Below are 141,233 nucleotides of genomic sequence, written 5' to 3'. Positions count from 1 at the left end.
GGAAAGGGGACTGCCACATTGCTCTGTCTTATACTGAAACATTGAAAAAACTTCTTTGAACCTCCACCTCCCAGTTGTCCACCCTACTGAATGCGGCACAGGTCTGGCTTGGCCTGGCTAGCACTGGTCCAGAGGAGTCCCAGGCATGGTTTGAGGGTTATCACAGGCCAGGGACCATTCCCAACAGCCATTCTGAATGTGACGATCTTTTCCTGAAGGGGATGAGAGCTTGAAAGCATGGATCCCATCCACGCTGATCTTCAAGACCAGAGAGCAAACGTACTCCCTGTGTTCCCATTCACTTCCACCTGGGAAGAAACTGAAGTGTGAAGGCAGAAGAAATCAATGGGCTCCCCGGCCAAAATCCCCTCCTTTCCTTTTCCTCTAGCAAAGCAGTGAGGTGAAGGCCGTGGGACAGAGCCCAGCTGTGCCTGGTTATTTCCAATGCAGTTTCCCATGCAATCCTTGCTGACGGCCCCATTCCCCCTCCTCCTCCTCCTCCTCCTCCTCCTCCTCCTCCCCTTGCTTCAAGCAGGGCTGCAAAACAAGCCAACCGTATCCCTGCTCGCTCCAGAGCTGTTCCTCAGACCTCAAGGTAACAGTCGGTGCACATCTGTGCCCTGGCCCCCCCTGCACACCCATCTCCTCCCCACCGGAATGTTCTGTACCCGGGCACAGGAGCGTCACGGGGGGGTTGCTGCCTGCGTCAGGCTCTCCTGCCACAGGGACCTTGACTTGTGTCTGGGAGCGGGAAGGACAGGACAGAGCTGCGCTTGCAGAGAAGTGTGCAATAATCACAGAATCATAGAACCATAGAATCATTTGCGTTGGAAGAAACCCTCACGATCATCAACTCCAACCATTAACTCAAATCTGACGCTAAATGATGTCCCTAAGAACCTCATCTATGCATCTTTCAAACCCCTCCAGGGATGGTGACTCCAGCACTGCCCTGGGCAGCCTGTTCCAATGCCCCACAGCCCTTTGGGGAAGAAATTGTTCCCCACATCCAACCTCAACCTCCCCTGGCGCAACTTGAGGCCATTTCATCCCATCACTTGTTCCTGGGGAGCAGAGCCCAACCCACCCTGGCTCCAAGCTCCTTTCAGGCAGTTCAGAGATCAGAAGGTCTCCCCTCAGCTCCTGTTCTCCAGGCTAAACACCCCCAGTTCTCTAGGAATTGCTGCCTATCTCCTGCATTTATTAAAAGGTCATTTCTGCCTTGCATCGCTGCCTTTCTTGGTTCTTTTCCCCAGTGCAACCAAGGCTATTTTGTCTTCAAAAGTCTTCTTTCATATGTTTATAAACATCATACATATAAACATTATATGCTTATAAACATCTATAGATACTGATCCACAGAGGTGAAACAGTGGAAAAAAACAGTGCATGAGGTCACTGATAATATGCAGATTAAATAAATGTAGGTGAACTGTTTTACTGAAGAAGTATTGGTGGGGGGAAAAAAGAACATTTTTCCATCCTGAGGAGAAAGCCAGTTCTTAGCCAGAGAAAGGCCTCTCCATTCCTGGTCATCCACTGACCACAGCCCAGAGGAGACCATGTCACCGTCTTCTGCCTCTTCTCCTTTGGCCTTTTCTCTGGGATACAACATCAGCAAGGGCCTGGGGGCTCATCAGGGCAGTCACCTCCTTCCTCCTCCCTACACGACCAGGAGACTCAGAGCTGCTGGGACCTCCACCATGCATGAGCAGAGCAGCCACTTTGACCCACGTCCTTGAGAAGAAAACTCGAGGCACCACGAACCAATGCAACATCTCAGAGATAAAGTAGGACCTTGGTGGATCACCAAGACACATCTGAGCACCTAAAAACACCTCACTGACCTGTGGCTTTCCAGACAAACTTGTTTCCACCTAAGTCCCATGCCCTGTGGTCCTCACCAACGGTCTTCAGGTAGCTCCCACCTCACCAAGTCCCCTCAGAAGCACCCTGGACAAGGCTAAATTTTAGGGTTCCCTATATCCACCTACCACATCCCCAGCACCGTGAAGCCCCAAACTCACCTAGAGCCCCCAGGTATACTTCAACTCAGTCCTCTAAAGCTCTTAACACTAAGCGAGGCAAAAAACAACAACATTTTGAGGTGAAATACAATGTCTGGTTTGCCCAGCAATGCCTCTATTTGCTCACACCTCCTCCTCTTGTTCCAGGGGATGTCTACATATCTGTCTGGCTTGTGAGCTGCCTTTTCTCAGCACAAGTCAAGAGCACAAGAGGTTGGCCGCCACGTTGCTGAACGGATATGGGTAGGCAAGAGAAGGTTTGGCAGGGAGAGCTGACATTAACTGCTCGGGCTATTTAAAAAGGGTGATTTAATCAGCCGAGGTATTTCTGCCCAGCTCCATGCACGGTACATTTGGCAGTTTGCTGGAATCGGACCAAGGTCTTTTATCAAGGGGAGCGAGAAAGGGAAGGAAAGGGCAAAGCAGATGCGGGTGTAGATGAAAAATAAAATAAAAGGAGGGCTTCCAAGGCTCTTCCATAAAGAAAAGCAAGGAAGAGAAAACAGAGTTAAAAATAATATCATGGCATGTTCTGGGCAGAGATACCAGCGTCCTACAAAAAATATACACGTTTATTTTTTGCCAAGAGGGAAATAAAAGGGAGGATGAGGGAGGATGCTGAGGCTGTTCTTTGATTTGAAAATGAAGCAAGGCCAAAGAACCGAGCTGGTCGCTGGGATTTTTCAGCAGAATGTGCATTTTATAGCGAAAGAAATCTGGGCTTGAAACCTGCCAAGCCCAGAAATTTGCTCCTAGGGAGAAGGGCCAGATCTGTTAACATTGGGTGGTGAGCTACCAAAGGCTGCTCAAATAGTAGTGCAAAGAAAACTGTGACAATCCTTGGATGGGGGTAAATGGAGGTGGTGTGAACTCTGCTTTTTGCTCTCAGTGGTCGGTGATTCAATCCCTGTTACTGTCAAAAACAGTCGTCACCATATAAGCATGAACAGCCAATGTCATCCAAGAATTCAGTACTAACTGTCTGTCATTTGAGAGGGAGTTAGGTAAATGCATTCCTTTAAGAAGTTAACCATAAAGGCTTGTCTGGGAAGACTTTTGCACCATTTTAACTTTATCTCTTCAAAACAGCTCTGGGTTTTGTCTGAGCTGGCTGAGATTTTTCATGACAATCATTAATTCACTAAAAAACACAAGTTTTGGCAGATCAAGTCTCTCTGTAAGTTCAGGTCAAATTTGGCAAGTTGTTTCAGCCAAAAAAAAGAAAAAAAAAAAAGGAGAAAACTTTGAAGCATTTTTTCTCTGAGTTTCCAAATGAAATTTCTTGCCTTTTCTTTCTTGTGCAATGGTTCTGCCTCAAAACGAAACTGTGATCTCAATATTCAGCTTCCTGTGAGATGAAGTTATAAAACAACACAAAATGAAAAATTTGTTATAATTTCTCTTTCACTGGCAGAGAATGATCTGGATTCTTTGGGGGATGAGGAAAGGATTGGTCCCCTAAACCAGAAGCCCTTTCCTGCCTCACCATGACACCATCCAGTTTACCTGGATGGGGATGACAGGACACGATGCTCGGAAGCAGCAGGTAAAGCTACATCCCCATATCCTACTCCTATATAGACAACATAAAACTGTGCATTCCTCTCTCCATTGGTTAGGCACCTCTTTTGTACAGGTAGTTCTTTGGAAGAGGGATGTCTCTTTCTGGTGCCTTTCCTAGACAGAATTTGTTCATTGTGGCTTTGTAAACAAGGAGTGAGTGCATGCACAGACTGAATAGCTTGGCTGGCAGAAACTGAACATCGCAGAAGATTTGTGGGACAAACGAGCAGAACAGGCCTGCAAAGTCATTTCTGGTTTGGCCCAAAATAGGAAGTAAAGAATGTGGTTGCGGCACAATTAAAGGTAACCTTCTAATATCCCTAGTGTAAAAGCAGTACTTATTTCCCCAGTCAATTTAATTATTAAGCTCAGTGCACTGATAAAACATCAGCTTCCACTGTAAAATCTGAAGGTGGAAAGTGTTGAACTGCTAGTGTCTGCAGGAACTACTGGTTGTCTTTCAAGAAAACTTACAGACCCTGAGGTCCTAAATACCTCTAGAGGTGAGGAAGAGCATAGTAGATGGGCTTCCACAGGGACTTCTGGTTTGTTTTCAGCCTAGGATGGCTTTACTGGAAACCCTGGCATCACCTCTTTGGTACATTAAGGTTGATTCTGATCCATTCTCAATAATTTCTTGATGTTGAGACACAAAAGCTGCTACATCAACTCATAGTGCTACAGGTATTTTGGGGTGATCCTGCAAAAGATGGTCAGACAGACAGGCTGGGTTGTATGCATAGGTTTGTGAGACCCAACTTCTTCAAATATCACCGTGTATCTTCTCTTCTTCCTGGATAAATGACACCAACAGGATGTAACTCTCAGCATTAGATCCAAAGAATCCTGCAAAATGTTAAACTCCTGTGTTTAGGCATCTGAATTCATCATGGAAATGGTTGTCAGGTGTTGTAACAGGCTGCCCAGGGCAGTGGTGGAGTCACCATCCCTGGAGGGGTTTAAAAGATGGGGAGGCCAGGTTCTTAGGGACATGGGTTAGTGCCAGTGTGAGGTTAACAGTTGGACTCGATCGTGAGGGTCTCTTCCAACACAAATGATTCTATGATTCTATCGTCAATAGTCAGTGCAGCCTTGAGAGCAATATAGCTGGATGCAGGTACCTGTTTTAACATGAACAGAATCCCTCCAGGATCTGCTGGCTGTCTGAAGGACACCTCCAGTGACTGTCATAGGACACAATAAACAGCCATCATAAGCAAACAGGAGTTGAAAAACTGCTTTGCAATAAATGCAATAAATGAGTAAAGCTTATCCTTAGTCCAGAGCCTGATCTGGACAAGGTGTTGAAATGTGTAGGAGGAGGCCCAATGTCTTAATATTTGGGAGGTTCCTTGTAGCACTGGGTTTTGCTTGAAGGAAGTGGAAAATCCCCATGGCTGCTGGAAGCTTCTGTGTTCTTTGCAATGTTGGGGCACAGAACAACTCGTGACAATGCTGGGACTAAAAGCCAGCCTTCCCATAGTGGACATTAGCTCCTGAATCACGGACCACACTGCTGCCTTTTCTCCTTAAGAACAAAAGTAGAAATCACAACATGATGTATCTCCCAGCTCGTTCCCCTACAAGCAAATTCTCGCATCGCCTGACTTGCTTTAGCAATTCCTAAACCCTGTGGTTTGAGAAGAAACTAGAACTACCTCATCACTTCCCCTGTTACAGTTTCAGCTAAGTCACACTTATGGTACTTTTTGTAATTGGACCACACAGCTTCTGGGGCATTTTGAGGAAGCCAGCAGCTTGTAGGAGATCCTGAAAGCACCATTTCTCCAACATGGTCTTCAGCATGAAGGTCTTGTTGCCTTCACCATGCACGTGTCTATCAGGAAAAGAACTTGTCCCATGACTCGGTGGCATTTTCTCTGATAGGAAAGCTGCTTTAAGGGGGGCATGTAGCAGTACATAGAAACCAGAGGGGAAGTGAAGGTTCACATCCTATTATCCTGAGATCAGATGTTACCCCTTTATTTTTCTTTTTATGTCAGTCCAAATTATCCCAATGACCTGGCACAGCACCAGAAATTTTGTCATGGGGCTAACTTCAGGTTTGACAGTCTGGGGCACACACTTGGAGGACATCCATAGGGGTTGGCAAACTTAAGCTGGCTTCACATCCACAGAGAGTAAAAACTGGACCTAGACCCTTACTGTCTGGATGGGTGGGCTCACAACCATCTGTAAAATGCTTCTGACATTGATCAAAAGAACATTTCAAAGTTCATCTCCACCTCCATTTTTCCAAATCATAGAATCATACAATCATAGAATAATTTTGGTTGGAAAAGAGCTTTAAGATCATTGAGTCCAACCATTAACCTCACACCACCAAGTCCAGCACTAAAGCATGTTCCTAAGAACCTCATCACCGCATCTTTTAAACCCTTCCAGGGATGGTGACACCACCACTGTCCTGGGCAGCCTGTTCCAATGCCTGACAATCCTTTCCGGGAAGAAATTTTTCCTAATATCCATCTAAATCTCCCCTGATACAACTTGAGGGCATTTCCTCTCATCCTGTCACTGCTACCTGGGAGAAGAGATTGCTTAGGCCAGCTCCAGGAAGCCATGGAGCAGTTTTTGTTCAAGTCACCAGTGCAATTCAGGTGGCACATCTGCAGTTCTTTCACCAATGACATGCAAAGTCAGTTTGTCTCAGATGTGCTAAGATATCCTGGGCTTGAACAGAAGCAGCCTGAGAGCACACAGACAAAGCCAGGCTTTGTGGCACCTTCCCATGTGCCATACCTCAACTCCCGTAAGAAGCTATCAGACTAGCATGAAAACCATAAGGCTTTAAAAACATCGCTGAATTTCAGGCATCATTTCCTCTGCTAGAGAATTTCACTTTTCCTCTACAAAAGTGAGGACTAACAGCTTTTGAAGTTTGTGCTGCAATCAGGAGACTTCCCAGAACAGCCGAACCAACAGTGGATTTGCAGCAACATCAGTGATGGACAACATCACTGCAGGGCAGATCCTGAGACTGCTGGGGAGGAGAAGCCCAAGCAATTTGGGATGTGACCATGTCTCTATCAGGAGCCAGACCGCAATCTCTTTCGTGGTGTCTTCACCTCTTGTTCCTTCCACCCAGAGAACTCCATTTCTAGTTCTCTCAGGTGCTTTTGGTGTATTTCTTGGTTCAGATGGATTTGTTTCTAGGAAGGTTAAAGGGACAATTAGCTCCTGTTTTGTTCGTGAGGAATAGCATTCATTGCAATCAACCCTCGGTCACAAGACACAGGAAGAGCAGTGAACGCTGGGGTAGATGAACAAAATCATGATGTTAAAAATGCAGAGGGATTGCCAGGAAACACTCGGAGGATATCTGAAATGCAGCAGGGGAAATGAGATGGAAACAAGGTCTAACTTAGGGATGAGCTTTCCTCGCACACACACACACTCCCTTGCCTTGCCTTCTCTTTGGCCATTTTTAGATCCAGAACCTTTTTTTAGGTTCTCTGATATTCAGGTTTGGTTTTCTATTTATTCCAGCCACCTACAGGAAAATGATCCTGCGTGATCTACTGCCCGGACAGAAACCAAAGGTGAATCACATCTGCAAAACAGAGACATACACAGCTTAACCCAGCAGTTGCTGTCATCTAGCTTGCTCAAAAAGCTGGTAGCAGCCCCATTGCTCCACGATCCATGTCCAGGGGCTCCCTCCAGCTGGGGGAAAGCTGACTTTCCCCTAGCAATTCAGATCTTTCCATGGAACGGATATCCAAAAGTAGGGGTGCTGCAAAACACACAGCTGAGCACCAAACTATAGTTTCCAAGATGTTCTTGCACATTAGGTTTTGCTCGTCCGTGTTTTATCACCTCGCATGAGAAGTGCAAATCACAGAAGACCATAGGGAGGGGCAGCTTGTGTCTATAAATCAGAAGTTCCAGTCTCCATCCCCACCATCTTACTGCGTTGATGCAAATGCACAGACAGCACAGTGCAAGAGAGTGCCCTAAAGATGAAATGCATGGCCAGCCTTCCCTCCCCTCGGTTACCTTCACCGTCTATGAATCACTTTTGGGTTTTTTTTAATATATAGTTGGCTAGCTTCAGAGAGAAGGCTGGATAGGAGATTGTGGCTTCTTCTTGGGAAATATATGATTTCAGTCTCAACTTTCTGAGCCTGAGAGGGACTATGAAACGGATTCTCCTCTCTCAACCACCTCAGACACAGGGCTCTCCTGCCTTCCCTGGTGCCACGGAGAGGTTATCCACTCTGGGACAGTATTTTGGAATATGGTGGGGATGGGGACCTAAACTCCCCTCACTAGGAAACCCCTCAGTAACCTTTCAAGAGGGAATTTGTCCATTTGCAGGCAAAATGTGAAAGCTTTACAATTTTCACCCATTCCTTCTGATGATAACAAAACAATTGCTACCGCAAAAGAAGGCAAAAGGACACCCAAAAAAAGGCATTAAGAAAAATTCTGAGTTATGTATCCCCTTTTCCCTTCCAAAAACATTACAAGTGAATAATTTCCGACTGCTGCCAGCTGCAGTGCCACTGGCAGAGTGAATGGAGGCAGCTGAGACCGGACAACTCAGTGCATGCAGGGCCAGGATTTGCAGCTGGGAGGAACCACTGGGCATCGAATCCCCTTTGCTTTGCTCTTAGATCACCGGTCACTCATCATCAGGCCCTGAAAAGGGATGCAAGTCACTGCAAAGAGTCTCACTGATTTGGGGGGGCAGGGGATGGGGCAAAATCAGTGTTTTCTCATAAATCCAGACAACGTGTATATCACTGTAATTGATGTCAAACTTTCAGCCTGACATGCTTTATAAACCCTGTGCAGCTTTGATCTCCTTGTCTATGCCTATAAATGCAAGGATTACAAAAACATTCCAAAAAATGGCACCAAAAAATGTCTTTCACCAAGGTACTTTGCTCCAGCAGATAAGGCTAATAAGCAAAGAAACCTCAGGTATTAGGAAATGAGGCTTTTCAGGAACATACACCAAGGCAGAGAGAGGGGGGCCGAAGCGTCTGAAGGATATTGATGCTTATGTTCCCCCTGTCATTATTCCACGATATTGTTTATATCCCCGGGATGTGGATAAAGGTAGCTGTCACTTCTGGCACCGCTCATCCCCCCCCAGGAGATTACAACGAACTGTGGCTGACACTGCCCAACATTGCGTTGACTGACAGCCCCCATGGCATGGTTACTGTCAGAGCCCTCGGACGGATGGGGGTGCCTGGGTTTGCGAAGGGGAGGGGGGTTTCCAGAAAGTGACGGGCTCTGCTCAGCCTCCAGCACATCCTTGTGCAGGAGGAGGCAGCTCCTCTCCATGCAGGGCTCGACATAGAATCATAGAATCATAGACTCATAGAATAGTTTGGGTTGGAAGGGACCTTCAAAGCTCATCCAGTGCCACCCCTGCCATGAGCAGGGACATCTTCACCAGCTCAGGTTGCTCAGAGCCCTGTCCAGCCTGGTCTGGGATGTCTCCAGGGATGGGGTATCCACCACCTCTCTGGCCAACCTGGGACAGTGTTTCACCACCATCAGTGTAAACAATTTCTTCTTCATGTCTGGCCTGAATCTTCCCCCTTTTAGTTTAAAACAATCATCCTTCGTCCTATCGCAACAGGCCCTGCTAAAAACTCTGTCCCCATCTTTCTTATTGGCCTTTTTTAAGTATGGAAAGGCCTCAATAAGGCCTCTCCAGAGCTTCTCTTCTCCAGCTGAACACCCCAACTCTCTCAGCCTGTCCTCCCAGCAGAGCTGTTCCAGCCTCGGATCATTTCTGGGGCTCCTCTGGCCCCTCTCCAGCAGATCCATGCCTGTCCTGTGCTGAGGAACCCAGAGCTGGACACTGAACTGCCGGGGGTCTCACCAAAGAAGACTAGAGGGAGTTCTAAGTTGAGTTGAGGGAAGGTGCTTTGCCATCCCTTTCATCTGTACAAGAGTCAAGTCCCAAATGTTGGGGTCCCTTTCAAGCATTTCAGTGCCCTGCACCCAGGGGCTGCTCAGGGCTGTAGATGGGATGGGGTCCTGCAATGCCTCCACCAAGTATGGCAAAGGGAGTCCCTTTCCACATGGGGAGAAGTGATGGAAATGGAGAAGGCAGACAGGAAAACAAAACAATGGAGTCTGCACAACATGACATCCCAAGTCTAGACTCAGTTGTGAATTAAGACCGAATTTCTCCAGTCCAGTGTCCTCCTGTGAGCTGGATGCCTAAATTCCCTTTATATTCCCTTTGTTCCCCCTGGTACTCTTAGACACCATTCAGTTGGACAAACAGCAGCACCAGAAATATCTGAAAGCACCTGAGACATCAACACAGGGTTAGAAGATATGGTACAAGACTCATACTCATCTGAATATCAGCAGGAACTCTGGTTGTGCCTGGAATTACCTTATACACCCATGTGGCAAACAAATCCTACCTCAGTATTGACTGGAGCCACCACAGTCGATTGACTACTACACTCAACAGAAGAGATCGAGGCTTGGCCAGTTGGATGACTGACCGGTGGACACTGAAATGCGGATGTCTTACGTCTGTGGACAGCCTTCCCAAGTCTCATTTCATAATGGGAATCACTCTTCCCAATAACTGGGAAGCTGGGAAGAGTTTGAGCCTTTGGGGAGCTCTGTGGAGTTATGGCATTACCTTTGAAGTTAGCTATGAAGTTATCTCCTTGGTGCTGGGAAGGTGCCAGCTGGAGTGCTGGACCCCCTCCTGGGCCCTGGGCTTCAAGGGGAAAAGGGGTCAGACTGCGGACGGCCCCAAAAAAATGCAAAGAGAATGACCAAACGAGTAGGAACGACAGATTAAGGAGTAAGCGCTGAAATTCGTTAGTCTGCAGAGACACTTGAGGACTGACATTCCTTCATGAAAGGTAAAAGAAGGGAGGAAAGAAGGGAGGGAAAGTACTTTTGATGGCAAGGACGAGGGAGATGAGGAGTGAAAAGTTGCCTCGAAAACTCAGCATCCTTCAGAACAGACTCTGGCCAGGATAAGTTAGGTAGATATAGCTGACCCTGCCTTGAGCAGGAGGTCGGGCGAGAGGCCCTCAAGGAGCCCCTTCCCATCCCACAGTGCTTTGACCCTTGTCGGACAGGGCTGTGGCAGCTGCCACATGATGTGATTTGCCCCAGGCGTCTCAGGACTTTTGGGGTGGAGCAGGGAGCGAGACCCATCTCTGCGGGCGCCCACACCAGCGTCTGGATGCAAGGCCACCCTCTGTATCTGCCGACGTCTGTCAAACAAGCTGATTAAGAAATCTGAGAAAAGCAAAACCCAGGGGCTGGGACTGTCTTTTGATGGTATTGCTTGGGTGAACTCTAACAGGCTTTGTCAATGAAAACAGGGGGCAGGGATTTCCAGCCCTGGCAAACAGCCCTGTCTGTACTATTCCAGGCTTTGCCATATTTCTCCAGGCCACAAAAATGATCAGGGGACTGGAACACCTCTCTTGTGAGGACAGGCTGAGATAGTTGGGGGTGTTCAGCTGGAGAAGAGAAGACTCTGGGGAGACCTTTTTGGCGGCCTTTCCATACTTAAAAGGGTCCGATAAGAAAGATGGGGATGGAGTTTTGAGCAGGGTCTGTTGCAATAGGACAAGGGGTGATGGTTTATAAACTAAAGGAGGGAGATTTAGGCCAGACATGAAGAATAAATTGTTTACGCTGATGGTGGTGAAACTCTGTCCCAGGTTGGGCAGAGAGGTGGTGGATGAACCATCCCTGGAGACATCCCAGGTCAGGTTGGACGGGGCTCTGAGCAACCTGAGCTGGTGAAGATGTCCCTGCTCATGGCAGGGGTGGCACTGGATGAGCTTTGAAAGTCCCTTCAAACCCAAACCATTCTATGATCCTATGATTTTCCTCTTTCTCACTTTGTAGGCTTTTATTTACACAAACAAAACCCCTGCAAACTAGATTCTGCATTCTCCAGAAGACAGAGGAACGCAACTAAACTGCCCACGTGATTGGTTTTGAAAGGAACATGGGTTTAAAAAAAATGAATCAGACATTCATATGAATTAAATGACATTGTTAATTAACATGATTTAAGATGGCAGAACATCTAGAAGGGACATTAACTCTCATGCTTCAGGGTTGAAAGCAAGCTCCAGTTTTTACAAATCCAGATAAGTCTTCTTTGAGAAATGGGAATTTGGCTTCTAAATCAACTAGGCCTGCCAGCTCTACAAAGGGAAATTATAACTGAGCACAGAATTAACCCCAGACCTTGCAAACTGTACGTCAAGCTGATGAGCGCTGCCTCTTGCCTCTTTGCCTACTAGAGGCACACGGCCTGAAGAGAGAAATTACTTTGCAGTAGTGCTGTCAGAGACCAAAGCAAATCTGATGCTCCCAGACATGTGGAGGGCACAGGCCTTGACCTGCGGCTGTAACCAGCTCCAAACAAAGGATCCACCCATCTGAGCATCAGAGGGAACCAAAGCGTGCGGCATCGCTGGTTTTCTGTTGATTGCCTCTTTGCTGGACCTGAGCTGGCTGTATGAGGAGCCCTGGCAAAGTCCAGGGTTGTTCTAAGACCCACCAGCATGGTCATAAACTCAGCTCTATACACGTCACCTGTCCCCATGAAAGACAGAGTTGGAGTGCTTCAAGGAGGCATGTTGGACCACGTTTGACAGACATCATGACCACAAAGACTGATGGACATACATGGTGCAGCTCATGCCTAAAAGATCTTATAAATAGGCCTGTGAGTCTGTTTTAAAGCATTTGATGATCTCTCTTTTATGAACCAATTGGTCATTCAACAGCCACTTCCAGCATGGAAACACAATCATGGATTGCTAACCTGACCTAAAGCTTGACTTGGAGTCACTTCTTCCCTGCTGTGTACACAAAACTTGGCCAGCTAGGGCCAGACATCCAGAGCCCAAATCATCTGCTTTGCCTTTAGCAACTTAATTCCGTTGCCTGTGAGCAGGCATCAAGTGACATTTTAAATGCCTCAGCGTCCAACTGCTCTTCAAGATCTGCACAGGCCTCCCACAGATCTGGTGTCGTATCTGTGTGACACCACCTAAATGTAAATGTCCCAGGAAACAAACAAACAAACAAACAAAAAACAAATACAAAAACCAACAAACCAAATAACAAAGTCTTGAGGTAGAAACGATATGGTCTTCAAGATCCCTTCCAAACCAAACCATTCTATGATAAAGCCTAGAGAATCCAAGAGGACAACAGGTACCTACATGTGTGCAGCTAAATGGATGTTCAAGCCAACAGCTCTAGGCTCCCTTTCCAGTCACTGCAGACCCTTGCAGACAAGCAGGCAGGAATCATTTGACCTCTTGGAGATGTTTGCCTTAGGCTGAGACAAACTGTGCCTTAGAAGTCTGTCTGTCTCTCTTTGCTGACTACAAAGGGAGCTTGGGGTGATTAGCTCGGCTCGGGATGTTTACAACGCATATGGCAAAATTTGACCAGAAGACTCTCACCCTTGGGCCTTTGCTATTATGCATGCCCCTGTGTCCCTTCCAAGGCTGGGTTTCTAGTAGAAAAATTGAAAAAAAGAAAGATGAAGAGGCCCTCCCACTCAGTCTCTGCTTACACCATCCTTACACTAAACGGAGAGTATCCTAATAGGATATTTAGAAGAGGTTAACTCTTCAGAAGCCTCCGTCTCTGCCCTGCATCCTGGATGCCTGCCAGAGCAAAGCCAAGGATAACAAACCAGCTTTCGTTCAAGTATTCTGAGCCAATTAAAAAAGACAAATTAGTTTGGCCTTATCTCTCCCTCCTCCTCCCCCTTCCCACCCGAGAGACAAGAGGGGATTCGCGGAGGAATGTTTCTCCTCTGTGATGGCTCTGCCTCGCTGAACTCTTCAAGGTCTATGATGGATGAAAGCTCTCTCTTCCATTATGCTTCCGACAGCCCACTGGGTCCTAATGGGACGGGGGGAAGGGGCAGTGGTGAGGGCACCGGAGTGGCAAAGCAGGGAGAAAGCTTTACGTGGGGAATGGAGGCAACGGAGCTGATGGGCATCTCTTCCACATCCAAGCTGAGCCCAAGGATCTCTGCAACCTTGCAAGCCCCAGTGAGAGATAAACAAGAACCACCCTGTGCTATCTGCCCTTGTTGTTCTTTCTTACCCTGCATTTTTTGACATGCAATTGCTGAATTTTCCAAGTGCTGCAAGCAGGAACTCCAGCATGGCCTGGGTATGCCAGAAGGGAAAAAAACATCACCAGGAAAGACTTTGGGAAATAACTATCTGGTTCAGTCCTGGGCTTTTTAAAGATATCACGTGCTGGTTTGACCTCTGCCATGGTCTGAGCTCGTCTGCGTGAAAAGCAGGGTAAAAACTTCTGAGCAGCCGCAATGAGTCAGAGCAGACCTCTATCTGCTTACACGCTCTTTCCCAACCCTGGCCACTAGCAAATGTTTATGTAAAGGGTTTAAGAAGCAGGGCAAGAGGAGCGATACATCAACAGGCTCAGCTGTGCTGTGGCCACATGCTCATTGCACCCATGGAGGGTTCAGATGGGGCATCCCAAAAGACTGAACCTCATCTGAGTGAAGCAGCATCCCTGCGCTTGGAGCACAAAGACACTGCCTTGTGTGGAGTTAGGATGGCTTAGGTTGGCACTGATTAGTTTGGTGTAAAACTGTGCCAAGCATAGTGCTAATGATACAGAAAATCAAGTTCCAGTATCTGTGCTTGGCACTGTTTAATTTAATAATAGAGCTGTGTCCTGGGACCAAAAAGATCATCTCATTCCCAAGATTAGAAACCCACTTGTTCTTGTTATTCAAGATAACGCTGAGCTCTTTTCATCCCTCTCTTACACCGTCTTTATTTCACAGCTGGGGAGACGCATGCCTTACCTGATGAGACACTGCAAGGAGGTGAGTTTAAATACCATCTCACTTCCCAAAATTAACACTCTACCCAGAGGATAACTAAATATGTCTCATTTGGCTAACTGGTTTTCTGGGGAAGGCAGGGACAGGACACAACACACACTGCAGATAACCCTAAGGTACTCTGTCCCCGCTCCATGGACCTTGGGCTGAAGGAAGCCAAAACACCCAGGCGGTTCAGGAGAACTAGGCTCCTTGGTTTCCATCCAGTCTTAGTCTCCTAGATTCTTTAGTGATTTACTCTGCTTCTGTAAGTCTAAGAGAAAGATTCCAGGATGTCTTCACAGTAAGATTGTGTCTTTACAGAAGGAGAATAAAAAACTTTGTAGAAAGGTTCTGGGGAAGTCTCCAGTCCCCTTTCTGTTGGAAAGGGGTTGCATACACTTGACTTCCTGCTGATGCTGTCCAATAGTGGGAAATGTGGAGAAACAGCAGCAGATGAGGAGGTATGAGGACAGCAAGAGAATGGGCATCCACCACCTCTCTGGGCAACCTGGGTCAGGGTCTCACCACCTTCAGTGTCAAAAAGTTCTTCCTCATGTCCAGCCTGAATCCCCTCCTTTTTTAATTTAAAACCATCACCCCTTGTCCTGTCACAACAGGCCCTGCTCAAAAGTCTGTCCCCATCTTTCTTATAGGTCTCTTCCTGCCTTATCCCATCACTTGTCTCTTTGCCACCTCCACCACTGCTTTGGAGGAAGATCATCACGGGGAGGTTAACTCCTGATCTGCATTCTTACATCTGCCCCGCAGGCAAGAGCGGTTGGGATGGTAGGGACACCCCTCGTGTATAACCTTGACTAAGGAAAATGTCTCACGAATTATTTAGGAAGCCATAGCCATGTAGAGCTCCTGGAGACAAGAGACATTCACAACTGGGGGGTCACACTGGCTCCTGAATAATGTCAATTTTTTAAGGATGTGGTCTCTGCAGAGTGTCTGCAGCAGCAAGGATTTTGCAGGCACACGGGCTAAAGCCTGGCACAGCCTTCCCAGGGCAGAGCCGTGACTGTACCCCATGGGCAAGGAGCCAGCAGGGTTTTCTAGGAACCGCTTGAAGGACCTGAGGGGCTTGAGGTCAAAGCTGCAGCACTTTCACGTCAGTCCCAGGGGCAGAGAGTGTAAAAGACTATCGGAGGCACAGGAGCGGTCCCTTGGAGGGGCTCCGGACAGGCTATAAAAGGAGCTGGTCTCTGCTAAATTCCACAGGGAGGGAACATGCTGTAATTACGCCGGTGCTGTCTCGATCGACAGTGGCACAAACCAGAACCTTCCAGTTCTGCAGTGGAGAACAACAGCCAAAAGAAAAAAAATAAAGAAGCCTTGTGCCCTTGAAACAGGGAGCATGCAAATTAAAGTTTAGTCTGAAGCTTCACTCCTCTGCAAGCTCAGCCCTGGAGTTGGAAAGGGGGTGTGCATGTGGGCTGCTGGGAGAGAGAAATAGTGAGAGAAAAAGCAGGAAAGGGAGAGGTGGAGGGGGGAGATGAGAAAAGGAGAAAGGAAAGATTTAGGATAAACATATCCTAGCTGATAAGCAATCAGGGTCGAGATGGGAGGGGCTGAAAAACCTGCTCAGATGGAATGACGGAGGAGCATTTTTCAGCCATGCAATATAAGGTGTTGTGGTCTCTGTGTATGTGAGAAACTACAGCCCCTCCCTGCCATGCTGAACGTGTGAACACGGGGCATGAAATATTCATAGAATCATAGAATATTTTGGGTTGGAAGGGACCTTCACAGCTCATTCAGTCCCACCCCTGCCATGAGCAGGGACATCTTCACCAGCTCAGGTTGCTCAGAGCCCCGTCCAGCCTGGCCTGGGATGTCTCCAGGGATGGTTCATCCACCACCTCTCTGGCCAACCTGGGACAGAGTTTCACCACCCTCACTGTAAACAATTTCTTTGATGTTCCCCAGTGTAAGTAGCCAACCTCCATCTCTATGGAGATGATTAGTCTGACTTCCAAATGGTCTGGGTCACCACTGGTTCTGTAAGTGTCAGAGAAACTTAGCAAGAAGAAAGCACAGTATTTCCATTGGCATCTCAGTGCAGAAACACTTTACTGGGAGGTGAGTACTTGTAAGAATACAGAGTAACCTCCATGGATCAATGGAGGTCATGGGAAAAAGGAGGATTTAGTAAAGAGATCCTGCAAGCAGTAAGCCAGGATGGGTGGAGGCCGACCACAAGGCAACAGATCAACAGGAGCAGAAGAGGATCTGCTTTGCAGATCAGAAGCTGAGCATGAGCCATCTGATCCAAAGGAGGTGAACTCCACACTGAGACATAAACTGGTGCACGACTTGGGATACGGGAGGTCCAGACAACTCAGTATTGAAGCACAGGATCCAGCCTCGGGCATCGCACGAAGTATGGGAGTGAGTGGAGGGAATGCAGAAGACAGCAACGGGGATGAGCAGGGGAGTGGAAAACACAGACACTGAGGAGTAGTTGAAGGACATGGAGTGTTCAGTTCAAAGATAAGACATAGGGTAAATGTGATACGTACCTCATTTGTCTCTCCAGGGAGAGAGGACAGAGGAAGAACAGTGTCTCCATCAGCAGTGGTTTACAAGAACAGGCTACATAAGGAGGAAAGGTTATGGAGGTCCAAGCCAGCTGAGGGAAGAATATTGTTGGACTGAGTTTTTCAAGGGCCCCTACCTGTTACAATATCTGTCAGCCCTGTTCTCTTTTTATTCCTTTGTTGCTGAAGATTTTCTCAAGTTGCCCTCCTGATGGTCACACCTTGCAGCCCACAGTTTAAATGGTGCTTTTTAAATCCTGTTCCCCAGTGAAGACTCATCAAGAGCTTTGCTCGGAATGGTGGGCAGAACTCAGGAAACGCATTTTCCAAGCAAAACATTTGGTGAAAGTCTGTCCTGCAAAACTTGCTCAGCGAGAAAACTGCACATTATTGATGAAGCTGCTGGGAGTGAAATATGCTTTGAAAAAATAAAAAATATAACATAAAAAATAAAAAAGGTAAAAAAAATTAATTAAGAAGAACAGATTGAGTGAGTGATAAAGAAAGGACAAGACCATTTTGAAGAGGAGGGTAAAGTACTAAATCACACAACCTTCCTGTTTGCCTATGACCTGCAAATGCAGCAGGACCAGTAGAATATCACCAGTATGAAAGCACAAGAAAACTTTTCCTGGATTAGTCCAAGTTTTCCTGGTGAAAATTCTTGCTCTGTTTTTCCCATCACCTTGATTTGCTGAGCTGTCAACCTTACCTTGTGCGGAAGCTCCACAACCATGAATAAACTCTTGTGAGCACCCAACTGGCCAATGAGTAGGTGCCAAGACTCCCTCAGCAGTCAGAAGCAAACCCAGCTGAATCCATCATCTGGGTAAGGATAAAAAATAATAATAATAAAAAAAATCTGCCCACATCTTCTTCCTAAATCCCCATTCACTTTTCATGAATCACAGCATTCAACACCCCCGTGGTCTCACCTCCCATATAGCTCGACCCATTATATTTCAGCACTGTAAGTTTGATATTCAGATGTAACTCCCGCCCATAACTCAACAGCTTGCGCTTGGCTAAAACATTGCTTCCAGAGAGGCATCTGCTCTTAATTTAAAGGTATCCAGGGATGAAGAAGCTGCATAGCCTATTGACTAATTACCCTTGGTGGTAACCACAAGCCTGGGTGGTTTGGCTCTGCGTTGCAGCCATGGGAAGGCCATTTTTTGCTAGATTAAAGAGACCTTTCGCATCAGACATTTTTCTCCCCAAGCAATTCTTCTCCAGTCACCTCTCCATCTCCTTTTCTGATAAACTGTCCAGAACAAGCTTTCTGAGCCTGTCATGCTAAGGCTTTCTCTTCACTCTTCAGATAATTTCTGTAGCCCTTTTTCCATGCCCTTTCTCATTTTTTAGTATCTTTAAAGCAGCAATGTGGCTTTCCCAGCGTCTATCTCTACCTTTCCAGAGAGAACACCTCTCTAGTTCAAGCTTTGTGGCCTGCATAGAAATGACAGAAAAAGAGCCAGGAGGTTTTATGAAGGTAAATATACTAGTATGTTTTCACCTTTCCTTTTAGACATTTGTATTTTTTTGCTTCCTGTTTCCAGTGAAAAATCATCATAAAAATTTGCATACAGAATCTGTATTTGGGGAAATTCATGTATCGGTGAGGGTGCTGCTTTTCACCTTCATTTTCTGAAAAGAGTGGAAAAGTTTCAGAAATTGAACTTTTCCTGTAGATTTCTTTCCACCTAGCTGTACCAACCAAGGAAATAGGGCCAAGAACACACATTGGCACCAACGCACAGTCACCCACATCATTGTTAGCAAGGTCTTTCCTGTGACCCTTGCCCTTGGCCACCCAGCAATTGAGCATGTCAGCAAGCAGTTGAGCTTACCAAGACCTAAGTCCTACAAGGAAGGCATGATCTGCATGAGTAGGGATTGCCTACCCACAGCAGTATTGACCTTGGACTGCAGGGATCTCCAGCCCTTCCTGGTTTCTGGTCCTCAAAAAAAGTTGGCTAATTAACAGAAGTACCAAAGATGGAGAGAGAGATATATTGCTCAAACAGGCACTGATGGATGTATTTGCACCTCAGATCCTGTGGTCAGTTTTGGGCCCCTAATGCCAAGAAAGCCCTTGAAGTGCTGGAGTGAGTTCAAAGAAGGGAACAGAGCTGGGGAAGGGGCTGAAGCACAAGTCTGATGGGGTCTGGGGAAGTTCAGCCTGGAGAAAAGGAGTCTGATAGAAGACCTTCTCACTCTCTACGACTACCTGAAAGGACTTTGTAGCATGGAGGTTGTTGGTCTCTTCTCCCAAGTAATAAGCAACAGGACAAGAGAAAACAGCCTCAAGTTGTGCCAAGGGAGGTTTAGATTGGATATTAGGAAAATTTTCTGTATGAAAAGGGTTGTCAGACATTGGAACAGGCTACCCAGGGCAGTGGTAGAGTTAACATCCCTGAGGGGTTTAGAAAGTGCACTGATAAGGTTCTTACGAACATGTAGTGGTGGACTTGACAGTGCGAGGTTAACAGTTGGACCTGAAAGGTCTTTTCCAACCAACCAAAATTATTCTATGATTCCATTATTCTATTTGGTGAACCACAATGCCTCACAAGCATTGTTTTCTTTCCAGGCCTTCAATACAGCTACCTTGACCAGGTCCAAGCCAGACCAGGAACACCCTGCCTTTAAAGCAATGCAAACCCCACAGAATATTAGAAATAGGACCCAACGTTGTTTTGGGACACAGAGAACATGAAACGTCACCAAAGGCTAAGGAATGTTGGATTTCACAGGCAGAGTTTTGCACCATCCTGTTCTGCAGCCAAAAAAAAAACCTCACAGTGCATAGAAGTGGGTGTCCCACATCTGAATGTTTGGTAGGTCCATGGCAGCAGCCATTGTCACCTGGACTTCTGCTCCATAATTTAATTCAACGTATTTATCATTCTCACTGTACTATTATCTAGTACAAAGCCAAGACCGAAAATCATACTGACTTCCTCAAAAACACCTTATTGGAAAGACCTCAAAAATAACTTCGATCAGGTGAATAGTCACACTGCCAAGTGGCAAGTGGGACAACTTAGAAGAACATGGTTACAGGCTGTCTTCAAGTATCTCAAACCCTGTGTTTTACATTTGGCCCACCCTAGGAATTATTTGAATTATTTTAAATTAGAAGAGGGAAAATTCAGACTAAATATAAGGAAGAATATTTTTTTCTATGAGGTACTGGTTTCCCAGGGAGGTGGTGGATGCCCCGTCCCTGGAGACATCCCAGGCCAGGCTGGACGGGGCTCTGAGCAACCTGAGCTGGTGAAGATGTCCCTGCTCATGGCGGGGGCACTGGACTAGATGAGCTCTGAAGGTCCCTTCCAAACCAAACCATTCTACAATTCCGTTATTCTCCAGAAACACCAATGACAGAATACAAAATCAGGGCAAGGATAGAGCAATGATTCCCCAGTGTCCCCTTCCAGCCTCTAGCAAGTCACATCCACGTGACATCCTGAGCTGGATGAAGCTGATCTCATGTTTAATGGCCCTTGTTAGACTGTTTTTCCTCCACCCAACTGTCCAGTTGCTTTTCTGAACCCACATGAACCTCTAGCTGGGCTGGAGTTCAGCTTGCCGGGTTTGATCCCTCGCCCTGGTGTCACCGGGCCAAGCTTCTTGCAGACATTCTTTTTGAGGATGCAGTGGGGGCCAGAGGAGCCCTATCAGCCTTACCGGGCGCTGAACTCCTGCTGACACCGAAAGGAGCCGGCCAGACTCCCCGGGATGCTGAGCACAGGGGAACTGCGCCCGTCACATCCCAAACAAACAGGAGGGAAAAGGCAGAAATTGGTCGTCGTAAAAAATGAGAGGGGGAAGTAAGGGGCAAAGTGAGAAGGGAAACGTCTGATTCATTATGCGCTTGTTTTGCTTTTGTCTTCTCCAAGGAGGAAGAGGATGGAGCGCCGTCGAAGACAGAGACAGAAGGATGTTTCCGGGCCCGGCCTGGGAGAGGATCAGATAATGGGCAGATAACAATAGAAATGATGACTGAGACAAAACCACAGCCACTCGCTGGGCAGAGAGATCAGCCAGCCCCATTGCGGGCAGCCAGAGGCTGAAGAGAAAGAGGTGAGAGCACAAACAGCTTCAGACCATGAGTTGGTTGGTCCAGGTAGGACCTCTGTGAGCTGAGACCCCCGCAGGACTGCTGCACAACATCGCATGAGTGCTTCCAACTTTTTATTTGGAGTCTGAGGACGCAACAGTAGATTCAAACCACAGATGTGGAAAGGGTCCTGTTGGAGAGGAGCCAGAGGAGCCACAGAAATGATCCAAAGCTGGAACAGCTCTGCTGAGAGGACAGGCTGAGAGAGTTGGGGTGTTCAACCTGGAGAAGAGAAGGCTCCAGGGAGAGTTTATGGAGGCTTTTCAGTACCTAAAAGGAGCCGATAAGAAAGATAGGGACCGACTTTTTTAGCAGGACCTGTTGTGATAGGACAAGGGGTGATGGTTTTAAACTAAAGGACAGGAAATTCAGTGCAGACATGAGAAAGAAATTGTTTACAGTGAGGGTGGTGAGAGCCTGTCCCAGGTTGGTCAGAGGGGTGGTGGATGAACCATCCCTGCAGACATCCCAGGCCAGGCTGGACGGGGCTCTGAGCAACCTGAGCTGGTGAAGATGTCCCTGCTCATGGCAGGGGTGGCACTGGGGGAGCTTTGAAGGTCCCTTTCAACACAAACTATTCTAATGATTCGTTCTGTGATTCTAAGGTTCATTGTGATTGGGGATGTGCAGTAACCGTCTACCATGAATGCTTCTGCTCACCATGATTCATGTTTCTTCTCTTGCTTTCCCTTTATTATACTTCGGAACTGCCACCTAAACACTCTATTGGAACCCAGGTCTGTCAAGCTTCCATCACAGTGGGTTTTCACTTAATAGGAGCAATAAATCAAACTAACTGTGAAGGTCTTCTCAGAAAGGTCTGTTTCGGTTTCTCCATTGCAAGTAAAACATGCTGTGGTCTTCACACATCTCCAGGGGTCAACATGCAAACACAGTCATCCAGGGTATGCAAACACAGATGCAAAACTACTGGTAGGCAAATTCCAAAGTCCCAGTCTGAAGCCTGTTGGGTATGGATGAAAAGTGCTGTTGTTCGTGTCTGAATGAGTGTCAGACAGGACACACTGCCATGTACGAGGCAATTTCCAACATCAGACCTCTATGGAAACTGCTGCAAGTTGCGTATATACATACCATTCATCTTCTCCAGGGAAAGCATGTTGTATGTGAGTCCTCTTGCAGCTGGAGAGCCATGTCCCTCACACTCTAGGCAATGGCCCAGAGGATGATGATCACAGGTGTGCACAGAGTTTACCTGGGGTTAGTATTTGCAATTCATTGCACGTTCCTTTTGTCTCAAGGACAAACTCTGAAGGGATGCAAACGTGTCCCAAGCAGCTTTTTGGAACTCCACAGACTCTTCCTAAGTACCACTGAAAAGCCTGAGTCTGACTGTAGCTATTAAATGGGAGTTTAGGGGTCTGTGGCAAGATACATGATTGCTTATCCTTCCACATCAAACAAGCCTGCTGACCTGACACCAAAGCTGCTGAGCCGCTGGGGTGATGGATGTGCAGCAGAGACCTATCTGGAGCCACACAACACAGCCTCGCACCCCAGGTGAGTCAGCTGGTGGTTGAACCCAAAGTCCAAAATCAATACTGTCCTCTGCTTGGTCACACTGTGAACCCGGCACTGGTGAAACAGTCAAAGTGTGAGTCATATCAGGTTCTTATAAATTACATATTAATTACTGTAGGGCTTCCACAAGCGGCTACTGGATATACGTACTTTATGAGGACATATCCCAGCTGCAGGTTCTTTAAGAGCCTACTGGGCTTGAGCGAAGCAAAATAGGAACAGAGCTATTTCATTATAAGCAGTAGAAATGCAAGCTGGCATGTGTATCTGCAAGTATCTTCTGATTCTAGCTTTGTTCATGGAGTCAAGGAGAAAGGATAGGTACGAAATCTCTCCAAGGAAGGAGGAAAAAGCACCTGAAGTGGCTCACCCCCCTCACATCAGAGACTGCTCCAAGAAGGACTTCCAGTGAGTGGTCTGGAACATACTGGTTCCGCTGACCTTGGCCAAAGGATGGTCACACAGCAGGGCTGCCACGTCGGCTGGGGTAGCTGCGTGAAACCAGACCGCAACATAGAATCATACAGAATCATATAGAATCATTTCAATTGCAAGAGACCCTCAAGATAATCGAGTCCAACGACTAATCTCACACTGACACTAAACCATGTCCCTAAGAACCTAATCTGCATGTCTTTCAAACCCCTCCAGGGATGGTGGCTCCAGCACTGCCCTGGGCAGCCTGTTCCAATGCCCCACAGCCCTTTGGGGAAGAAATTGTTCCCCAGATCCAACCTCAACCTCCCCTGGCGCAACTTGAGGCCATTTCTTCTTGTCCTATCACTTGTTACTTAGAAGAGACCAACACCCTCTATGCTCCAAGCTCCTTTCAGGCAGTTCAGAGATCAGAAGGTCTCCCCTCAGCTCTTGTTCTCCAGCTGAACCCCCCAGGTCCCTCAGCTGCTCCCATCACACTTGTGCTCCAGACTCTTCACCAGTTCTCAAGGATGATGCTCAGGTATGGTTCCAGATGGCTTGTGCCCTGAGTTGACAACCTCATTGCTGTTCCTGCTACCGATGAATAGGCTAAACCTAACACAATCCTAACTGGCCATACACCTCTTGTTGCTGTATTAACGTAAATTAAATGTGCTTCTCTGTTCCCATGTAGCAACTGAAGTGATTCTGTCCCGGTTGCTGTAATGGAGATGGATCCTGAGGGCTTAAACCTCAGGAAGCAAAACCTACGAGGCCACCTTGCAATGTTATTACTTCATGCAGGTAGCTTCACCTGTCTTTCCCATTCAAACCCAGAATTTTTGAAGCCATTGACCAGCTAAGGATGCCAATTTGCTGGCTGGATTTTGAGAATAGATGTCTAAAGACGTGAAAAAAAAACTGGGAGGAAACCCACAGTGGAACTCAACTAGTATATCAGTCAGTGAAAAAGTCACCAAGAAAGTGCTGTGAGGTATGGCCCACACAGTGGGACAACTCTGGGCTCCCCCACCACCACCAACTGGGCCAGTCCACCTGCAGAAAGCCAGGTCTGCACTTTCCGGGGCTCACAGAAGAAACCAGAGAACCATAGAATCACAAAATGGTTTGGGTTGAAGGGACTTCCAAAGCTCCCCCAGTGCCACCCCTGCCATGAGCAGGGACATCTTCACCAGCTCAGGTTGCTCAGAGCCCCGTCCAGCCTGGCCTGGGATGTCTCCAGGGATGGTTCATCCACCACCTCTCTGCCCAACCTGGGCCAGGTTCTCACCACCCTCAGTGTCAAAAATTTCTTCCTCACATCTGTCCTGAATCTCCCCTCTTTTAACTTGAAACCATTACCCCTTGTCCTATCGCAACAGGTCATCACGACAAGCGAGCACTTTGGTTAAAAATATTGTTTGGAGGGGGGTGTGAGATCAAAAATTATGTTTCTTAAATTGAAAATATTCTGCTCAGCTGGGTCTGGTATCCCCCCTCCACCGCCCTCCCTGCTCCGTGCAGAAGGTCTCCTATCTCCTGAGAATCCTGATAAATCCTCCTCTCGCGCCCTCCCCTTCCCCACCCCCCCCGCCGAAATAAAAGTGAGCTGTCTTAGTGCTAGGATGCAGAAACCACTTCCAAGCCAGCATTACATCAACATTGCAGCTGATAAAGGGATGCACAATGGAGTGTTAGACTAATAGAAAAACACAGCTTAGATAAGGCAGGCTCCTGATAGCCTGGGCTGATGTAAAATGCCATTGTCTCCCTTTCTGTCAGCTGAGTCACTGAGCGATAGGGAATTCCAGTGGCAACGGGCAAGTCAGGGGTCAGAAACCACAAACCATGGGTAATGCGATTCCCCCGGCGTGGGCACCGGTGGGCACAGGGAGCTGGGGTGGGAGGATGTGGCTGAGGGTGCAGGTGGTGGCAAATGCCCCGTGGCTGTAGGGATAGGGAGCAAGGATGGCAAGGGTCCAGAATCCAAATGGAGGACAAGGTTTAGTGCCAGAGTTAAGTTAATGGTTGGACTCGATGATCTTGAGGGTCTTCTCCAACCAAAATGATTCTACGATTCTATGGCAGTGTGTGAGGATGTACCCAGCGCACTCTCGTACTCAGCAGCACCAGTCCTGGCATGAGATCCATCAATTTTAGCATTTTTTCCTTGCTTTTTCAGCCCCCTCCCACTACCTCATCCATCTCCTGTGTTTTCCCTAGGTACTCCAAGTCAGGGAGGCTGGGAAATCAGCTGGAGAAATTCAGAGAAGGGGATAATGCTGGCACTGCCCTGCGTAACTGCAGTCTCACAACCTCTTTTGGGTCAAGATCGTCTCCTCCATCAGACTTGAACAGCATCAGGCACAAGAAGGGCCAGTTCTCATCTCGAGCTGTCATCTCACACTAGTCCAAATGATAAGGTGGGAGAGGCGTGGAGAAAGACACCATGCCCACACCCAGAGCCAGCGGAGGATGTCTGTCTCCATCCCTCCTGTGAATGGGAACTCCCAAAACCCTCCCAGGGCTGCCACCAGTCCCTCAGCCAGGGGGTGAGGGTGTTTTTCCCTCTGTGGGCTCTGCTCTCCTTTTCCTGTGCTGCCCTTTGATCTCCTCTCACACGGCCCCAACCCGTTAGGCTGCCCCAAAGGAGGAACTCCAGATTACGTGACGGGGTTATGTCATTTTTCCAGCGGACGTACTGGCTCAGCTTTTAAGTTGAGAGGGCTTTTTTTAGTGCCGGCGTTGTGCTCATTGGCCAGACAGGTCCCAGAGAAACCCTGCGGTGGGGGTGCTGCAAAGACCTTGGGCCCCCGTGAAAATCCAGAGCAGCCAGATGAGACCGAGGACAGGCTCAGGATCTAGCCCTGGTCCTTATGTTCATGTTTTCTCACACTTCTATGGGAATATAAGGGGCTGAGAGCCTGCAACAACCTAGCTGGTGCAATACCAGGGCTGGCTGAAGCCCTAGTCTAAGGGCAGTTTTATGCTGTGAAATGGTTCCTCCCTCCCATCCAAGTTCTTGGAGGTGGAGCAGAGCTACAGGGATGTTGCACATCAAAGGGCTAGAAACTCCAGTGATGGACAATCTTAAAAATCTTTAAAGTTTTTCTCTTCTCCCCAAACTAGTGGACTCTCTTAGCAGTCTGAACACTTGGAGAACACTTAATCATTATCCAGAGGTAGAAGCAAAACTCAAGATGTTGAAGAGTGCAAAAAGAAGTGGATGGAGGCCCGTCCTCCATGTGATTGTGAAGAAGCCAAGATAGTCAGGCAAAGGTGGAAGATTGTGTAGTAGACCTTATCATGTAAGGAGTTCTGACTCTTGTATCTTGATCCTACCTATACTTTCTTTGTTTCAATACACTGACCAACTGAAGGATCCCCCAATGCCAGTCCCACTGTAAACTCTTGTGAGTGTGGAAAGACCCAACCTGAACCTAGCTTCTGATACCAGCTAGATGGATGGGGGGTACTTTCTCGTCATAGTGCCTCACTTCAGTACTTAGGTATACAAGGAAGGACAGAAGGTCCCCTCTATTTGGAAGAAGAAAGGGATGGAGGCTCAAGCTCCCCTTGCTCTTCAGGGTGACTGGGGATATGGTTTGTGCCCTGGCTGCATTGGTTTGCAGAGGTGTGTTTGTGAAGGACCAAGATGATTTTCCAGAAAGTACTCCAGAAATGCTAAAGGCTTCTTCTGAGTCAATCAAGACAAAGTGGTGTTTCAGAAGTTGACCCATGCTCCCTCGAAATTCAATATCCTCCTGAAGGTTCCCATCCCCTGGCGATTCCTTCCTCTTGTATGTCATTGACTGATGCAAACATGGGCCACAGTTTACATGCATTGCTGCGGATCAGACTTTGTCGTTTGCCAGCACTGATCACCTCCAGAACAGGGTGGTAGAAGAGGTCTGGCTTTGTATGGAAGCTCCAGGGAGATGTTCACAGGAGTAATTAATTATCTGCTCTGGAACACCCCCCGTGCAATTGCCACCGCTGTTCGTATTGGGAAATCTTTAATGACCATGTATTTTGCAGGAAATTTTCCATGAAGATAGGACAACTCCACACAATTAAAATCATCACCCCTTCTCAAATGAAAAGTCCCTTTCCAAAAGAAACCATGCCACCTTTGACTCAGGACTACTTGAACAAGAGGGGCTCTGCAGGGCTGAACTGTGGCCCAGAAGAGGAAGATGTCTGCTGTGACACATTTCATTGTTGAAAAGAACAAAGCTGTCTGAGGTCTCAAACTACAGTTGAAATTACCTCAGTGCTGCGCTCTTTCCCTCCCCTGACTTCACCAATTCTTAGATCTGGCTTTGGAAGGTCGACGTTGTGTTGTGTTAGCTCCAGATGTGTTGGACTGGGGAACAGGCTTCAGAATCCCAGGGACAGGGAATGCGGGATAGATTTTGGATTTCAGGCAACAGAACAGCCTAAGTCTGGTTTCCAAATTCTTTCAGATGCCCGGAGCTGTGTTTTAGAAATCCTTCAGTAGGAATAGTTACAAAACACAAGAGCTTCCAGACTAGTTACTCAAAGACCTTTTGAAAGCAATGGGATTTTCTTATTGATATGACTGCAGGGGTATCGTGCTCTCCTCAAAATCCCTTTACCTCCCACAGCACAAAACCCATGGAGGGATCTTCTTTACCTGCAGAGAAATGCCTAGAGCTCCTGCAAAAATCTTGCATGGGGTTCAACTGAAAGATTCAAGAACCTAAATTTAGGGCTTAAGATGATTGTCCTCACTGGAGATGCATTAGAGCAGCTTTATCCCTTTCCTGTTTCCCCTCCAGATGTGTAGCTGCAGAACCACATCAGCTCAAAGCTTGCAGGCCACAAAAGAGTTCCGACCATCACCTACAGTGGTGACCTACTGGTCACCTACTCCCACTGTAGGTCTGTTTACATGGAAGAAACCCACTACTGGGCCTTATTTTCAAGTCATCTCCGAAACTATTTAAATCATGCATGGTTTTGGAGAGGAGCTATGAGGATAAACCCTGGAAAGCGCAGCTGGGCTGTTGCAGATGGTTTAGATCCTGAGAGACAGGATCCCACCCATCATCTCACCCATTTTCAAGAGAGGCAGACTCTGCTGGATTTTTGCTGTGGAAGAAAAATACAGTCTGGCACTCAACCCTTGAAAGGTTTCCGGCCCTTGGATTAGATGACCTCGGTTTGCCTTTTTCATATCTACTACCGCAGATATAGGACTAACTTGAGCCTGCTGGGAATTTTTGGACAAAATTACTCTTTTACTTATTTTTTAATGGAGAAAGCCAGTTTATTTAGCATTATTATTATTATTATTATTACTATTATTACACTTTTCTGTGGAAAAATGCTGGTTCCAGTGAATCCTGCAAAAGCTGTCAGCATTGTATGGAATTTCTGCTCAAGATTATCACATTTCTTACCCTAAAGATTTGAAGACCTCTGCAGTCCAAATCAGGCATCTAATTCTCAATTTCTCGGTACAGGGATCAGCTTTTACTCTTTGGATATCTCATTTTAATGTTTCTCCATGACAAACCAGGGCTAGGCACAAGGGTCTACTGCTTTGCAAATAAATGGCCAGAGAACAGCCTTCCCACTTGAAAATGGTCTCTGGATTTCAGAGTTCTGCACAACCCCCCCCTTTCTTTTTTCTTTGCCTGTCCTGTAATAAAATTAAAAGAAAATTCACACTCTGTGAAAAAGCAGCAGCTCATATTGGGTCTTATATCCCAAAGCTCTTGATGATAGTGTTGTTTTCTCATTTTTCTTCCTTTTTTCAATGTTTTTTGGGGAACAGAGGAACCAACTGACTCCAGTCATCCACTTGCCTGCAAGACGGGTTGTGGCTTGCTGCTTATGACCAAATGTTAAAGCATCTTGGCTCCCTTCCCCAAACCCCTTATAGCTCAGCGGTCCTGGCATCCTGTGCAATACCAAGTCCTCTGGAGGAGCCACGGAAAGGGAGGACATTGGTGGCTTGAAGCAAACTGTGGTGTGATCCCAGGTTCTGTCCTCAAGGATTAAAAATGGCTCAGACATGAACATTTAGGACACCTGTCAGTTTTGCAGTGCTGTCCTCAGCGTGGTGTAACTCAGCATCTTTTCACCTGCATTCTTTTCAGTATCCTCAGACAGATGGTCCAGTCTCTATCAAACCCAATGGAAAGTCTTCTACAGTGCACAGCTACTGTTGCTTGCAGATGGTGCCTTTCCACGATGTCACCTCTGTAAGTGTGAATTCAGCATCCATGATGATGCTCTGTAACACAAGAAGATTTCCATATTATTTATTATGAAATCTCAAATTACCTTCCTTATGGAAGGCTGACTTTAAAAGCTGACTTCAAAAGATGACTTCTTTTTCAAAGTAATCATCTTGGTATGCCTTAAAAACATCTTGTTGTCACACAGTACCAAACATATTCTCCTGCCCTGAGAGGAAATTGTGAAGTGGCTGGAGTCAAACCTCCCCAACGTCATTATTGGAAGCCTTGATCCATCTCCAGAAATTGATTTTCCTGAAGGAGACACCTCCCAGTCTGAGCACCACCACGATCAGCCTCCTGAGAGCACCCGTGTGGTTAGGAGAGACGTCAGCAACCAGAAATCCACTTTTTGGCCAGACACATAAAAACAGAGCTAGTAAAAATCCTCCACATGGCAATCACTGCCCCTAAAAACACACCCTTATGAAAACCTGTCTGTGTGATGACGTCCTATCTGAGCCGGGCAAGTCAAAAAGTCCAGGTTGCTTCAGTTTGTTTTGCTTTTCAGGGAGGGAAAAGAGTTTCATTTTCAATCAATATGTCAAAGTTTGGAGTCAAAAAGGCAACTTGTGGTTCAAATCAATTTGAAACTGCCCTGAGGGAAAAGGCACAAGGGCAGATACACACTTTGGAGATATTGCTCTTGAATTGCCCTTTTCTGGTTCCTTCCCCAACATGCCAAGACCCATTGGAGTCATGGTGGGACAGGACAGATATAATATCGGTTTGGGTACTGGGGGTTGTTCCCATCACCCCAATGGGAATATCATAGAATCACAGAATAGTTTGAGTGGGAAGAGACCTTCAAAGCTCATCCAGTGCCACCCCTGCCATGAGCAGGGACATCTTCACCAGCTCAGGTTGCTCAGAGCCCCGTCCAGCCTGGCCTGGGATGTCTCCAGGGATGGTTCATCCACCACCTCTCTGGCCAACCTGGGACAGGCTCTCACCACCCTCAGTGGAAACAATTTCTTCCTCATGTCTGGCCTGAATCTCTCCTCTTCTGATTTAAAACCATCATCATCTCCTTCCCGTGCTGCCAAGGGGAAAGCATCCCAAAGCTGGAGGTCATGGCCCAGAAAGAGCATATTAAAGGGGGGATATTAGGATGGAGAGAGCAAGGGGAGAGGCGAGCTGTATCGATTGGTGTGTGAAAGGCCTCCCGGGAGCCCCGTTGCTGAGAGACAACCCTGGGAGATGCAAGGCTGGAATTAATAACTGCTCTATTGGGGCCCTGTTTGCTCTCCTTGCTCAGAGCCAGGGGACTTTGGTCCCGGCTTATCGCCCAGCCGAAAGCCCCAGGAATGCAGTCACAGGCAAATGTGCATGTTCACACGACATCTATTAATCAAGAGGCTCCCCCACCCATTAACCCTTTGCAGGTCAGGGAGAGGGGGGAGGTGAGCACAGCTCTGCTTTGTCTAAAATCAGGGTCCTGGGAGTCTCTTTAGAGTAACCAGAGATAAGAGAGTAAGTCTCCTCTGAACTTCAGTTAAGATACCATCCCCCTGTTTTGTATCCAGGGGTTTCCTAAAACGATATCCCCCACTACCTTCAAAATTCTTGGGGAACTGATTTTGGCACCTGCATCTGAAGATATCCCTTTTTGGTGGGAGCTAGGCATCTAACTGCCTCAGAATGCCTTGAAAGTCACAGTCATTGGCCCCGAAAATTTATCACAGACTTTTCTTCCTCTTCACTCTGTTTCAAACTTCAGGTGCTGTTTTCACTTACACCATGGTGGTTGTTGTACAGCGTCTTGGAGCTGCCTGTGGTTATGGTTCCTTTGCTGCTGTACACGTCCATAACGGGACAATCTCCACTCTCAACAACACAGAGCTAATCTGACACACTCTTTCTCCCCAGTTGGAAGCTGGGGATACAAAACATCACAGGCAAATGGCTCTGCTGCAGCCTCAATTTGGTGTCTCTATGGCAAGACCAACCACCCTCTTCCATTACTGTTGAGCATTTTAGTTTCAGCAGTGTGCAGCAGAGTGTCTCCTTGCCTTGACACGTGAAGTTGAGGAAGATTTTCAGGCCGTTGACTTGTTAGCAGTTATTTAGCCAGCTGCAAGCCCTCCACGGTGAAAGAAGAGACAGTGGCAACTCCTGAGGGCAACTGAGCACATCAAAGTTGGGTTCCTGCTCTGTGACATCCCCTGGAAGACCCTGATGACAGAGACTCCAGGAAAGCATCACCTGTTGATGGCAAGCTGGCCAGGATGTACATTGCTTCATTGGTTACATTGAAATGTCACCTCATCTTTGCCAACACCCTGACACCCACAGTTTGGATCAACAAGTCAGTTGAACACAAGCAGACAGCGAACAGACCCTTCAGGAAGGCACCAGGCATGTTCCAGTGCTGTGAAGTAGAGATGAGCCCTGGAAACATCAGTGGGGCATTAGAAGATGGATTCTCCTACAGAGGAATGAAGCTCTGGGATGGCCTCCCAGGAGGAACAAATGGGACAAGAAGCCCATCCAACCTACAGATGGACCCTGAGCAGCTTCTGGTGCGGTGACCTAGAGCGGAGGTTGATGCTGCTGCTCCCTGTCCTCTGTCCCCTGTTCCTGGATAAACAGTGCCCATTGATAAGGTGCCCATTTGTAAAAGGGGTGGGCACTCAACCGCCATGAGGAGTGTGGTCAGTTCTCCATCATCTGAAGATTTCCACCCACATTGGCATCTCCACCCCCAGTGCCACCAGAAACAGTCATGGGTTCATGCTGGGTGACAGGGTGAGGCTGTGGCTTTTGCCACTGGTTAATGGGGTGGGTCACTTTCAGCCTTCCCAAACCAGGAAGGAAGAGGGACATTTTTTTGTGCATCGTGTCTTGAGAAGCCTTCACCCCTGCATCCTGTCCTGTTTATCTCATATGAAGAGAAGCACCATGAGCTGAAGAAGAGGCTTGAATGAAGACAGAAGGCATCATCTCAGAGGTGGGATTTGAGGTATTTTTACCAGCATTAGAGTTCCTAGCCTAAGTCGTGAAATTTCCCAGGCTAGGCTCTCACAAGCCAAGGATGCCAGGACAACAGGCCCCTTCTCATCAGGGCAGGTTTCACCTGTAAAAGACAGTGGTGGAGACAAAGTAGACTCTTACTAGCTGGCATTTTCAGGTGTGTAGAATTTTGGGTTCTTCTAGTTGCCAAACAACCGAGCACATCTTTTGGAGGTGAATCAGTTCATTTCTGAAGCATCGCCATTCTGCACTTTCTGGTTTAGGTCTTGAAAAATTCCCCCTCCGATCCAGCTGTGCCTAAAAACCTGGATTCCTTCTGAATGAAACTAACCCAAAAGATACACTACAGCTGTTAATGGATCTTTTTGTCTATGGGACCAGAGCAGGGCTGGCCTAGATTAAACCTCTACAGAAATCACAGAATCATAAAATAGTTTGAAGGTCCCTTCCAACCCATCTAGTCCAATCCCTTGCCATGAGCAGGGACATCTTCATCCAGATCAGAGCCCCGTCCAGCCTGACCTGGGATGTCTCCAGGGATGGTTCATCCACCACCTCTCTGGACAACCTGGGTCAGGCTCTCACCACCCTCAGGGGCAACAATTTCTTCCTCATGTCTGCCTGAATCTCCCTCCTTTAGTTTAAAACCATCACCCCTTGTCCTGTCACACAACAGGCCCTGCTCAGAAGTCTGTCCCCATCTTTCTTACCAGCCCCTTTTAAGTATAGAAAGACTGCCATAAGGTCACCCCGGAGCTTCTCTTCTCCAGGCTGAACAAAAAAATGTGTGCAGTGTGGACATTATGTGTTCAAAACCAACCATTTGGCTACATTGACCCACTTCTAGATGGTCACCCCACTGGCTGATGCAAGTGTTTCTTCTTGCTATTTCATAACCTGTTGCACAGGACTTGCCACGTGTCTATGCAGCACCCAAAGCAGAGGGACCCAATAGGACCAGAGCATGAAAGATAAGCACTAGTAAGGACTAATCATATTATAGAATCATGTTCCTCACACAATGCACAGAGAGAAAGAGCTATGGACAGAAAAAATTCATTATGAATTCTGCAGTCTAACCAACATCCAGCATATAGGCTATTAAGGAAGGGAAGGGTGGAAAACAACAACAACAAAAAACACAAGAAATTTGACACTTTTACCTGTAATTAATTATTCATCCAAACCCTAGCAATAAGCACAAGACACTGTCCATGCAGATTAGGTGCACACAGGAGAAGAAAACCCTACTTGCTTTCCCTCTTCCCATCCAAGGCTGTATTGTTCCCAAAGAGTTAACAGCAAAGCAGGACTGCAATTACCCGGGAATAATGGGGTGTGATCGGGGCACTAAAGAGCTGGAATTGATTTTTTTTTCAGGCTTTCAGTCCTAGAAGCCCCTCCCTGACTTCTTGGTAACTCATGACCAGCAGGGTCAATAGAGCAGAAATCCTTCTAAAGGGCCAATCTGTATTTGAATTATTTAAACAATGTAGTACAGCCAAGTTAAATGGGGCTTATCAAATGTTACACCTCTTAAAGCACAATTGGAAACAGAAGGATATTAACTGCTCAATGCTCCACCAATGGCCCCAGAGAGGGGAGGTGAGAAAACAGGGGAGAGAAAAAAAGAGAAAATAGGGGACAAAGCAGGCTGGTTTGTACAAGGGAGGAACAAGTGTCTTGCCTAGAGGTGGTCTCTTCTTCCTTTTTGACACCCTCCACGCTTACCCAAACAGTGGTTGACTTTACCATCCTGATTCAAAGGAATTAAAAATCTATATTTGGCATACTTGAATGCTTCATAGAATGGTAGAATAGCTTGGGTTAGAAGGGACCTTCAAAGCTCCCCCAGTGCCACCCCTGCCATGAGCAGGGACATCTTCACCAGCTCAGGTTGCTCAGAGCCCCGTCCAGCCTGGCCTGGGATGTCTCCAGGGATGGTTCATCCACCACCTCTCTGGCCAACCTGGGACAGGCTCTCACCACCCTCATTGTCAGCAATTTCTTCCTCATGTCTGGCCCGAATCTCCCCTCTTTTAATTTAAAACCATCACCCCTTGTCCTATCTGCATAGGCTCCCCCACCTGTCCTGTTGCTAGAGGATATGGGTCTTTTCTTCACCTTTCCTGAAGGAAATGCAGGCAGAGGTTGTTTCCATGTCACGATAGGCTGTGGGTTATTATCCCTATGCACAGCTTGGGATGTGCACTTTGCCCAGAGAGGATTGGGACACAGACCTGTCTGCAGGGCACAGTGGAAAACAGAACAGGAAGCTAAAAATTTTCCTCCAAATTTGGGATCCAAACAAAAAAAATCTTATATATTGAGAGGGGCTAAGGACAACTAGGGAAACCTCAGATTACCTAAAGATGTCTGTGAGTACTTTTGCCCATAAAAGCAATGAGTTTTCCTAGGTTTGAGAGCTGGGAATTTGTCCAGGAAAACAGCTCGTTATTTTCTCACAAAGGCGAAAGCAAACAGAAATCCACCTGGTCATTTTTCTGGCCATTTATCCCGCACTATCCCAACCCTTTTGGGTTGTTTCAGGTGACCAGCTGTGCACCAGGAAGCTCGGTGGGTCCTTGGTGGGATGCAGGGGGGGTAAATAGTTCACAGGTAATTTAGGCACTGACATTTTCACATGACTTATTTGACCTGGAGAGAAAACAAATATGTTTGCAACTAAGAAAGCGTGATCTGCCAGCAAACTACAAACAGGCCCCAAAGGAGCCTGAATTCACTAGATGATGTATGGACAGGTGAGAAATAATTCAGCCACATACAACCGTGCAGTCAGGATACAGGGTTTGTAAATTATTTGCACACCAAAAATGTATAAATATTGGTTAACTGACCTGCAAAGTTTTTACTAGAAAGCCATGAGTCTAAAGCAACAGAGAAAAGAGGGAAAAACGTAAATTAACAATGCTGCCTTAATGACACACGTCCCTTCATTAATATAGGTACTGTGCTACCTCTGAGCTAATTAACCCTGCTAATCGATGGGGATTGTGTGCACAGGGGTACCAGCTCCCCAAGAGCTGATTTGGGGGGGTCTTTGCCCACTGCTGAGCTGAACTGCTGTGTCCAGGCTGAACCCCCAGCCCAACCACAGCAGGTTGGGGATGTGCAGAACTGGCCAGGAAAACCAGGAGGGAAAGGTTTCCTGCTGTGGAAAGCTCTCCCATCCAAACTGGAACATTTCAGGAGATGTTACTGATTTCACTGTGTATTCAAAAAAACAAAAGAAAAGAAAGAAAGCTTTCCTGACTCTTTTCCATCCTTTTTATCAGAAGTTAGGAATATAAGAAGGTGCCTCGTGGCTCAAATCCAGCCCAATGCTATCTCACTATTTGACATTATTTGTCATTTGGGGAAGAATTTAAAAATGTTTAGATTTCATTACAGTTCAAAATGAAGCCCCAAATTCAACCCTTCCTCCCCCTCCTCACCAAGCAGTATTTGCCATCCTTCCCCATTCGCAATTTTAGGACCATCATCTGCTGCAAACCCGAACGGGTTTTTGGGTAGGCGTCTGTAACTTCCAGCTCAAACAAAACCGGGTGCTGGGTTTGCTCATTCAACTGTGACAGATCCAGCCCCAGGAACCCTCTGTACTCGGTGGGGTCCTGTCCTCATGTCCTCACAGGCTCTGGACGTCACATCTCCAACGGGTTCTTACACCTTGAACGTCTCTCTGAAGGTCACCACCGCCAGCAGGCCCTGCTTCCACGCACTGCTTTCCCACCCCGTGGCACCGCTCGACGTTGGAGAGGGACGGGATGATCACAATATTGAGAAAGCTCAGCCCAAGCAAATGGAGGATTTATAAACTCCCGGCCAAGCCCATGGGCTGCAAGGTCGCCCCTTATCTGAGTTTGCAGAGGGTTTGCAAAGTGCTGGCAGCCCTCCAAATATGTTTGGGAGTTTTTACTCTAAACCGAAGGCTGCCGGACTCCCACATTTGACATTTTCCAAGTGCTGTTAAACGACGAGGCAGCGACCGGGAACAATGTGTGATTATAACAGCTGGCTGAGGCTTTCCAAGAGTCATAGCAAGTGTGAAGGCTCAGCAGTCTGTCTGTCCACCCCGCGGGAGCCATCTTCACCAGGGATGCTCCGAGCTGGAGGCAGGGGTGACGGGCAAAGCAAGTGCTTACCCCTTGAAAACCTTTCAATCCTGTCCCAAAAATGGAATAATGAAGTTTTGCAAAGGGGGAAAATTTGGGGGAGCTTTGCCAGGGAGCATCCATGCCTGGTTGTCTCTGCTTTCCCTGCAGACACCCTGTAGGATGCACCATTGTGGTGCAAGACCCAGCAAGTGATCCGTTGTGCTGCTTTCTGCACAAGCCAAGGGGTCTGGGATGCCACCCCATTTTCATAGAATCACAGAATTGTTTTGGTTGGAAGAGACCCTCAAGATCACTGAGTCCAACCATTAACCCACCCCTGACACTAACCCATGTGCCTGAAAAACCTCATCTACACATCTGTTCAACCCCTCCAGGGATGGTGACTCCAACACTGCCCTGGGCAGCCTGTTCCAATGCCTGACAACCCTTTCCTGGAGGAAATTGTTCCTAATATCCGATTTAAACCTTGCCTGGCACAACCTGAGGCCAATTTCTCTTCTCCTATCACTTGTTACTTGGGACAAGAGGCTGACCTCCACCTCGCTGTGGTCTCCTTTCAGGTAGTTGTAGGAAGTGAGAAGGTCTCCCCTCCGCCTTTTGCAAAGAAAAGAGATGAAAAGGAATGATACAGATGATTCAGAGTCAGTGAAGAAGCTTGTGGACTTGAACCCATGATTTTCAATATCTGCACTAATACCCACAGAAACTACTCTTCCCCTTTGTGCCTTAATTAACCTGTCACAGCAAAGGCTAATGACCATTAGAGAGCTGCATTCATTAACAGATATGTTCAGTATTGTACAATAATTTAAATGAGTCCTAATCTTCAGCTGGGAATATTTCTATTATTTGGTGGAAAGAAGGGGAAGGGAGGAAATCCACACTGAAGACAGATAATAAATAGGCTCGTTGTTTTATTTCCCCTTTTTCTTCCTTTTATCTGTCTTGGAAACTGACTGTGCAGGACAGGGAGTTAAAGAAAACAAAAAAAAAGAGGAAGGAAAAACAAAAAACAAAAGTGCTGTTTTTCCTTCTTTCTTTCGCAAGAAAACAAGCTCAGAAAATTTATTCCAAAACATATTTTTGAGAGGGGAAATGATGAAAGGAGAAGAATGGATGAGGAGAAGGGGGATGTGCTTGAATATAAATTGGATTGGAATTGCAAAGGGAGTTATTAGTCAGATAGGGAGGATTATTTTACATCTCCACCACGTATACAACCAAGCATGCCACCGCCTAAATGAAATGTTAGCTTAATCATCCTGGTCAAAGTCCTCTGGCTACGAGTAAGGCTTGTTGTATTGGAGATTAACAGGAAGGAAAAAAAAATTAAGGGATACTATATATACAGTTTTTCTAGCTTTGGTTAAAAGCCCCAGGGTCAGAGCAAATCTCTGATTTCAAACAACTGTATTTTGAGTGATCCTGTTTATTCCGAGTGTCGGTTGAGGCTTTGACTCCGAGCTATTAATACAAAATAAATAATTTTCACACAAGCTAGTTTTGCCTCTGTTGCCAGAAAAATCAAGCCGGGCAGCCACAGAAGTGACACAGGAGTGAGAAGCAGAGAGGGGCTGTGGGCTGCTGTGATTTTCTCGGCTGCTGAACGACACGTGGAGCGCCGCTGGCAAAGGATGCTGAGCGAGACCGCCTCGGCCAGCACAATGACGGATGCTTTTGTGACACATATAGGAGACTCCCAGGGAGTGTTAAACCATGGGTTTTATGGCATCTAAATCCACCGTTGTTTGAGAGGGTGTGTGACCTGCAATAAAGGCAGCTTAGCCCCTGTGAGCAGTAGCTTCGAAAGCTGCCTGTCGCGGATCCTGCCAGGCAGATGTGAGCCCAGATGATGCAGATGTGAGCCCAGATGATCCAGATGTGCTGACACAACACCCTTCCATGAGTGCAGATGCCTCCAGAGGATGTTACTTTTGTGTGGCTGGGTGTAAATATGTTTTTTTGGGAAGCAGCATCCCACCACAGTAACCCCAAGTAGGGATCCAAGAGATCCCTCAAGAAATCTCATTCCCCACAGCGTGGGACCCAACCAGGCTGACTGGGATGCACTTGGACCCACATCATTCAGATCTCCAGGGCAAGGGAGCAAAAGGTCAGGAGATAAAGGCAGCAGGTCCCTGTTCGGCTGTGTTCCCAGCAGATGCCAGGGACAAGCTGTATTTGCACACCTGCAGCCAAGCCCCCTCCCATGCCGATGGTCATATACTCTCAGTCTGGTTACCTTCTCCACCAGCTGCTTTCCTGGTCCCCTTTTTGGAGTTAGATGACCTGAGTTCACCAGGTCTCTGCACCTTGGTACCAGATTTTTGATCTAGTGATGGAATGAAATGGGAGGGAGGGAAAAACTACAACAAATGAGGTCCTCAGTGATCGGAAATGATTCTGCAAAGCTACCACAGAAGCTACCTGGACTCCTTCTCTGGTTTAGATAAGTACAGCCTTGCTATTTGTCTTCAAGAACAGCTTTAAAGTCTCCAACACTTGCTTGTTGTGCGTCCCATAATAAAGGGGCTTCACTAGGGTTCAGAGGTTCAGAAATGATGGCAGCCTTCAGTGGCATCAGCAAGGCAAGGAGAAGGCAGCTATTGAAAGTGCAAAGTGATTTCCTCTTGAAAATCACAGTTTTTAACCTACACCCATGCCAGGCATTCAAGTCTGCTTGGGGAAATGGAGATCTCTGCTCTCTGTTAATGTCATGGCCTCTCTGTCAAAATAATCACCAGCTGGACCAGGAAAGGTTCTCCCATCCCTACTGTGTACGAATCATGGAGGAAAGCAGCCTGACCCTGAGGTATTTTACATATAGCACTTCCCAACCTGATCTGGGTGAAGATGTCCCTGCTCATTGCAGGAGGGTTGGACTAGATGAGCTTTGAAGGTCCCTTCCAACCCAAACTATTCTATGATTCCCCAGGGCAGTGGTGGAGTCACCATCCCCGGAGGTGTTCAAAAGATGCATAGATGAGGTTCTTAGGGATGTGGTTTAATGACAGTGTTGGGATAGCTGTTGGACTCGATGCCGTTGAGGGTCTCTTCCAACCAAAATGATTCCATGATTCTATACTCAGACTCACACAGGCACAAGAAAAGACCTTCAAAGATGGCAGACACGGGACCTGGTGCTGCAGGCTTCCTCGGGAGTAGGTGGGGGAATTGTTGTTGCTGAGATGTGGGGGGCGTTCACTGGGGTTTGAGAGTCTGCAGGGAGAGCGGGCGGCTGGAAAACTCCACCTGCCATCCACATCTGGGTCCTGGAGTTTAGGTGCTGTCTTCCAAGGATCTGATAAACTATATATTCATCAATTTAGCTAGTTAAATTATCAGCTTATTAAAAAAAACATACATCAATTTAAGCTGTAAGATCTTCAGGATGGGACTGTGTCTTACAAAAGGCAAGCGTCACAGTGAGGTCTAACATCCCTGTTAAACTACTGGGAGGTAGAAGAAGTAGACAAGGCTTTAGATCTGCAGGTGTTTCTTAAGAAAAAAAAAAAAAAAGAAGAAAAAAAAGATAAGGATTTAAATATATTTACATCAATTCTGGTTCTGGATATCCATCACCTGCAATTTTCTAGAGGCAGGAGGAGCGTACCAGGGTAAAATCACTACAAGCTCCCTTCGGTCCCATCTTTTTCCACAGTTATCTGCCAACAGCCACTATTTTCAGTTTGGAGGAAGGAGGTATAAACACAGTCCATCACTGTCACAAATTATACATTTCAGTTTTCCATGTTTGGCAAAACCAGGGCTCAGCAACCCCTTGTGCAAAGCACCAGCTGCATTTTACTGTCACTGTTGGAGATCCCAGGTGGCTGGACCACCATCGTGTTAATAAGGTCTTGGTCTCAAACAGAGCACCTGTACACCCCACAATATGACTAAATACCAATAAAATTTTATGTGTTCTGCCCATCCTTCCCAGTGGGTCTTGGGGACTGCAGTGTCCCAAAGGAAATCTGTGAATTTTGTCAAGCACTAGAACAGGCTGCCCAGGGCAGTGCTGGAGTCACAATCCCTGAAGGGGCTGAACACGGAGATGAGCTTCTCAGGGACATGAGCTACTGCCAGTGTGAGGTTAATGGTTGGACTTGATGATCTCGAGGTTATCTTCCAACCAAAATGATTCTATGGTTCTATGAATTACCCAAATCTGAGGTCCCACCAGGACCAAGGCAGGAGAGCAGAGGGGGCCAGCTGCCTTTCCCAAGCCATGAGCTGTAGGCATCTATTAACAATTAGCTTTTTGGCTCCACTAAGTGCACTCAGCCTGACTTGGTTTTATTGGCATCACCCATCTCCCAGTAAAAGTGATAAGAGAGTCTGATTAGCTGCAGTGTTCAGACGGGGCTCTGAGCTGGTCTCCGGCACAGCTGTTTGAAGGCTTCCTTACCACATCTGCTTTCCATGCCACGCTTCCAAGCCCAGAAGGGTCTAATGAAGATTGTCCCTGAGCCTCATTATTTACTTTCAGACAAACATCAGAATTAAGACTGATTTAGCTGCCCCTTTTTTTTTTCTTTTCTTTTTTTTCTTTATTTCTCCAGGCTCAGTCTAAACATGCATCTCAAGAAAGACACTTTTTTATTGCCAAGACAACGCGTGATAAGGAAAGATCATCTGTCTGCGAGAAAATTACTTCTGTGTGGTTTGGAAAGTGGTCCCAAGGGTCTGATTCCAGCACAGGCACAGCCCCTGGAGAACATTAAAGAATTATAACCCCCATGATAAGGCACTTTCTTTAATAGTTGTGATTTTTTTTTTTTAATTTCATAGCAATAGTCACAACTTAAAGATAAGAACAACATACATTTTGTTTAAATAGGCTCTTGTTCCTTGGTGTGGGGCTCGCTGTGAACTGGCATCCATCAAACTCTTTTGTGATTTACATGAATACCTGATGCTTCTGATAAGGGAAAGTGTAAGTCAACACAGTTCTGTTGTAATTGGGTGTTACCTGTTTAGATACCGAACTGCTATCTCAGCATCAGTTCACAGGCAAGCTCGACTTTACCTTTCCTTGCTAGGTGCAGAGAGAATGTCTCTTGGTTTTACATTGGCCCCCAGGTGCTGCAATAAGCTGCTTGGAAGCATCTTTCTCTTCAGTCTAGTAGAGGTGGCCACAAGATGTTGTGGATGCTGAAAGTCAATGTGCATTCAAATAGCGATGGGAAAAAAATTACCAAAGAAAAATCTCTAGTTAAACCCAAAGTCCCCACTTCAGATTTAGTATAATCCCTGGCCACAGACTGATGGAGACTGTGTAGTCTAGCAAAAAGCTACTACCATATCTTAATTTTGCTGGTATAATTTTTATCTTAGTGAGCAGCATTTCATGTTTATAGTATAAAAAATATGTTACTAATGTGTGTGCGACAGCCACAGTCTCTGACCCTCAGCATAACCAGACTTCTTTGCACTTGATGACAGAGATACTAAGACATCTCGAAGCCTGTAAGTTTGCAACCTAAAACCAAATCAGGAAAGGAGCCCCATAAAGGATTTGATGACTGCCACGAAGCGTGACTTCTCAGAAGAGAGACCAGAGTTCCTGCCTTGGACCATTTCACCTTTAATTAGATGCCAGCATCCCAGGAGAAAACTGCTTTTCTTCTAACAAAAATAAGAGTACCTGAATTTCCACAACAAGTATAACTAGAAACAAAAAAAAGAGAGAAGGCAAGATTACAAACAGGCTGAATCTCCTACCTATAGTCTCTGAGGGACAGAGGACTGAAGAAATGAAATGCAAATCACTAATCGAAATGCTCGTTTTGGATAAGGAATACCTCAGAGGCTGCCCTGTGTTTTCTCTCTCTCTGCCCAATGTCTTTAGCAGAGCCAAGCTCAGGAACCTGAAGTGAACAAACAGTGTGGAAGTTGGCCATTGGCAGGAACGCCACTTCTTCTGCTTCCATCCCAAGTTTTAGTATCAGCCTACAACAGTAAATGACTTCCCTGACCTAAGTCAGGACTCCACCAAACCCCGTGGAGCAGCAGAGCTGTGGGCAGTAGCACAGAACTGCAGGGATCTCTCAGAAGTTGCTGGTGGAGGAACCAGGAGACCATCGGTCAGTGGGATGTAGACTGGGATGATCCCACACAAGGGCTGTGAAGAGGTGTTTGGATGTATCTTCTTCCCAAAATAGAAGGTGAATCTGGGTGACTTGCCAGTTCCTGGCTGGGATGATACAGGAATGCCCGAAGGCCTTTTATTAGGCCAAATTCTCCTCTTGGTGTGAACCCACCTGATTGCAGTGAAGGTGCAGCAATGCTTTGCCATGAAAAGGGCTGTTCATGGCAGATCTCACCAAACCACAGTGATATCCCACCACTGCCCAGATGGGAAGAATATTGCTTTCTGCCAACAAATACTCAGGGTTGGAAGAATTAGAGGAGCAGGAGGGTAGATAGGAGCTTCACAGAAGTGAGATCCAGGTCTTCAAAAAGATTAAGACTCAAAGCCTGGTCCCTCCTCAGTCTCTACAAAAGCTTCTGCTCTATGTAAAGTCTTGGCTGAGTCCCCTCATCCAAGTGTTGGTCTCCAGGGTGCAGTAGGTCGTGCAGCATCTAAACCATCACTTGGCCATGTTTGGCCGAGGCCCCTCTCTGTGGAGCTGGGTATGGGTTGTGTGGGCACCTCCTGGCAAGCAGAGGTCCTGGCTCTGTTGGCCTCAAGTGTCCTCAGAGGCCGGAATATTGGGAGAGACCTGAAAAAAAATGCTCCAGGTTACATAGTTGAAAAGATAGCATTATATGGGCTTGTTTTTATTAGTTTAAAAGAATTTCTTGGCCAGTACACTGTTAGAAGGCAGGGATTTTATAGTGGAATAAAGACAGATATATAGATGTGTATATATATAAAATGCTAAATATACCTCTAGCACAGGAGAGCTGAGGTTTAAGAGGCTATTTCCTGGCTTAGTCTAATTCTCTCACTAGACATTTTCCTTCACACTAAGTGAAATTCTGGCTGAATTAAAGAACCACTTTTCCTCTTATCTGCTGTTCCTGTTATCTAACTCCAAGGCAAAGGCTGGGAGCTGAGAGACAGAGCCAGGGCATAACCATTTTACAGCTCGCCTTCCCACCGGTCCCCTGGGTTTGTATCAAATGCCAGGAAGATTTGTTAAAAAACAGCCTGTTGCTCTCAACCCAACCATACAAGGGGAACAGCAATCGGAAAGCCACAAAATAGGTGTCTTTGCTGGATATGTTGATTTTTTTTAGGGTGAAGGGTCCCAAAATCTTCTACAGACCCCAACAAAGTGGTTGCAAGTCCCTGTGGAGCAAGGAGCACCCTTTCCATCAAGGGGTCCTGATCCATTCACATGTGCAAATTTCTGAGGGTGTAGTAAAAAGAGAAACAATAAAAAGCATCAATCCTGATCATTATTTATTGTCACTACTTGTTTCTGGCTCCTGGGCCAGGTTGGTGCAACCAGCAGGAGCCAAGAGACCTCAACTCCCTCCCTAACTCTATCACCAACTTCCTGCTTAATCCTGGGCAAGTCTCTCCACTTCTTTGCATCCCTTTCTCCACTTTCTCCTCTATCTTGGTTGCAGAAGTCGCCAATTTTGGGGGAGCTTATATGTTTGTCCAGCACCAAATAGAAGCGAGGTTCCTGCTTCCACTTGATCCCCTTCGTCCCATGATGAGAACTCATACCTAATTAGGGTAGCCCTAAAGTAAGAAACGTCTTTTATCTTCGGATTTTTCATTAGTGTCTTGCCCTAAAGTTATTCACACACCTTTGAATAGGTTTCCTTCCAAGTCCTCCCTTGTCTCAAGGTATCATCAGCCTCTTCCACGCTTTGCATTTGTGCATCCAAGACTTTGCAACTGAAATAGCTGTGACAAGAGCTGCACTTCTTGCTAAGGCCACGGTTATTAATTTTGCATTGTCATTGTGTGATGTGTTTGTTTCCTAAATCAAGAACACACTGCTAGACTCAGGTGTTTAGTCCCCTTGAAACCAAATTAGCTACGATCCATTTTGCTCACATGCAGGTTCCTTAGATATGTCCTTAATTCAGGGTTCTTGAAGCCCACCTCCTTGCATCATCTTGTTGTCTCTGGTGAAATCAAGTAAGAAAACAAAACAAAACAACCCCAATAAGGTCCTTCCTTGCAGGACCCAGATATCCTTCCAAGAAGTTTCCTTCTCCACAGTCAGTGCGAAGTGGAGATGCCTCGATTTCAAAGGGGTATGGAGGTTGAATCTCAGGAGAAGCTGCTGTTTCCAAGGTTTTCCAGAACCAGACAGGACATATATGCATAGGTCTACAGCAGATCGCATGAGTTGCAGTTATGCACCGTGAAGTGCTGCCTATAGAGAAACGTCTAAATAAATATCGCCACAGGTGAAACATGGCTGTGGTTGGACATCCGCTGGGGGACACTGTGGTGGGCTGAGATGGTGATGAGTGCCCAGATGTTTATTACCTCTCTTTTTCTTCTTTTTTTTTCACCATCGTCTTGCACAGTGAGTGTTCTGTAGACCAGGAAGCCAATAAATCTCAAGAAGTGGAAACTGGCAGATCCATCTCTGAGGGAGCCAAGAGAATCATAGAACCACAGAACAGTTTGGGTTGAAAGGGACCTTCAAAGCTCCCCCAGTGCCACCCCTGCCATGATCAGGGACATCTTCACCAGCTCAGGTTGCTCAGAGCCCCATCCAGCCTGGCTTGGGATGTCTCCAGGGATGGTTCATCCACCACCTCTCTGGCCAACCTGGGACAGGCTCTCACCACCCTCACTATAAACAATTTCTTCCTCATATCTGGCCTGAATCTCCCTCCTTTAGTTTAAAACCATCACCCCTCGTTCTGTTGCAACAGGCCCTGCTAAAAGGTCTGTCTTGATCTTGATTAGAAGCATGACTTCATGCCCAGAGCTGTGAAGAGGCTGAGCTTGTCCGCTCAGCCCTTTCCCTCACATCCTGGGGAACTTTAGGAGAGTCTCCTGCTTTGATTTCCCCTTCTGTAAACCAGGGGTGAAATCTGCTTCCTCTGAGATCAGCTAGTGAAAAGAGATGTGCAACATCATAAAATTATGGTGATTAGAATGACATGCCTCTTTCCATTTGAAACAGATACAGATCTGGGCCAATAATTTCACAAAAAAAAAAAAAATCTCGGTCTGAATATCTTTAATACTCTGATCTGACGTAAAAAGAAACAGAAACCTGGAGTTAAAAAGCAGGTGGGTTTTATCGCCTCTTTTATTATTTAATTTAGCTGGAATGTCTTTCTTTTAAGATGAATTAAACTTCTGCTGACAGCAACTCCCTTATTTTTTGCTTTCAAATCAAAATTGACGGGATTCTAGGGGAATTTCTGTTAAAAAAAGATCAAAACCCCTTCCTCATAGCAGGAAGTGTGTTTAGCTGCTGTCATTAAAAACTCTGGCTAAAACCACGATATTCTTCTTAAATTCCACATAAATTCAGTCTGCGGTAAGGACAACGTTAAGTTGCCCGGGACCAGGTCAGCATCCCTGCACTTACCCACCACAATGCACTAATCACGGCTTGGACATCTTTAAAGTTACACTAAATCAGATGGTGTGCACCTTGCCCAATGCCACCAAAGTATGGTTTGCCACCCAAGCTCCAGGAAACTCTGTCTCTAAGACACAGAGAACTTAGCACAAGGAAGCGTGCTATGGTGTGTGTCTTCCTAAGGTTGATCAGTTGCTCACACATTTCCAGAAAATGAGTGTATAACAGCACCATGTAGAATCACAGGATCACAGAATCATTTTTGTTGGAAGAGAGCCTCAAAATCATCAAGCGCAACTGTTAACACTAAATCATATCCACAAGAAGCTCATCTCCACAACTTTTAAACCCCTCCAGGGATGGTGACTCAACCACTGCCCTGGGCAGCCTGTTCCAATGCCCCACAGCCCTTTCCAGGAAGAAATTTTTCCTGATATAAAATTTAAACCTTCGCTGATGCAACTTGAGGCCGTTTCCTCTGCTCCTGGCGCTTGTTCCTGGGGAGCAGAGCCCGACCCCCCTGGCTCCAAGCTCCTTTCAGGCAGTTCAGAGATCAGAAGGTCTCCCCTCAGCTCCTGTTCTCCAGCTGAACCCCCCAGGTCCCTCAACCGCTCCCATCACACTTGTGCTCCAGCCCCTCACCAGCTCTGTTCCCTTCTCTCAACTCGCTCCAGCACCTCAAGGCCTTTCTTGGGATGAGGGGCCCAAAACTGACCACAAGATTCAAGGTTTGGTCTCCCCAGCTCCCAGCACAGGGATGGTCACTGCCCTGGGCCTGCTGGCCACACCAGTGCTGATACAAGCCAGGATGCTGGTGGTCTTTTTGACCACCTGAGCAAAAGTTGGCTCATATTCAGCTGTGGTCAACCAACACCCTTAGGCAGATTTCAGCCACTCTTCCCCAAGCCTGTAGCATTGTATCACTATTTGGTGATACCTCCCAAACAGGCTCTGCCCTATCAACCTTCACTCTATGAAGTCTTCCCATGTGAATCTGTGTGGCTAGTCACCTGGATAAGACAAGTTAGCCATAAATTCAGCTCTAAGCCAAGTCTCACAGAGGTGTGGGCAATGTGACCTTCACAGATATGTAGCACAGAGAGGTTGGCTGTTGGTTTTGCTGTCCAGCTTCCCAAGAGGTAACATTGCCAGTAAAACATCATGGTTAACTTTGCTTATCATACAATAGTTTGGGTTGGAAGGGACCTTCAAAGCTGATCCAGTGCCACCCCTGCCATGAGCAGGGACATCTTCACCAGCTCAGGTTGCTCAGAGCCCCGTCCAGCCTGGCCTGGGATGTCTCCAGGGATGGTTCAGCCACCACCTCTCTGCCCAACCTAGGACAGGCTCTCACCACTCCCATTGTAAAAAATTCCTCCCTCATGTCTACCCTGTTTTGGCGAAGGTGTAAGCAAATGATCATCAGCAACAGCAAAGCAGGGCTTAACCTGTGGATCTCCAGTATTTGCTATATAGTAAAATTATTTTTAAGCAGGAAGGATGTGGCTTTACCTCAAGACAGATAACCTGCTAAGCAGCAATGTGAGAGCTCAAAGCCTTCCATCTAGCAGAGCACAAGCTGCAGACATCAGAAACTTTTCTGAGCAACCTTAGATTTTCCCATTAAAAATTATACAGTCACTTCTTCACATTTATTCTAGCCCATCACATGGACTCGTCCAATCATCCATTGTCAATGCCTTTATCTCCCTCCTCTCACCCTTGGGGGATGCCAGCGCTTGGCCCAGCAGAGAAGAACCTCAGCTGACCCGGGAACTGTGTAAAGCAGAGCAGCAACCTGCCAACCCCCCAAAAAATACAGCAGGCAGCTAAATATTTTCTTTAGACAAGGCATATCAGGGACAATTGGAGCACGGACTTTGCTTCTTCACACTGTGTGGAATATGGAGGTTTTTCTCTCTAGAGCAATAACCCATGCTCACTAGGAGTAACCTCTGCATCTTTAAGTGCATAATTTGTGGGCTCTGCCAAGTGGACAGGAAATTAATGACGTTTAAATGAAGAGCTCTGCTCCCTTTTTTAGCTGTCTGATTATTTCTTTTGATTTAGTATAATCCTGGCAGGGTGCTCCTGATCTAATCACAGGAGCTTGCACTTCGTGATCCAATTACTGCCAAGTTTCTGGATGTTCATTTTTCTTTGATGGGAACATTTAAATGTGTGAATGTCGCAGGGGCTGGCTGACAGCGCTCAGCTCTGGGATCTCATTTTAATTATAGACCCAGTGGAAACGGGTGCAAATTGGTTGTCCCAAAGCATAACACTATGAGAGCGGGTTTCTTTCCATGGGAAAGCTAGAATCCTTATGAATGGAGGAAAAGAAAATAATGTGGTTTTCCACAGAACAGAACATCTACTTCACTTTTAGCCAGTCTCACAGCCTGTCCATAGCTCAGAGATGCAAACAGCACCTGGCTCAGCATTGCTTCTAAAAAGAGTCCACAAATACTGATACCTGGTACCTATTCCTACTCTTACCTACAGGTCTTCGCCCCTCTGCCAAATCTGGCTTGAACGAATCAGTAAATTTAAATACTATGTGGACAAGCGTGCAGCCAGCCCATTCGCATAGTTTCTTTATTTTTTAAAAAAAAAAAAAAAAGAAGATACAGACACAGAGATAACACTGAGCCTGTTTCCTAACAGACTTCCCTAGTCCAAACTTGCATAAATTTGGGCTGAGAACCCATGATTTCCGTGCACTGGGTGAGACAGTACAAGACATTTGCTTTGCATGCTGATTTTACAGCCCCATTGCACCAACACCATCATGTTGTACCTTCAGTGTTTCATGACCTAAGGTTGCTGCTGTCACCAAATCCCTCCCAATGCCCCTAGATGGAGAAAGCAGCTTTGGGGGTCTACCTTGTGAGACAGTATCACCCCACTGGCTCCCAAAACCTTCCTTGTGATGCCACCGCCCGGTGTTTGCTCATGTCCTCGCATTGTCCCCAACCCTGATAACTCCTCTAGTCAACGTTATTGTCTTATCACCACTGAGTCTTGGGCTCTCCACGTTTTGCAGGGAGGGCATCAAGCTCTCGATGCAGATAGACCTATCTATAATCCCATTCAGGGTTGTTTTGATCAATGGCTTAATCTCTGTTTGTACGGTCAAATCCCTCCTTCCCTTGTCTGCAAGCGGGGTGATGAGATGAACGTCCCCTTGGCTCGTGCCATCTCAAAACCTGGCTACGTGGAGAGCACGTCGCAGTCAAATATTCACCATCTGCAGGCTGTGGGGCTCTATTAGCCTTATTTTAACAGATGGGCAACTGAGGTCCTAAGAGACCACTCCAAAGACTCAGGACAATTGAGAATTGAGCTAAGGTTTCCCAAGCCATTGGGACATTCTTCTCCTCCAACAGCATTTTAAAGGACTGGCCAAGTAAGGACATTATTGTGCTGGCAGCTGAACGCAGGAGCCTTGGCCAGAGACAGTTTTCCATCTAAAGTCCCGATATCTTTTGAAGACGTGACCATTTGCTTAGGTTTATTTACCAAGCAACCGTCTTTTAGTCAATGGAGCAGAGATAAGCATGATCTTGATGAGATCAGGATTTATCTGACAGGATGAGAACAGGGTGGAGAAAAAGAAAGAAAAAACAATAGTAATAGTAAAAGGAAAAGCTCATTGATGATCCAGGCTCCAGCAGAGCTGTCCCTCAATTACTTCTCATTTTTTATCAAAAATGGCAATGTCAGGTGTTTGGGCTTCAGCATTGAACCAGCAGCAGAGAGAGAAAACATGAGAGCAGGGGAAAGAGAAGCCAGGAAAAATGGATAAAAAATGGGGAAAAGCTCCTTATATTTTCACCATTTTTTTTCTTTTTCAAATAGGAAAAATGTGAAATTGGCCAAGAACTCTGAAAAAAAGAAAAAGTCACCAAGAGTAGATGGCCTCACCCTCCACTGTATGCTTAACATTGGTGGCCAACTTTACACAAGAGAAGGAAACTAAGTCCATTTCACAGGAGAACCTGGCCTGGAGGCCCAGCTGGACCAAATTCAGATGCTTCCTAATGGTGTCTAAATTATTGTCAGTAACCAATGGAGATGAACAGTTCCACTCCCTGAGGAGCATCCACCTCTCTGGAGTAACTGCAGAGGGATATTAATTCCTGCAATTCCCAAAGGCTCCTGGGCAGCTTGCAGCAGGACTAATGGAATTGACCACCTCATCCTCAGCTACACCAAGTAAATCAGGCCTGTTTTTTGGACAAGTGGCCACAGTCATCCTTTAAACTCCAGCTCGCAGTTCAGAGCAGCAACAGCGAAACTACCTCAAGGGAACGGTCCTGGCATGTTCCCACAAAGAGTTTGAGATCATGTAGAATTATAGAATAGTTTGAGTTGGAGGGACCTTCAGAGCTCCCCCAGTGCCATCCCTGCCATGAGCAGGGACATCTTCACCAGCTCAGGTTGCTCAGAGCCCCGTCCAGCCTGGCCTGGGATGTCTCCAGGGATGGTTCATCCACCACCTCTCTGCCCAACCTGGGCCAGGCTCTCACCACTCTCACTGTGAACAATTCCTTCCTCATGTCCAGCCTGAATCTCCCCTCTTTTAGTTTAAAACCATCACCCCTTGTCCTGTCACAACATGCCCTGCTCAAAAGTCTGTCCCCATCTTTCTTACCAGCCCCTTTTAAGCACAGAAAGGCCACAATAAGGTCCTTCTCTTCTCCAGGCTGAGATTTGCTCATTAAACAGGTGAGTAGGAGAAACATCTGCAAGGGAAGAGGGTAGAAAAGTGCATCCAATGCAAACACATGAAGAAAAAACAAAACAAATCAAAACAAAACGCATTGGATCAATCTCTCTTTTCCTAGTGTTTGTAGTGGAGAGCTGTGACTCACTTATATAATATTTTTAATAACATTTTCCATGGAAGATGAAAAGCCAGGAAATAAACAGTTAAACAACAGAGACTCTTTTGTTGTTTGGGTTTTTTTTCCGTTTCTTTCTTTTTTTTTTTTTTTTTTGCCTGCAACAACACAAAATGTAACATTTTTTGCCCATTCTGTGTTTTTCCCACTGTCTACTGTTAAGAGACAAAGCTTTTCAGCCTTGCAAGCATGCAATAAGAAGACAGAATTTTGAAAATGTTATTTATTCTCTATGCAAGCCCCCCTATATAAAAGACTCTTGAAAGAAGGAAAGCTTTTTTACTGCAAGCTAAGGAAACTATTTCAGAAGTTTTTCAGATAAAACTACTAAATCCTATCTGAATTTGTGCTCGTGTTATAATCTCCTTTCAAGAACAAAACCTCAACCCTAAATGTTACTGAAAACAATTAGAAACGTTTAAACTTCTTGCTTATAGCAGTTCAAACCTAGCTTCTCTTTATATTGAGTTTAAACAGCAATTCATCCAGAAATGTCTTCAAATCTTAAAAAAGGCAAACCAATGAAAACGAAATCAAAAATCCAAGAATGGAAGTGAAATTCAGTTAAATAATAATTTAAAAACACAAAAGAAACAAAACAAAAACAGAAACAAAGACAACACCACCACCACCAACAACACCACTTATTATATTTGGAGCTTTGTTCAGCCAGAAACAAAAGAACACTGAACCTTCCAGTTTGCTGGTTTTGTGTTTCTGCCTCTTCCAGATGGAAGACAAATGACATTTTCCATGATTTTGGGGGAGATTTTCTACCAAACCAAAAAAATCCATTTCCTGATCAGTTCTATTTCTTACGTACGTTTTTCTGGAGTGAACTTAGGATGTAAAGCTCTACCACAGTCTGTATGGAAATGTGCTAAAAATCAGGGGTTTTTTTCATCTTAGAAGAAGACAGTAAATCAAAAATATATATTTTGCACAGGAACCCTCCACCATTTCTCCGTGGTGGTTTGCATATCTTTGGGTGTTAAAAACTAGAATATGCTGCGATGCCTCCCATGTCCCACTGGCATTTACAGTGAGATTTCACAGCTGTTCTGCCAAAAATCCATAATCCTGTGTTAAGACCCAGGACTAAGTGCTTGGTGAGAGAGGGGTCCTGTCCTGGATCTGCGATCCCCCAAAAGCCTTTTAATCTCCCTTTCCCTTGTCTTCCCAGATAATAAGATCTACCTACCCCGCAGTGTTGTGGTGAGGCTTAACTTGGTAATCTTTAGAAAGTGCCCAGGGGTCCTTTGCAAAAGAGAAAAGAAAAAGAAAAGAAAAAAGGGAAAATGGATGATCCAGCCCGATTTTGCTTTCACATGTCCAAGGAGTGACTCCCGGGGAGATACGGCTGATGGACATGAGGAAACCCAAAATCGGCTGTCTCTCTTGGAGGTATCAGAGTCAAATGGCCCTCAAGATCATTGAGTCCAACCATTAACACAACACTGACACTACCTCATGTCCCCAAGAACCTCATCTACACACCTGTTCAACCCCTCCAGGGATGGTGACTCCACCACTGCCCTGGGCAGCCTGTTCCAATGCCCAACAACCCTTTTTGGGAACAAATTTTTCCCTAATATCCAATCTAAACCTCCCTTGGGAAAACTTGAGGCCACTTCCTCTCATCGTATAATTGCAGAGCACAGGACCCATCCTTCATTTAGCCTCTTGGGTACCACCAAAAGTGATGCTTCAGTGACACATATTTTTCCAGCCCACGTGAAGACCTGTGCTTTCGCAATGTCTTTGCTGTTATGTGATAAATCAAAGTCTGCTTTGTCCCCACCTTGCCTGAAATGCTATCAGCACATCTTTTCACCAGCGTAATATTCCCCTTAGGGTGAAACATGAAGACAGTGACCATCTGGATGGGGGAGCAATGGGAGATATCTACCTCCATCCAGGACCTCTGAAGGGTCAAGGAATCTGCTCATCCTAAAAAAAGGGTGATGGCTCCCAGGCAAAAGCGGACATTTTTTCCCCAAAGATGTTAAGTGGTCTAATAAAAGCTATATCCTCCTCCTGCATTCCTTTTCCTCCTTTGTTACTGTTTTTATGATATTAGCAAGAATCTTAAGCCAAAGAACTCCCAGTCTGGTTATGGGGTAAGACCCCTTACAGTCTCCATCCAGTCCCTGGTACTTGGCCAGGGTAGGACAACAGGATCTGAGCCCAGGATGGTCTCTCCCCCAAGCCAAGAGCTTTATATCTCTGTTTGAAGACTGCCTGTCCAGCTAACAACACTACAAACTATGTAGCTGCGTATACCAGTGCATCAGGCTTTATCTAAATCTATATTTATATTTTTTCCACCTGGAATGGTGGACAAGGTGATTGATGGATTGAAGGATCGATTGACAGACGATAGTTAGCACAACAGAGAGATTCAAGCCCAGGTTCCTCTCGCCTCTAACAGGTTTTTCTAATTTTTCCCAGTAAAAACCTCCAGAAATCAAGCAATTCCTGGGAATCACCCTCAACCCCCTTCTCCACCACCAGCCCCGGGATCCAGGGAGTTTCTCCTGATCTGTACGATGCATGAAAATTCAGAAGTGCATCTGTCTCCAAGCCCAGATATTACTGTTTATTAATAGTATCAACGCTGTATTAATGATCTAAGAATGAGGGCTAACCAGATATAAATTCGCCAGCGTACCTGAGTATTCTTTCCACAGTGTGCTGCACTGGAGTTTTGCTTAATGATAACAGTATCATTTCGTGATAAAATGTACTTTCATGTTATGGCACCTTTCATGATTACAATGTGCTGTGTATTTTCTTTCTTTTTCCTCCCCACAGATGACAAAATGCCACCTTCCCCCAAGCTTTTCCACCCCGTCCAGCACTCCTAGGCCAGTGTGAAGCTGCATGCCAAGTCTGTACCCCAAAGCCAGGCCAGATTTAAGGGATCACCAGCTCTGCTGCTCTCCAATAACACCAGTGCACCAGCAATATTAACACCAGTGATATTTTCCTTTACAGCCCAAACCCAAATGAGGAGAAACAGAAGGGTGAGGAGGCTTTTCCCAATGGGAGAGGGCAGCTGGGAGCTTTATGTGTGCAGCCATAGGAATCTCGGCAGCATAGTCGGAATTCCTGCTGCCACGAGCGAAGCCGGGGAAGGAGAACAGCAGCACCAGAGGTGCTTCGGGTGGATATTTGGTGGGATATTTCTGCAAAGTTGGCTGAACTCATAATTGGGAAAGAAGAAAGAGCCCACGATGTCACCTTAACTCCAGAAATCATTGTATAGATCACTTGGAAATCAGATAAAATGCAAAGCAGAAACTTGGAGATTAATGACTAATTATTTATTAGCACCAGCTCTGCTTTATCCAACCTCCGATCCTAAACATCCCCAGCACTCAAGGAGCTGAACCTTTCCCACGTGCAGTTGTCCCAACACCTCTGAGGCTTTTAGATCCCTCATTCCCATGGGAGTTCAGGTCCTCCTTTCCTTTGCAAAGCTGAGACCAGGGGATTCAGGTCCCAGCCCAGTGTCCCAAGCTCAGGGAATTCATCTGTGACAGATCCAGGTGAAGAGAGGAAGATTCCAAATAAACTCCCATCTGCCTGGAGGACACTGTCAACCTGAGGTCACACACTCACCCTGTGCCGGAGGGCTCTTTCCTGCTTGAAAACAAGCACTAGACATTTTTATGTTGGTTTTTTGGTTTGGTTTGTTTTTTTCCCAAGTTTTCCATTTTTAAATTGTCAATATTTTGTGGTTTTTGACTGGCAATCTCGTCCAAGGTCAAACCAACCTCCTGCCAGCAGTTGCCTTTACGTGGAGTCCTTCTTGTTCTTTGCTGGCATGAGAGCATTTCACGTGGATTTGGCACTCGCAGCACTGAGCATCAGCATGAAAAATTACCATCTGGCTTTGTGGTTTCATTTTTATTTCTCTTTTTTATTTTAGTCCAACCAGAATAGGTGGATTAATTCAAACCCGTGCAATCCCCCGATGTGTCAGCGCAGAGAGATAAAAGGGATTTTTTTTCAGCGCAAAAGGAAATCGGTGATGACACCGCATCTGCCACCCAGGGGCGGAGGATTTGGGTCAAGATTGGCCCTTTCTCATCACACCCAGCGCCAATTGCCACAGCCCAGCGCCCGGTGGGTGATGCTCGGAGGGGGAGCGGGGGCATCTCCTCCAGGTCCAGCCCTTCCCTTCCCGGCGGCGACGGGGCTGGCCGGGGCGCTGACCCCAGCGCCGGGGAGTCTGGAGCGGAGCTGGCGGACGCCGTTCCCCGCCATCAGCCCACACCTCATCAATAGGGGCTGACAGCCGCGGCCTCGCCGCCCCGACGGCACCGCTGACGGCACAGCACGGCTCGGCACGGCCGGGAGTTGGGGGTTGAGCAGGCAGCCCCCCAAAGTCTGGGGTGCGGGCAGCCTTGTCAATGTGGGTTTGGGGAGACTAGTGGTTTGGGGATACAGGCAGCCACATGGGTCTGAGATGCAGGCAGGGCTGTGGGTCTGGGTGGATGCAGCCCTGTGGGTCTGAGGTGCAGACAGGGCTGTGGGTCCAGGTGGATGCAGCCCCATGGGTCTGAGAGGCAGGCAGGGCTGTGGGTCTGGGTGGATGCAGCCCTGTGGGTCTGAGATGCAGGCAGGGCTGTGGGTCTGGGTGGATGCAGCCCTGTGGGTCTGAGATGCAGGCAGGGCTGTGGGTCTGGGTGGATGCAGCCCCATGGGTCTGAGATGCAGGCAGGGCTGTGGGTCCAGGTGGATGCAGCCCCATGGGTCTGAGGTGCAGGCAGGGCTGTGGGTCCAGGTGGATGCAGCCCCATGGGTCTGAGGTGCAGGCAGGGCTGTGGGTACCACTGCAGGCAGATCTGTGGGTTTGAGGTGCAGGCAGGACTGTGGGTCTGGGTGGATGCAGCCCCATGGGTCTGAGATGCAGGCAGGGCTGTGGATCTGGGTGGATGCAGCCCCATGGGTCTGAGATGCAGACAGGACTGTGGGTCTGGGTGGATGCAGCCCCATGGGTCTGAGATGCAGGCAGGGCTGTGGGTCCAGGTGGATGCAGCCCCATGGGTCTGAGGTGCAGGCAGGGCTGTGGGTACCACTGCAGGCAGATCTGTGGGTTTGAGGTGCAGGCAGGGCTGTGGGTCTGGGTGGATGCAGCCCCATGGGTCTGAGATGCAGGCAGGGCTGTGGGTCTGGGTGGATGCAGCCCCATGGGTTTGAGGTGCAGACAGGACTGTGGGTCTGGGTGGATGCAGCCCCATGGGTCTGAGATGCAGGCAGGGCTGTGGGTCCAGGTGGATGCAGCCCCATGGGTCTGAGATGCAGGCAGGGCTGTGGGTCCAGGTGGATGCAGCCCCATGGGTCTGAGGTGCAGGCAGGGCTGTGGGTCCAGGTGGATGCAGCCCCATGGGTCTGAGGTGCAGGCAGGGCTGTGGGTACCACTGCAGGCAGATCTGTGGGTTTGAGGTGCAGGCAGGACTGTGGGTCTGGGTGGATGCAGCCCCATGGGTCTGAGATGCAGGCAGGGCTGTGGATCTGGGTGGATGCAGCCCCATGGGTCTGAGATGCAGGCAGGGCTGTGGGTCCAGGTGGATGCAGCCCCATGGGTCTGAGATGCAGGCAGGGCTGTGGGTCTGGGTGGATGCAGCCCCATGGGTCTGAGATGCAGACAGGGCTGTGGGTCCAGGTGCAGGCAGGGCTGTGGGTCCAAATGGAGGCAGTCCCGAGGGGCCCAGTGTGCTGGCAGCCCTGTAAATCAGAGTACAGGCAGCCTTGTGGGTCAGGATGCAGGTAGCCTCATTGTTTTGGAGGGTAGGCCATCCTGTGGGTCAACATTCCCACAGGCAGCCCCATAGGTCTGGGGTAGTGGCAGCATCACTTGTCCGGGGGATACAAACTGCCCTGTGGGGCTGGGAAAGACTCAGACCAGGTAGCCCAGGTAGCCCTGGATTTGAGGGGGGGTACAGGTAGCATCACTGGTCAGGGGATGTGGGGAGCCCCACGGGCCTGGGGGTACAGAAAGCCCCATAGATGAGGTGGTGCTGACAGCTGTGTGGGTCAGGGCTCAATAGAAGAGACACATAACAGACATCCACAGGGACGGGTACAACGATGCAGTTGCACAAAGAGAGGCAGGGACAGATAAGGACGTATAATGACTACCTATAGGCAGGGAGACACATAAGCGTGACATACACACACGGATAGTTATGTATAGGTAAATAAATAGGTACTTCAGTCAGTAGATAGGCATAAACAGGCAAATAGACATAGGAATAAATAGAAAGTTACATGGATATATGAATAAAGGGATATATGGATAAGGGATATATGGATAAAGGGATATATGGATAAAGGGATATATGGATCAAGGGATATATGGATCAAGGGGTAAAGAGATAGCAATATAACTGAGGTTCTGCCCGACCAGGGCTCCAGCCCATGCATTTCCAGGCAGCTCAGCCTTCTGCCTGATGCAAGAGGCTTTTCCAGCCTCTCTGACACGGGAAGGCGTTTTCCATCACCGCTGCCGTCACTGCCGGACGTGAACGGCCGTGACCAGGCCTGAGCTGGTACCCAGCAGCCAGGAAGGCGATTTCACATCAGCGTGGTGACAGCGCGCTGCAAGCGTGCTCCACGCATGTGGTTTTATTGTCACCATGGTGCTTTGACGTAATGACAATAAAAACACACGTGGATGGCAGTGCAAGTGGGTGATGGGAACCCTGGCAGGGATGTGCCCCCATTCATCCTGAGCTGGTGAAGATGTCCCTGCTCATTGCACTGGGGTTGGACTGGATGAGCTTTGAAGGTCCCTTCCAACCCAAACCATGCTATGATTCTATGATCCCCAGGGGGTTCCCCCCGTCTCTGGAGCCAATGCTCAGGAGCTGACCCATATTGTATTTTCAGTTCCCCCCCTGGGACACCTCTGTCCCTGAAGTGGGAACCCACCACGCACACAGTGACACAGACACAGGTGGCGTGACACAAGGACACGTGTCCGCATCCTGTAGCCCCCATTTCCCTAAAGATCCCGGTTCCAAGTGGGTTTTGGATCCTGACTCTTCCCAAATCACCCCAGCACTGACCCTCAGCCTCTCTCCCCTCCTGCTGCATCAAAGCACGAAACGCTGCTCCATGCACCTCTGCACCAACAGCTTTGTCCTTGAGGGAGTCATTTGTATTTATTCCCATTGGGAGAAAACAAAACAAAACAAAAACAAAAGCAAACAAACAAAAAAAAAAAAACTCAACCAAGTAAAACCAGAAAAAGCAATAATAAAATATTTGGAGGTGGGGCAAGGGCCAAAAAGGATTTAGAAATGGCCCTGGAGCATCACTGAACAGTGATGCTCTTTGGACACCCTTCTCCCAAGCAGTAGTACCTCGCCTTGGGGGGGTATAGATTTTGGGGGGGGGGGGTCACATTTTAAGACTGCTGTCAGTCTGTAAACAGATGTGACTTTTTTTAAGAAAATGTCTCTGAATGTGCAACAATAGACTTTGATAATTTGGGGGGTGACAGCCAAAGCAAGGACCCCTCCAGCTTTGACACCTTCCTGCCCACACTGTCCCCTGCTTGTGGGTGGGGGGTTATTGCCCACTTGGTGCCCCCCCAGCTGTGCGGTCGGCTGCCCACCGTCTCCTGTGGGGTTTCCCTGGGCCAGGACATCCTGACATGTGTCCAGGGGTGCAAGGGGGTTCAAAGCTAATGGGTGGGGCGCAGGATTAGTCTCCCAGGAGGTAAGACGGATTTACCCCCCGCAGCAGGGGTTTGGATGCTCGGGGGTCGCCGCCCTTGCTCCGTGTCCGCCAGATCAGGGGAAGGGCAGGAATGGGCGGGGAGGGGGTCAATGGTATCCCCCCCCCCTCCCCATCCTAAACCCCCCCTCTCTCTATCCCAACCCCCCCCAAAAGGCGGGCAGGGGGGAGGCGGCTTCGTTCCGCCGCGGTGCCGCTCCGAGACGTCTCCTGGTTCGCCTCGTCCTCCCCCCCACAACCCCCGGCCAGTTCCCCCCACCCGGCCTCATCCTGCCCAAAAAGCAGCGGGTGCAGCCGCGTCCGGTCCCCTCGACTTGGGAACACCCCTCCCGCTCCAGACCCCCCACCCCCAAATTACACCGGTTGCTCTAATGCAAGACAGCGCCGTGTAAACCCCGCCGGCTGCATCTCCATAGCCTCGATACCCATGTATATATATATATCTATATATATGACACCGAGACGGGGGCACAGATATTTTTGGAGCCGAGTTGCTCACCCCGGGATGGTTCGGTCGTCCCCCCCCGCAGCCCATAAACCCCTTCAGACCCCTTCCCGGCTGACAGTCAAAGCATGGAATAATTAATATATATATATGTATATATATATATTCTTTTTAAAGTTCAAAAATACCCGTGCACGCTTGGCACAGCAGCAATTTATCCCTTTCGCTCTGCTCAAAGCTGTTTCTTTTTAATTATTATTTTTTAACCATTTTCCCGCGATTTTTTTAAAAATTCAATTTTCAGCACAATCCCGCGGATAAATTTTTAAATGCACTCTCCCCCCACAGCCCAAATTTCTCATGGCTTTACTGTCGCTGTTATTGTCGGCTTTTGTGGGTCTTTTTGGTGTCTTGTTGTTGTTGTTGTTCGCTGCCACTCACGGATGCATCCATCAGCACCCGGAGCTTTAACTCTAAAAGCGCCGCGGAATTAACTTCGATGCGTGAAATAAAATTAACGGGCATCACATCGATTTATTTCGTCCCCGGGCGGGGAAGAAGAGTCTGGAAAGGGGAGCGAAAAGGCCGAGCTTTGCTCCGCAGGGTTATTTTCAACCAAATTTCGTTAAACGTTTCTCTTTTCTGCCGGGAGCACTCGGTAATCGCAGCGAAAAGCAGCTCCTCGGAGTGCAAAGCGGGGATTTCTTTCTCTTGTCGCCGCTCTCTGCTGTGTCCCCATCCTCTGCTTTTTCGGGATAAAAAGTGTCCGAAATCCATCCTCACCCTCCCGGCTGTTGATTTACACCCGGCTGGGGCTCAGCTCAGCTCCTCACGGCGTTGATTTTTGGGGTGCGCACCCCACGGACCGATGTTTCCCGGTTGAAAGAGGCTGAATGCGGTCACGCACACGCAAAACCGGCCGCGGGGTTATTTTTTAATGTGTGTATGTGTTTTATTTTCCTGGAGGAGGTAACGCCAACACAGGTCCTTGAAATCGTCTCTGTTGCTGGTAGAGCTGCTTGGCCGGTTTTAATTGGTTATAATTGGATTTTTGCCTTTTCTTTTATTTTTCTTAAGGGAAACGGTTGATCTTGAGTAGAAACTCAACGAAATTCAAGCAAAGCGCTGCTTTGGTAGAGAAAATCGACAGAGGTTTTGCAGGGCGTGGAGAGGGAGATGTGTGTCCAAAACCCTGCACATCTGGATACACAGCTGCTTTGGGAAAAAATATATATAAAAAAAAAATTAAAACATCCATATATTTAATTCTCTCTTCTCTGCATAAACATATTTTTATATATACACACGCATACAACGTGGTATAAATTGCACTGTATATTTAGGTACGGGTGTATATACATGTTTATACATAACACACCTACCTATGAATGTCTAATATACATTAAGTCCCATCTCTATGTATTATGTTTTCTATGTGTGTGTATATAATTACATATTTCTTATTACATGCCAGTTATTACCCCCGTATGCTTAAAGTATAAAAATCCGCAGCTCACACAGAGCCGATATTTCTCTACGTGCTTATAATTTTATTTCCATACTTTCCTATAACCGTCTTCGTGTCCATATTTTGTGCATTTGCCCGAATTCAGTTCTGTTTTTTAGCATCTGCCGGTGCACACACGCAGCCCCGCCGGGCTGAAACCCCCTTTTTGGGGGTTTCCTTGTCAGTGTCCCTGTGTCCTTTCCCAACCTCCCCGGAGTAATGGGGCGGGGGGGATGCGGGAGGCTCCGGGGCGGAAGGATGGAGCCAATTCGCGTTCCCCGGGACCCGCTCCCGGCTCCGGGGAAACCCCGAGCGCTCCCTTCGCCTTCCGACCCCCCCTTAATAAATCGCTTCCCCTTCCCACTCCTTTTTTTTGTTTTGTTTTAATTAGTATTATTTCCCTCCTCCCCCCTGCTTCGTCTGACTTTTTTCACACGGAGATTTTTTAATTTGCTCCGAGATTTGTTTCGTTCCGAGTCCCAAAAAGCTGCTACCAGTCACCCGCTGCCCCCGCCCCATCGACTGGGTAGGAGCCCCAAATTTCCAAGGGGAACCCTGTAGCCGGGGTGTAGGAAATATTAAGGGTCTGAGCGTTATTCCCGGGTCCGTGGGACCCAACCCCCCGGCGGCTTTTACAGCCTGGAGCCGCCCCAGAGCGAAATAAGCCCCCGGGAGAGAGAGGCCGGGGGGCTGAGCCCCCCATGGTCCCCCACATGGGCTCGGTGCCGGGTGGGACCCCGCGTTGCAATGGGGTGCAGCACCCCCTGTGCTGCACCATTGACCTTTAGACCCAGCGCACAGGAAGGCAGTGGGGGGGCAAGAGGTGGATGTTCATTTCTTTTTTTGGGGGGGGGCGCCCCCGAACAGGTTGGAGTGGAGGGGAGAGCGTCTGCGACCTCTTCGCTGTGCTCAGACCATGAGGGATTTGGGACAGGGGCTCGGAGAAAACGCCCTTTACAACATCCCCACGGAAAGGGGGGGCGTTTCCAAAGGGATTGGGGAGCCGGAGAGGTGTCATGCTCCCCTCCCGAAAATACCCCGAATTATCTCTATGTCCACGGGTGTCCCTCCGGGTGCACGGGGAGGTGCGGAGCGGGGCTGCCCGGCTGGACTTTGCCTGCAGCGTGGGGCCGTGTGGCCATGCCCGGGGTGGTGCTTTGATTTTATTATTTTATTCCTTTTTTTTTTTTTTTTGCACGGCAATGAAACCTGGCGCCCGGCTGATGGTGCAAGAGATACCAGCCACCCCCCTCCTTACCTCCTCACCCCCCCCCGCCACCTCTTTCCTCCCATCACCGCCCATTTCCATGTGACGTGGGCAAACCAGCCAGTGGGACTGGGAAGTCTGGCCACACTGGGGAGCCAAGTCGGGGGGCAAACAGAGCCCCATCGCCCCCTATTTCCCCCTCCCACGAAGCAGGAGCAGGCAGGAAACTCATAGCCCTGTGCTTTCCCCACAGCGGGGGGGTGTCCTCGCCCCCTCCACCCCTTGTCCCCCCAGCACCGAAGGTGGGTAGCGCTTCTCTGTCCCCTCGCTCCTGTCCCTTCGCTGTCACACCTGGTGAGCCCCTTCCTACAGGTCTCCCCTAAAAACTTCCTCCTATTGTCTCCTCGGGCTTGAAAATCGACTGGATTTTGTTTTCATTTAGCATTGATTATTATTATTATCATCATCATCGTTTCTATTTTTAAGGCAGGAAGGGAATTCACTCCTTTTTCCTCGCCTGTGGATCCTGCTCCTCTTCGGAGCGTCCTGTGGAAACCCTCTATCCCAGGCTGGTCACACGCACAGAAAACAGCCGTTCCTTCGTCTCCTGGGTTTTGAGGGGAAGCAGAGCCCCCCTCAAACCCCTTTTTCCCGGCTCGCTTCTATCCTTACCCCTTCCCAACGCTGCCTCCGGTTTCTCCCCCCTTTCCTCGGCTGCCTGCCGGTCTCCCGCTGCCCTCCCGGGTATCAGGCCTTATCTCCTGGTTATCTCCTCTGCTGCTAAATTCAGCCCAGCGGAGGGGTTCAGCCTGGGGAATCTGCTAGTTAAATCTAAATCAGTCCCAAGAGTTATTTCTCCAGCCATAATTCCCCTCCATCCAGCCCTTCCCCGGCTGTGAGATGATTTTCCAGGATCCCTCCATGATCCGAAGAGAAAACAGCGTTTCAGATCATTTCACACCCCTCCTGGACCCTCCTTGGGAAGGCTATTTCCTCCTGATCCCCCACAATACACAAGCATTTTTTGGGGGTCTCGCTATTGCAAGGCACCGATGGCATCCCAGGGCCTGTGCTGTGCCCAAAAACCAGCCCTTCCACCCCAAAAAAATGGCACCCGAAAGAGCCCAAGTCAGAAACCAAACCGACACGGGCAAAAACACCCACTGCACCCACTCTGCCCCGGACCCACGGTATCCCTGGTCCCCAGTGGGTCCCCACTGGGCTTCCAGTTTCTCCCAGTTCCCCATGAGGGAAAAGTGTTGTGGGGGGAGGGAGGGAATGAAAAACATCCCAGACGGGGAGTTTTGTGGGTGCTGTGAGGGGTCTGCTCCCCACTTGTAAGTGGGTCTGGGCAGCACTGATGAGGGGTGCAGTGATTAATGCCCCCTCTCCCCTTTTCAACGCACCCCCCTCCACGCGTGGGTGCGGACACGCATGGGGCAGGGTGGGAGGTTCGAGCCAACCTTCCTCCCCAACTTTCCCCACCGTCTGCCTAATTTAATTCTTACACCCCCCAAACCCTCCGCAGTCTCAGACACCGGGTCACCCCGCCCCCCTTTCCCCCCCCACCCCGCCGCCATCCCACATCAAACGCCGGCCCCGGGGGCCCATTAACAACTTAAAGCACCGATCGTACCTGCGGGACAAAGGTTTTTTTGCTCCAGGCTTTAAGAGAGAGCATCGCTGTCTCTCACCTTCCCGGCTGTGTAACCCCCCCCCTTTTCATCTCCCCCCCTTCCCCAGGACTGCTCTAACCTCCTTATCTCCTCCGCCCTGGGGGGGGTCCCGGCCCGGCCGCCGCCTCCTCCTGCATCCCCGGCAGCATCTCCCCCGGGGAGGGGGGTTGTTGGACGGGGCGTTGTGGGGGGGAGAAAAGTGGGGAGGAGACTGACCGAGGGTTTTAAACAGCCCAGCCCCATCGTGGAGGGTGTGGGGGGGGTGGGGGGGGGCGGGAGGTGATGGATGGAGCCCGGTGGGAGAAGCTAAATCCAGGCGGGAGCTAAATCTCTGCTCCGGAGGGACCTGGACTTCTTGCTTGGGGTGTCGAAGAGGCGGCCGGACCTGTTGAAGGTGGGGAAGGTGGGTGGTGGGGGTAAAAAGCTGGGGGGGAGGTGGAGGAAAACTGCATCGCTGGTGCGTGTTTTTTTTTGGTTTTCTTGGCTGGAAGGTTGTACCCACGCGAGACCGCTCCGGCCACCACTCGCCGCAGGGGAAAGCGGATTCCTGGGGTTTTTCACCCACTGGATTGTAGCCGGGGACCCGGCTAGGGTTTTGGGGGGGCCCATCGCGAGATGTACCAGAGTTTAGCCATGGCAGCTAACCCCGGCCCTCCGGCTTACGAGGGGGCAGGTGGCTTCATGCACAGCGCGGCCGCAGCGTCCCCAGTCTACGTGCCCACCACGAGGGTCACCTCCATGATCCCCAGCCTGCCTTACCTCCAGAGCAGCGGCTCTTCCCAGCAAGGCAGCCCCGTCTCCAGCCACTCCATCTGGACGCAACCCGGAGCCGAAAACGCCGCTTACAACCCTGGATCTTCTCACCCTCCTGTGTCACCTCGGTTCTCCTTCTCCACCAGCACCCCTATCCCCGCCACCTCTTCCCGGGAAGCCGCGGCAGCTTATAGCAGCTCCTTGAACCTTTCAGCCAACGGGAGGGAGCAGTACGGCAGGGGTTTCGGCAGCTCCTATTCCAGCCCGTACCCGGCTTATATGAGCCCTGAAATGGCCACGACTTGGACTTCTTCCCCCTTCGACAGCCCCATGCTGCACAACCTGCAGAGCCGAGGGACGCCCGCAGCCACCCGCCACGCCAACATAGGTGAGCGCAGCCAGCGTTGGGATAACGGGGAGGGAGGGTTTCAATCCATCGCCGTCCACCCCAAATTGTTGTGCACACACCACTCTTTGTGTGCGGCGAGGAAGCGCGAAGGGCAGGAGGGAGAAATGTGGCGTATTCGGGGTGTTGCTGCCAAACACGGGGGTCCCCGTGGTGCTGTGGTTACCCCCGTGCACACGCAATTCCTCTGCAAAACCACCATTTCCAAATGTCCTCAAGGACCACGCTTTCAAAAAAATCCCCAAACAACATATACATATATATATATAATTTAGGGTAGGCCTGAAATGATGTGCAAGGGCCTGTTGGCTCCGCAAACAGCTCCGAGGGGATCCAGGGGTTGCAGTTGGGTGTGCAGGACCACGATGCTCTGGGGATGTGCAGGGAGCCCCTTCCCAGGCTCGCTCTAGGTGTAAAAATGAGGAAAAATGCTTGGAAAATGAAGAAATCAAAAGTTTGGCCTGTGAAGCCCAGATTTTCCCTTTGGGCTGTTTCATGTTATGCCTTTTTTTTTCATTTTTTTTAATTTTGAAAGGTTGATTAGGCTAGAAAAAGGGAAAGCAAAGGGAAATTTGGTGCCGATGGGGGAGATACGATGAAGAAGGATAAAACCAAATGAGTTTGCATTTATCATCACGCTATTTGGGGAACTCACAGGCACATATGAATGACTCAACCATGTATTTTATGGTCTTCCTGCTCCAAAAAAAATCTTAGCTCCAATCTCGGAGTCTTTAATTTCATTAAGTACCCCTGAGTCCTATGATCAGAAGTTGGCCTGAATGGCCTAAAATATCACTGTTTTATTTTATACAGTGGAAAAGGGAGAAAGGGGGAGAGAAATATGGGACACACCTTTGTATTGCAGTTGCATAAACCCTTTTTTTCCTCCTCGACTTCTCTCCGTGAAGGTATTTCTATTGGCTTTGGGGTTGGGGTTAACAAAGAAAATGACTCAAATTTGTCTGCTGATACGTTTTAAGATTGCGTTCTTTAGCCTGAATTTCGGAGGGTAATTTTTCCATCGCGTCTAGCACGATTTGCTTTATCTTTAGCATTATTTTAAGATGTTAAAGAAAGGAAAGTTGGGCGCCGGTGAAGGCTTGGCCTTGCCAATGCCTTTTGCTTTTCTTTGGGTGTTATGAAATTGCTTAAAATAGGGAAGACTTTATCTTTAAGGATAAAGTTTTGGCCAAGCAGACAATGTTTTTAGGAAGCCCTGAGAAGGTAGAAAGTGTAGAAAAAAAGCAGGATGAATCGAATAATCAAATAACAATTGAATATTATCAACAAGGACATATCCGCATTTGTGCTTGACTACCGTGCCGTCTTTTCTTGGGGAAAAAAAAACTGCGTTATTGAAATGGTCTCAAAAGGTTTATTGGGAGTAAAAATAACTTAAAACCAACTTCACGCAAATGAAGAATTGCAGCTGCAGAAATACCCGGCAGTTTTTAACGTGCCGGAGATGGACCGCAGTGATTTTGGGGTTTCAAGCCCTGCGTTAAGAAGCGATTTGTGTTGCCTTTCGGTGGCAAAAAGTGGCTTTTTATCTGGGCTTTTAAACAGCACCGGGAAGCCAGGATGTGTTGAGCCAGTCCAGAAGATGTTAGCGGTCACTAACGAAGGAGGAAGGAGCCGAGAGTCCCATTCCATCGCCAGGTCCCAATTCGGGTGCTGGATTCACGGTGTCGCTTCGTGGGGGGATTTATTAGTGTGGGTCTGACTACACGTTTCCCTGAGTGTGGAGATGGGCCTTGGGTTTAAATAAAATATGCTAATTTTTCGTTAAAAAAAAAAAAAAGAAACTGCCTAAAAGCTGGCGAGTTTTAAATTCAGGATTAAAACGGCCGTGGGGATTTCAAGAGGTTTAATATGCAGACATTCCCTCTTCTCCTCGCATCGGGACGCGGCCGCTGGTCTGTTCCCAACCGGGTCCATTCTCGGCGATGCTTTGCACAGGCTGTGGGTATCGAGGGGGTTAGATGAAGCATTTCAAGCCTGGCTGGTGTTTTCTGAGCGGGGAGAAGGCGAGTTTTTTGTTATATAGTGGGTGGAAAACACCACTGTGGACTGTGCCCATCACCAACACATCCGAGCCCGGCTCAGCATCCAAGCGGCCACCGGCACAGTGAACTCCAGATTCCTTTCCTTAAGTCTAAAGATATTTATATTCTCCGCACGATGAGGAACCTCAAGGTGGAAACACAATCCTTTCGTGCAAGGCTTGATTTAATAAATCACTCGGTTTAATAAACCAAGTGATTTTTGCAGCGGTCCCATTTCCCTCCGGTGATTTTGCTTCCCGGAGAACCACCACCTTTGGATAGTGCTAATTGCACAGTACCCCCACGGATCCTTAGAATATTAATTATTATAATTTTTCAACAATGAAGATCAAGTCTACACAGGTGTAGCTGGTTTGCAGATACAGATATGCAGTTTGTGCAGTTTGGCATAGCATTTTTTCCTGCTGTAAAGCAATGTACTGGGGAAAGAAGTTTAGGGAAACTGTACACAAAGAAGGTAGAAACTGAAAAAAGCAATAAAATATTTATTTCTACTAAAAAAATAAATAAAGATCTTATTGTTTTTTTCTAATGGGAGGAATTTTGGTTGAAATGTGCCTGTGAAGCTCTGTGGTACAAAGTGGGAAGGATGGGTGCATAAATCACATGGGATTCTCACCGGTGTGAGTTCAAAATGCCAAATTTGAGCTTTTCAGAGTCAGTTTGGTGAATTATTTCATTACTCCGAAGGGCAGGATCAGACCCTGCAGCTGAGGCCGTGAACTTGCTCCAGGCATTGCCTGGGATGGCGTTACAGTGAATTCCTGACTTAATGAGGCATGAAAAGGACCCGTTGCAATGTCCCCTTTCAGGAGGCTTCCCCGCCAGAGCCAAAAACCACTTGAAATCTGTCCTAAAATTAGCAGTTTGCCCCTTTCCCCTTCTCCCCTGCAGAGGGGAGCGAGGATGGAGGGCGGTAGAGGAGCCTAAATGCATCCAGTCCGTTGCTGCTTCTGCCTCCTGGATCTTTCCAGGCTGGGGATGGGGGGTCAGATCCTGGTTTGCTATCCCAACCTCTGCAATTTTGTTTTGTTGTGTTTTTTTTTTTTTTTCGAAAAACAGGAAAAAGAAATAAAAGCAGTGAGGTTTGGTTTGGTTTAGGTCTTTTTCTTGCAGTGCCGTCAGGGAGGTTGATGTGGTTGCGAGTAAATCAGGGCAAGTCACTGTGGGTATTTCTGCTGGGTGCCCACATTTTGTTTTAAATAAGTCAGAGTTCCTCGCTGTTTGAACGCGGCAGCAGCATCTGTGAAGATCAAAGCCCGGAGCAGGCGTTGGGTTTGGAAAAATGTCTTCTCCACTGCTGGTGGGGGAGAGATTGTGAACCAGATCTTCAGCTTTCCCATAGGGATGCGAAGAGATTTGTCCCATAGCATCACCCCCCGCCCGGGGCCCGGCATTTCCAGTGACTCATCGGCATTTGTCACAACCCTCTGCCCCACAAGCAGCTCCTGACCTTCCCCATAATCCTAAGGACAAGGCGATATCTCCCCGTGGGGCAGCGGGTTGTGGGGAGGGATGGGAGCGTAGGATGGATGGAAGGGACCATAGGATGGGTGGAAGGGACCATTGGATGGATGGAAGGGACCTTAGGACGTGTCCGCATTTTGCATGGGATCCTACATCCCCCGTTTTGCAAGCGGCTGCATTTCTCACCTCAGGGGGAAAAACCTTTGGTCCCCACCATGGGTTTCAAGCCACCTTCTGCTTTCCAGCCTAATTTAATTGTCACCGACCAGTCTGGGATTTAGGATGAAACCCACAGAATTAGGAGATACCAGGTCAAGCTCAAACACACAACTTTTTTACACCCTTCCCCCAAGCCCCCAGACAGTTTATTTTAAATTATAAATAACGTAAAAATTATAAATAATTTAAAAAATCACCATCACGGGCACTGTATCATCCTTATTAATTGAATTGAAAACTTCATTGAAAACTGCACTTTATGACCAAATACAAATGCATATGCTGCATAGAATAGCCATGGTGTGGTATATAATATGTTATACATGCTCATGAATTTTTGTAAAGCAGTAAAACTTGAGGTAGTGGCACTAAATCCAAGACTTTATTGAGTGAGGATTAATTATTATTCTCCTCTATGCGTCTCTATCCCTGTAACAATAACAGTATTTTTTAAAGACACATCCAATATTTTGCTTTCTCCATGTATATATTCCCTAATTTTGGGGGGAAGAGGCAAAACCCTTGGAAACAGATGAGCGTTTATCAGGCGGTGTTACCCAAAGGAAATCGGGTCCGATCCTGCTGTCTCCGTCCTCTTCTGATGATGGACAAACCCTTTCTCAGCAAGCAGAGGGGGTCCCCAAAACCAGTCATTCCTAACACAGTTGGGTATTTTGAATGGGCAAAACACCTCGCTCTGAAAAAATTAAGGATAACCTCAAAAAGAAGAAATAAAACAAAGCACCAAATGGCAAATCAAATCCCAAAATGGGTGAAAAAGCTGCAGCGTAGGGAGTTGGGCAAGTTTTTGTGCCTGAAGGTCGGCAGCTCTGTGTGCAAAGGCAGTTAAAATAAAGGTGGGAAAATACAATTTTTAAGGAAAATTCAGTTAAAAATAATTGATAGTGTAGTTGCAAAACCTGCAGAGACCTTGTTTCTCATCGGCACAGGGCTCTGGGGTGAAAGCTTTGCTCCTCCAGCCCCACAGAGCTTTGCATGTGTAGGAAAAAGAGGTGAAAATACAATATATTGTCTTTCAGAGATTTTGTTCCCAAATTCCCGGTGTGTTCTTCCCTCACTACAATTCCCTTACAGAAAATGAGGTGCAGAAAAGGGTTATTCGGGGATCTCCCCCCTGCTCGGCAATGTTCCCGGGAGGCACAAGGCAGAGGAGATTCAGGGGATGTAGCTGAATGTCTCGGGTCCTTCGAGGCTTTTGTGACTTTATTATAAAAGGACTTAACGAAGTGTTTGCCTCTCATTTGGGGCTTCACCACTGCCTGCAAAACCAGGCGGGGAATTGTAGCGAGAGCTCCGATTTTGAGCTTAAAAGCGGCCGGTTTGGTCACACCGGGAGGGCAGAAATGCAGATTCTTTGCTGGGACGGCCGCGCTCTCCCCGTGTTACTGCGACCTGTGATCACCAAATAACTCAATTATGTAGCCAAAATCCCTCGGTTGTAATGGCAAGGTTGGGTTGTTAGGGATATAGTTTGCTTTTTTCTGGGGGGATGTGTGTAATTACGGCTGGAGGACTTCAGAAAAGGACGTTGGAAATGCCGAATATTCACTTTGTCGATGGATCCCGAATTCACGCTGCTGTCTGGCAGGAAGGTGTAAATACGCTTTTGGTGCCCGAATGTGAAATGCTGCTCGAATAACCAGGGAAATACGTGAGAACGTGCTCTTACCTCCAAAATTAAGCTGAATTATAGAAGCAAATTTCATTATAAGGTTGGATTGAGGTTTTATTTTTGCGGGGGAAGCAATAAAACCTCGCAGGGCAAAAACTTCGCAGCATTACGGCAAAATATTAAATCTCCCTGGCCTTTACAAGTCTTCCCCACATCATCGGTCACGGTGACCGCTCCGAGCCGTAAATACATCCGTAATGACAAATTAAACCCAATTATCTGCCATGCCTGAGCAGTGAGGTCTTTAGACACGGGTGCTTACACGTGCGTGACAGCGCTTGAGAATAATTCGATCATCGTTGCCTTCGCGGTCGCTGGTACAAGTGGAATTAAAGACTCTTTAATTAATTAAAGACTTGTTTCTGCCGCAGCGAGTGATGCCGATGTAAGGTCTCGTATGGTAGAAATGTTATTATTTTCCTTTTTCTCTGCATTTTTTCTCAAGGTCGCTCTATTGCACCCTTTAAAACACCCTCGGGCCGCTCGGTGCCGATTCTCTTTTTCAACGTGATAAACTGGAGCTGAATTTTCTCATCTGCTGGGCACAGGTTTTTCCAAGCTGGACGTAGATCTGACCCCACCATCAACGCTGAAATATTTCAGTCTTCAGATTTTGGCAAGGTCTGGATTTTAAAGCCAAATTTGGGGCAGTGTTAAGTGAAAGCAAAAATAATTGGTTTCTTTTCCAAGAAGTGCTCGGTAATTATTTTTTTTCTCAGTTATTTGCTGGCACAAAAGGGTTTTCTTTTGTTTAATTAAGTGGACACCTAAATGTAGGATGCACCCTCTGCCTGGGGGTTGGCAAAGTTGGGTCCGTCCCACGTTTTTTTGCCCTTTTTCTGTCTTTCTAAGGCAAATTCTTCTGTTTCATCCAGATCAGGCTGTCCTGGAAAAAAAGGTTCAGTATAGGCTATGGAAGCAAAAAATACAACCCTAAAAACCCCCACTTTGCTTGTTCAGAGGTGAAACCACCCCTGTTCTAAAGCAAAGGGAGTTTCACCTGGGGCTGGCGCAGGATCAGGCCCATGCGAGAAGCTTCTATGGGGAAGAAATGCAAATAATATGGGGACTTACAGGTTTACTTGGGGGGGTAAAGGCCCAAAATCGGTGGAACTTTTATTTTTCCTTCCTGAAAAATGGACTCTTGGTTTTATATGTCGCAGGATGAAGGGATTTGTGCTTTTTTAAGATTATTTTTAGTGACCTGTAAGGCCGGTGGTTCCCTTATCAGAGCCAGCTGGGCTCGAACAGCTCGCGTCAGCCTTGGGAGCGCACTCGGAAACTCGGGTGGTTTTTTTGTGAAAGAACAAAATAATTCATAGAAAGTCAAGGAAAAAACACCTCAAGTTTTCCAGTGGCAGCAGAGGTGGGGTGAGGGCAGATCTCCCGTTTCCAGCAGGGACTGGTACGGGATGCTGCTGAATCTGGGATAGGAAAAATCACCGCCTGGAAAAGTTTCCTCTTAATCCCTGGGAATTAGGTCGGTGTCTGCCCAGGGGGAGCATTTCAGGAGAGGTCCCACCGTGGGACGTCGCTGCCTGATCTTGTTTTTTTTCCCAGAACTCAGGCATTTTCCTCCGGTTGATGTTTCCATCCCCATCGTCGCGTATTTACAGGGTGCCGGGGTAGGGCTGTTGCCGTCAGGCTCTCCTAAAAGATTAAAACCAAGCCCAGCGGGGCAGAGATGGAGCTGGAGGGAGAAGGAGGAGACCACACTTCTCCCTCAGAGCAAGATTTTGCCAATTCTTCCTTTTTATATATATATTTTTTAATTGTTTTCACAGCTCCTGCTTGCACGGTGCTCTCTGGTTGCACCTATAATATTTAAGCAAATTCCAGGCTGTCCTCTGGCCTCGAGGACCGGGGGAGTGAGTTGTCTCCTTTGATTCTGCAAACGTCTCCAAACATTTTGGGAGACATCACCCTCTCGTCTGCTGTGGGGCATTGGAACAGGCTGCCCAGGGCAGTGGTGGAGTCAGCATCCCTGGAGGGGTTTAAATGGCGTTTAGATGAGGTTCTTAGGCACATGGTTTAGTGCTAGAGATAGGTTATGGTTGGACTCAATGACCCTGAGGGCATCTTCCAACTTAAATGATTCTATGATTCTGTGCTCATCTCTGGCTGTTGTGGCTCCATGCGCCTCGGTTTCTCTTCAAATCATGTTATTGTACAGCAGGGTGCTGGTTTTACAAGAAGGGAAGGAGAAGCTTTTCTGGGCAAGATAAAAGCTGGGAAACCCTGATTCCTACATGCTGAAACCCTGGAACAGACAAAAAAATCCAACAACCTGAATATTTATTATTTAAATTCCTATGAGTTTCCAAGGCAGGCTGTTGGGTTTGCAAGCCAGGGAGCCATTGTTATTTGATATTCAGGATCTGCAGCGCTGGAGCTGTAGAAAATGAGTGAGATGGTGAGCCCCAGACATCAGGACTCCTTCGAATGACATGTTTGGCCCCAGATGTCTGAGGTTATTTTGGGAACGGAGGCCTGGCCCCAGGGGCTGGCTGCTCGGGGCTGGGCAGCTGGGAAGGACGCTGAGCTGGGACATGTCTTGGTGGTGTGGAGCATGAGAGAGGCAGATGGCTTGGTGGATGTCACCTCCTTGCGGTCTCCTCGTCTGGGATGATGCCCTGCATCCTGGGCATGACCGAGGTTTTTCTCCAAGGGCTTCCCACATTGGGTTCTTCACTGCTTCGGTGGGGCAGATCACAGAATCACAGAATAGTTTTGGTTGAAAGGGACCTTCACAGCTCATCCAGTGCCACCCCTGCCATGAGCAGGGACATCTTCACCAGCTCAGGTTGCTCAGAGCCCCGTCCAGCCTGGCCTGGGATGTCTCCAGGGATGGTTCATCCACCACCTCTCTGGCCAACCTGGGACAGGCTCTCACCACCCTCATTGTCAACAATTTCTTCCTCATGTCCCACCTGATTCTCCCCCGCTTTAGTTTAAAACCATTATGCTGTGGTTTACCTGGACCCTCTGGATGTGAACATCTGGCCTCAAGGGCTTTCCCAGATCCCAGTACAAGCAGGACCATAAGCTGGGGGGTGAAATCCCCCTTGTACCCCATTTCCCTTTGCCTCCAGATGGGGAATGGTCTCACCCCGCAGGGATTTCTGCCTACCCAGCTCAGCCATTTCTATCCCCAACCCAACATCCGAGTCAGACTCTGTCACCTCCCTCCCTTCGCTTGAAATCAATAACAACGGGTGAGCAGGTTAATTATAATCGCAGAATAAACGCCGCGGTCTCAAAGTTCACTCAACTTCAGCAGCGTTTCAAAACGAGCGGACGACGCCAAGAAACTTTCATTGATTCCTCCGGGGCAGGTGTGGGAGTTTGAACCTGTCCCTGAGCTGATCTCGATTCAAGACCTACTCCATTTTCCTCCTTATCTCGACTTTCGCCTATCTTATAATGCCTGTTATTTTAGATAAAAAGTCCAATCAATTGAGTTAGAAAAACTGCAAGTTATATGCTGCCCTGATAAGTTCGGTACCTGCCGTTTTATTGGCCTGGGCTGCAGTTTCTGTGCGAAATGACCTTTGCAGATGCTTTATCGGCTCCATCCTCCCACCCTGCTCGGGGGCTGAGTTGACTTAACGTTCAGAATAACTAATAAAAGAGGAAAAGAGAAGGGCCAGGGGTTAGACAAACTGACTCTCCCCTATAATGTGATGAACCGTAGTAAACACCTTTTTTGTTTGTCCCTGGCTGGTGTCCCGCAGGGAGGCCGGGATCTGGACTAACTTATTTAGGCGTAGCTCCTCTGAGTGGTATTTATCAGTGTAACACCTCCGGGTTGCAGTCAGAGCCTGTCTAAATTAGTGAGCTAAAGAAAACTGGGGCGGGGGGTTGAATACACACAGGATAATCAGTATTTGTGCCGTCACGCTCAGAGCTCAGACACGTGGACCAGTATATGCTTTCTATATTTCGTATATTCCTACACATGGTATATATAGGTTTTATATATACAAAGTCAGTGGGGTTTTTTATATACATGCATATGTGTGTCTGTGTGTTATATTTGTGCATGTATATCTATCTCTATATATATACATACACACAATTCTATGTAGCTGTGTTGTATATAGCTACAGAATAGTAATTCTAATAGCAAAACCAGACAGAATCGATTACAGGTGACTCCTAGCTTGCTAAAATGGTATTTTTAAGGAAATGCTATGTGTCTATATATAAAAATATATACCTTTTTATATGTTTTTATATATACACTTATATATATATGCACATTTATACATACCCATGTATAATACACACACATCATAACAATAATAATTAATCGTATTCCTACATGTAGGATTTTCCCCATCTGACTTGTATAAATGTATTTTCTTCTGATCTCCACCAGTCTGGGGAAACAAAAACAAACTAAAACAACAACAACAATAACAACAAAAAAACCACCACCTTTGATTTTCTGGAGTTGCAGGATTGTAGAAATGCAGGTTGGAAGAAACTCTAGCCCAGCCTCCTGCTTGAAGCAGGACAATCAGTGGCAGTAGCCGAGGTCAGCTGTGGATTCGCCTGGATGAGGCTTGGAAATGCCCAGGGATGGAAATTCCACCACATCTCTGGGTGCTTTTTGCTCCTGACCCATGTGTCTTCTCCCACTGCTGAGTCGAGCTTGGCTCTCTGGTCTGTGTACATCTGCCTGTCTTCTCCAGGTGTCTTTGGAATGATCCCAAGCAGCACCAGTGTCCCTGGGCCCAGAACCAGCCCTGGCTTTGGTCCACCTGGGTGCTGGGAGGCACCTCTGCAGACAGACAGATGGTCACCATCAGACAGACAGATGCTCCACTAGGACGTATGACCACAAAGCACTGGGTTCCTGCAGTTTAAGGAGTTTCAGCTCATAGAATTGTCGAATCATAGAAACATTTTGGTTGGAAATGACATTTAAGATCACCGAGTCCAACTGTAAGCCTAACACTGCCAACTCCACCACTATACCGTGTCTCATCATCAGCTGCTCTGCATGAGCCCAAGCAAACCAAGAGCACGTGAAGGTTGTGTCATGTTTGATGACAAACTAGGGCCAGATGGCGACAATGAGAACCCAACAGACCATGCTCTTCAGTCGTTAGCACGGTCCCTGGCGTGGTCCAAGCACAGACCATCTCAGCCTGACACAAACACCTCCTGGTATGGGTCCTGGAAAGTAATTTGGGTGTGACCACTGTAGACTGGAGTCTGAGAGAATATGAATGTGGGCAGAGCCTTCTTAGGCAGGCTCAGGGTCAAGGTCGAGCAGTTACCCAGTTGCCATAAGGCTAGTTCCCATGGCTCAGCCATGGAGCAGCAGCTTGGCATGTCTCCACAGCACACCTGCTTGTGGTCCCCTGTGGGTACATCACATTAGAGGTGATCCACTACCTATGCCCAAGTCACAAAGAGCCACCCAGATGGGAACATGGCATTGTAATAGGACAAAGGGTGATGGTTTTAAGCTGAAGTAGAGGAGATTCAGGCCAGACATGAGGAAGAAATTGTTAACAGTGAGGGTGGTGAGAGCCTGTCCCAGGTTGGCCAGAGAGGTGGTGGATGAACCATCCCTGGAGACATCCCAGGCCAGGCTGGATGGGGTTCTGAGCAACCTGAGCTGGTGAAGATGTCCCTGCTCATGGCAGGGGTGGCACTGGGGGAGCTTTGAAAGCCCTTTCCAACTCAAAACTATTCTGTGTTTCTCTGACTCTTCCTTTTCAGTCATCAAAGAAGAGCATCTAGCCAGGGCATATCCATTTAGAAATGGAACATATTTCAAGGAGGATAACACTGTAGTTGTTTTTCCTTTGTCAAGAGAGAGAAAGACCATTTCCAGGTGCCTCCTGCCAAGCAGACCCCAGGCTGTGGATGGCCCCATCATGGCCATTCCCTGGGCTCTCCATGCTAATCTAAGATTTGTTAAAAAATATTTGGACAGCCGATAAGCAGAGGAATCTCCTGTTTATCAGAAGAGCCTCAGATATTTACAAGTGTAAGAATTGTAAGTAGTAGTAAGAAAGGGGAGGTCACTTTGGTGGGTGGGATCAGACTTGCAACGCAGCAAAAGAAAGCAGACCTTGAACCTTTGCACATGCACAACTTGACAGTCAGCAGAAGTTGCTGTAGGACACCAGGTTGCTTTCAAAGGGATGGCCAACAACTACTCCAACCAAAAGCACCTTAGGGGGGTCTGCACGGAATCACAGAATAGTTTGGGTTGGAAGGGACCTTCAAAGCTCATCCAGTGCCACCCCTGCCATGAGCAGGGACATCTTCACCAGCTCAGGTTGCTCAGAGCCCCGTCCAGCCTGGCCTGGGATGTCTCCAGGGATGGTTCATCCACCTCCTCTCTGGCCAACCTGGGCCAGGCTCTTGCCACCCTCACTGTAAACAATTTCTTCCTCATATCTGGCCTGAATCTCCCCTCCTTTAGCTTAAAACCATCACTCCTTGTCCCCACGCCTGTCTGCCCTATAGCAGACTGTGTGCCTGTTGGATGTGGGACACAGTACCTCAGCATGTGGTCAACAGTCTCTCCACTCAGCTCTGGTAAAACCATTGGGCTTGATGTTTTAGGCCTGGTGGCTCTGATGTGCTGAAGAGCTGTCAATGTTTTTTCCAAGCGACCAGACTGGCCAGTCCCCCAGAAGCATCTCCTGTCCCTTCCCGAAACAGATTGTCTGAATCTGCTTCAGAGGCGTACAGCCCATTTCCACACACTTTTCTTCCATCCACTGCTTGTCTCCACATTTATGGCTGTGGCCTTTGAAAGTTGATCTGTTGTCCCCCTCCACTGAGGCAGGGAAGAGCCTTTCGTCCTCCTCTCGGAGGAAGAACAGTGTTGCAAAGAGATGAAAAGCCTTGCTCAAGTGAAGCCCACCACAGGGCCAAGACTAAACTCAAATTCCAGCCCAGGGTTTGACCCACCTTCCCGTCATGTCCGTCTTGCACATGATCTCAGCTGGTCCCTTGGCTGCTTCCACCTCCACTGTCCTTCAAACTGTGGAAAACACATCCATGAAGGAAAAGAGCATTCTTGGCTGTTGGCAATGGTGTGTGCCATAGACCTTGGCTTGCCGCAGGCAGAGGAGGGAGCTTTGAAGGGGAGGGACGTGGTGTTCCCTTTGCCTTGACGTGAAACATTTGGCCTGGGAAGGGTTGGACATGAACAGTCTCCCTGTGGCGTTTCACAAAGAAAGGAGAAAAAATCTTCTCTGCCTTTTCAAAAGCAGCGTGTGGCTCAGCCAGACTGTAGATTCAGTGTTTTCTTAAGCCATAAATTGGGTCTTTAGGTTTGCAGAGGGAAAGGTGTTCGGTCAGGGCAGTCAACTGAGCAACCAACCATTTTCTCCACTGTAGACATGTCATATAAACTCCAAAACATTCTGAAACAGCATCAAGCCTTTCTGGTGAAGCTTCATGACTCATTTTGTTCGAAACTGTGCTGCTGGTTAACAGCGAGGAATTTCCCCCCTTCTACATGTCCTGCAGATCAGCAGTCACACAGATGATGCTCTGTGTCAATCCAGATCAGAGGAGAGCTGGGAGCCACATTCTCACCAAGAACCAACCCAGTGATGGGCGCTATTCAAACAGGCACTGTCCTGCTCTCCCCATGTCTAAGTCCCATCAGTTTCTAAAATGGTGGGTTCTTTTATTTACAGTTGCTCCCTGTCCCTTCTACTTTTGTCTCTCCTTGGTTTTTGCTGCCGTGTTCCTGCCCGGTTCAGCCCTGCTCTGCTATGATATTGGAACAACCAGCATTTTAAAGTGCTGTGATCTGACCAGAAACTTCTCGCTGGGATTTTACCCTTGAAGCTTCAGCCTCTGGAGTCACACAGTTCATGGCAGCATCTCAACCCATTCAAAAGAAATAGAAGTTGTGCCTTTCAGCTCCACTAGCTGCAGTAAAACCTTCATTGAAATGACTTCTAAAAGCTTTAACTGTAAGAAGTATTTCCACGCTGTCACTTTTTAACAGAAATAGTCTTGGGATTTGGGGACAAACCATCCTGGGAATGGTAAATCTTGTTTCACCCTGCCATGCTGTCATGTCTGCCCCTTGAAGAAGGAGGTGAGGTTCTCTTGGGTGGGATCCCAGAGCGTCCATGTGTCCGTGGGGCCAACGTCCTTTGCCTCAGCTGTGAGTGGCTGAGACTCCATTAGAAATTCATGTATACACAGGACCGTGGCTCTCACCCCTTATCATAACAAATTGTTTTAGGAAACTGCTTCTCTGCGGGGAAAACTGCTCTCAGGGTCTGTTTAGAGCCCGTAAGTGCCTGGCGGTGTTTGAAGGACAGCTTCTCCTTTGCCGAGTTGCTTCGCTGGGTTGAGAAGACACTTCTGCAGGGGGAAATGTTGATATTAAATATCCCTCCAGCTATAAACAAAACTCCAGTGCTGTATTAATGGAAGACTCTTTCCATTCTTCTTCGCCCAGAGAGGGTGAAAGGCAGAAAGGGGCTGGAGGGCAGAAGAAGGTAGACAACCTGGTTCTTGTTTCTCATGCAGCCGGGTTTGATCCAAACCAGTGCAGGAAGGGCTCCTTGTCCCCTTCTAAAAGCTGGTTTGGGAACAGAAACTTAGAAACTGGTAGTTGGCTGTGAAGGATCCAACATCTCTCTATCAGAGGCGCTTTTACTGTTATTATTCTTTTGGGTCCTGATCCATCAGGTTTACATGTTCAAGATGATCTCTCCAATGTTAACAGGTTTAGGGTTGCTAAAGAAAAGCCCAAACAAAACCAGAAGGTCCGGACCTAGGAATGAGCATGCTGTCAGGCTAGAAGATCTAAGGTTTGCAGAGATGGTGGAAGGACCCAGAGAAGAGAGAACAAGCCACCCTTCAGACTCAAGCCCTGGGCAACCTCCCTCTGATCCCCAGGTGACGTGGTTGTGAGATGGTATCTGAGGCTATTTAGACATGAGGAAGAAAACTTTTACACTGAGGGTGGCAAGAGCCTGGCCCAGGTTGGTCAGAGAGGTGGTGGATAAACCATCCCTGGAGACATCCCAGGCCAGGCTGGACGGGGCTCTGAGCAACCTGAGCTGGTGAAGATGTCCCTGCTCATGGCCAGGGTTGGACTGGATGAGCTTTGAAAGTCCCTTCCAACCCAAACTATTCTATGATTCTCCTGGCTGGGAAGGCAAAAGCACTCAGACTTTGGGTGGGCCATATCCTTGATCTGAGATGCTGTCATGTCCTAGCCAAGCTGGAAAAAGTGCCTGTAGGTGTGGGCTGGCTGGTGGTGCTCAGATCTGCTTTCTTGTTGAGCCCTGCATCGTCCTTACCACTTGACCTCTGTGGACCTGGTGGTCAATGTGAATGACCACTCCCAATGACTAAGAACCATGATGGACATATCCAAGAATGCTTTTTCCCTACCAGATCCCACTTAGGTGTTGCTCCTGGCTCCCTGGCAACTGAATTTCCTGTTGTGGAAAGTATTTCTGACATTACCATCCTCAAGGCCTCACCCAAGATTAGGAGAATGTTGTGCAAGACACAAGTGAAATTTGCTGCCCTGGGGACCTTGCAGTCCTCATAAATAGTACGTGTCAGAGGAGAAAGACCTCCTTTTATACTGCAAGCTGATGACCAGTCTAGGGGCAGGACCCGGACCATCCTCTCCACCAGCCAAGTCATTAAGTGAGATTTCATGATCTGCTCTCATGTGAGAAGCTCCTTCATGGACTAAAGGCAGAGTCTTATGAAGAATTAAGTAGAAGATCATTAGCATCAGCCAGCATCAGGGACTCAACCCATAAAAAGGACAGAATGATCCCAAGACTGATAGTATCCAAGACAAGGGCTAGTCAAAGGCGCTTGGGACACCTGTACCTTCAAAGAGGAAGATGTGACCACCCAACACACAAGAGGCCACACCAGCCATGGGCTGGTGTCCTTCTGAGCCCCACCAGCAGATGTTACCCTTTTCTCAACGCTGTCCCAGTGCTGGCCATACCTGGCTTTGGGAGAGGGAGTAAATCTTTCCAGCAGAAAGGCTATTACAGAGGTCACCGGATGGACCCATAAATCTCCATTATCAGGCAGCGGCTCCTGTGCCACGAAACGGAAACTATTGCCCTGAGCATGACTGGGGGAGCTTTTCCTTCCCCCCGCATTGTTCCGAGCCCTCCAGGAGCTGCTCAGGCAATTTGCTGCCTGAATAAACGTTTCCTTTCCCGGCTGCTGAGTACAAGGAATAAGTGTCAGGGGATCTCATAATGCCAGGATTTAGAGCTCCAACCCTGAGACAGAAGCCAAGAAAACACTTTGCTGCTTCACAGTACCTTAATCCCCATTATTAATTACAGTGGCAAATGAAACAATCGCTGCACTCAAAGCCCAGTGACCTCTGTGACCAATATAGTTCAGCCTGTTGGTGGATCACGGTTCCTGAGCCCTGGGAACATTTCGGTTTCCTTGCTCTTGGAGATGCATCCGTGTCAAACTGCTGGGCCTGCAACTTCTTTTTTAGATTGGCTATTAGGAAAAATTTCTTCATGGAAAGGGCTGCAGGCTGCAGGCTGCCCAGGGAAGCAGTGGAGTCACCATCCTTGGAAGGGTTTAAAAGATATGTAGATGAGGTTCTTAGGGACACGGTTTAGTGACAGTGGGAGGTTAATGGTTGGACTTGATGATCTTGAGGGTGTCTTCCAACTCAAATGCTTCTATGATCCTCAGGTGATACTTTCTCATTATTTTGTAGACACTCTGGTTTTCAAGAGCAGCTGGGTTGTCTGAGATGTGTGGCCAGAAGGTTGGCTTAGAAAGCTCCCCTTGGTGACTTGACTCATGAGTTTAGTGATACTGGGAAATTATAGTACCCCTTATAGAAAGAAACCCAGTCCCTTGCCTTCCACTTCTCCACTGGTGTTAAAATGCCCTTCTATTCACTGCAAGGTGTGCACTGCGCCTACATTGTCTTCTCTGAGCCAACATCCAGTAGTGCCCAATACACGTCCCTTGCCATCACCAAACATGCTTTGAAGCAGGAGAGGATTTTTCTCCTCCAGGTGAGATATCTCGAGGTCAAGGAGCTCCCTCCGCTCTGATGGGGCTCCAGGGGTGGTTTTAATGAGGTTGCACTCTGTTAGATGTCATCTTCTGAGTCAGCACCGGCTGGTGCACGCAGGGGACGCACCCATCTGATATTGCCCCACGAGGGCTGCAATTAGGGGGAGCTACCCATTGCGTGGAACCTCGATGTGCCCTGGGAACAAAGTCTGGTCCTTCCCCATCTCCAGCACCAGTAATTCCTGCTTATTAACGCTCGCAAGGATCACCTTTGTCTGCAGCTGAGAGGGGGAAATCACACAAATGCCGTTAATACAGAACAGAAGAGGATTTTTGGGAACTTAAAACCAGTGAAAGTCCCTCAAGAGAGAAGCTCCATTCCAAATCTCATGGAAACTTAAAAAATAAATCCCAAACCACCCAACAAGTAGTGAAGAATATAGCTCAAACAAATAGGGATGAAAAAGCAGAGATCTCAAGACTGCTTTGTAGCGGTGTCTGATTACAAACCAACAGGGTAAATAACGTGGATGGTGGAGCTGGATGTCACACAAACTCTTAGGAAGTAACACCCCAGATTCAATAGCCAATTTACTTTTTGTCAGAAAAGATTTGCAATTTGTCTGGTTTCAACTCCACATCCACTGTTTGTTTGTTTGCTTTTTCTAAAACCAGAATTATACTTGACATTTCTTCTTATCACACCCATTTTGAGGGACCTTCTTACTCAAGAGCTAGTCCAACTCTTCACAATTCTGAGGGACTGTTAGGAATTTTTTCCTTTTCCTTTGATTGTAAACTTTCAGATTTTGGCTCTCTAGTGGGAAAACCTCCAGGAAAGCTGGTATTTTGTAATTAGTCACAGACACGACTCAAATCGGTCAAGAGTTTTAGTGGTTACCTTTGGACTACCTCTGCTCTGCTAAATTCTCCCTGGATTATATCAACTGCTTTGTACTGAGTTATTTTCAAAGGAAAAGGGATTTTCTCATAGGACAAAAATCACTGTGAAAATAATTTGGCTTTTTTTTGGAAAGTGAGAATCAAAAACCTCAACAACTTCTAAGATGAAAAAAAAAATAGTGAAATGTTTTCTTTTCTTGAGATTTTTCAAGGAAATGAGTTCTTTCCTGACCAGCTGTTCCAATCCCTTCTCTTTTCAAAGGGAGTTTATTTGATCTAGATTTTGGCTGTGACTCAATGGTGATTTTAAAGAGGAAAGTGAGGCGTTATGGTTACGGTATCACTGAATCCACATGTACAAAAAACACCTGGAGGGATTCTCATCTTTCCTAAACCACCAGAATTGCTCAAAGGTAATGAGATTTCCCTAAGCTGCTGAGAAGATACTGGATTCCTTCTTTTCAGGCTCCAGAGCTCCTTGAGTACATCCATTCACTGTTTTCTAGTATTTCCCCATGGTCACACAATGTAATCTCTTGCCATTTTTAGCCTGCTTTTCTAAAGAGAATTAGGTTCACGTGAATGTTTTTCTCTCTGTCTCTGTTTACTGGCGCCACTTTAGCAGTTTTTTTAATCCTTTGGCTCTTTCAGGGTTATGTAGTTTCCTGCAGATTTTCCAAAAATATTCTGGAGAAAAGAGAAAATGAGGCCGACGTTTGAACGTAACCCTTATTAGCTATCAGAGAATCCACACGGGATTGAGGCATAAAGCGGCAAGAAGCCAAATTTTGTCGGTTTGCTCTTTGGGGAACTATTGTTTTCCAGCAGAAAGCTGAGATACTTGTATAAAAAGCAGGTGGGCAAGCAGAAAACATAGTGAGATGCATGATAACATTTTAAAAGTTAATATTATGCTTGTCTGTAATGGTTAAAGGTCCTGATGCAAAGTTCTTACTGTCCTCCAAACATCTCCTGCATGCTGCAGTATGTTGGGAATTTTTACCGCAGCCTGGTTTATTCCCAGCCTATGCTAAGTAATGGAGCCTTTGCTGTAATTTGTCATTTTCTTTGTCTCTACCAATTATTTTACCATCAGGAACACACACTTTGAAGGGCCACGCCAGCTGGACGCAGCTATAATTTACATCACAGCAAGACCTATAGCTGATGCTTATATTTTATTAGGTGAATTTCTTGGCTTTTCAGAAGCATTGCATCCAAGGGTGAGCTGACCTGTATCTTTCCAAATTATGATGCAGTCAAGGTGCACTGTCTTTGCCTCTGTACCACCTTGCAGATGATATGGACCTGTCACAGCCAGAGGTGTGGTTGTCCTCACCCTCACATCACGGACACAGCTGGGCCACAGTGCAGGGTGAACCAGGAACATGGTGGGTGAACCAGGAACATGGTGGGTGAATGCACCAAGCTCTGGAGGGTTACATCAAGCACGATGGAGTTTTGCATCAAAAGCTGAGTCTCTGACACCCGTGAATGCCCCAGGATGTCTGTCAGTTGACAGGCTAAGCTGGGGTCTGACATGTGGATTCTTGCAGTTCAGGAGATGCTTCTCGTGCAGAGAGCAGGGTGAAGGAACATGAACATCTCTCCCCCTTGGCTTTCTGCAGCCATTCATAGAATCATAGAATGTCCTGAGTTGGAAGGGACCCACCAGGATCATGGAGTCCAACTCCTGTCCCTGCACAGGACACCCCACAGTTCACACCATGTGTCTGAGGACGTTGTCCAGTCTCTTCTTGAACACTGTCAGGCTTGGGGCCGTGACACCTCCCTGCGGAGCATGTTCTAGTGTCCAACACCCTCTGCGAGAAGAACCTTTTCCTAATGTCCAACCTAAACCTCCCCTGGCACATCTTCCTGACATTCCCTCGGGTTCTGTCACTGGTCACCAATGAGAAGAGCTCAGCCCTGCCTCTCCTGCTCCCCTTGTGATGAAGCTGCAGCCACCATGAGCTCTCCCCTCAGGGTCCCCTTGAAGCAACAAACCCAGTGACTTCAGCTGCTCCTCAGGCGGCTTCCCCTCCAAACCCTTCACCAACATCACAGCCTCTTCTGGACACTCTCCTGTAGCTTTATGTCCTTTTTATACTGTGGAGCCCAAAACTGCACAAAACCGCACATAATTTTGTGCCATCTTCCCCTCTGCAGAGGGACCAGGGCGGGAGCTGGCATGGGCTGGGTAGCAGGGTCGCAGGACATACAGGCAGCGCTTTCCCTGCCCACATCTGCTTGAGCCCCACTGAAAGAGGCTCGGGCAGCTCTTGGACCCCTGGGCAGTTCTGCTTTGTGGGTTTGTGTTCGTCCATGGTCGTAGGCAATTTGTCTCGGTTGTAAACATGGCTGTTCATCTGCCTCAATCCGTTTGTCCTGGCGATGTCCAGCCTCAAAAACTGGATAACATCAGAGCAGAAGGGAAGGTTTCTATTTCTGTCTCCCAGTATCTGTGTCCCAGCACATCCCTGCTGCCACAGAAGTCCTGCAGCCAACTCTGTATGGCAGGGAAAGGGGTTCTTCTTCACAATAATCCCAGAGGCTTCCTTGAGAACGGAAAAGTTGCTTCTTGCATCCTGTAAAATCCAAATCTGGTGATTTCTCGAAATGTCACTTCTGGGCTCAAATACTGAGAACCAGGTCAGAAATTAAAAGTACGGCTGCCTAATTAACCAAGTCTTTTCCCTTTTCTCCCATCATGGCAGCAGAATTTTTTGACGATTACTCAGAGGGGCGAGAATGTGTCAACTGCGGGGCCATGTCCACCCCGCTCTGGAGGAGAGATGGCACGGGGCACTACCTCTGCAACGCCTGCGGGCTCTACCACAAGATGAATGGCATCAACCGGCCCTTGTTCAAACCTCAGAGGAGGCTGGTAAGTCAAGATCACAACAACGCATGTAGGGCAAGGCTGCAGGCAAGGATGAGGCAAAAAGACCTCACCTAGGTGGGGATGCTAGGGGTGTTTCAACTCCTTGGGTCCCCACGTGCCCAAAACTAAGTGGTTTTGATCCAGATTTCCAAAGTAAGACAGGTTATCTTGTTCTTGGTGCGTTCTAACACCATGTATTGTCCAGATTAGTTCTGAAAAGACATGCAGGCCGGGCAGTGGAAGGCGCTATAGGACACAGGGCAGTACCACGGTGTTGGTTTCGCACAAGCCAGTCTTTGCTTTAGCACACCTGTAGGCATATTAAGATGAATAGAAACCCTTTGCGGCTCCACCAAACCACCAGTCCATCTTCTCTTTACCTTCAGGGTCCTTATTCACTGGTCATTTCATGGTGACCGGCCACCTTTTCTGGATACCCTGCTCCTGGCTCTGTTGGGTGAATTTGTGGGACAGGCCAGGGCATCCTGAAGCCTGTGGGATCAGGATGGGTATGGATGAGGAAGCTGCTGGGTGGAGACATCTCAGTGTTGATATCCTGCCTGTCCCTGCCCATTTTGCTGAAGTGTTTTGGGAAGATCTCTGCAGTCTGTGCCCCAAAGACACAAGGCCATCATGACCCTAGACAGCAAGAACTCAGCAAGACATTCCTCAGGGCCATACTTCCATGAGGCTCCATCCCAAACCTGCTCTGCCCTTTGCATCACCCAGACCTGTCTGTGCTCAAACCCAGCCATCCGCTGCAAGTGCCAAAAATGACACTGGCAGCTTGAGGGCTGTCACCAGCCACAGCCACCCAGCGCCCTCTTGTGAAAACCCCTTCCTAGACATCACGGTGCTCGCACCCTGGCACTCAGGCCCTGGTCCTCGTTCGTTTATGGGTCTACATGCGTAGGACCAGAGGAAATGGCCTCAACATGCACCGGGGAGGTTTAGATTGAATATCAGGAAAAATTTATTCCTGGAAAGGGTTGTCAGGCATCTCCCAGGGCAATGGTGGAGTCACCGTCCCCGGAGGTGTTTAAAAGATGCATATATAAGATTCTTAGGGACATGGTTTAGCAACAGTGTGAAGTTAACGGTTGGATTCAATGATCTTGAGGGTCTCTTCCAACCAAAATGATTCTACGGCTCTATGGTTCTATGATTCTATGCTAGACTTGGGCACATCTGTGCAGTCAGGAATGGCCCATTGGGCACCAGGGTTGGTCCTTTGGAGCAAGCAGCAATGCAGGCTTTTAACTCTGCACAGCCTTGGGGTAAGGCTTGGAAAACCCTATGAGGAATATAAATGCATGAGCTGTGCGTACCCATATATGCACTTTTGTCACTTGGCTGGGCAGCTGGCAATCTGGAAATCTTACAAGAGTGGCCAAATTCCTGATTTTCCTTCTGGAAGAGAATTTCCGTGAAGAAAAGGAGGATATGTCTAGGGTTGCAACGTAGGGGTGTGGTTAAAGTAATGACAATTGGTCGACCTGAATAAATATATTCAGCACAATTGATTTGGTTTAATCTGTCACTGTGTAACCCCTTTTTTTTGGAGACTGAGATATGCCAGAAAGCCCTGTGAGGGGAGATCTTTGCCTTTGCTGCGAGATCTCTTTAAGAGATCTTGCTCTTGGTCTACTTGCAAAGGCTGATGATTGAAGCTAATACACGTTGAGGTTACAACTAAAGCAGTGTTTTGTTTCTCCCCACCAAAGGGGTTTACACTTTTCCAAGCCTTTAAGAAGTACTTGAATTTCACTTTTAATTGTCCTGCTGCCCTAGAGTAACCGATCCTGTTTCATAACGAGGGGGAGGATGCAGAGAAAAAGCTGTGGCAAGGATCACAAAGGAAATCCCTGGTAGATGCCAGGTCCTCATCTCACAGGCTTTCACCCCATCACACAGCTGTTCAGGTTTGCAGAGCTGGGTAGATGTCCAAGACCACCAGATTTCCTCCTCTTCAGACATCTTCACACATCTCTGGCACCTCTGTTCAGTCCACAATTTATCAGCCAGCAAAGAGGGAATTTGACCCCTGCCCATCCAGACTCTATCCACAGCCTCTTAAAACCTGAGCTTTGAAGGATGCTGGGAAGAGTCAGGTAGGTGTGGAGAATGTGGCTTTTTCTTCCCCCATCACCAACTCCGCTTCCCGGCATTTTATATGGTTTCAAGCTCTGTCTTCCTACTGTGGCCTTCTGAGCCCAGCTAAACCAGTTCAGCCAGAAAGCCTATTCCCTGCAAGGCTTCATTAGTGGGGATTCCTATTAACAATCCCTCTTTAGGAAGATGATGTGGCTGGAAGCACTCTTTTTCTTATGTCCCCTCAAGCCACATGAGCAACATCCTGCAAACCCAGCAAGGAGTATGTAACGTTCATGGCATTGGTAATGTCTTCTTGGGATATGCCATGATGCTTGGAAGATGAAGGGTTTGGGAGCCCGAAAGGGCAGGACTGTCTGAGATCCAGACACCTCAGTGTGGGTGTCTGCACATGCAGTGGGGCTTTAACTGCTACCAGACCTGCTGGAGATGTGGGACTCTGTTCAGGTGGTGTGTCTGGCACCATCTGAGATGCCCCACAACAGCGGAGATGTCTCTGCATCACAGGCAGGCAGAAGGCAGTGGAAAGGGAGTGTAGCAGAAGATAAATGGCCAGAAGGGAAGGAGAAGGCAGTTGTGATATTCAGTGCACCAAGGCACTGAGAGAAATCATAGAATGGTTTGGGTTGTAGGGACCTTCAAAGCTCCCCCAGTGCCACCCCTGCCATGAGCAGGGACATCTTCACCAGCTCAGGTTGCTCAGAGCCCCGTCCAGCCTGGCCTGGGATGTCTCCAGGGATGGTTCATCCACCACCTCTCTGAGCAACCTGGGACAGGCTCTCATCACCCTCACTGTAAACAATTTCTTCCTCATGTCTTGCCTGAATCTCCGTCCTTTAGTTTAAAACCACCACCCCTTGTCCTATTGCAACAGTTCCTGCTAAAAAGTCCATCCTCATCTTTCTTATTATGTCCTTTTAAGTGAGAAAGGCTGCACTAAGTTCTCCCTGGAGCTTCTCTTCTCCAGCTGAACACCCCAGCTCTCTCAGCCTGTCCTCCCAGCAGAGCTGTTCCAGCCTCGCATCATTTCTGGGGCTCCTCTGGCCCCTCTCCAGCAGCTCCATGTGTGTCCTGTGCTGAGGACCCAGAGCTGGACCAGCACTGCAGGGGGGTCTCACCAGAGCGGAGCAGAGGGCCAGAATCACCAACCTCCACCTTCTGCCCACGCTCCTTGTGATGCAGCCCAAGATACAATTGGCCTCTGGGCTGCAAGCGCACATTGCCGGCTCATGCCCAATCTTTCACCCCCCCAGCACCCCAAGTCCTTCTCCTGGGGCTGCTCTCCATCCCTCCATCCCCAGCCTGTGCTGATACCAGGGGCTGCCCCGACCCAGGTGCAGGACCTTGTACTTGGCCTTGTTGTGAGAAGTTGGGTAGGAGAAGAGGAAAACCTGAGGCGTGCTGCAGCAGGCTTGTTGGGGTCTGATGCTGCCGGCGGTAGCAGTGGAGGGCTGACATGTTTTCTCCCTCTGTTTTTTCTCACAGTCGGCTTCCCGCCGCGTTGGCCTCTCTTGTGCCAACTGCCACACGACGACCACCACGCTGTGGCGCAGAAACGCCGAGGGAGAGCCCGTCTGCAATGCCTGCGGACTCTACATGAAGCTCCATGGGGTAACGTCTTCACTGATCTCTGCTCTCTGTGGGGAGGGTATCGATAGCACCAAGTTGGGGATTGGGCTCATTGCACAACTCCGTGCTCTCCTGGAGCTGTTTTTCCTCTGGGATTTAGTCCCCCGCAACATTATATCATGGTTTCATTGTCAAGGGGTGATGCACACAGGGAATTTCTCACATAGCAATTAGCTGCCCTTGGAATTGAAGTCTTGAAACCCCACAAAACTAGGCCCAGATTCTTTCCACCTAAATTCAGGCACTTTGGCGAGAAATCTGAGTCAGAACTACAAAGAAAGACTGAGTTCCTTCACACGGGGTGTCAGATCCCAGCCAAGACTTGGTTGTAGACTTGTCATGGGAGCAACCAATGGCTTTTCTTGCACACTTGCCTTTTCCTGCCAATGGGTGCTTCATGTATCTATGTCATTTCTGATACATCTAGAAGAGTCCTGTTGGGGTCCAAGATGTAGCAGGACATCAGGGCACTTCAGGGATGCAAATCTCCAGTCCTTCTCCCATCGGTCAGTGGCAACGGGGCCACCCCTGTGGCAGAGACAGAAGCCTTCAACACCCTGGAAATTGGTTAATACCAAGCCCCAGTTTCACTTCTCATTGCTACTCCCATGTTTTTTGTACACATCCATGCTCTCAAAGATGTCCAGAGCTTCAGCATAGATGGAAGAGCATTCGTGAGAGACAGGTCAAAGCTGGAAGACCAGGTGGATGAGGGGAAGTCTTACTTAACCCAACAAACTATTCCTAGAAATCCCAGTGTTTCTGACCATGAGGGTGACTACCTCAGGGGGATCAGCTCCTAAGGGAGGTCTCCCCACATAGCCTCGGTACCTTTCCAGAAAGCAGGTATTAACCAGAAAAACGTCCTCATCTCTGAAATACTTACTTTCTCCTAAACAGGAAAGTAAATCACATGAGCTGTTATTCCCTTCTAGCCTTAAAACACTTTCTACCTATGATGTGATAATCCAATATATTCCCATTTGGATGCATATCTTGTAGCTTTGAAATATCTCTTCACACAGCAATGTTGATCAATGACTTTGGGCTCCATCTTGTTGCTTTGAATTAAATCAGCTGGCTTTTGTGGGGCCTACAAGGTCGAGCTGGAATCACGTTCTCCTAGGTGACCTCATGGCCGTACAGAAACTAATGTGCTTTTATATTTGGTTCTGTAGGTTCCAAGGCCTTTAGCAATGAGAAAAGAGGGCATTCAGACAAGGAAGCGCAAGCCAAAGAACCTTAGCAAAACAAAGACACCGGCAGGTAAGCGTTGAACGAAGGAGTTTATTCTATGTGCACATGCGCGTGCACTTGTGTTCCTGATCATTGTGTCCTGTGAGTCTGACACCCAGACACAAAATGGGCTGATTCTTCAAAAATAAGGGATGTCTGAATGCCTTTCAGCAGTAGAAAAGCTGATTTTTACCTGTACTAACTTTCTGTGGGAGGGCATAGCTCCGTACTGAAAGGTCTTTGTAAAGAGCCTGGTTTACCATTTGCTTTCTCCAAGGTCCATCCAGCAGCGAGAGTCTTACCCCGACCACCAGCTCCGCCAGCAGCAGCAGCAGCAGTGCCACGACCACCGAGGAAATGCGCCCCATAAAAACAGAACCCGGGCTCTCATCTCATTATGGGCACCCCAGCCCAATTTCTCAGGTACGAGGGGGAGATGCTGGCAGTGCCACAAAGATGAGAGCTAAGACAGTAGACACAGTGAGAATATCCTCAAAACCTCTGTGGGAAGAGGCTGCCTCTTTTCAACCCCGGGGTCTAGGAGTTCACAGTAAGAGATCTGTCTTCTGGGAGGCTGCAAAAACCCACATTCTTGTCACCACGTCTACAGCACAATATGGCTTTTTAATGACGTGTAGTTATTCTGAATGGACAACAAGAAGTAGCAGCTTGGTTGAAAACACAAAATTCTTTCTGGCTGGACAGCTATAGAGGTCACATAGCAAGAAAATGACCATTTCCTTTTTATTATTCGATTTTATTTGTCTTGAGCAAGGATAACTTGGCAATATTACCCTACTTTCTCTGGCTGTGTGTTGAGCCGTATGAGAAATTCAGTGTGAGGAGAATAAACTCACAGAGTTCAAATCTGAGTTGAATCTCTGCAAATGTAAAGCAAGGCAGCATGATGGCAGAGAGCTGCAGGATAAAGTGGTGAGTTCTGTGCCATAACCACCCGAAAGGAGGTTGTAGCACGGAGGGTGTTGGTCTCCTCTCCCAAGTCACAAGCGACAGGAAGAGAAGAAATGGACCTAAGTTGTCCCAGGCGAGGTTTAGATTGGATATTAGGAATAATTTCTTCCCAGAAGGATTTGTAAGCTGGGAGAGCACAAGGACAATGAAATCTCAAGCCTCAGGAGGTAAAATGATCATTTCTGACATTTAGAAGGGAACAAATTGTCCCAGATGCAATTAGAGGAAAGAACAGGGTCTGGAACAAAATGGAAAGAGCCTGTCCACGTCTTATGAGGAGCAGTTGAGGGACTTGGGGGTTCAGTTTGGAGAACAGGAGCTGAGGGGAGACCTTCTGACCTCTGAACTGCCTGAAAGGAGCTTGGAGCCAGGGGGGTCGGGCTCTGCTCCCCAGGAACGAGCGCCAGGAGCAGAGGAAACGGCCTCAAGTTGCGCCAGGGGAGGTTGAGGTTGGATCTGGGGAACAATTTCTTCCCCAAGGGCTGTGGGGCATTGGAACAGGCTGCCCAGGGCAGTGCTGGAGTCACCATCCCTGGAGAGGTTGAACAGACATGGAGATGAGGTTCTCAGGGACATGGTTTACTGCTAGATTTAGGTTATGGTTGCACTTGATGATCTTAAGGGTCTCTTCCAACCAAAATGATTCTATGATTCTATGATCATGCATGAGCTGCGATCTGGAGCTCCACAGCAAGCCCACAGATGTGTTATTACAATAGCACCACTCCCTCATAAGGGTATTCATATGGTCCACTATGTTTTGAAGCTTTGTTCACAGGATTCTTCTTTATCCATAGGCATTCTCAGTCTCTGCCGTGTCCGGCCATGGATCCTCTATTCACCCTGCGATTTCGGCTCTGAAGCTTTCCCCGCAGGCTTACCAGTCAGCTATCAGCCAGTCTCCCCAGACCAGCTCCAAACAGGACTCCTGGAACAGCCTGGTGTTAGCTGAAAACCATGGGGACATCATAACTGCATAAGCTGGTCTTCCACCCACGGACTTCAGGCTGATCCACTTGAGAGATGAAGAAGAGGCCGTGTAATCATCAAGTCAATGTCGTTTCCCACCTCCCCTGCTCTCCTGCCTTCTCTACCCTTGTGAGATGTTCCAGCAAAGAGGTAAAGAGAACTTATCTGAGGTGCAGGAGAGCTCTCACGAAACAAACAGAGAAGACTCAAATCTCAAAGTAATTAATGGACTTCAAGACTTTTTTCCCCCACTTTAAATGAGCCTCTCTATTTGATTGCCACCATCCTCTACAAAATAGCCAGGAACACAAAGTTGGACACAATTCTTGAGTTTTGCTTATTTAAAAACATCTGGCATTTAAGACTCAGATGATGGTGGAGCAGAGACACTTGGCTTTTTTTTCTTCCGTCACCATCTGTTCTTTTCCTGACCAGAAGAAAATGTCACCACCTTCTCACTACCCAAATTCAGTGATCCTCCATCAAATGAAGCCAGTTCCAGAACAGTTTGTTGAATAGACTTCACTAGACATGTCGTGGTGGCTTTAGAGGATTTGATATGATGCAGGACACAGAAAAAAGAGACCCTCCCTCACACACATCCTCAGCTCACACATCTAGAGAATTGTCTTCATTTTCCTAGATGGTCTGAAAACCTAATGAATGTCCATATTTAATAGTACCTCCTTTCCTATTTATCATTACAAAATCATGGGACTGTGTTTCCAAAAGGTTGTCAGCTGAGCCTGGAGAAGGTCTGTCCAAAGTCGAAGGGGGATTTTGGAAGGAGGAACCTTCTGGAAGCAGGTAGAGGAGACCCACAGTGGTCATCAAATCCTGAAGGAGACTGTTCCCTTATGGAAAGCAACAAGCCAGGCTTAGAAATCATTCAAGAGCACAGCAAGTGAAAGATGTTCTTCTAACACTGCTGTGCCACTGCTTTTCGAGACAGCTAATTTAATTATTTTGCATACTTTTCTGCTGGTTTTGATGTCATCGGTGAAATCTGACTGTCACTTCTTTTTGGCTGTACTGTGAGTGTCCACTTTCCCCTAACAGCTGGCTCATGACCATTTCACACGTCTAACCCTTTAGGACTTCACCTTTTGCCACAAGCAAAGGCTTCAGCCTCCAATGGATGTAGGCAGGGGCCGATTTCTTTACCACGCATGTGCACAGACTTGCTTGCCTGCAAGAGAAGCATAACTCCATTCATACACGAGTATTAAATAAGACTCGTATTTTTTTCTTGCCCATAAGGCTCTCAGTAACCAGGGAATCCTAGAAAATGGGGTTGGAAGAGATGCTGAGAGCTCTCCTGACTCATTCCCTTTTCCCAAAGGGATCAATTCTACCTAACCCAGCCCTGGTTGCTCTTTCTCCAGCATGTGCTTAACAAACTCCAGCATCGCAGATGCCACAGCTCCCCTGTGCAAAGTGCTGCACCAGGTGTTTGCCACGATGTTTTCATCAACATTTCCAAGGAGGAAAGTTCCATCTCCAGGCAGAGAATTTCTGGGAGACCCCACCCTACAAGATTCTCCGCCCTTATTTCTGTCTGCTCTCAAACTCTGTTATCCTTCTTGCCTTCCCAGCTCCTCTCTTTCCTCCCTGCACCCACAACTCAAATACGGAAAACTATCAAGTGAAAAATATAGAAGAGGGATTGTACATCCCCCACCCAAAATGTGCCATCCTCTGTCTCTCACTGTTTAACATTCCCACAAAGAGTGTTTCCACCGAGATACACGGCTTGGCGAAGAGGAAAGCTGCATACACGTTTGAAGCAAAAGCACGGCATTGCATTGTCTTTGTTTGAACTCACCATTTTCTTCCGGATGGGAGAAAAGCTTCTTTAAGGAGAAGGATCCAACTGGACTGGTTGAGATAAAGACTGGGACTGGAGTCACAGTAGAGACCTGGACCCTTTCACATTCCCTGTGCTCTGCATAACTCTTATCTGCAGGGTTTTGGGAGGGGGTGACAGAGCCTCTGCGCTCCCCAGAGAAAAATACCATGGCAGTGATGCCATGGAAATGGCTGGATGGTGTTTGCACCACTTCCCACTTTGTGCGGCTGAGCAAATACAGGGTCTAGCCTCATTAGTGCTAATTACAGACAAGGAAAACACATTCATGAAACATGGATAAAAATAAATGAAATTCTATTTCTCTGCTCAGGCCTGCTAGGTTGCAGAAAAGAGGCCAGAAATAGCGTTTAAAAATATGAATTTGGGGTGAAAACATAGAGGTGTTTCTTCCTGGGCATGCAGGTCTTTAGCCAGAATCCTCCTTGAACTATTAATATATTCCTTTGTCAATGGTAACTGAGCTCTCTTGGGGCCTGGCTGTGAATTCCTGTCGGTAACGGAGAATCACGCACCACAAAGATGCTTCTTGGCTAACGCACACGTCTGAGACACCCAGAACTACCCTGGACAACCCGAGAGGGAGCGGAACAGGTGACCTCCTGCAGAGGAGCTGAAGTCGAGACCAACCACACACCCCATTTCTCCTTTCATACAGATGCTTCCAGAGCCTCTGACCACCTTGCCTTATTATTGCTCTCCTCCTCCTGCCCTCAAAGCTAAAATCCCTGGCTGAATTTTTCTCCTGCCCTTTAAAACGCACTCTGAGATGCCGTAAAGGAGTCTTCTTGCAATGCAGGAGGGGAAAAAAAAACCCTGCAGGACATCAGATTGCCTGATGTTCCCTCAGGTTACCTGAATAATCATGGTAGAGATTTGTTAATTGGTTCTAAGCCTTCCCCAAAGCCTTAGAAATAATTCTTGAAACAGAGTGAGGAGCATTTACAAGGACCATGGTAACAGAACAAGATGTCTGCTTTCAAATGGTGAGGTTTTGGGGCCGTGAGGACAACTTAGTTCTCTTTAGTGGTAGAAATTACCTCTTTTGTCCCCCTTTTGCACCACGAGCAGTAGAAGTCCAGATACACCTGTTCTGCTGTTCTTTTCAATCATCCAGAACCGCTGTAGAACAGCATTTGCTGTATTCTGACCAACACTTATATCAAGCTGGTGAGATGTTGACTTTGGATGGAGCACCATCATGCCAGGTGCTGTACAAACACACCGTAAGAGATGGGTCCTGTTCTATGGAGCTTGTAACAATAGAATTATAGAATAATTAAATCAGAAGGGATTAGATCAGGTTTCTCAGGGCCCTGTTCAGTCAAGTGTTGAGTATCCTGAAGGATGGAAATCCTGAAGCCTCTCTGGGTTCCTGCTCCAGTGTTTACCACCCTCATGGTGAAAATGTTTTTCCAAATAAACATTAGATTCTAATGAGAACCAAAATAATTGGTAAATTAATTGCTCAGACTTAGAGACTCACAAAAAAATGAGTCATTGCAGGACACTGAACATCATCTCCAAGTGCTGGGGTCACACAGAGCCTCTTCTTGTAGGTAGGAGCTGGGATGGTCAACGCAGGTTGACAAACACCAGAAGGGACAGATGAAGGATACTCACAGGACGGGAGGATAAAAGTGCGACCAGCCTCAGGATACTCAGCTCACTCCAGCAGAAAGGGCGACTTACCAAATTCTGGGTTCAATCTGAGTTCTGCTTTCCTTCCCATGATGGGGAAGGGGAGGTATTTAGAGCTTGATTTGCTAATGAAATAAGACACAATTATTAGAAATCCATTAAGGCAAAATCATTATTGCTATTATAATTGCTGGAGAACCTAGTAAGGACCATAGCAAGCCAGGTCCTACACACATGCAGGACTAAGAACTATCCCTGCCCTGAGGAGTAAGAGGGAAGGGTCTAGCCCTGCAAAACATTTAAGCATGATAAAGGCATTTGCAGGACTTGTTCCCTTGGAGGTCATCATTAATCACACATGCAATTTTTGATGTCAAAGGGTTTTTAGCAGAAGGTTTGGTTGTGTCAAACCAGATCTTTGCAAGGGCTCAGTGGTCACCAGAGTGAGACAGGCAGATGAGAACCAGGGGCCAGAGGGGTAGAAAGGTCATTTAACCATGTCTAGATGTCTTTCCTCTTTGTGGAAGTGCAATATCTGGAATCACTTCAGTTACTCTTTTGTAAATTGATCAGATGAAATCTGTATTTCACTTGCAATGTTATGGGCTGGCTGGAGAGGGTGCAGTCAGGAGGAGCTCAGGAATATTGTAAGGGAGCTTTAAAACCAATCAACAACTCCTAATTTAACATTGAAGCTGTGACTATGTCAGGGGTGGTGTTTTGTTTTGCCATTTTTTTTTTCTCCCCATGTATAAAGTTAGAAGCTTCCCAGGTCTTCTGGGAAGGTCTTGTGGAGACAGACACTTATTTGTAAGGGGGAGAGGGAAACCAACCAACTGAACAAGTTGTAATTATTTAAAAATGTAAAAAAAATATATATTATGAAGTAGTATGGCTACCAATCCACGTAACTTCTACACCTTTAGGACTAATGGAAATAAAACAATGATAATAGAACCAGAAGGCTGTTTGACTCTGACTACCCTCATGGGCTTCTCACGGTGGGCTGGGAGTAAGTGATCACCTATGAAGTGCACCTGGAGAAGCCATGGTGCAATGGTTCCTGTCCTCATAATGACAGAATTACAGAGTAATTTAGATCAGAAGGGATTGGATCAGGTTTCTCAGGGCCCTGTTCAGTGACATGTTGAATATCCCCAAGGATGGAAAACCTAGAACCTCTCTGGGTTCCTCTTCCAATGTTTAAGCACCCTCATGGTGGAGATGTTTTTCTGAATAAACATTAGATTCTAATGAGAAGAAAATAATCAGTAAATTATTGCTCAGACTTAGGGCCTCCCAAGCAAAGAGTCAGTGCAGGAAACAATGTTGTCTCCAAGTCCTAGAATCCCACAGAATCCCTTCTTATAGGTAGGACCTGGGATGGGCACCACAGGATGACAAACACCAGAACTAACACACCCAGCAATGGAGCAATTCAAGGCCAGGCTGGATGAGACTTTGAGCCTGGTCTAGAAGGTGGTCCCGCTTATGGCAGTGGGTTGGAATGAGATGATCTCTAAGATCCCTTCCAACCTAAACTATTCTATGACTTTAACACAAAGGGAGAAAAGCACCCAGAATGTTTTCCATGCAGCAGATAATCTTCCTAACACTGTCCAGAAGTGCAAAGCTCCTCAGGGCACTTTAATACCATTGTGACTTACTTACCTTTTTGGTCTGGTCAATGACCTGGTTTTGCCTAATTGTTCAGCCTAATTGCTCTAATTGCTTCCAGCTGAACTGAGAGGCACCACCCTTAACCCAAAACCAACTTGCTTCCAGCAAGCACAGCCCTTCTATGATCACCCAACCTTCGCTTCGGAGTACACAGTCTCACTCCCAGTCTAACCAGTCCCAGACACCACTGCAACTGGTTGGGTGAGTGCAACCAGTGCTTCAAACCCCACCTTTTCCTCCCACATCAGCCAACCAGGGAGCTCCTCTGGTATTTGGGGGTGGAAGGCCCTCCTCCCCTATAAAAGTGGGTGGGTGGAAGGGTTTTGGGTGCAGGAAGTGGCGTTGAGGGTGGGTAGGTTGGTTAGGGAGAGGGTGGAGAGGCGGTGGGAGATGTTGGGAGACAAACTGGGGGGGGGGGGGGGGGGGGAGAGGAAGGGCTATGGAGGGTGCTGGTCTCTTCTTCTAAGTAACAAGCAATGGGACAAGAGGAAATGGCCTCAAGTTGTGCCAGGGGTGGTTCAGATTGGATATTAGGAACAATTTCTTCATGGAAAGGGTTGTTGAACATTGGAACAGGCTGCCCAGGGAAGTGGTGGAGTCACCATCCCTGAAAGAGTTTAAAAGATGTATAGATGAGGTTCTTAAGGATGTGGTTTAGTGGCAGTGTTGCATTAATGGTTGGACTCAATGATCTTGATCCCATGATAAGGGGGGCAAGGCTGTGTGCTCTGTTCCCCAGCTGCAAGCACCAGGTGGGCCTGAAGGATGGATGCAGAAATATGGGGCTTGGGGGGAGTAGAATGGGTGCCTCCACTGCCCTGAGGAGACATGGGGTAGAATGAGGTGGCAACTGTGGACTCAGTTGTTTTGCAAAACTGTAAGTTGATGCTTGGCTGAGTGTGAGAAGACAGGGAGCTCTTCACTCCCTTAATTGCAAGTGGAGAGTCAGGGCTGTGCCTCAGAATCCCTGTGGGAGCCTTCTGCAGGGGTGTGAGGCCATGGTGGGTCTTACTCTGCAGCAGGATGTGGGTCTGCAACACCTGGGCACAGGTGAAGCTGGGTTGAGGTAGGTGAAGCTGGCAGCCTTGTCATGTCCCAATGTGGGTGCTTGGCTGTGTCTGAGCACAAGGACTGGAAATAAATCCATGCATAGGGAGCGTTTCTCCTGGCTCCCTGCCCCAGATCTGCAGTGGTACCAGCTCAGGTGTCTTGCTGGGACAGGCTCTGGAGTACAGTGGTCATGTTCATGGCAAGATGGGTGTCAGGGCCTGCAGGAGTTTGGGGCTTGTTATCTTCCTCCTTGGAGGGGAAAGTATTTTGGAAGAGACCAAAGTAGGTCTGGAGTAAAAAGGTGAAGCAGCGAGGTCCCTGGAGAGAAGAAGAAGACCAGAGGCAGCTGATGCTGGTTCTTCTGATGTCCTGGGGGAAAGGGCAGGCTCTCCTCTTGAAGAGGAGCATTACTCTGCTGCCCAGAGGGGCTGCAGCTGCAAGAGCATGTACATTAGAACCTTACAAAGTGCTCAGCACTTGCAGTCCCTCTCAACAAGCCTGCTGTGAACTGAACTGGCAGCAGCTGGATCTGCACAGCTCTGCAGGGGATGAGCTTGCTGGTGCCTTTGGCAGCAGGAGCATCTCATTAGCTGACTCTTGGTCTGCCTTTTGACTGAAGTCTGAACACAATATGCAGCTGTTTTGGGTGAAACTGGAGCAGCCCTGTGAGTAATTATCCCATGCTGTAGGAGACACAGGAGTAAAGCTCAGTGTTTTATTCCTGGTAAAGCTAGTTTGTGTGACAAATTAATACCTTGAATTTCATGTCTCGGATCCAGGTGATGTTCCCTGATATGTTTTCCTCTTGAGTTCTTCCAAAAGGGCTTTGGTTTGTGCTCTGCAGCACATGAAGTGAAACACTGGCCCAGGTTGGCCAGAGAGGTGGTGGATGAACCACCCCTGAAGACATTCCAGACAGGCTGGACGGGGCTCTGAGCAACCTGAGCTGGTGAAGATGTCCCTGCTCATGGCAGGGGTGGCACTGGATGAGCTTTGAAGGTCCCTTCAACCCAAGCTATTTGATAATATCTATGTAAGGTTGCATTCTTCCTTTGTATTGGAACATCAATGCTGTGACTGAGGGAATAGCTGGAGTTAGGAGAGCTCTTGTTCCTGTTGAGTAGAGAGGTGCTAAAATAATTTAAGGTCCTCTGTGACTCTTGGAGAACTTGTGGTAGGAAATGACATATGGAGATTTCCAGGTCAAATCCCTGCTCGTGAAGTGAAAACTAACATTAAAAAAGGGTTGCTCAGAACCTTTTTTTTTATTAAGTTATTATCTCCAAGGATGGAAATTCCTCCACTTCCATGGACCTGTAAGGAACCTATTTCTCTCCATTGACTTTGCCACAGGAACTTGAAGAGGAAAAAGGGGATGGGGAGTTTGGTGAGTTCAGCCTCTGTCTGGTTTTGTGTATTTCTGAGTTGTAACTTTCCTTTAAGTTGAGGGCATCAAGTGTGCGAAGGTCCTCAACAGCTGCTGGAGATGCCGGAGGGCCCATCGGTGAGGAAGTTCCAGCTGCTGATCTCTCCTTTTGTGGGACAAGTGGTGGTCAAGGTGGGGGGAAGCAGCCGGAAGATCAATGTGAATGACCTGAATGCCCTGAGGCTCCAGGACTCCCAGGTGAGATGTACTAAAGAGGAACTTATTGGTTCATGGCAAGTCTGAGACAAACCCCCACACGTAGTCCTACATCTGCGTCACAGAAGGTGCATGACTTGAGAATGACACCAAGCTTTTGTTTGAGGTGGAACATTGTCTTCATTTATAGCCAAAAAATAGGTGCATGTGGCCAAAGAGATGTGAATGCCTGTTTTGGAGTATTGTTCCTTGTTGCGAAGTTTGGAATCAAGGCTACTGTGGGGAGAGGCTGTTGCAGTGATGTGGCTGGACATGGAGATGCCCAGATTTATTGGCAGTTTTGGGTCAGTTGTGCTAATGTGCTGGTTCTATTCCTCTCAATGGATGAGGAGCTGGTGTTGGCAAGGTCTGTTTGTACAAGGTGACAGTTGATTTCCTTAGGATGTGGATGTCAGAAGCAGCAGCCACGTTTCCCTCAGGTGTGAACGTGCACAGTGGAATCCTTCCTACCAGAGGGCAGGGTTTCACCTGGCTGGGTTGAAATGTCTATGCTGTGGGCACTTGTGAGATAGTCACATTGGGTCAGTCCTGCTGGGGCTTTCACTTGGCTGATCTCCTTCAGATGATGATTTGGACTTGACTGACCAAATGTTGCTGCAGCCTCACCTCTAATTACATGATGGTCTCATCTCAGGGAACAGATGTGAGCTGCTCAACAACCATTTGTGGCTTCAGAGCCACCGTTGAGTTAGGTCACCCTAGCCTGAGACACTTGAGGCCAGCACAAAGTGGGGAGAAATGAGAAGCAGAGATGACAGACTTTGAAACCCTGAGTGTGCATCCTGGTGCATCTCTTTGGCATGACAGGAACCTCTGGGAGGGCTTCACAGTGGAGTGGCATCTGAATACTTTGTGCTTCATGTAGATGAAAAGGGATGCTGAAAGGATCACTGCAGCTCTGATGGGAATGGCTCAGATGCCAGTGAATCCTGTGTTTTGGCTAGGCATGAGGAAGAAATTTTTTACAATGAGGATGGTGAGAGCCTGGCCCAGGTTGACCAGAGAGGTGGTGGATGAACCATCCCTGGAGACATCCCAGGCCAGGCTGGATGGGGCTCTGAGCACCCTGAGCTGGTGAAGATGTCCCTGCTCATGGCAGGGGTGGCACTGGGGGAGCTTTGAAGGTCCTTTCCAACCCAAACTATTCTATGATTCTTTGTATTTTCTGTCTGAAAGAGGTTGTAGAAAATAATCACTTGTGTGGGAACAGCCAGAGGTTATGTGGATCCTAAATACATCCCACCTTTTTTCTCAGGTTCATGGGAAGAACTTGTACTTGGCCTTTGTGGCAGCTGAAGGTCCCTTAGGGGCAACTGCAGAAGACACAGTGCTGCAAAGAGACACTGCTAGAGGGGCAAGTTCTCCCTGGGGAGGGCAAGGACAGGTTTGTGCTCCACAGATACATCCCCAGGATGAGGAGCCACAGGAACTCCTGCACTCCGTGTCTGAAGTCCCAGATGCCGCAGGAGGTCCGGGCAGCTGGCTGCGCATCCACTTCGGCTTGTTTGGTAGCGTTCGGGCAAATGAATTCTCAAGAGCAAACAAAAGCAATAAGAGGGGGGACTGGAAGGACCCTACACCCAGGTATTTGGAATCTTCTTCTCACAGGCTTTCTCCTTGCCTCTCATTCTGGAGAGGTGTTTTTCTATCTCAAACTGGTTTTGTGTGGGAATGCTCTTAGTGATTTCTTTCCGTTCTGATAAGTCTGAAGATAAGTAGGCAGGAGGGATGGCACGACTGGATGTGGGGTGTGTTCAACCAGGGAATCCACAGTAGACTGTTGCCTAAGTATTCCTATGTTGTACGTGTCTTGCAGGCCTCCCAACAGTATCAGTTGATCATGGTTTTCTTTGGACACACCTTATCTTGGTACTGCGTGTTCTTCTACCCTTAGTAAGAAACTGAGATTTCTGCCCTTCGCTGCCTTCTGCCTCCTCCCAGCTACATCACTGATAATGCTTTACTTTTTCTGCTGTCTCCGTGTTTCATTTCCTTTGTTTTATGTGATGAGGGAATTAAGTGATTGCACTTGTAGGATGTATATTGCCTGCTAGCCTGGGGATCATACTACCAGCTCATTTAAGATCTTTATTCAAAGAGAGTATGTATTAGGATGTCAGATTGAATCATGCTCTGAAAATGCCAGTTTCTCCCAATTACATGGTTTAAAAGTCTCAGATGAGACCACCAAGATGATCAGAGTGCTGGAACAGCTCTGCTGTGAGGAAAGACTGAGAGAGTTGGGGTGTTCAGCCTGGAGAAGGCTCTGGGGAGACCTTATTGCAGCCTTTCTGTACTTAAAAGGGGCTGATAAGAAAGTTGGGGACAGACTTTTTAGCAGGGCCTGTTGTGATAGGACAAGGGGTGATGGTTTTAAACTGAAGGAGGGAGATTCAGGCAGACATGAGGAAGAAATTGTTGCCCCTGAGGGTGGTGAGAGCCTGTCCCAGGTTGTCCAGAGAGGTGGTGGATGAACCATCCCTGGAGACATCCCAGGCCAGGCTGGACGGGGCTCTGAGCAACCTGAGCTGGTGAAGATGTCCCTGCTCATGGCAGGGGTGGCACTGGGGGAGCTTTGGAGGTCCCTTCCAACCCAAAATATTCTATGATTCTATGAAATATCATATGTCTAGGGCAGCTGGTATCACAGGCTGGAGTGATGCTGTTCAAGGCAGCAGTCTGTGTCCCAAGTCCCACTGCAAATGTACTTAACAAGGAGGAGGTAAATACAGGAAAATTCTTTGGTCTCAGTTCTTGCAACCTGTTTAACCTGAGTGCTTAATAATGTACAAGATAGGTCTGGCCTCTCTGTACATGGTGTCCTTGGTAGGGAAATGCTCCCTGTTCCTCCATCCTGAAATCTTTTGGAGGATTGCTTTATTTCTACACAAATAATTTCAGACATAGTCAGTTTTATGTGCTATGTAGATGTTGATGCATCTCCCTGCCTGCTGTTGTTTCTCAGCTGGGTACCACAGGGCAGCAGAAGGAGCAGTTGTCCACAAGATGTGTGGGTTCACAACGAGCTTTTTTTTTGGCTGAAATCATAAAAGAGACCACTTTGTGCTAAGGTGGTGGCCTGGTGTGTTGGAGTGCCTGCTGTCACCCTGTGCATATGAGCAAGGGTGGTGATGAGCTGTTGGGAAAGAATAGCTGGGCTTGGGGAACTGGTACTTGAAGGTGTCTCCCTGGCTCTCATGAGATGTCCTTCCCATGGGCTGATGCCTTGCTCTGTGCTTCTGCCCAAGCTTATGTCATATACAGGCTCTTTCTCACTTCCCAGTGTGTTTTTTCTCCACTGCTACTTCTTTCTGCTCTGTCCGTGCAAATCTCTTCAGCAGAGAAGAATATCCCGGATGGTTCAGTGATGTTTCTGGCACAAGACTTTTTAACTTGTCTGCTTCTCCCAGGCTGGTCCTGCACTTTGAGAGCGGAGGCTTCCTTGTTTTCTACAACTGCCGAATGCACTGGTGCTCCGCTCCGAGCGCTGATCCTGCCTCTGACATCCTGTCTGTGGAGTTCGACCGTGGCCGGGCACTGGATGCTCTCCGCACACCCCATCCCATCTGCTACACTCTCCTAGACCAAAGATATTTTTCAGGGCTGGGTGAGTTCCAGGGTATGGTAACAGAGCAAGAAATGGAGGAAGATGGGTGGGATGTCTACAGATCCAGTGCTGTGTGTCTAAGCATTTAACTCCTTAGTCTTATGGCTTCTGGTTGGTGCAGCTTGAGGGTATGTGGTCACCTCACCTGTGAGAGATGTGCCCAAGTAAAGGAGCTGGTCAGCCTGGTGACAGAACTTTGGGAGGTGCTGTCCAGCCTGAGGAGTATCAGGGAGTCAGAGAAGGACATTTGTGGCATTGTATTGAGACAGATCATAGAATCATAGTCATTTCAGTTGGAAGAAACCCTCAAGATCGAGTCCAACCACAGCTGAACTCTAGCACTAAACCATGTCCCTAAGAACCTCATCTAAATGCTTTTTAACACCTCCAGGGATGGTGACTCCACCACTGCCCTGAGCAGCCTGTTCCAATGCCTGACAACCCCTTCTGGAAAGAATTTTTTCCTAATATCCTATCTAAACTTCCCCTGGCACAATTTCTGTGTGTGACTATGGATTGGCTCATACTCGGGAACAAAAGGAAGATCTTCTTCAGGGGTAGTGGAAGAGAACATATTGCATTCCAATTCCAGTTATAAGTCTACTCTTTGTATGCCATGTCAGATACGGGGAATGGCATTGCTGTAATAGCTGTGATCCTTGAGGCAGAAGTCCCAGATTGGGGCCACAGGTCTGCATCATCTTGATAAGGAACATCCTTATTGTCTCTTTATTTCTGGTTCTTTCCAGGGAACATCATTAAAAATGAGGTCTTGTACCTGGCCAAGATTCATCCGTTAACGCAAGGCTCTCTCTTGCCTCTCTCGGATCTGGAGCGTCTGCTTGACTGTGCCGTTCGGTTCAGCTCGGACTGGCTGCACAGCAAGCTGCACGGCAAAGGGCTGCACCCTTGGATCTACCAGAAGGAGCAGTGTCCCCTCGGACACGCCGTGATGAAGGGAACCTTTGGACCCTCAGGTAGCTACAAGAGACTTACGTGGTGGTGTCCTCAGGGCCAGCCTGCGGTACTGTCAGGGGATGGGGATCCTTCCACAGTCACAGAGTGACACAGCTTTGTGTTCCTGCTTTCCTGGACTTGTCTAGGTGGCCTCTGTGAACCACGTTCTTAGTTTCCCTGGAAAGGTCTTTGTGGTTTCTTTGAGGCTGTTGAGTTTGGTCCTTGAGAACAGCGAGTTGGCGGAGTTCAGTGCTCAGTGGAGGCTACAGGAATCACTGCAGTGCTGTGTGCCTCTGGATGCAAAAAGGAAAGTGCTTGTACATGTTACACCTCTGGTTTTTTGTCACAGTAACACAACAGAGTAAATAGTTTGACCAGTTTTGGGATGTTCTGGTCCCCCTGTTCTGACTGTGAGGAAGGGGAAGTGTAGAGTGTTGAGGGGGTGATCACTGTGGTCTGAAGTGACCCTGTCCCTTGATGCCTTATGGTGGAGTTAGCAGAGTAGGTGTATTCCTCTGTCTAAAGAGCTTGATTAAGTGAGTATTGGATAATCCTGCCTCCACTTGTACCTGTGCGATGGGCTGTAATTAGGTGTAGTTAAAAGTTAGGGGCTGTTCTGTGTGTCAGATCGCACAGGGACGGTTGCCTCCTTCTGAGGGGAGAAAATCAGCCTCAGCAGTTCTTGGCAGAGCTTGTTTCTGCCTGCCTGGCATGGTGTCTGCACCCACAGGATGGATTTGTGGCAAACTGCCAATTAAAAAAAATATATATAGTTCTGCTTTGACAGATTATAGGGGGTGGCCCCTAAGGAAGGGACTGTGAGGCTCAGTCAAGTCACCAGTTCCAACTGGGTTCACAAGCCAGATGGATCTGGGGGGTGTCTAACAATGTTTGTGATGGTGGGTTATATAAAACTCATGATCTCCAAGGTAACTTGAAAGCGCAAAGATATGGAAATGGAGATGATGTGGTCCCTCCTTTGATGATCTGTGTGTCTCTGTGCAGTAGCCAGAAGCTGTTGCTGTCCTGTGTCCCTGGATCTGGGGCTACTTTAACAATAGATTATTGACTTGCATGAAAAATAAAAGCCGGAGTTAGAACTGGTGATGCTGAGCCTAAGTTCAGCGTGTCTTTTCTGGTAGATTCTTGGTTAAAAACTGAGATGTACAGGGAAACTCCAGTGTTTGCTGCTGCCCTTTAGAGCATGGTACCAGCAGCTATCCACAGCTGCATAAGGGTGGCTTGGGGGGAACCTCTTTTCATGGGAAATGGATTTAAAGGTGGGTTGCAAATCCACCTGGAGTTAAACACCTCAGTAGTGGGCTCCTTTGCAAACAAGACTTGCACAACCTCTCTCCTGTGAACTGAAGTGCCCTCGAGTTGGTTGCAGGTTACGGGGTTGTTGAATAACCAAATTAATGGGGTTACAATGCCAAAGAAGATGGTTAATGTCACTCGTGCATGTCCTGCAGGGTGTTGGTGAAAGCCTAGAAATGAGGTATGGTATTTTCCATGACCTTTTAAAAGAGGGGAAAAAAACTCAAGCCAAAAAAACCCAACCAAACAAACAACAAAACCCACACAAAACAAACACACAAAGAGAGAAAGAACAACTGCAAAACCACCAAAACCCAAACCTCACACCTTGAAGCATGAGATTGCAGCTGAGGGGTAGCTGTAGCAGAGAGACAGCTGAGTCAATGGCAGAGATCACAGGGTGAGGTCTCATGTTCTGATTTGCAGCAACTTGGGGTGCTCTGGTGAGACCTCCCTGCAGCTCCGGGGTCCTCAGCACAGGACACACATGGAGCTGCTTTAGAGGGGCCAGAGGAGCCCCAGAAATGATGCGAGGCTGGAACAGCTCTGCTGGGAGGACAGGCTGAGAGAGCTGGGGTGTTCAGCTGAAGAAGAGAAGCTCTGGGGAGAAAAATGGGGATAGACTTTTTAGGAGGACCTGTTGCAATAGAACAAGGGGTGATGGTTTTAAACTAAAGGAGGGAGATTCAGGTCACACAGGAGGAAGAAATTTTTGCAGTGAGGGTGGTGAGAGCCTGTCCCAGGTTGGCCAGAGAGGTGATGGATGCCCCATCCCTGGAGATATCCCAGGCCAGGCTGGAGAGGGCTCTGAGCAACCTGAGCTGGTGAAGATGTCCCTGCTCATGGCAGGGGTGGCACTGGAGGAGCTTTGACCGTCCCTTCAACCCAAACCATTTTGCGTTCCTGCTGATCGAAAGGTGACCCCAGACAAGTGCCACTCTGGGCGGGTGGTGACGTAAAACAAACAAATAAACCTCCCTGAGGTCTGACGCAGGGAGGCTACGGCCGCACCCCGGGGGCTGCCTGAGGAAAATCGGGCGGCGGAGCGGGGCGGGTGACGGCGGGGCAGGGTGTTGTGCCTTCCCCACAGGCCCGAGCGGAAGGGGCTCCGTGGCAACGGGGCCACGCGTGGGCCTCCAGTTCCCCCGCCGCCGCCTTCCCGCTCCGCCGGCGTGTGGCGACGGGCGCCGCTACCCAGTCAGCGCCGGCCGGCGGCCGTCACACCAGCCCCACCGCCTTCCGATTGGCTGGCGCTCCTCTGGTACGAGCGCCCTTCAGCCAATAGGCGCCCCGCCGGCCAACCGAGCGATGTACTGAGTGAGCTGATTGGCGGGGGGGCGGGGCAAAGGCGGCCCCGCCTGACTCCGGTTAACCACCGGGCGGGGAAGGGGGGCCCGGCGGGAACGCGCGGTATCGACGGGGGATCAGCGGGGGCCCCATGGAGCTGCTGAGGAAATGGCTGGGCCACCCCGAGGACATCTACCACCTGCTGCGGTTCAAGATGGGCGGCTACCGGGCCGTCATGCCGCGGATGGACCCGGTGAGCGGGACGGGATGTGATGCCGGGGCCGGGGGGAGGGGATGCGCTTTTCTATCTCCATCGATCGGATGGTGCCCGGGAGGGTGGCGGTGGTGCGGGGGCCGGGAGGAAGAAGAGGAAGAGAAGGAGGGAGCTGTCATCTCCCTGCGCGGCTGCGGCGTTGCCGTGGGTGAGCGTTCCACGGCCGGTGCCCCAGCCCGGTGTTACCCGTGGGCTCGGCTCGGTGGGATTCGCACCGTCTCGGTGCTTCCCGGGCGTTGCACCGACTCAGGGCTCTCAGTCATTGCACAGGCTCGGCGAGCACCGCACCGGTTGTTGGCTTTCGGTGCGCCGGAGCGGACCGGCCCTTACCGCGCGTTGCCCGTGGCCGGTACCCTGCGTGCATCGCACCGGCTCCCAGCGATGCGCGGGCCCGGTGCTTTGCAGGTTTTCCACGCATTGCACAGGTGCTTGACACTGGTCCCAGTGCATCGCGAACCCGGTGCCACCGGCTTGATGTTTTCTGTGCATCGCGCCGGCTCCGGGCGTTGCACGGTCACGATGCTTCATTTGCATCGCACTGACTCAGGGTATTGCTCGTCCCGGCTGCTTTGCAACGGCTTCGTGCATCCCGTGCGTTGCACGCCCCCGGTGCTTTCCGTGCATGGCAGCAGCTCCGTGCATTGAATGGCCCCGGTGCTTTCCGTGCATGGCAGCAGCTCCGTGCGTTGCACGGCCCCGGGGCTTTCCGTGCATGGCAGCAGCTCCGTGCATTGAATGGCCCCGGTGCTTTCCGTGCATGGCAGCAGCTCCGTGCGTTGCACGGCCCCGGGGCTTTCCGTGCATGGCAGCAGCTCCGTGCGTTGCACGGCCCCGGGGCTTTCCGTGCATGGCAGCAGCTCCGTGCGTTGCACGGCCCCGGGGCTTTCCGTGCATGGCAGCAGCTCCGTGCGTTGCACGGCCCCGGGGCTTTCCGTGCATGGCAGCAGCTCCGTGCGTTGCACGGCCCCGGGGCTTTCCGTGCACGGCCCCGCCGCTCGGACGGGGCGGGCACCGAGCGGGTTAAGGGGGCGGGCGGTCCGAGGCGGGCGGAGCGGGCGGCAGCCCCCCGCCGCCGCGCCCCCATGGCGGCCAGCACCAAAGCCGTGTCCCTCTTCAAGCGGACACTGACCCTGTCCCCACCCCGGGGACCCCCACGGGCGCTGGGGCGGCTGCGGGGCGGCGGCGGGCGGGGGGTGCAGCAGCAACGCGGTGTCCCCGCTGCCCTCACGGCCCCGCCGCCGGCCGCCCCCCGACTCCAACCGGCCCCTTGTGCCCCGCTCTGCCCGCAGGACTCGCTGGGACGCGGCCTCCGCACCTGCTACCGCTACCTCAACCAGACCAGCCGCAGCTTCGCCGCTGTCATCCAGGCTCTGGACGGAGAGCTAAGGTGAGGGGGGGACAGGGGTGGCTGGGAGTTGGTGGGTGCAAGGTCCCCCCGACACTGGCACTCCCCAGGGGGTGGTGAGTGCAATGTTCCCCCGACATGGGGGCTCCTTGGAAGGTGGTGAGTGCAATGGTGCAATGTCCCCCTAACACTGGGGGTCTCCAGGAGGTGGGGGGTGCAATGTCCCCCAAACACCGGTGCCTTTCAGGAGGTGGTGGGTGCGATGTCTGCCCAACACTGGGGCTCCCCATGAGATAGTGGGTGCAGTGGTCAATGCCCCCCTGACACTGGGGGTCTCCAGGAGGTGATGGTTGCAATATCCCCCAAAGAACAGTGCTTTTCAGGAGATGATGAGTGCGATGTCCTCCCAATACCAGGGCTCCCCAGGAGGTAGTGGGTTCAGTGACCCCACCTCCAACACCAGGGCTGCTGGTAGGTGTAGCTTGCCATATTTCTTTAGCTATGCTGCTGGGAAAAGCTCCTTTTCCCCCCTTCCAGTGTAGCAGATTGCCCAGTCACTGGGCTGGACTGGCCAGCAGACTCACTGTACAGCCCAACGTGGGATTTCTCACGTCTGAGCTGGCTGCGTGCAATTCATCACCCCCCCAAAACTGGTTTCTGAGCAGGCCTATGGACAGGCACTACAGCTGCTTGGCCAGCAGGCGGTTAAACACACACCGCCTGGCCGTGTGCTGTTTGTGACACCCCGGGAATGTGTCCTGGCAGTGCCAAGGCTGGCGATGGCCTTCGGGATGGCCCCGGGGAGGTGTCACCGCTGCTGGGAGGAGGTGAGCAAAATATTCGGGGCTGACCGAGGCTCTGGACCCTTCCAGAAAGGTGTGTTTGGAAACATCCACCACAAATACTGTGCAAGCATCGGAGGCGACTTGCTGCACACCCTGTTTTTTTGCTGTGCAAGTTTTGCTGAGCCATGCAGGAAAGTTTCAGATGGTAATAGTAACAGAGGATGCAAAGCTCAGCTGGCCCAGAGCCTCATGCATATATATATATATGCTCTATATATTATATTCACACAGAAATAACTGATATCGTCAAGCAGATCTCTCTCCAGTTAATCCCAAAATGGATTAATCACCAAAATCAGGGCTTCCTACGAGTAGCACTAAGACACGTCTAATGCTGCAGTTGTGACTCTGCTGAGCGGCTGCAGGCACCAGCCCAAACACTGGGTCATCTGTTGGGTTTCTGAGCCCTGGTTTGATGTTTTGGATGGTGCCCCGTGGTTGTCGTCCAGCATTTATGAAATTGGTCATCTGCAGCCTGTTTTATGGGAAACGCAAAGAAATTCAGTGGCTTGGCTGGGGTTGTGTGGAAAGGTATGAGCGGAGCCAAGAATTAAGCTGCTTTTTTTCCATGCTTGGTATATTAGCTCACGTAGAAATTAAGAAAAAAAACCAGGCCAATTAATAAAACACCTTGAAATGCGTTAGCAGTGTGGGTATGGGGCATGTTTGCCGTGATCATCCCGCAGTTTTCCTTCTTGTTTGCCTTTTTTGTTCTTTAATCCTTGAATTGCATCTTGCTCAGATCAGGAAGGCTCCCCACCCTCAGGGCACAGAATCTTTTGCCTGGCATCTTAAAAATGTTTTTACTGGATCTTCGCAACCTGGGGCTGTGAAGGGATTGCTGCTGAGTTACAGATTGCTGCTGAATTACAGCCGGCTCTGTAGCGGATCAGAAGAAACGCATTTTCAAAGCCCAGTAGCTCCGCTGGAGAGTTTAGGGACAAAAGAGGGAAATGCAAAATAGGCAGAATATAGGAATAGCTTACAGAGGGAGTTAGTTTTGCTGGATTGCGTTGCAGAAGTGCTTTCGTTGATGTTGTAATGGGGTTTAAGTTGATCTGTGGTTACACGCTGCTTAATATTTGCCACTGTGCTTGCTGGTTGGAGGAATTCAATGTGAGTTGGGGTCTGCGCCACAGCCCCGTCCCCTCCCCGGTCACAACTTTGTTTGCAGCCTCTTTGGAGTGAAACCTCCTTGTTTGAAGGCTGGGAGAAGCGTGAAGCTCTTGCTCCCTGGTTCACATCCCTGCTCCTGGGAGAGTTTCCACACGCTCCCCAAGGACTGCTGGAAAATGGAGTGCTCAGAGCGATGCTCGCCAGCTTCGTGGACAGGACTTGAGCTAAAATGTTTGCTTTCTTCCTGCTTATTATTTTTGGCCCCATAAACCATGTGTCTTGCTGCTCAGTGCTGCGTCCAGCTCCATGGTTTGGGCATTTTCTTGGAAGGTGGGTGGCGCTAAACTGCGGCTTCATCGGCAGCTGAGCCAACATCCTAACTCCTGGTGTTGGAGAGGGGAGGGATGGTGCTGGAGCCCTACAGTCCTGCCTGTCCCTGGGACCCTTCGGGATCAATTCCTGCAGGTTCAGCTGCTTTGTGGGGAGGACCAGCCTTGTGGTGGCAAGGAGAAGGTCCAACCCCTGCCATGAGCAGGGACATCTTCACCAGCTCAGGTTGCTCAGGGCCCCGTCCAGCCTGGCCTGGGATGTCTCCAGGGATGGGGCATCCACCACCTCTCTGCCCAGCCTGGGCCAGGCTCTCACCACCTGTGTGGTGGCACCAGGGTGACTGTGGTGGCAAAGAGAAAAGAGACCTTCTCACCTGGGAAGAGGAGAGCTGCACCTAGGACAGGGCTGGAGCTTGAGCCCTGAGATGGAACCAGGTTTGCTCTTTGGAAGTGGGCGCTCCCAGTTGTGCAGAGGGGAGGTGATGACGGGACGTCCTCTTCCCAGCGCTGTCATGCATGTTTTCTGGTGGAGATTGTGGTTTTGGTTGGCCTCTGTCATTCCCATGGATCTCAGGTTGGCACCCAGCTGGGACCGTGGTGCCTGGGAACCCTGCAGAGAAACAGGGAGCTGGAGCAGACCTCGGTCACTGCGGAGTTGTTTTTATGATATTTCATAGAATCATAGAATAGTTTGGGTTGAAGGGACCTTCAAAGCTCATCCAGAGCCACTCCTGCCATGAGCAGGGACATCTTCACCAGCTCAGGTTGCTCAGAGCCCCGTCCAGCCTGGCCTGGGATGTCTCCAGGGATGGGGCATCTACCATTTCTCTGGGCAACCTGGACCAGTCTTTCACCACCTTTGTTGTAAAAAAACAAAATTCTTCCTTTGGTTTGCCCAAATCACCATAGAGCTAAATCTAGGATATGACAGAATTTAGGGATGCAGATGCAGAAGTGAGTTAAATAAGTGTTTTTAACCATTATGGGCTCTGGAGGTGTTTCTAGCTCTTCCCTTGGCACAGTGTAGATGCGAGAGATGCTTCTGGGATGGAGTTTCAGGCTCTGCTCAGCCTTTTCTTGGTTGCTGCTGGTGGAAGTTGCTGCTGGAGGGGATTGGGAGTCCTGGGCACTTGCATCGCGTGGGGTGAACCTTTGCAACTCAGTTGAAATGGAATAAATCAGCCGTGCAAAGGGACAGGAGGGCATGAGGAATCTGGTCTGAGCACTCACATGCGTGATTTGACAGACGTAGGTATTAAGTACCCTTCAATTAAGCAAAAAATGCCAAATTTAACAGTATTGACTCTATGAGCCAGTTGGTTTTCCCTGGCTGCTTAATTACTGCTTGCTTTTTGTCATCCCAGGATAACAACGCTTTTGTCTAGTAATTAGCGCTTAAGCAGTCCAAGCTAGTTACCATTTGTCAAACAATTAATAAATGTATCATCTCCTTGAAGTATCACTGTGCTCATTTAGAGCTCAGGTGTTATTTTATATAAATCCTGGAATCTAAGCCAGTATTTTTCACCATCAGGACTTCTATTTTTCCTTCAGCTGCAGAAATACGGACCCTGGATGGGGAGGTTGATCCCCTTATTTCCCCCCTCCAAACAGGATAAAAGGATGCTGGGTGCAGAGGAAGGAAGTGATAGGACAAGTACACCTGTTTGTTTTTCCTCTTCCTTATTTTGCATTAATTTTTTCCAATCAGTTGGCCTCAGGCTCTGTCCTGTGGGTCCTGGCGAGCCCTGGCCTTGCTTGCAGGGTTGGATTTGGTAGTTCCCAGGGAGACCTCACAGGTCCATCCATTCCCCAATGCATATCTTAGAAAGCCAAAAGCCATGGCGTAGTTCTCTGCATGAAAGGAAAAAACTGTTATTTCCCATCCCAGCTCAGTCGCGCTGGAGCTTTCGCAGCGCTCAGCTCATGAGGAGTTTGTGGTGGAGGCACCTCTGGTCCTCAGGTTCAAGGAGATGCTGAGCCAAGGTAGGTTGGGAGGTGTTGCTGGTGGTGCTTTCCATCCCTAACCTGCTCCTGTAACCCGAGCAGGACGTTTCTAATGTATTTATTTCATGTTCCCTGGGAAGCTGACACCCTGGATCTAGTTGAAGATGTCCCTGCACATTGCAAGGGGTTGGACTAGACGAGTTTTGAAGGTCCCTTCCAACCCAAACCATTCTATGGTTTGATGGAAGAGGGATTGGACACAGACATCCCTTGACCAAAGCTGGTTTCCACGCTGTAGGAGACACTGGGATACAATGGTGTGGGCTGGAAAGGTTTTCATACCGCCACTTTCCATTCTGAAGTACTGTATTGCTTGAAACGCAAAAGCGAATTGTTCTGGAAGTGGTTGTATCTTCCAAGGGATCAATGACAGGCAACCCCGTGTAAGGGATGATTGTTCTTTTCTCTCCTCCCCAGACACGCCGTCTGTATATTCTACCTGGTTCTCCGTGCCCTGGACACTATAGAGGATGACATGACCATCAGCTTAGATGTCAAAGTCCCGATGCTGCACGAGTTTCACTCTTATCTGTACCAACCAGAGTGGAAATACATGGAGAGCAAGGAGAAGGACCGGCAGGTGCTCGAGGACTTCCCCACGGTGAGATGTCCACCTCCTTGCTTCAGCTGCCTTGTGTCACTTTGGTTGTCTCTCCGTGTCACACCTGAGCTCGTTCAGTCCCCACCGAGCCCGTAGCTCTTGGGACTGGACACAGAGCTGGAGTGAGAAACCCACATATTGTGCAATTCCCTGTATGAACCAGCGGTGATCTGGCTGTGGAGAGTGACAGCTCTGAAAAGTGACTTTTTGCCTCTGCTGTTGGAAGAGTAAATGACTTTCTCCTTGTGGAGAGAGATTTGGATTTGTGCCCCACCACTGAGCTGGGTGTCACCCCTAATAAACAGGGAGAGGACAAAGCTTGCCTGGCATTGGCTTATGGATGGACCAGTGTTTGTGGCGGTCCTGAGGGATCTGCTCTAGAGCTGTAGGGGTCTGTCTGCAGATCTTTGACCTGATTATAGGATAAAAACCACCTTTTTGTAGCAGTGGGAATGGGGTAATTGTTTGGAAAACTGAGATGTGCTGTAGATTTTGATGCTCAGCCCTGGGATAACAGTGGCCGTGCCGTATCTGGGTGGGGTGTTCTCTGTAGGAGATGCCTGTGTCATGGGATTCTTGATGTATAGGTAGGTGTTCAATTAGAAAAACTTTAGAGAAGGTGTTTTTGGCACTTTGTTGTTCTTTCTTGGTGTGCTTGTGTTACTCAGGCAATCTGAGATCATATCCAGGGATGATTTTAATAGTGTTTGTTAGAGGTGTGCTGGCAGATCATGCTCTCTCTGTACTGAATTCAAGCCGTTGAGACAGAAGCAGAGCCGATATGTTTATTTTACAGAGTGACTGAGACATGGGCTGGCTGTACTTAGCCGCTGATGGAAAATGAAGCTCAGCACAATATAACGTGATGTTCCACAGTTTTGGGAAGGGGAGGACACGCTCTTTAATTATTTTTTCAGCGTGAGAGCGACTGAGTCACTGAATCATGTTATTGGACACAAAGAAGAAAGATTTCATGCTTCCTCTTGTCACTTGATGCTTTTCCAGTTGTGCAAAATGTGCCTCGAGGAGAACAGAGCTCCAGAATCCTCCCCTGTCTTTTCCCATGGTTGGCGTGGTGGGGATGCTCTCACAAATGACAAAAACAAATAGCAACTCTGTGCACCAAGCGTAGGTAGTTTTGTCCCGCGACTCCCAGATGATACCGCTCCAAGGCCACAGAGCCTTCCCAAAGATATTGCTGTGTCTGATCTGCCGCCAGAGACCGAGAACAGACTGAGCTTGTGCTTTAGGGGCCTTGAAACAACCCTGGTTGTGGGAGTTGTCCTAGATCTCCAGCCAGGGCAGGATAACAGCTTGGTAAACAGTCCTTTTTAAAAATTATTATTATTTCTTAATAAATCTTCATCTCTGCTATTTATTCCTGACGCTGTCTTTTTTTTTTTTTGTTTGCCCTCGTGGTGGTTTGTGCTGCAGATCTCCATGGAGTTCAGGAACCTGTCAAAGGTCTACCAGGACGTGATTTCAGACATCTGCCGCAAGATGGGGGTGGGCATGGCGGAGTTCTTGGAGAAGAAGGTGGACTCCCAGCACGAGTGGGATAGGGTAAGTCAGCCCACAGGAGTGGACTGAACATGAGCAGGGTCTGCGTTGTCTATGGGGACAGAGCATCTCTGTAGGGAAGGGGGTTCAGCTGGATCAATGAAGCTTGAGAAGGCTTTTGGAGGCTGCTGGTCCTGTGGGTAACAGGAGGATGGCGTGGGTTGTTGGTGTTGCCCACCAGCATGTGTTTTGGGTGACCTATCACATCAGCTGTTGCCCTGTGGGTGATTCATTCGGCTGCTGGAAGCAAAGCGGTACCTTGGTGGGACATGGTTGGTGAAGTGTTTGCTGAGGGTGGGAAAGCTGAGATGTCCCAGGGAGGGACATGAGAGGGACATGCTGGGCTTGAGGCCTCCCTGCAGTGCTGGTCCAGCTCTGGGTCCTCAGCACAGGACACACATGGAGCTGCTGGAGAGGGGCCAGAGGAGCCCCAGAAGTGATCCGAGGCTGGAACAGCTCTGCTGGGAGGACAGGCTGAGAGAGTTGGGGTGTTCAGCTGGAGAAGAAAAGCTCCGAGGAGACCTTAGTGTGGCCTTTCAGTACTTAAAAGGGGCTGATAAGAAAGATGGGGACAGAGTTTTGAGCAGGGCCTGTTGCAATAGAACAAGAGGTGATAGTTTTAAAGTAAAGGAGGGGAGATTCAGGCCAGATATGAGGAAGACATTTTTTACAGTGAGGGTGGTGAGAGCCTGTCCCAGGTTGGGCAGGGAGGTGGTGGATGAACCATCCCTGGAGACATCCCAGGCCAGGCTGGACGGGGCTCTGAGCAACCTGAGCTGGTGAAGATGTCCCTGCTCATGGCAGGGGTGGCACTAGGGGAGCTGTGAAGGTCCCTTCAGCCCAAACTGTTCTGTGATTCTATGAACTTACAGAAAATGTACTGTAAATTACATCTGAGCATGATTTTTGCCAAACCCACTGTGGCAAACCAGCAGCTGTTTGTAACTTCTCCTTTATTTTTCTTGTTTTTCTTTGGTGCCCCTTGCCCTCTCGGTGCCTTGCAGTATTGTCACTACGTTGCTGGGCTGGTGGGGATCGGCCTTTCCCGTCTCTTCTCTGCATCAGATCTAGAAGATCCCATCGTTGGGCAGGACACAGAACTGGCGAACTCCATGGGCCTCTTCCTGCAGAAAACCAACATAATCCGTGACTATCTGGAGGACCAGCAGGACGGGAGGGAGTTCTGGCCCAAAGAGGTGAGGGGAAACGCTGCCTTGGACCAAGTGTTTCTGTTCTGTCCCTTTGGAAAATGCTCTAAGACTGCAGGTGCTGTTGTTGCTGCTCTGACACAGGGAGTTGCATGCTCTCATTAGAAGGGTTCCTGCTGGAATTTTCTTTGAAATCCCCAAAGTCAGAGGTTTTGTTGGAGTCTGTCTTTCATACTTCTGTGCAAGACCTGGAATGGATGAAGCAAACCATCCATGCTTCCAATCTCAGGAGTATTACAGGGTGTGGAAGGTGCACAGCTACAATTGTATTGTCTCTCATGTCCCTCTAAATCAAAGTTAATTAAGACTTGATGGTCTGCTGTAATTTTAAGACCCTGCAGTCAAGGAGGGCTGCAGAAGATCACTGCTGTTGGTTGTGCATCTTCTTGATCATAGCAGTTCTAATGCCAGCTGGCTGATGAGTCCCACATCTATCTATAGATAGATGTGGGGATGAGGTGAAGTCTCCCTACACTGCCAAGGACTTGTTGGGCAGCTTCTTCCCCTCTCTGTTACGCTGGCTGAAGGAATGAGGGAAAATAAGACAGGGTGAGATCTCTAGAGAGAACCGAGTCTGTTCCCAAAGGCAGGAGCAGCTCTGCCTGTGCCTGACAGATGTTTCTCTGCTTGTCTTGAGGCTCTCCAAAAATCTCTCTCCATTTTCCACGTGGTTCATGTGTCTCATAGAACATTTCTTGACGTCAGCCCAACCTGTGACACATCTTTTCCTCACCCTGCCTAGAGAAGATGTGGAGATGAGTTGCATCCTTCCTCTTTACAATCCCTCGGTATATACAAAGGCCACTGTCATGTCTCCACAGCCTGTCCTTCCTTTTTTTAGCCTATTAAGCTTCAAGGCTTTTGTGGGTCTCTGGTGGCTCTTGTTGCTCTCCCAGACCTCAGACTGTTATTGCTGTCTCATGGCATGAATGTACCCTCCAACTTGTGTATTCTTATTTTGATGTCTAGGTTTGGAGCAGATACGCAAAGAAGCTCTCAGATCTTACCAAACCAGAGAACATCGATTTGGCTGTCCAGTGTCTGAATGAGCTCGTCACCAATGCCCTCCACCACGTCCCTGATGTCCTCAAGTACTTATCTCGCCTGAAAAACCAAAGCGTCTTCAACTTCTGCGCAATCCCCCAGGTGAGTTACGTTTTCAAATGGTTCTTCACTGTCTGCAGCCCACCTAAGGAGAAGCTGGAGGTGAAGCAGGTTATGGTAAAGGGTCTAGAGAACAAATCTTATAAGGAGCAGCTGAGAGACCTGGGGGTTCAGCCTGGAGAACAGGAGCTGAGGGGAGACCTTCTGATCTCTGAACTGCCTGAAAGGAGCTTGGAGCCAGGGGGTTCGGGCTCTGCTCCCCAGGAACAAGTGATAGGATGAGAGGAAACGGCCTCAAGTTGTGCCAGGGAAGGTTTAGAGTGGATATTTGGGAAAATATCTTAACAGAAATGGCAGTTGGGCATTGGAACAGGCTGCCCAGGGCAGTGGTGGAGTCACCATCCCTGGAGGGGTTTAAAAGGCATTTAGATGAGGTTCTTAGGGACGTGGTTTAGTGGTGGGCTTGGCAGGGTGCAGTTAACAGTTGGACTCGAGCTTAGAGGTCTTTTCAAGCCAAATGATTCTATGATTCTGTGCATCATGTTGGTATTAGCCTGTTTTATTCTCCCTCTCTATGATCTCTTCTTTCCTGGTACCGCGTGTTTCTGCTGTTGGTGAGATTGTGGCTTCGCTCCAGTGTCTTTGCCCTTGATTTCTCGAGGGCCAAGGTTACTCCCTTAGCAAACTCCTCGCGATGCAGTAAGGACTCTTGGTGTTTCTCCGTAGGTGATGGCCATTGCCACGTTGGCTGCCTGCTATAACAACAAACAGGTGTTCAGGGGTGTCGTGAAGATCCGGAAGGGACAAGCCGTCACTCTCATGATGGATGCCACCAACATACAAGCTGTCAAATCCATCATGTACCAGTATGTGGAAGAGGTAGGTTGAGCAACTTCTCGGGCCATTTCTGTTTGTTCCCGTTTTCATTCTTGGGATGGAACTGGGGACACATGTGAATCTGTTAATCCTTTCCTTATATCTGTCAGTTCAGTGGTGGCAGGGCATGGTGACCCTGATGTGGTTTTGGCCTGGACCAGACTGGCTGCTTGATGTGTTCCCTTGAATGCTCCCTTGGCCCGTGTTGAGATGTAGAGACTGAGGTCCTGCCGTCCTTCTGGTAGAGAACAGAGTGAATTTTAGGGTTGTCCTATGCAGGCACAGGAGTTGGACTCAATGATCCTTGTGTGGGTCCCTTCCAACTCAAGACATTGAGCAGGCACAGAGGACCTTTCCCACAACACACCTCTGCACATGTCCCATCATCTCCCCATGGGCTGCTCCAGCGAGCAGTCCTGTTTTCTCAGTGTCTGTAGCTGCAGCATGATCTGGTGATGGTTTCTTTGTGCTCCATGGCCAACAGTAAACACGGTGGTTCAAGCAGTGGGACTCCCAACTTCAGGTTATTGCAGAGGTTAAGCGTTCAAATGGAGGAACATCTGGTGGATAGATTCATGGGAAAAAAAGAAAGCCCCAAACCAACTCCACCGAGGGTTGTTAGACAAAAAGATGTTACTTCTACACCAGGGAGACCCTAAAACATATGTTTTTAGAGCTCACTTTGCAGGTTGGCCAACCCCATGACAAGGGACAGTGACACATTAGCCAAGAGGAGGGTCTCTGCTAGTGCACGCCTCCCTGGGACTTGTGCAGACAAGTATTGTAAAGGCCATGGGGTTTGCACACCGTGAAGAGAAGATCCCAAAAGACCATGGGGTTATCTGATGAATCATAGAACCATTTCGGTTGGATGAGACCATCAGGATCAATTCCAACCATAATCTAACCTAGCTCTAGCATGAACCCGTGTCCCTAAGAACCTCATCTGAACGCCTTTTAAACCCTTCCAGGGATGGTGACTCCACCGGTTCTTGGCAGTCACTGTCTGCTGGTCACACTGGGCTGTCCTCCCTGGTTTGGGGTGGGCTGCAGTGCGCCGCAGTGAGCCAGGATTGCCAGGCAAGACACGCTGGTCCCAGCAACACCAGTTGTGATTGAGGGACCCTGGCTGGTGCTGTGCATTCCATCTCCCATTGCGGGGTGCCCTCAAGAGGCTGTTTGGCTTAGTGCACTTCTCAAGGGAAATGGCATCCCTGGCAGGCCATGGTGCTCCACCACTGACTGCGCTTCCTCTTAGAATCATAGAATCATTTCAGTTGGAAGAGACCTTCAGGATCATCGAGTCCAACCATAACCCAACTCTAGCACTAAACCATGTCCCTAAGAACCTCATCTAAATGCCTTTTAAACCCCTCCAGGGATAGTGACTCCACCACTGCCCTGGGCAGCCTTTTCCAATGCCTGACAGCCCTTTCCGTTAAGAAAATTTTCCTAATATCCAATCTAAACCTCCCCTGGCACAACTTGAGGCCATTTCCTCCCATCCTGTCACTTGTTACTTGGGAGAAGAGGCCAACACCCTCCATGCTCCAACCTCCTTTCAGGCAGTTGTAGAGAGCTAAGGACATGGTAGCACTTAAGGCTTCCTCTTCCACTCCATGATCCCATTTGTCTCCTCAGCCTTGGGTGGGAAGCATAACTCCTTCTCCCATCCCCAGATCTACCAGAAGATCCCAAGCACGGACCCGTCGTCCAACAAGACGCAGCAGGTCATCGCCTCCATCCGCACCATGAGCTTCCCTGGTGGCCCCATGGTGTCGCGCCACCACTACTCGCCCATCTACTTGTCCTGTGCCATGCTCCTGGCCGCCCTGAGCTGGCAGTACCTCAGCACCATCTCCAAGGCCACCGAGGAGTACGTCCAGGCGGGAGAGAACTGAAGGAATGTGGGGGGAAGATGTGGTCGGTGGATGGACAAGAGGTAGGAGGCTCCTGGTCCCCTGCCAGAGGGGACAGCCGGGCAGCGGGTGCCATGGGGCCGGGGACGGTGACGAGGACGGGACGCCGGGGAGCTGCATCCCGAGGGGGACAGCACGGCACTGCCGGACCCTGCTCCTTGTCGTCTGCTTGGATTGTTACAAAAACTAATCGGAGTCTTATTGAGGTTTTTTTTTTCCCTTCTTTCCCGTTGGATGATTTACCTTAAATTTGATTATTTTTTTGTTGTTGTTGTTAGGATGGTTTTAAGTGGAAACTCCCATTACCTCCTTTCTTGCTTGAGATTTGAGACACTTTTCCAGCTCAGAGCTGAGCAAAACCTTCTGGGTTTTGCCTCCCTTTTGTTGTTTCTTTGTTTGTTTTTTGGTTTTGTTTTGTTTTTTTAAGCAGCCTCTTCCCCATGGGCTCCAGTGCCTGTTCCCCACTGGAAAGATGCTGCTTCAGCCAGGAGAGGAACACGCTTCCTTACCCAGGGAGAAAGTTCTGGCCACCTTCTGGCCCTAAGCCTGGGCTGGTTCACTTGCTCCAGCTTAGCAAGAGGCCGAGGCAATCCACATTTCTTTTGTTGTGCTGAAGGAGGCTGCTAGGCTTGAAACAAGCCCTTTTAATGTTAAATTTGTAGGAGGCGGGATGCTCTGTCATGCTCTCCCTAGCTGAATGTCACCTATTGCAGCTCCCTGCCTTCTATCAGATGCCACCCTGCGCTTGCACAGCTGCGGATTTTAGCAGCTGGGGAGGTGGTGAGATGAAGATGGGAGCTGTTTGCACAGCACTGAGGTGATAACCCCAATACCTGGCACCCCTGTGGGGTCTGAACCCCTGCTGCAGCCCAAGGGGACGGGTGGTCATGGCAGCAGCTCCAGGGGAGCAAGGGTCTGCACCATACTGTCCCCCAGGAGATGGTTTTGGCCACCCAGAAGGCACCGGTGATCCCTGCTGTGGGGATGAGCCACCGAGGGGGTGGCCAGGACCGGTTTCCTTGGCTCCAGCTCGGGATGATGCTTTGGGTTAGACCGACATGAACTGGAAGAGGCTTCCGCTGCTGCTTTGAAACTGGACTTACTTCGAGAAGGAAACGACGCTTTAAAGGCAAACCCTGTTTTCTGAGGGTGGATTTCTGGTTTTGTGGTCCCTGTCGCCCCCAAATGCTGCTCCTTTGTGAAGGGAGGACAGACAGCCAGTCAGCCCCTGTCCTGGAGCTGGGTTTGGTGGCTTTGGCAAGGCCAAGCCATGTCCAGACTGTTCCTCAGAGGGAGGACCCCTATTCCACAAGTACCCCTGTAGATAGTTTTAAGCTGTTGTTCAAACTTTGTGCAGCTTCCTGTCTTGTTTAAATTAAAGTTTCCTTTGGAAAAAAAAAAAAACACACCTGTTTAATTTTATTTATTTATTTTTTAAATCATTTCTTCTACATTCATAATTCCCCACCCTGCCACAAGTTACAAAGCCTTCAGACAAAATGCAGTTGCTTCCTTGCTGCTACTGGGAGCATCTCGTTAAAGCAAAGGAATAATGAGTGACATCTAAAGGTCAGTAAATTAACTTTTAATGGACCCTGCACTTCAGGCAGCGGGGGTGGTGGCACAGCCCTGGGCTGCAGATGTTCTCCAGCGCTTTGGTGCATCTTCCTCCCCCCAAACCCTCTGTGCAGAGATGCCCTGGTCCATGTTGAAGCCCCTTCCCCACCATCAGGAGTGGGCAATGCCCACAGGCTCCCCAGGAAACAACACAAGTCCCACTGTCCCCAGTATGGCCAGAGCACAGGGCTGGGACTGACCACCCTTGCATGAACACAGAAGGGTCTCACCTGGCTTCCACAACACCCAGAGCAACAGGACAACAGTTTGAGGTGGTTGGAAGTCAAGGAGAAGCAACCAGGGGTCAGGAGACAAGACACTGGAGAAATCATTTATTGGCACAGTTGTTCCATTCACATACACCACAGCTCTGGCTCACTGGGGGCAGTAAGCAGAGGTAAGGGGCTATTTTACAGTGCAAGGGAGATCTTGTTTCACATGGCTCAGGTCTGTAGCCTCAGCTCAGTAATATACTTTGTGCTTTAAAATTAAAAAAGAAAGCTCTTTCACCATATTAGTGTTGGCAAATCACATGATTCCTCCTACACAGCTATTACACCTCCCCCCCATAATAAAAATAAAGTTTTTTTCTTCTTCCTTAATGCCTGTGGCTAAAAAAAAAAAGAAAAAAGCTTCAATAGTGTGCAAGTTAGCAAAATACCCCCAAGTACCTGCAGCCAACACGGGGAACATCCCTTATCTCTGGTCAGCGTTCAGCCCCAAAGCCCCACACTGATTTTGGATGCACACACCAAGCTCCCCATCCCTAGAGTCACCCCAGGCCAGGCTGGAGGGGGCTCTGAGCAACCTGAGCTGCTGAAGGTGTCCCTGCTCATGGCAGAGGTTGGGCTGGATGAGCTTCAAAAGGTCCCTTCCAACCCCAATTATTTTACGATTCTATAGATAAGTGGCTTCCTCTTTCCAGCATGCTCCTAAGATGCTTGCAGGACATCTGCTCAAAGGCTTATGGAGCTCCAGCCAGGCCCTCCTCTAGGATCAATTACCCCAGACTACAGCAGAGAAAGAAAACCAACTAATAACCAGCGGGGGAACAAGTGGTTTAAAAAGCAGCTGAGAGGATGGAGCAGAGCACGCGATGCACAAAGGACTGGCTGCAGGCAGGAGGGGCCTCAACGCAGCTCAGGCCAGAGCCAGGCCCACATCAAGTTTGTCAGTATTTTGTCATTAAAAGGTCTAAGTTTAGCCAATTCAAGGCACACACTAACATCCCCTGCCTTAACAGTCTGACCAACCCAGCCAGGGCTGCACAAATTACCCTGGGTCCATCTCCGCTACCCCATCAAGTCCCTGGTCCCAGCACAAACCTACTGCTTCTTCCCAGTAACAAACTGGGCTGGAAGGGGTCTGGGCTACCCAAATACCATGGGCTAACCAAATACTACAGTGCAGGAGGCCAGTGAGCCCTCCAGCAGTCCTTTGAGCCCCATAGCTGTGACCCACCAGGAGCTTGCAGAAAGCAGCTCCAGCTCCACCATACAATTTAAAATAAAATTAAAAACAAAAAGATAAAAAGCTTTAATAAAGTAACCTCAACTATAGTCTCTTGGGGGTAGGTAGGGAGAGGGTTCTGTAACCAACCCGCTATCAGTTAAAAGCATCAAGACTCAGGATTATTTGTGGTTTGATCAAGGTTACACCCTCTTCCAGTACTGCTCCGTGCTGGGGATGCCGGCCACGATCTCAGACTCGATGCCGCAGTGGTCCTCTCCTCGGAGGATTTTGAAAAAGCCTGGAAGAATATCAAGAGCAAAAAGTCAACCTCCCTGCCACGCCACAGAGAAGAGGGAAGGGGAGCAGCGTCTCGGGGTTCCTCACCATTGTCCCCCCAGTCGGTGTTCCAGGAGTTGGCCGCCAGCCAGTACGGAGTGCCGTTGTCCACCCCCCAGCCCAGGAGCCGGATTGCGTGGCCACCAACTTGCTCACCAGTCACATGCTGGTAGACACCTGCATGGCAACACCGCAACACATCAACACCGCAACAGGCACCACATCTCCCCCCGCTTCAGACCATGGGCAGCTTGGGAGACATGGATAGCAAAGCCCAGAGGCCACCTGAGATAGTGGCTTTGGTTAAACACAAACCTGAAACTTATTGTAGAGTCTGGAAGAAGGGCTGTTGCTAAGTACCTAAAAGGGGTCCATAAGAAAGATGGGGACAGACTTTTGAGCAGGGCCTGTTGTGATAGGACAAGGGGCGATGGTTTTAAACTAAAGGAAGGAGATTCAGGCCAGACATGAGGAAGAAGTTGTTTACACTGAGGGTGGTGAGAGCCTGTCCCAGGTTGCCCAGAGAGGTGGTGGATGAACCATCCCTGGAGACATCCCAGACCAGGCTGGACGGGGCTCTGAGCAACCTGAGCTGGTGAAGATGTCCCTGCTCATGGCAGGGCTGGCACTGGGGGAGCTTTGAAGGTTCCTTCCCACCCAACCTATTCTGTGATTCTAAGTGTCAGCTCAGCACCCACCACACTCAGAGATACTTGGCAAAGGTCCCAAAAGTGGCACATTCAAAGCAGTTCAGAACAAGGAACTGGGGCCACACCAGGAGAACCATCTGCCAGGATTTTACCTATAATCCTAGCTGTTGTTCCCTGCTGTGATTCTGTTTGCCTTGTTATAAACCATTAGATACTGGAGATGGCATCTGCCCATGTTCTTCTAAAACCAGATACTTAAGTGTGAACATGAGACGTCCTTTGAGACTTGAGTAGAGCGACAAGGTCCACACAAGAGAGACCCTATGGATGAAGTAGGAACAGGACTCCCTGCACTCTTCATGCTGATGCTCACCAGACTTGTACATCAGGAAGTCCTCATAGACAATGAAGGCTCCTTCCACTGGGCCATTCTTGTAGATCTCAGCCATGATTTCCTTCTCGCTGCGAGGGACACCATAGGATGTGATGCCTAGGGAGGAAAACAACTCACACCATTAGTACAGCATTGTCAGGTCACAGAGGTCTTGGGACAGCTGGATGGCGACTACTTGGTGTGCCCATGGAAGAAACCTTCTCCACTTAAAGGTTAAATTCAAACCCAGCTGTTCAGAGGCACCAGCACAACCAGGCAGGGCAAGAGGGCTCCAACCATTCCTCTCCTATTTAACTGAAGAGGTTTATTCTGTACGCAAAAACCTATTACCAGGCAGCTTCAGCAGGAAGTTTTCCCCTTATACTTCCACAAATCCAAACCAAACCAAGTTACGCCAGGCTAAGACAAATCTCCGAGAAGCAGCCAGACTAGCCTACATGCATAGGGCTGGCTACCACCAAGGAGTGGGAAGGAGATGGCTTTGACACCAGAATCCCCCAGGACTCAGCACCATGCTCTTCAACCCAGGCAGGTGTCAGGCACTGGACCAGGCTGCGCAGGGCAGTGGTGGAGTCACCATCCCTGGAGATGGTTACAAGATGCGTAGATGAGGTTCTTAGGGACATGGGTGAGTGGTGCCCAGGGCAGTGGTGGAGCCACCATCCCTGGAGATGGTTACAAGACGCGTAGATGAGGTTCTTAGGGACATGGGTGAGTGGTGCCCAGGGCGGTGGTGGAGCCATCATCCCTGGAGATGGTTACAAGATGCACAGATGAGGTTCTTAGGGACATGGGTTAGTGGTGGACTTGGCAGTGTGAGGTTAATGGTTGGACTCAATGATCTCCAAGGTCTTTCCAACCAAAATGTTTCTATGACTCAAATCAGTTCTCCCATCTCAATTGAGTCTCAGCAAATACTGAGCATCTGCCAGGCTTACGTTTGCTCCAGGACCACCCACTCTGAGAAAATGGACCACAATCACCATAAAACAGCTTTGGAAGAGGTCTAACCCTGCCAACCCCACCAAGCTACCACCAGGAGCAGTTCTGGAGCACTGAGCAGTGCTGGAGGCCACCTCCCTTACCGTAGTGCTTGTCCTCCTTGTACGAGGGCGAGTAGCCGGGTTCGCAGTGGCGGCTGCACCGGGGGGTTTCTCCCCCCTCCCCAGTGCAGGCTGGCCGGGAGCCATTGACGTGGTGCTCACAGGGTGGGATGGAGTAGGGACGGCAGCCTGTCAAGGACAGAAGAGGCATGAAGTGGCTGTCCCCAAGCGCCCCCAACCCCAACAGCCATGCTGGAGAAGGCACCAGATACCCCAAGAAAGGGTATGACCTTTCTGACCCCAAAGCCCCACAGATCAGTGGGCTGAGCAAGAGCAGGTCTGCCAGATGAGTAATCCCTGCATCAGCAATGGGCTTCCCACCACCTCCCTCTTGACAAGGTGATGGAAAAGATGGAAACATGAACCAACTCTTGATCATGCTAGGAAGAAGCAGAGGTTTCCAGTCTGGAAGTTGCTTTTTGAGTGGGAAACATCAGGAAGACTCCTGCCCTCATCCAAAGTGTATTGAACTGGTCCAAAACCAGCAACAACAAAAAATTCATAGCCTGATTCATTCAGGCCACACATCAAGAAGAAATTTTTTTACAGTGAGGGTGGTGAGAGCCTGTCCCAGGTTGCCCAGAGAGGTGGTGGATGAACCATCCCTGGAGACATCCCAGGCCAGGCTGGACGGGGCTCTGAGCAACCTGAGCTGGTGGAGATGTCCCTGCTCATGGCAGGGGTGGCACTGGATGAGCTCTGAATGTCCCTTCTAACCCAAACTAGTCTACAATTCTATGATTTTAAGCAGAAACCTTGAATGGTTAAATCTGGACACTCTGCTCCCTTCCTGGATGTGTCTCCTGCCACTAGGTGCTGCTCAGGGACCTTTGTCCCAAAGGGGTGACCAGGTGCCATGGGAACAAGAGCAGCCAGCTGGGATAGCAGAAGTGTCTGAAATTATCAGAGGGCTGGAACAGCTCTGCTGTGAAGACACACAGAAAGAGTTGGGGTGTTCAGCTGGAGAAGAGAAGCTCCAGGGAGACCTTATTGCAGCCTTTCCGGACTTACAAGAGGCCAATAAGAAAGATGGGGACAGATTTTTGAGCAGGGTTTGTTGCAATAGGACAAGGGGTGATGGTTTTAAACCAAAGGAGGGAGATTCAGGCCAGACATGAGGAAGAAATTGTTTACAGTGAGGGTGGTGAGAGCCTGTCCCAGGTTGGGCAGAGAGGTGGTGGATGAACCATCCCTGGAGACATCCCAGGCCAGGCTGGACGGGGCTCTGAGCAACCTGAGCTGGTGAAGATGTCCCTGCTTATGGCAGGGGTGGCACTGGATGGGCTTTGAAGGTCCCTTCTACCCAAATTATACAACGATTCTATGAGCCCAGCCCCAAAGGAGGGAGCAGCCACAAGGATGAAGACCAGAAAGAAGCACCCTGAAGGACACAGACCTGTAAGTGAGCAGAGATGCTCCTCTTTGCTTTCACAAGGGACTTACCCACATGGGAATCATAGAGCCCTCCAGACACGAGCCCCTTCTCTGTCCAGTACCTCCACGCGCCGGAGGGGTAACCACCATTGCACCTGGAGAAAGAGGCATCAGTTCCAGCCCCAGCTTGGCCAGAGCCACCCCCTTTTGGGGGATGTGAGGGACATGAAGCCAGCTGGGGATGCCTGAAGTGAAGCTTTCAGCAGGCTGAACCTTTTTAAGTCTGTTCCTGTCTTCCCCCATGATTTATAGGCCTCAAAACACCAAAGCCTCAGGGCAAGAAGGATCTAAAAGCATCCATGCCTTCACATCCCAAAGCAGCAGTGTCTCCTTATCAGGTGTCTGATCAGCCCCTGTCACCAGCAGCAGCAAAAGCCACACAACTTGGTGACTCAACCCCGCACCCTGCTCTCAACAACTGCAAAAGCCACAGCCAAAAAGCCCAACTTGTGCCTGAAAACCAAGGCTTTTGGGCTATTAAGAGACCCTTCCTTTGGCTTAGGTTGCTGTCAACTCTGCAGGGAAAAGCATCCCTACATGCTTGCTCTCCCTCCACCATCCATCATCATCCAGCTCCTACTGGCAGTAGGATGTGACGCCAAGGGACATTCAGTCCATGCAGTCACCTTTATGTTTCCACCTAACTCCAGCATCTACAGCACAAAGCACCTAAAGAGACTAGGAAACCAGGGCTGAAATGATCAGCATCCTTGGGTTCTGTCCCCATTCTTCCCACCCCCCTTTTAAGTGCACAAGAACCAAGAGCAGCTCACCCCATCCCGCACTCGAAGCCGCAGCACGACAGCAAGTCCTCCGCCGAGACCTCCACGCTCACCTTGGCGTTCGTGTGAACGCAGATTCTGTCCGAAATCGCTTCTACGGCACCGAAAGCCTGCAGATAACCCCCAAAATCCAAGGGAAGACCATTAAAGCTGGTGAGAAGAGAGAAACTGGGCAACCTGCTCATGGCAGGGGGTTGGACTAGATGAGCTTTGAAGGTCCTTTCCAACCCAAACCATTCTATGAACCGTCGGCAATGAGTGCAGCAAGCATGAGCCTGGCTAGGAGAAGCCCACTAAGAAACTCTGACACCACAGGATCCCCCATGTCCCCCCATCTATGCAATTCAGTATCGAACTCAACAGCAGTTATTTTGGCCAGTAAACTCTGTATTGACACAATCTTAAACCACCCATGCTCTTACCCAGCAAGAGCCACAAGAGCCCTGGTCTCTTATCTCACTGATGGTAGGGCAGTTGGGCCACTGTGTCCGTGAGTCGAAGCTATCAGGCAGCTCCATATCTCCAGCAAAATCTACCCTGCAAGCGAGAAGAGGGAAGTCCTGTTACAGAAACAGCAGTGTGACAACAGGACTGGGTGCACGGGGCTCTCCACCCTCCTCTGAAGGTGACCTGGAGGACGAGAGCTCTTGCTGTTTGCTTACTGAAGGAGAACAAATACTTCTGAAGGCCTCAGACCAGGTCAGCAGTTCCTCAGTGTTTTTCAGTTCCAAGGAGTACAAATTACACAATTGGTCAAATATCTGGCGGGACGGAGGATGGATGTTCCAGCCATGCATGATCCTGTGCTTAACTCCAAGCAAGATGTCCAGCAAGCTACACCCAGAGGAACCCCAACTCGCAGCCTGCCAGGGGAGACCCTCACGCACCCCAGACACATCAAGAGCAGCCACACAAGTTTTTACAGGGCTTTCATCATCTTCTCACCTCTCCGGGAGCTTGGGTCCACCCAAGAAGGTGCCGCAGAGCTGCTTCACATAGCTCATGTCGGTGTTGTAGAAGTTGTGCCCTGCCTGGGAAGAGATGCAGAGAAAAGGGACGTGACTCTCCATCAAGTGCATTGCTGGGACCAGCATAGTGCTCCAGATCTCCATCAAACCCACACAGAGTCTGTTTTAAAATCAATGGGCCAAGAGCCAAAGTGCATGTGGACACAGAGCAACACAGCTCCTTCCACGATCAGTACTTCATGACCAGTAAGGTAAGGTCCAACTCTAGGCTTTGGCCATAGCAGCCTCATCAAGGAGGTTTTGGCCAGGTCACCAATGCAGCTGGACACTTGCTGCTTGTTTCCAACCTCCCACAAAATGTCAGCATTGCTCCTAGTCTATGAATTCATCAGTGTTCTCCTCCAAGGAGAAGCTGCACAGTTACTGTCACCACAAGAATCCCTGATGGCATCAACTCATTGGAGAAGCCAACTGGGACCAAGGCTGGTTTGATGCAACCAGAGTGATGCAACTCCCAAAGCTCAGCTAGTAAATCCCACAAAGAGACTCTCAAGCAATGCATCAAAAAACCCAAAACAAAAAGCAACCCGGTACTCACCTTCCAGGTGGTGTTGAGCTTGTTTATGTGGTTGACCAAGTCACTGGAGAGAGGACGGTAGTAAGGAACGCTGCGAGCATTGGCGAAGGCCACCAGGACACACAGGATGGACACGGACGGCCACATCTTGGCGACAAAACAGGACACTCCACCTGCAGCCAGATTTGGGCATCGTTGGAAACCTTCCCAAGGCATGAGGGCTTGGCAGGAGGAATGTCACAGCAACACGTGGGAGGATAAAACACGTGGCTGCGTGAAGTCCCTCCTGATCCCGATTTACCCCAAAGGTCAGGAGAGACACAGGAGCCGACTAATAATCCCCCCTCCTCGGAAGAAACCAGACAAGGCAACCCTGTTTGTCGACCACTTAAGGATTAGTAGCAGCAAGAAAATATCTTTTGAAGCAGATCCAAGGGATTTGGAGGGTATTAAAAGCAGTGTTTACTTCCACAACGCTGGAGAATAAGGACCAGGAGAAGGAATAGGTGATTCCCCCCATCATGGCAAACTGCAGGCAGGACTTGGTTGTGCCTGCCCCAGTGCAGTGCTCTTCCCTTTGAAGATATCACTCCAAATCACATTTTTGGAGCTTTACAGCATCATTTTGGCCAGCCCATTGCCATGGGGCCCCTGATTGGGGTCACAACCCTGAAGCAGGGAACTCCTGCCCATGCAGAGGGGGTCTGTGCACATTGGAGCTGCCCACGCTGCCTTCCCACACAGGGTTTTTCATGAGAGAGGCTGTGAAGCCCCAGCCCTTGGTGCAACGCACCAGAAAAATCTCAGTTTAAGGAACAGAGATGCAGGGGAAACCCAGGAGCACAGCAAGAGAGGACCAGAGCATCACCATGCCCACAGATGCTCCACGGCTTAGGCGTTTCTTTGTTCTCCGGCCTCCTTTAACCTAATTCACTTTAAACTGCCCAGCTGCAGTTTAATTCCTGACACCAGCAGCCCCACACCTGACTCAGATGTGCAGATGGACCACGGGCTGCTCAGCCTTTCCAGCACAGGACACACATGGAGCTGCTGGAGAGGGGCCAGAGGAGCCCCAGAAATGACCCGAGGCTGGAACAGCTCTGCTGGGAGGACAGGCTGAGAGAGTTGGGGGGTTCAGCTGGATAAGAGAAGCTCTGGGGAGATCTTAGTGTGGCCCTTCTGGACTTAAAAGGGGCCAGTAAGAAAGATGGGGACAGACTTTTGAGCAGGACCTGTTGCAATAGAACAAGGGGTGATGGTTTTAAACAAAAGGAGGGAGATTCAGGCCAGACATGAGGAAGAAATTGTTTACACTGGGAGTGGTGAGAGCCTGTCCCAGGTTGGGCAGAGAGGTGGTGGATGAACCATCCCTGGAGACATCCCAGGCCAGGCTGGACGGGGCTCTGAGCAACCTGAGCTGGTGAAGATGTCCCTGCTCATGGCAGGGGTGGCACTGGGGGAGCTCTGAAGGTCCCTTCCTACCCAAACTATTCCATGATTGTATAATCCCTGCAAACACATCAATTCATCCTCATCCTCCTCCAAAACCTCCCAGCTCCCCTTCCACCCACCCCACATCCAACCCGATGAGCACCAAGCCTGGTGAATGACCCAAGACCTCAAATACTCCACAGCAGCCTGAACAGCAGAGATATTTAAACTTTAATTCCTACTCATCTCAGCAAGCTGAACGTGTAATCACCTTTGCAAGCCTGGGCTTAAACCCTTCTGGACAAATACACCCAAAGGACTGGACACACAGCTCCTGCCAGCAGCTCTCCAGCCCCGCGGCAGCAGAACTTGCTGAGCAGGGGATGGGGAGATGCACAGATTCCCATGCAGGCTGCTTCCACCCACTCACAGCCAAGTTTAGCCTTTCCAGAGAAGAAAACCCAGCAGGAGTGTCCTACTTTCTGCCAGCGACAAGCCCAGGCGGCTGCAGCTAACTGTATTTGTTTTTTCCTTTCCTGCTCTTCCTTCCACCGTTTATTTTTCTTCCCACCCTCCAGGCTTTTAGCACAATGCCCAGCACAACAGCCAGTTGAGTTGCAGCAGCACGTGGATCCTCCTAGCCTCAAATCTCACCTCTTTGAAGGTATTTCATGTGTATTTGCTTGCTTAGAGGTTTCTCCCAGCCAAAGGACTCGCTGGCATTGCTGGTGTCCCCACCACAGCCTGCTGCTTACCCAGCAGGAAAGAGGTTACACCCACAGACACAAATATACATTTCTAAGTCCAGTGTGATTTTTCACTTTCAACACGGCCACAGGAAAGTGACAGACCTAAGCTTATTAAAAATCTTAACAAAAAAAAAAAATAATAATTCACAAACACCAAGCCAAAGTAACCACCCTAAAAACCTCTGTGCTTCCTGCAGTCTGCTTTGTATTTTCTGTAGCACGGAAGGCAGGCAGTTTTGAGGCCAGAAGCTGCCTGACACACTTTTGTTTTCAGCAGGATGCTTGTACACTTGCTGACACGCCAAAAATGCCCGCAAAGCCTCCCACACGGACACGGCTGCTTGCACCGCGCTTGGCTGGGACCAACACGGGACATCTCCCATCCTCAGGTTACCCCACCACACCGGCTGCAGCCTGCGAGCTCCAGGCAACCCGAGACCAAAATGAAAGAAGATACCAGGCAGTTTCCATTCTGACAGGCGCTCGTCTTTTAAGCTCTGCCGCGCTGCATCTGCCCCGTGACATGGTCACCCAAATAACGACCAACTGGCTCCTGTTTGCAGCAAAGAGCATCTCGCCAAGTCTCCTACAGGCATGGGGTTTTGGGGGGCACAGATTATCCCAAGATCTGGGTGGAGAATGAAGGGGAAATCCTTTATCTCATAGGGACAGATATTTTAGCAGGGCCTGTTGCAATAGGACAGGGGTGACGGGTTTAAACTAAAGGAGGGAGATTCAGACCAGATAGAAGGAAGAAATTGTTTGAGGGCGGTGAGAGCCTGTCCCAGGTTGGCCAGAGAGGTGGTGGATGAACCATCCCTGGAGACATCCCAGGCCAGGCTGGACGGGGCTCTGAGCAACCTGAGCTGGTGAAGATGTCCCTGCTCATGGCAGCGGTGGCACTGGGGGAGCTTTGAAGGTCCCTTCCCACCCAAACTGTTCTATGAAGTCTCCCCTGGGTATGAATTTGGGGGATAATATTCTCAACTGGATGGCACAAAGTATCCCATGACCTGGGCGGAGAAGGAAGGGGAAACCCTCAATCTCATGCCATTTCTACCTCCCCTGGCTTTCACAAGTGCCCTGTGTTCAGCAAACCTATATTTAGAAAGCAGAGGCACGGGACTCGCAGGGTGAATTTCAGCAGACAGGAGTCACGTGCAGCCAGAGGCACATCGACCCCAGCGGCAACGCAGGCAGGCAGAAAAAGCTGCCGGTTCCCAACGTCACCCCCTTTTCCCCACAGATACCAGCAGAAATACGCTTCCCATAGCAGCATTATCGCACCCGTGCTTCCCCCACGGCCGCTATCTCCTCCGTACACACAGACGTTTTAAACACCGCCAAAAAACAAACTTGCATAGCAGCTGCTGCACCTGGCAGATATCTGCTCTTCTTTCTTCAGGGTGAACAGGCCAGATGGGCTTCTCCAGCAACCCCAGCAGATCCCTTTGCATCCTCCATATCCCTGGAGGTTCCTTGTAGCTTTAGGATAACCCTGGCAAAGGCTGCCTGCACAGGTCATGTCCCATCACAGCCTGTTAGCTTGAAAACAAGAAGCAAAACTCAGCTCTTGGACTTAAGACACAGCAGCTTCACCCTGGCAAACTCTCCAGATGGCAGGAAGATGCTTGGGGCTTGCAAATAAAAATCCCCCCACAAGCTGCTGCACCTCCTTTTGGAGCTGTGGACAAGTCTCCTGGTCCCTGCTTTGGGATCTAAAGTATTCAGTAATGTGATTTTTCAAAGGATGAACAAAAACTGACTCGCCAGCACGCCTAACCCTGGGCGGGACTGTCACAATTCAGCCAGCTGGTTGTTAAAAAAGAGGAAATTTGGGCCATCTGAGTGCAGCGCTTGATCGCCCCACACACACACACACTCCCAGCTGAGCAAGGAGGAAGCACTGAGGCTGAAGGCTCTTCAACATGAGCTGCTCAGAGCAGCTGCAGCGTGCGAGGGAGGAGAGAATCCGAAGAGATGCTGCGCCACCCATCCGCAGTCCCTGTGGTCCCTCTGCGGGGATGGAGGTGACATCACCCAGGTGCCTCCTCCATCCCTCCTGAGCAGGAGATCTTGGCCCCAGAGGTGGTTTCCTGGCTGTTTTCCCAAGGAAAACTGTTTGGACCGCATTACGGTGAGGATGAGCAGGGTCGCGCAGCCTCCTCGCAGCAGCCGAGGGAGATGCGCAGATATAATACAACAAACCCCTCTGCAGTGACTTGCGGTGAAGGTCTTGTTACTCAGAAATCAAAGCCTACAAGTCCTATTTTTCTGGCCAGCTCTCTGCATCAAAAGAAAAATCAAAGAACCCCAAACCTGGCTATGCAAAGCCCAGCTCACATGACTCCGCTTAGGCAGGTCAGGCCAGGAGATAAGTCACAGCCCTGAGGCACCTTCATTGTCTGGGCCAAACCCCTCCAGGCACAGACAGAAGCACCTACACACCCTTTTCCAAGGATCTGGGGAAGATAAAAGCTGTCTCACCCTCATAGCTAATGACACCCCCACCCCTCAGGATGAGAAGTACCCAGCAAAGCCCAAGTCATGTGTCCTCCTCCAGCAAACAGCCCTTCACCCAAGCCGAGCTTTGTCCTTTGTTCTTGCTGCCAATATTTGTGCGTGACTCTTCGCCACAATAAAGCAAGTGCATAAACAGAGCCATCCAGCTTAGCTTGCTGTGCCACCAAGGTTAGTAGCTTGGCAGCCCCACCAGCATGCACCAAACTCATGGCCTTGGTCACTCCATTACGGCCATTACTGCATTATCCAAGCTTGACATTTTTTTGGTCTTATTAAGAAAAAAAGAAAAAAGCACAAGCCACTCTTCCCCACTTCCTTTACAGGAAAGCAAAACCATTAGCACAAGTCGGATATCTAGCAAAATAAATGCATTTGGAGGCAAGTTGCAGTGCTCCCCTCCGCAGCTCGCATTCACAGAAAGTGCAAAATGCACTGATTTTTTTTTTCTTATGATTATTTCTTTTTTCCTCTTACAGACCAATCCACAAACCAGAGTCTTGCACAAGCCCCCAGCTGCTGCCGCAGACACCCTGCGCCATCGAAACTCCTCAACCTTCCAACCTGGAGGTAAATACGAGAAGGAAACGATCTTTGCTGTATCACGCCTGCAGAACAACCCTGAGAACGAGATATATGGACGACTGATACATTGCACATCAGACAGATGTGAGGCAGCTTTTATCCATCACCACCTCCAAGGTCCTGGTGCCAGACCCCAGCTTGGCCACACGTCATGGGATATTCCCAGAAACACTTCAGTGCCAAACCGACCTCCTTGGCGTCAGCTGACGAGCAGGGCTGGGGATTTTTTTTCCCACTCTTCATTATGAAAACAAGGTTTCCTCTCTGCTCCCCCGCCGCTTACAGGAAGATTTGCTGTTTCTCAGGCGCACTAAGGGTTAATGGCATCTCCCCCGCAACAAACCTCGCCCGCAGCTGAGCCGCAGAGCATCCCTCCTAGACCCACCGCTGCCAAAAAATACCCCAAAATGCAGCTGGAAACAGTGGGAGACGCTTCTGCTGCGTGTTCCGCCGCATCCCGCGGCCGCAGGGCTGGGGTCCCACGCGGGTGCGGAGCTCCCTAAAAGCCCCACTGCTCCACATCGCCATCCGCACCCCCCTACGCGTATCCCCCTGACCCAACCCGGGCCGAGCACCGCAGCATCGCCCGACACCCCCTTACCTGCCCCTGCTGCAGCGCCCACACCCGCACCCCGCTGCGCTCCTTATGGCCGCGGTCCGGCCCGCCCCCCCGCCAGGACTCACCGCCCCGCACAGCCCGGCCGGCCCCGCGGTTCCTATGCGGCCGCGGAAGGGGCAGCGCCCGGCGGCTGAGTCATCCCGGCCCGCCCCGCCGTGACTGCATCCTGCCCGCTCCCCGCCTCCCGCCCGCCCGCTGCCCGCCCCCAGGCTGCCCTGCTCCTGCCGGCTGCCCTGCTCCTGCCGGCATCCCTGCTCCTGCTGGTTTCGCTGTTCCTGCCTGCATCCCTGCTTCCGCCTGCACCCCTGCTCCATCCTGCCTGCATCCCGGCTCCTGTTGGCTTCCCTGCATCCCTGCCTGCATCCCTGCTCCTGCCAGCTTCCCTGGTCCTGCCTGCATTCCTGCTCCTGTCTGCATCCCTGCTGCATCCTGCCTGCATTCCAGCGCCTGCCTGCATCATTGCTCCTGCCTGCATCCTGGCTCCCGCTTGTATCCCGGCTCCATCCTGCATCCCTGCTCCATCTGGCCTGCATCCCTGCTCCATCCTGCCTGCATCCCGGCTCCTGCCTGCATCCCGGCACCTGCCTGCATCCCGGCACCTGCCTGCATCCCTGCTCCATCCTGCCTGCATCCCTGCTCAATCCTGACTGCATCCCTGCCCCTGCCTGCCTCTTGGCTCCCACCTGCATCCTGGCTCCCGCCTGCATCCTGGCTTCTGCCTGCATCCCTGCTCCATCTCACCTGCATCCCTGCCCCTGCCTGCATCCCTGCCCCTGCCTGCATCTCAGCGCCTGCCTGCATCCCAGCTTCTGCTTACATCCTTGCTCCATCCTTTCTGCATCCTGGCTCCCACCTGTATCCCTGCTCCTGCCTGCATCTCAGCTCCTGCCTGCATCCTGGCTCCTGCCTGCATCCCTGCTCTAGCCCACCTGCATCCCTCTGCCATCCTTCCTCAAACCCACCTGCATCCCTCTGCCACTCCTGACACGCGTGAGGGATGGGAGGCCACCCAGAGGGACCTGTGCTGGTTCGAGAAGTGGGGCCATGTGGAACTCGTGAGGTTCAACAAGGCCAAGTGCAAGATTCTGCACCTGGGTCAGGGTAACCGCTGTTTTCAATCTAGGCTGGCGATGGAGGGATGGAGAGCAGCCCCAGGAGAAGGACGTGGGGTGCTGGGTGATGAGAGATTGGACATGAGCCAGTAATGTGCACTTGCAGACCAGAGGCCAATTGTATGTTGGGCTGCATCACAAGGAGTGTGAGCAGCAGGTGGAGGTTGGTGATTCTGCCCCTCTGCTCCGCTCTGGTGAGACCCCCCTGCAGTGCTGGTCCAGCTCTGGGTCCTCAGCACAGGACACACATGGAGCTGCTGGAGAGGGGCCAGAGGAGCCCCAGAAATGATGCGAGGCTGGAACAGCTCTGCTGGGAGGACAGGCTGAGAGAGTTGGGGTGTTCAGCTGGAGAAGAGAAGCTCCAGGGAGACCTTATTGTGGCCTTTCTGCACTTAAAAGGGGCTGATAAGAAAGATGGGGACAGAGTTTTTAGCAGAGCCTGTTGTGATAGGACAAGGGATGATGGTTTTAAACAAAAGGAGGGAGATTCAGGCCAGACATGAGGAAGAAATTGTTTGCACTGAAGGTGGTGAGAGCCCGGCCTAGGTTGGCCAGAGAGGTGGTGGATGAACCATCCCTGGAGACATCCCAGGCCAGGCTGGACGGGGCTCTGAGCAACCTGAGCTGGTGAAGATGTCCGTGCTCATGGCAGAGGTAGCACTGGGTGAGCTTTGAAGGTCCCTTCCCACCCAAACTGGTTTATGATTCTGCGAAAATGCCTGTATCCCACCTGCATCCCATCTCCACCTTTCTTGGTTCCCTCCTCCAACCTGCCTGCATCCCATCCAGATTTCCTTCTCCAATCCGCCTACAGCCCTTCTCAATCCCACCAGCATTCCACTTCCATCCCACCTGCTTTGCTCCTCCAACCTCCAGCATCCTGCCTGCATCCTGTCACCTTCCTGCCCACATCCCACCTCCATCCCGCTTGTTTCCCTCCTGCATCCCACCTCCATCCCCTGAGCATCCCACCTCCATCCCCTGAGCATCCCACCTCCATCCCCTGAGCACCCCACCTCCATCCCCTGACCACCCCACCTCCATCCCCTGAGCACCCCACCTCCATCCCCTGACCACCCCACCTCCATCCCCTGACCACCCCACCTCCATCCCCCGAGCATCCCACCTCCATCCCCCGACCACCCCACCTCCATCCCCTGACCACCCCACCTCCATCCCCTGACCACCCCACCTCCATCCCCCGAGCATCCCACCTCCATCCCCCGACCACCCCACCTCCATCCCCTGACCACCCCACCTCCATCCCCTGACCACCCCACCTCCATCCCCTGACAACCCCACCTCCATCCCCTGAGCATCCCACCTCCATCCCCTGACCACCCCACCTCCATCCCCTGACCACCCCACCTCCATCCCCTGACCATCCCACCTCCATCCCAACAGCATCCTCTGAAGTTTCCACCTGGAAGTCCAGCAAGTTTTTACCTTGTCACTTTTTTTCTTTTTACTGTGTTATTATGGTGTTCACTGATTTTACCCCCTATTTTGACCAAATTTTGCAGAGTCAACAGCACAGAAAGGTCATCTTAAGACACAGTTTCAAGTTCTGTTCTGCACCATGGTGATGCTAAAGCTTCTCTTTAATGCAACAAACCATCATTTATTTCTTTTCTCACATTTCTCTGGGAGAAGATAGGGATAATATATATTCTGCACCACTCTCAGAAATGGAGGAACCATTTGGCCTGGAATAGAAAACAATTAATCTGTGAGTAAAATCTGTAAAATCCAGCAAAACTTGGTAAGGGGATCACCTGGGACTCATTTCAGATATCGAAAAGGGGACCCTGGAGCCTCTTTAGTGGGGATGGAGCAGAAGGTCCTTCTCTCTCTGCTGAGTTTTCATAAGCATTGTGCCTTAGATATGTATTTTTACATACGTTTTAATATTTGCATTATATTTGTTGGAAGGTTTGTAATATATTTTCTCTACAAAATCAGTGAGTACGCTTTCTCCACCTGCTGCCATTTGTATCTAATACTAATTTTTGGTCACCTTCACATTTTAAAGATGGATTTCAGCTTGGAAGTCTTCCTAGTGAAGTGATCAGAAAAATAAATAGAAACATCATATTTAATACGCTTAACTATAAACCTCAGTATTTATGCAGTAAAACTGGAGATGTTGTTACTGCGTGAAGTTTAACCCTTTGATATAATCTGTACAAAGGCCCTTGCATCGTTGCCTACCTATAGTATAATTTGTAAACAACAAAGAGTGAAGTCCTTCTCTATGTTTTTATTTATACTTTGGCAGTTAAAATAGTAATAAAGTACATAGGTCACTTGTAACCTGCAATTAAAACAATAATAATAAAAAAGTAAATAAATCATTTGTAACCTGCATAACCTCCCTCTGACTCACACAGGTCTTTGCTGCTCTGCTCATTTCTGTTCGGGTTTTGCAGTTTTCCGTGTTGCCCGTGCTGGTTTTGGTGTAAAATACAGACAAAATAATCTGATTTTTGCCCTGACCTTTTACTGAACTGGCTCAGAGTTCCAAAGCACAGCGTGTGACACTGGGGCCCTGGGGTTGGGACATCACTAATGCTCATTTTTCCCAGCAATTGCAGCATGTTCTTCTTTATTCCCGATACCTCCCTCTTTCCAAAGAGGTTTTTAAACCTTTAAAGTCTTATAAAACACCTTCTAGTTTATTATGGTGTATCATGAAGCCCATTCTTTGGGCTATGCCAAGATCCTCTGCTCTTTGTTTGCGGGGGGAGCATCCGCCTGTTTTTCTGCAAAGGCGACTTCTTTCAAGAATCGAAAGTACGAAGCAAAACTGTGCATGAAGTTCTGGCCTTTCTACCCTTTTTGGGGAAGTGCTGAAGTTTCTCTCCCTTTTTCAGTCAATTTGGGCCAAAACCACATCAGTTTTTGAGATAAGTTGGCTTTATATATTAAGCTGGATGCAGGCAGGAAGGTTTCCCTGTTAGACACACTCCCCAGGGAGCCTGTTAATCCCTTGTGTGCCCAAGCCAGGCACGAAACAACCCCCTTTTTTGCTTTTGTAGGATTTTAGGAGAAATAAATGGCATTTTTCAGCCTTTGGAGCAAAATCCACCAGACAGTACTGAGATAAGGAAAACAGCCAGGAGGTCTTGGGCTCTTATCAGTTGTTAAATCACTGCTGATTGACTCATGGTGCCCTTGCTTAAACATTAGGCAGCAAATAACTCCTTCTGCAAGATCAATAGCTATAAGTTTAAGAAAAAAAGTTTCTATGCATACCTACCTGCCACCAAAAAAATGAGAAAAGAAATAATAAATAACATGGGTAAACTGTTGTTGGCTTTTTTTTTTAATTTCCAGGGTTTAAAATCATTATTGATTATGCCAAACGCATGAAATGTAGATGTATTTCTGTAATAAGCAAATAATTTGGCTTAGGATAGAAGTAAAGCATGGCCCTTGATCCTAAAGCCTGTGCTGCACAGTTGAGCTGTCAACTCCTTCTGGGTGTATCTACCCAGATTATTCCTAATTCACATTTATCACCCACTTTCAAACACTAACATTTTATTACCAAACCAACACTATGGAATTTGCTCATAAAGGTCTTTAATATTCTTCCCTTCTCCTTGTCCCTTCACATTTTTGTTCTTGACTTCATATCCCTCTTCAAGCATCATGGTTCATCCTCAAAAGTCAACACTTCCCTTCTCAATGCCACTTTCCCTCTTCCCAGCTGTCTTATATTTGGGTGTTGAATCACCTAAACCACATGATATTGCAGGTTATCCAAAACGAGGCATTTGGGAAATAAATTAAATAAATGGTATTAAACAAAAATGCATTTTGGCCCAAAAGATGTTACTTCAGGGGTTTGTATCAGCATTTATTCCTTTACACTGAGACTTAGAAAGCCTTAGATTGGTCACGTATGTCATTTTAGACAACACATCTGGGGTTTTCATCTGTAAAACAGAAAACCAGTGTCTCAGCAATTTGAAAGGTTACATCAGATGTAGATTTTTGCACCCAAATTTGCAAAAAAAAAAAAAGTTATCTGAATGTGAGTTATATCTGCATCCCTAACAGTGATCTGTCACTTCTGCAGATCTTGCAGCTGACTTGCATGCCCTCGCAGCGGCAGAACATCTCCACGACTTGTTGGTTGGGTTTTGATGGGGATTATAACGGTTATTAGGGTTGGATCAGCTGCCAAAGTAAATAACTCACCCAGGGAAATTGGTAAGCAGGACTTTATAAACCAGGACCCTGCCTAATAAATCCTCTCTGGAAAGGTTAGGCACTGATGTAATTCTCACCTCTACGGGGGAGCTGGGATACCCTGAGTTCAAACCTTAGAATCACAGAATAGGTGAAGGGTTTGGAAGAAAGCAGGGACCATGAGCAGGGACATCTTCACCAGCTCAGGTTGCTCAGAGCCCCGTCCAGCCTGGCCTGGGATGTCACCAGGGATGGGGCATCCACCACCTCTCTGCCCAACCTGGGACAGGCTCTCAGGGCCGAGCAGGAAGCAGAAGTGCTTGGCCATGGCCGAAAGGCATTGACAGAGCTAAATCCAACACCCAGCCTGGATTTCCATCCACACAGCAAGGCAGGTAGAAACTGGGGGTCTTGGTGTCCTCCAACCCCTGTACACCCGTTTTGCCTTACACTGCCAATGCTCCCTAGGAGGCTCAAAGTCCTTTCTGGATCTGGAGGACCCTGCAGCATTTTTCCTTTTCTGCTCCCTGCAAATCCCTGCGAACAGGGAACTCCTGGTTCTATGCAAATCCTTGCAAAACAGGCAATTCTGGTTATGCAACCCCAGCAGTGCCTGGTGACTCAGCCGAGCTCACGAGG

General features: G+C 48.9%; 4 protein-coding genes and 1 long non-coding RNA gene across 11 annotated transcripts; 3 read left to right on the top strand and 2 right to left on the bottom strand.

Annotated features, from left to right (window-relative positions):
• Positions 1 to 59,231: 59,231 nt before the first annotated feature.
• On the bottom strand, positions 59,232 to 63,980 carry LOC139827655 (uncharacterized). The gene is made up of 2 exons (XR_011738563.1): positions 63,567 to 63,980; positions 59,232 to 60,309 (listed from the first exon to the last, which is right to left on the bottom strand). It is a non-coding gene; the product is annotated as an uncharacterized lncRNA (long non-coding RNA).
• GATA4 (GATA binding protein 4) lies at positions 63,764 to 96,301 on the top strand. Of its 6 annotated transcripts, none has more exons than XM_065833735.2 (7): positions 63,764 to 63,890; positions 63,979 to 64,628; positions 84,752 to 84,921; positions 88,516 to 88,641; positions 89,838 to 89,925; positions 90,173 to 90,318; positions 91,665 to 96,301. In XM_065833735.2, the coding sequence occupies exons 2-7, from the start codon at positions 64,103 to 64,105 to the stop codon at positions 91,845 to 91,847; spliced, it is 1,239 nt and encodes a 412-aa protein (XP_065689807.2). In that variant the 5' UTR covers positions 63,764 to 63,890; positions 63,979 to 64,102; the 3' UTR covers positions 91,848 to 96,301. The 6 variants fall into 6 exon arrangements, with proteins under 6 accessions (XP_065689807.2, XP_065689806.2, XP_071663249.1 ...); XM_065833734.2 differs by having other exon boundaries at positions 63,765 to 63,881; XM_071807148.1 differs by having other exon boundaries at positions 63,768 to 63,881; positions 64,161 to 64,628.
• Positions 96,302 to 97,464: 1,163 nt separating this feature from the next.
• On the top strand, positions 97,465 to 105,349 carry NEIL2 (nei like DNA glycosylase 2). The gene is made up of 4 exons (XM_065835915.2): positions 97,465 to 99,698; positions 100,972 to 101,300; positions 103,127 to 103,323; positions 104,073 to 105,349. Exons 1-4 carry the CDS (start codon positions 99,561 to 99,563, stop codon positions 104,387 to 104,389), a joined length of 981 nt encoding a protein of 326 aa, XP_065691987.2. The 5' UTR covers positions 97,465 to 99,560; the 3' UTR covers positions 104,390 to 105,349.
• Positions 105,350 to 106,975: 1,626 nt separating this feature from the next.
• FDFT1 (farnesyl-diphosphate farnesyltransferase 1) lies at positions 106,976 to 121,472 on the top strand. The gene is made up of 8 exons (XM_065835787.2): positions 106,976 to 107,137; positions 108,448 to 108,545; positions 113,218 to 113,401; positions 114,836 to 114,964; positions 115,966 to 116,157; positions 117,139 to 117,315; positions 118,000 to 118,152; positions 119,829 to 121,472. The coding sequence occupies exons 1-8, from the start codon at positions 107,036 to 107,038 to the stop codon at positions 120,048 to 120,050; spliced, it is 1,257 nt and encodes a 418-aa protein (XP_065691859.1). The 5' UTR covers positions 106,976 to 107,035; the 3' UTR covers positions 120,051 to 121,472.
• Positions 121,473 to 122,002: 530 nt separating this feature from the next.
• Positions 122,003 to 135,451, bottom strand: CTSB (cathepsin B). 2 transcript variants are annotated; one of them, XM_065834360.2, is made up of 10 exons: positions 135,351 to 135,451; positions 129,403 to 129,554; positions 128,782 to 128,867; positions 128,259 to 128,373; positions 127,828 to 127,946; positions 127,064 to 127,149; positions 125,603 to 125,749; positions 124,497 to 124,613; positions 123,522 to 123,650; positions 122,003 to 123,435 (listed from the first exon to the last, which is right to left on the bottom strand). In XM_065834360.2, exons 2-10 carry the CDS (start codon positions 129,526 to 129,528, stop codon positions 123,338 to 123,340), a joined length of 1,023 nt encoding a protein of 340 aa, XP_065690432.2. In that variant the 5' UTR covers positions 129,529 to 129,554; positions 135,351 to 135,451; the 3' UTR covers positions 122,003 to 123,337. The 2 variants fall into 2 exon arrangements, with proteins under 2 accessions (XP_065690432.2, XP_065690433.2); XM_065834361.2 differs by having other exon boundaries at positions 135,268 to 135,411.
• Between the last annotated feature and the right edge of the window lie 5,782 nt (positions 135,452 to 141,233).

This window comes from Patagioenas fasciata, chromosome 3, assembly GCF_037038585.1.
Source record: "Patagioenas fasciata isolate bPatFas1 chromosome 3, bPatFas1.hap1, whole genome shotgun sequence".
Lineage (NCBI taxonomy): Eukaryota > Metazoa > Chordata > Aves > Columbiformes > Columbidae > Patagioenas > Patagioenas fasciata.
Note: the sequence above shows the minus strand (reverse complement) of the source record. Positions and strands in the feature narration are given on the sequence as shown.

What these genes read in the sequence shown, in the direction of transcription:
- FDFT1 (XM_065835787.2), top strand. Translation starts at nt 107,036, where the DNA reads ATGGAGCTGCTGAGGAAATGGCTGGGCCACCCCGAGGACATCTACCAC. An exon ending in GCTCTGGACGGAGAGCTAAG is followed by an intron (nt 108,546 to 113,217) that starts GTGAGGGGGGGA and finishes TCTCCTCCCCAG; the next exon opens with ACACGCCGTCTGTATATTCT. An exon ending in TGTACCAGTATGTGGAAGAG is followed by an intron (nt 118,153 to 119,828) that starts GTAGGTTGAGCA and finishes TCCCATCCCCAG; the next exon opens with ATCTACCAGAAGATCCCAAG.
- CTSB (XM_065834360.2), bottom strand. Translation starts at nt 129,528, where the DNA reads ATGTGGCCGTCCGTGTCCATCCTGTGTGTCCTGGTGGCCTTCGCCAAT. An exon ending in GGCTTCGAGTGCGGGATGGG is followed by an intron (nt 127,150 to 127,827) that starts GTGAGCTGCTCT and finishes CTCTTTCTCCAG; the next exon opens with GTGCAATGGTGGTTACCCCT. An exon ending in GCTCTATGATTCCCATGTGG is followed by an intron (nt 125,750 to 127,063) that starts GTAAGTCCCTTG and finishes TGTCCTTGACAG; the next exon opens with GCTGCCGTCCCTACTCCATC.
- GATA4 (XM_065833735.2), top strand. Translation starts at nt 64,103, where the DNA reads ATGTACCAGAGTTTAGCCATGGCAGCTAACCCCGGCCCTCCGGCTTAC. An exon ending in CACCCGCCACGCCAACATAG is followed by an intron (nt 64,629 to 84,751) that starts GTGAGCGCAGCC and finishes CCATCATGGCAG; the next exon opens with CAGAATTTTTTGACGATTAC. An exon ending in ACCCCAGCCCAATTTCTCAG is followed by an intron (nt 90,319 to 91,664) that starts GTACGAGGGGGA and finishes CTTTATCCATAG; the next exon opens with GCATTCTCAGTCTCTGCCGT.
- NEIL2 (XM_065835915.2), top strand. Translation starts at nt 99,561, where the DNA reads ATGCCGGAGGGCCCATCGGTGAGGAAGTTCCAGCTGCTGATCTCTCCT. An exon ending in TGAGGCTCCAGGACTCCCAG is followed by an intron (nt 99,699 to 100,971) that starts GTGAGATGTACT and finishes CTTTTTTCTCAG; the next exon opens with GTTCATGGGAAGAACTTGTA. An exon ending in TGGAAGGACCCTACACCCAG is followed by an intron (nt 101,301 to 103,126) that starts GTATTTGGAATC and finishes TGCTTCTCCCAG; the next exon opens with GCTGGTCCTGCACTTTGAGA.